The sequence below is a fragment of the Ixodes scapularis genome, unplaced genomic scaffold (assembly GCF_016920785.2).
Source record: "Ixodes scapularis isolate PalLabHiFi unplaced genomic scaffold, ASM1692078v2 PGA_scaffold4__175_contigs__length_147842914, whole genome shotgun sequence".
NCBI lineage: Eukaryota > Metazoa > Arthropoda > Arachnida > Ixodida > Ixodidae > Ixodes > Ixodes scapularis.
In genome coordinates, this window is record NW_024609879.1 from 129,219,068 (window position 1) to 129,325,310 (window position 106,243).

The window sequence follows — 106,243 nt, forward strand, 5'->3', positions numbered from 1 at the left end:
ATCCCCAAGCAATCACCTATCCCCCCCCCCCCCCCCCCTGCGCTTCCAATTAAGAGAAAGTGCTCGCGTATTTGTATTGCTGAGAGTTTACGAGGACATCGTGCCATCTAGAGCGGGTAATTTTCATTCACTAAAGTTCAAGAAACAATTTGCTATGAAGGACAATTAACTTAAGCATCTACAAAAAGCACTTCGATGCCTCATTAAGTTGCCAGTGGCTGGATGGCAGTTAATCTGTTTACCCTACCCGTAGCAGTGCCCAGCAGGCAGATGGCAAATTTCCAAGCAAGCATGCCGGCGTTCCTGCCCCAGTCTCGTTGAGGCGTTGCAACAATCGGTAAGCATCCAGGTTGTACAAGAGGTCTTTATTCCAATAGCCAAGCCTGACGCCTTAAGGTCTGAATCTTGGATTTAGGGCTTTCTACCCTTTCAAAGTTAACCAACAAACGCATTAAACAACAACAAAAAATCGTTCACATTGTGGGGAATGACGTGAAAATGTCGACACAACCTTTGTCACGGGAACAAGGTCTATGTTTTGCCAATTGACATGTGTACAATTCTTCTATATGTTTGCGCGTAGGATTCACAAATTGAATGGCCTACAAAGCACTATGTAGTGATTTTTATATTAAGAAACGCAGCGTGTTTTTTATGTCAAAGATTCTTGATACGGGATTCGGTCCCAGGCGAACTTATCTTCTAGTACCACAATCTTATGGCTTGCGGAGTTAGAAAAGGTGATTATAATTCACCACGTACGCCCAGGGGTTATTACGTTTTTGGTGGCTATACTGTCGTCATTTAAAGTTAGAGAAACATTCATATATTCTCTCTGCTCTCTGTTCTATAGTTATATTATTGTTCTAACCGCTTAAGGGGGATTGACCCGCTATTTATTTGTAGCATTTTCCTCATAGATGGCGCAGAATTGTCCCGGAAGAAACGTATTATGGTGGACACCCTATTTGCTGATGCTCTATTCCGTTGGTAGTGCACTCGGGTTTTCAGCGTTTACAAGTGCGTCATTTTTGTGCAGATGTAGTCGCTCACGTAACTGATGCCTTGACATAATGTATTGGCTCTGCCGGCGCTCATCGATTGGAATTTGGTTTCCGATGACTACGCAGCGACGAGTTGTAATTGATTTTTGCAGCGAAAATTTTGCTCTTAATCCTTGCTTCACTTATTTCAGCCTTTAGATAGAAGCTTCTAGTTAGTAGTGCCAGGTTATGCAGGAGTCACGATTGTAGGTGGAAAAGAGCTCCTGACCGTGGTGCCGTTTTCAGTGTTTGTACGCTTTCGGAATAGACGAACACGTGCGTGCTGAGTCGTGGAGATTGCCTGCTGAGGAGTGCAATCTTCACAACCCAGCATTTCGTAAACAAAGAGCTTCTGGCCGGTGCGATCCTCCGCGCTCGTGCGTATGGCGGGTGCTTTGCTCGCTTTCCGAAACGACAAAAAATCATAGCAGTCTGGGTTGTGATTTTGTATATTTAAAAACGGTGTATAAAAATCTTCCGGCATCTGCTCACCAGATCACCAGAGCTTTAAAGAAAAACATTGCACCACATTTACCGCTTAATCAAAACACTTAGAATGGTTTCCTTTCGGCTTTTTTCTAACTTTTATTTCACAATTATTGTTTACGTGCAACGTGAGCGAGCGTGCTCAAGCGCGGGGCATTAATGAAGAAGTGAAGAGCACGCGTGTACAGCTTTGAGTGGCGCTCAAAGCTATATACGCAACTGGACGGGCGCTTGTAGCGTTGGTGCCATAGCCCGGGAAAGTTGCGCTACATTTGTGCAAGGCAAATGTAGCGCAACTACTAGACGCGCCGTAGCTCGACACCGGGCGCGGGCGAGGTCGGTTTTACCAGTAAACTGCAATATTTTCTTGCCCTCTTGAGAATGGGTTTGAATAAACCCTCCTAAAATAATCAAAGCCTGTGCATAAGAATTTTGATGTCGTCTCAATAAGATCGAGCGCAGACACAAATAATTGGACACGCGCGCTGCATCAACGTTCGGCTTGAAGTCGTGTCTAGCCAACGCGTCGAGAGACGCTCAGCGTCGGGCTCGGGCCGACCTATTGACTTGGCGCCATTACAGTGTGATGCCGTACCGTTAGAGAAGACGAAGGTGTTCGCAGGCTCATCTTCTGAGACGATGGAACGATGTATGCATGACGTAGTGATGACGTGCTTGACAACGCGCAATGCCACGACAACGCGCGCTTCCCCTTCACTTTCAACCCCGATGCAGCGGGCAACGGCAGCGAGCTATCCGAGCAGAGTTACGCAGGGCTCTAAGAGACCAATCGTACCAAGCGTTCAGCGCATGCGTGACGCCGCCATAACTTTAGTTTGCAGGAGGCAGACAGTCGTGCATGCGAGGGTTCGTGCCTTCTCGTGCTCCACACGCGCAGAGCTCCAGCGAGCTCTGCGCGTGTGGAGCATGTTGTCGCACGTGCAGAAAGACTAAAGTTCCCTCGATGCATTGCGGCAGCGGTGACGTAGTCAAACTGCCTGGTGATTCACTGGTGGCCATATCTGTGTGCGTGGTTGCTGAGCGCGTGCTAACGGCGAGCTTCCAGAGCTCTTCTGTAACGTGCATTCCACACCATGAAGATTGCCGGTCTTAGCAGGCTATTAATGTAAGCTCATTCTGAGCATGCGCCCTAAACATCGCCCTCAAATATGGCGTCCGGTGAATGCCCCCTATTGACGCTTTGCAGCAGCTGTGCATGGGCGCCCCGCCATATAACCGACCTTCAATTTTTCTTTCCTCTTACGTTTACCTCACTTCATTATGACCACAGCAGGGTAGGTTATTGCAATTTTAGACGATACTGTCTCCTTCTCCCTAACATTCAACTTTATGGAAGCAGGGCCGTGGTGGAATCTTATCAACGCCCACTTCGCTGGCTTCGCACCTGGTATAAGGCAAGAGGAGGTCAGCAATGGCTGCTGTAATTTGGCGCCTGTGTAAAACGTCGATACAGCTTGCTTGCCTGCTTCACGGGAAAGTGGAGAGTGCACGTGTACAGATTAAAGCCGTGCTGAAGCTGAGTGCAGGGACACCAAAAGCTTTGGCCATAGCCTCTATTATATGGGACTATGCATTGGCTTCGTAGCCACAGAAAGTGGTGTCTAGCCAACGACATGCAGCACGTACAGTTTGCTTGACATCGGATTTGGCCGAGATCGGCTTTACCCAACGGCTTTGCCGGAGAACTGCGAGATTTTATTGGCGTCTAGAGAATGGCTTTGAGACGATGCATGTAGGACGTTGTGATGCCATGACAACGTACGCGCCCTGTCAGCGCTGCCCTGTGCCTTCCTTTCACTTTCGGGAGCATATAACCGCGGCCGAGGCCACGAGCCATTCCAGAGTGACTATCACAGCCGATTCAGCACCACGTGACCTAGAGCTCCAGGAATCGCATGGCGAACCTGGACAGTCACATCCCCTCAGTGCTGGAATGATTATGATGGCTTATAGTGCCCGCGTGATACATTTTGTATGTTGGCAAAATTACACGGACTTTTGCATATCTCAGCACCTGTGCATTGCCGCCGCCATAACATATACCTTCCGTTTTTGTCTCTTCTTGTCCCTATTAGTCGACTTCATCATTACCATAGCAACTCAGGTTATTGCCATATTTTTTATTGTGCTGTGTCATTTTCAGCACTGGCTCTTGTGAAGGCTCATCATCGTCCGTTTTTGTGGCTCGGGATCTCGGGAAGACACAGAGAATAAGTCAGCAATGGCTTCTGTAATCTGGCGCGTGTCTGAAGCGTCTATATACTCAACGTTCTATTTCCCCGGAAGTGCAAGCGAAGCCGAAGGCACGAGCGCAGTGGTTCTATGGCCTTCACTGATGTCACACCAGCTGCCATTGGAGGCCTTGCTGCTGAGCTTGTATCTAGTATAAACTGTGTAATGTCTGTTTTTTTTTTGTGGAAATAGTTTAATAGACATTGGCATGGTGGAAGGACGTTATGTGCAAGCCATGTATAGCGCTAACTGGGCCGAACTTAAGTCTTCTTGCCTTTTGAACTACCCGACGCCGTAGACTCGAAGAGATGAGTTGTATGACCACAACCACGGTTGTCACCGGATCATAATCATCAACGCCTGCCCTGGTTCACGCTAGAGCCACTCGATATGGCAGCGTAGCTGCTGCCATAGAGTGGCTCTAGTTTACGCACGTACCGAATGTGAAAAACATGACATTTCTACACAGATCGATAATTAAATGTAATATGGCCTGAGCTCTGACGTTAAAATATGCCACAGCGATTTTTTTTTCACAAACATTGGATGGGCCAGAAAATAACCCAGTTGTGATACGGCCGATAGAAGCCAGGGAAGCCAAACCGGCGCTCTGAGAAAAAGTCCCTGGATAAAATTTACGCTTGGCGCGTCTCACAAGTACCGACAACCGTGAACTGTTGGCGAACGCGAAAGAGACGTACTATGAGACCATTAGCGAGAGCTGCACCGCAGTTTCCTTCAGGCACCGCTCCATAGCTGCTCATCATTTTAGGGCTGCGCCGCTGTATTCTTCCAAATGTCGCACGAGGCACAGGCTCGTGTACATTCGCATATTTAATGATTCGATGCCGTTTACAAGACAAATAAACAGATCTAGGGGCTTTAGTGAGGGCGTGTGACCCTTTGGTGTGATCTATAGGAAATCGCGGAGCGCGAGGCTACGAGTCATGTCCTTGCCACTATACAGACGTCGTCGCTCTATAAATGAAAAGTGAAAGCTCGTCGCATGGCGGCGATACCCTGCGCGTTACCATGGCATCACTATATCATACAGGGTGTCACAAAAGAAAATTTACACGGTGTTTTTTACCGCAAAAATAAACTAGGCATCGCCGAACACTCATTCTCCGCCCAAAGGTAAAGCTAGAGGTCACAACCAGATGCCAAAGTTTCAGCCCGATCCGATAACTTAATCAAAAGTTATAAGTGATTTTCTGAAAATTTCAATGGAAAAATGGCGGCCGACGGAGTTTTCAAACACATGGGGCTCTATGGCACCAGAAACCGGAAACGGGCAAAAATGGGCCCAGTTTTCCCATTGAAATTTTCAGAAAATCACTTATAACTTTTGATTAAGTTATCGGATCAGGCTGAAACTTTGGCATCTGGTTGTGACCTCTAGCTCTACCTCTGGGCAGAGAATGAGCGTTCGGCGATGCCTAGTTTATTTTTTGCGGTAAAAAAGACAGTGTAAATTTTCTTTTGTGACACCCTGTATACATGCGCCGCCTCTCGTGGGTGGTATTTTTGTGGGGTGCCGCCGACAGAAATATCGCACAGTCCATGCTCTGACAAAATGACAAAACTGATCTCGGTGGTGTCAAGTAAAGTATTCGTGTCGCGAGTCGCCGACCGTGCTGGCACGTGAAAACGGCAGCGAAAAAATGCTCTGGCTTGGGGCATTTTGTGCTGGTGTCGCCGTCTCGCTAAACCCGCTGAAAAAAAAAAAAAAAAAAAAAAAGAATCTAGCAAAATCGGCCCTGTCAAATTTGTTTGCACAAACAGGAAAATACTAAGGCATTTAGGCTTCCGGTCAGGGTCTTAAAATTAAGCCAGCAGATACCTCCAGTACGTAATATCATTCGTTTTGACACTTTTATAATTTTTAGATTATAAAATTATACTTAGAAGTAATTTTATAATCAATATTTTCTCAAAATACGTTGAAAAGAGTCAAAATTGTCATATTTCTGGATTTTATTAAAAATCTCAAGCGCTCCAAGAGAAAAATTTAAGGCTTGTACGACCTTTATTACATCTTCATAATGATCCACAAAACGATTCAATACTCTGGTGCATTCTTGAAACTCAGATTTGCGTAGCGAAATTTGCTAATTGAGTGACGAGTGGGTGAATTCCTCCTAACCCGCGATGCATTGTCCCTTGATGCATCTCTGAAAGAGAGGAAAGTATGCAGTTAGCAAAGATGGTAGTTATGAAGGCACAACTCAGCTGCAAAAAAGACACAGAAAGAGAGAATAAATTAAGAAACAGAAAAAAAAATGAAGATGAGAAAAAAGGAATGAATGATAACACCAAATATCGACAGAAAAATGTTGAAAAAGTGAATAAAAAATGGTTACCATAATTTACCTTTAAAGTTCTCTAATGCGTGAAATGCAGCCTTTAGGAGTGCGTGGCATGAGTATATTTTCTCGCTAAATTCAACGAAAAAACTGAGTTTCTGTGCCACATGACCAAGGGAATAGGAGGAGAAATAAGAAGAGGGAGGAGAGGGAGGGAGAGGTAAAAAAATGGAGGGAGGTGAGCAAAGAGGGTCCTAGGAGCAAAATCACCAAGGTTATCTAGGAGGTGTTGCTAGGAGGGGGAGGGGGATGGGGAGAGAAAGAGAGGCGGGAGGTTGGATAGGATGGGTTGTGGAAGTTGGTGTGTCATGTGACATCACCTGACATGACGTAGAATACCGCGCTAAATTGATCGGGGAAACTGGATTGATGTTTAGGTCACAAGACGTGAAAGTTCTCGCTAAACTTAGCACGGAAAATGAATTTGCATATAGGTCAGGTACCCTCCATTTTCCCAGGTATATAGCACAACGTAACGTCCCGTCACATCACTTTCCCAGCTAAATTTAGCGGGAATTGGACGGATGGACGAACGAACGGACAACAATTTTGGGGTTGGGTTTTCCGTTCAAAAACATTTCGTGCTTTATAAAACGGTTGACATTTAGGACACTGATTATGGCCTGAAAGGGCTGGTGGTGTACCTGCTGCAGGTTTTCGGGAGCGGAATCATTCTGCCGCTTGTGTCATCCTGCACAGTGTGTCTCAGGGCTTATCCCGGTTAACGCGACATATTCTGTATTTAAGGTGTCGAAAATATCTCAATACTTTCTGCCACCGCGGCTACGCGACCACTCGAAAGTGACGTCGTGTGCTTTCTCCACTCGTGCATCTGATTAAATAAAATGTCTATGAGCAGTTTATAACCGGTATTCTTTGAGCATCGATTGTAAAGTAAGATCATCTCAGAAAGCACTCCTTGTCCTCGCAAACATCCGATTTCTTTATTTGTCAAGTTTTTTTGGTCTCGTTTTAGTTAACAAGAGCCGTTTCCGATCAGTTTGTAACGTAATTCAGCGTATAGCGCTGAGTTCAACTGGTATCTCACTTCCAAAAAACTGGCTAATAATACTTCCGCAGCAGATGGCACAACTAGAACCAATCAGCTACACTCTTTTTGAGCCATATTACTTTCCAAAGTTTATTCGACTCCTTTTTCTTTCGCCCTCTCTCCCTCGAATACACACACAAGCACCCTATCACTTTAAAGCGCAAGAAGGTGGTTCGAGGGAAAAGAAGGTTGGGGAACAAGAACCAGACGGAACGCTAGAGAGGAAAGGGGGAAACCTCCTCTTCTCTCTAGTGTTCCGTCTGCTTTGCCTCCTCCCCGGCCTTCCTTTCTCTCGCCCGATCTTCTCTAAGTGCAACGTACATATAGTTATCGCGAGCATAACTGGTACCCCCCTCTCCCCCCTCCCCCCGACAGCTCGTGCATTACTGCTGTGTACATGCAGGAGGGAGGGTGTCTGGGTACCAGTCAAGCTCCCCGGGCAGCTTTTCTCCTCAGCTTCCCACCATGCTTGTAGATGGTGAATGAATATATTATTATTATGAAAGGTCGCTCCGCTTTTGTTTTAATTTTGCGCATTTTCCTTACCATTCCTTTGTCACAGATCATGCCGTCTTGAGCCTGGATAACGAAGGATCTCTCTGACCCATCAGTAGTGTTACCTGAACAAATCACCAGGCAATTCACCTCGTTCCGCAGGTCCTGCGTCCGAAGTTGTAAGATGCACAATTTAGGTTTCCATGACTAGTAGCGTACTTTTCATGCGATACACGGGTATTCTGCTGAGATGACGGAAAGAAGCGGAAAATTGGCGGCATACAAGGAATATACTTAGTGGGATCTGTCTGCTTTTGGGGAGCCGTTCAACAATATTGGGTTGGAATACTTCTTGCCTAAAACAAGCATGTCACTGTAGGGAAGTTTCACGTGACACACTTGTTAAGAATTGTCTTCTTTTGGGGAGCCGTTCAACAGTATTGGGTTAGAATACTTTTTGCCTAAAACAAGCATACGTTCACTGCAGGGAAGTTTCACGTGACACACTTCTGGCTCGAAATCTCGTCAGACGCCATCTTGGTGAACTTTCGCCATGTCTTTCTATGAGCCGGTTCGGTATCTGAAAGTTAGGTGGAACTTTTTTGTTTTTGCCTCGTGATCAACTGCGTTTGCCGGAGTAGTGGGCGACACAACGTAGCAATATCTGGTGCTAGAAATTTAAGCATACCGGTCTTTAATTGGACTTAAAACGAGCCGGCGATCGAGAAGTCGACCAGTCGGTGGCCGTAAAGGCCCCGGTAGATGCCGCTCGGGCGACACCAAAGAGAAAGGAAAACTCGCATATATGCGTCGCAGATGCGTCCCGGATCGTATAATTAAAGGGGGGGGGGGGGGGTGCAAAGATTTTATGATTAAAAGAATTAGCATCTCGTCATTTTTACGTTGTTTATCGTGTCATGGAGGACAGAGAAAACATCTCCTTCATTAAAAAATACCGCGATTCCGCTGCATAATCGCAAAGCAAAAGTCGAGCTTTTTCCTCCACCTGCAGCCGCATGTGGCAGCCGAAGGAACTACGGCGATAAGATTACGTGATCTCGCTCGACTCTAAAGGCCCGTTCACACTCTTGCGACCGAGTACGACTTAGAGAGACGAGATCTCTTACAACTTCTTAAATGTTTCTAGAATGAGGGAACACACTGACATTGTGGCGCCATCTATGCGGTGACCCTAGAACTGCATTTCACAAAAGCGAAGGTTTTGCGGGATTTCCGAGGTCAAATGTGCGTAATACCTATAGAAAAGCTCGTTTATAACATTGACAAAAGTTTTTCGAGCCAAAAAAGAAAGGATATTGCGCGAGAAATAAAAAAAATATGCCGGACCGCCGAGTTTACACTGCTTCCCAATAGATGGCGCCAGTGTGTTCTCTGGTTTAAGAAGTTTTAAGGAACCCAGGTTTAAGAGGTCGCAAGCAGTCGCAAGAGTGTGAACGGGCCTTAAGGTGCAGCATAACGCCCGCTAATGTCAGCAGAAAGAGGGAGAGGAAGCGTCCTCCGAGAGAGCACACGGGAAGCTACACGGCACTCTGAATGGCGTCACTAGTAGGAGTGCGACCAGGTGTGACCCTGAAGACTAGGAATGAGTTCTGGGGTGCCCGAAATGACAATATTTATCTTTTTTCATGCGTGATAACTAGGACGCGCAGGCGGAAATGGGTTTCTGTTCTTTACTTCAGAAGTGTCGCAGGGCAACTTCCACAAAGCTTTTACCGAAGTCCGGAAACCGCGGCACTCCCCCCCCCCCCCCCCCCCCCCCCCCCCCCCCCCCCCCGCGCCCTTTTTAATGAGTCCTGTCGTCGACGGAACCACCGCGCCATGCTTCAGAGTTTCGCAAACACCAAAAACGACGCCAATGACAAAATGTTAGCTTGTAAAGAAACGGTGAAAGTGGCGGACGCATAGTTTATCGACACAGTGAGACGCGGCGTAGTGGATGAAAAAACAAACAAAAGAGGTGCATCGGGGAATCGCGCTATGCACAAGGCATGTTCGTCTGCTTCTTTTCCAGGGGTTCTGTTGTCGTCAGAAAGTTGAGCTCTAATTGGATCCGATTTAAGGACAGTTGCTAGACCTCAAGGCAGCTTGCTCCGAGGTCTACCCACTATCCTTCAATCAGAGCCAATCAGAGCTTGACGTTCTGACGTCAGCAAAACCCCTGCAAAAGAGTCAGACGAATTTGCGCTCCGAATCGTCACCGCAAGCTTGATCAAGGCAGAGTGTGGCATCTTATGTTCAGGCTTCTTGCTTCCTGATTGGTCCTTCGACGTTGTTATTGGCTGATGCTTTAATCTCATTGGCTGTGCATCGATAATAAGACTCGCGGAACTCGACTCGCCCTGCTTTGCTGAAGCTCTTTGTGACTTTAGTGTAACGTAACGTACCAATCGACTTACAAACTTTTTTTTCGCGATGTTGCGCGGCTACGTCATCACATTGCGTGATGACGTAGCCGCGCGGATCGCAATGTTGACGTCGACTCAAGGATGACTGCCTTGTGACGATAATCTCACGCGGCTCAGTCTCTAAAAAAAGAAAAAAAAAAGAAAGAGTTTTTGAAAGGCTTTTTTGACACCCCAAGAACTCGTTCAGCTTGTGAAAATGGTTTTCCCTAGAGCACTATATCGTCCCCTGGAGCACTAGAAAGGCAACTGAGCAATAGAAAATTCTTACGCATCAAAAAGGGAGCCTAGAAGTACGCCGTATAATATGTCTTCTTTATGACGAAAAAGATTTTTTTGGGGTGCTCAAAGTGACCCTATGGACAAGCTCAAGAACTCCAACGAGGTCTTTTACGACCAGATTTTTTTTACAGTGTAGTTATGATGAACACCATAAACAAATATCAGCGCGAAATACAAAGGACACGGGAAGACAGGACAGGAGAAGCGCTACTTTAAACTGATGTTTTAATGAAAAAATAAAGAAAGGACGGAGGTGAATTTATATAAAAAAGCTAAAATCAAATAAAAAAAAGGAAGGGATGTAGAAGGACTGATACAATAAAAAGTTACTTATAATTAAACATTGAGAGATAAAAATAATAAAGAAAATTATTTCAAAAATTGAAAACAAAAGGTCAGGAAGAAAAAATATTTCTTTATTATATCGTTATAAAATTTATGTTTGGGTGATTTCAGATAAGATCATACAGGGGGTGGCTGGTCGACCTTTTTAATTTGCTTCATAATTTTACATGTTATTTCCCGATGTCCAAAATAAACAAAATCAGAATTATTTTCACTAAGAAAAAAAATTTTCGGACGCAAAAAGTCGTACATCACGTAGAGGTGGAAAGTCGCATTTGCTTGCATAGCCGGAGGGGGCAACTTTGGTGAATAATAACTAAAGTTATACTTCCTAGGTGAGTATAATAATGTTTTAGTACAATCTATATGTACTTAGCAATACGAAAAAAAAAATATTGTTATTCTTTAGTATGTTTTAAGAAATGAATAAAAAATATCAATTTTGGCTCTTTGGCCGTTTTTCCCCCAGCTTCGCAGGCCTGTATCTTAGGAAATAATTTAGCCAGAAACGTGATATTTTAAGTAAATATACTACTTATAAATTTAAGTACATTCACTAAAATTCAAATTTATTTAAGTGCGGGTTGGGGAGATTTTGGCAAGCAAACACGAGACAAGCACCAAAATAAAAATATTTTAAGGGCGATTTAAAAAAAAAAAAGCCCGTTCTCGATTTTTTTCAAACTCTGACCAGTCATTCTCCTTTATTTGGGGGTTACTATAGATTAAAAGCATGTTGCATTATATTGATGGTGTAATAGATACAGCACCTCTACCGACCCCCTTCTGCGAAGCTCTGCACGGTGTGCGCCTCTGTGGTGCGATGCAGTTATTGCGACTTCTTACTTTGAGAGAAAACTTTTTTTTTTTGTTATTCGAGTATAGCAAGTAATAGTTCTTCTACATCTTTTGCACGTTATAAAAAATTGCGCATTATATAGAATAAATTACACAACAGATACAGGGTGATTTCAGATACGATCGAAAAGGGGGTGGCTGGTCGACCTTTTTAATTTGCTTCTTAATTGTATATGTTATTTAACGATGTCCGAAAAAAAAATCAAGAATATTTTCACCCAGAAAAAAAAATCGTCGGACGCAAAATGTCGTACATTACGTAGAAGAGGAAAGGCGCATTTACTTGCGTAGCCGGAGGGGTAAACTTTGGTGATTAATAACGGAAATTATACTTCTTAGCTGAGTTTCACAATTTTTAGGCACAATCTATGTGTACTTAGCAGTACGAAAGAAACAGTTATTGTTTATTATGTTTAAAAAAAATTATAAAAAACATCAATTTCGGCTGTTTGACCGTTTTCCCCCAACTTTACCGGCCTGTATCTTAGAAAGTACTGTAGTCAGAAGAGTCATATTTTAATTCCATACGTTACGTATAAATGGAAGTAGATTAACTGAAATTCAAATCTGTATATGCGTGGGTTGGGGAGATTTCGGCAAGCAAACACGAGACAAGCACCAAAATAAAAATATTTTAAGTGCGACTTAAAAAAAACAAAAAACAAAAAAACGTTCTTTATTTTTTTTAAACTCTACCCAGTCATTCAACTCTATCTAGCGGTTAATATGCATTAAAAACATGTTGCATTATACTGATGGTGCAATGGATACCCCCTTATCGGATATATATATACATATATATATATATATATGAAAGCGTGGCATCGGGGTCGTCGGAGCAAAAGTGCTCCACATGCACCGAGTGGGCGGCCAACATTCGCCGCGCCTTTGCGACCACAGCCTCTCCCCGGGAACACTGTCAATTGCTGACCATCCTGCCATCAACCTTGACAAGAAATGAAGTCCAGAAAATCATCCCAGAGGCACCGCTATACATCCTTAATAGGTCCCGGAAGCTGAGGGAGGACCACGGCGTGTGGTATGTGCCCGATCCCTATACAAGGTGCAAGGTAGCCCTGAAAACATATCTGCAGCGGTTGAGTACTACATGAAAGACGAGTCTGAGTGTTCTAGGCAGAGTCCCAATCAGAAGGACGTCATTTCCGTTGTGCTCGATGGCCAGAAAACGCTCAAGCCGAAACGTTTTATGACACGGTCAATCAGAGAAGCGTTTCGTGTATATAGAAGTGACCATCCCGACTCCGGCATCGGATTGACGAAGTTTTACTCTCTGCGACCCCGATCGGTTAAATGCAATCCCCAGCAAGAAGCGTGCGTTTGTGTGTACTGCGCAAACTATAACCTCTGTGTCGCCTCTCTACAAAACGCTGCTGGCTCACAACTTGATGCAGCGGAATTGAACTCGGCATTCATTTGCAACCCGCCATCGCGCCAGTGCCTTCTAGGCGAATGTGACCATTGTCCCAACGGCCAGTCTCTTACACTCGAAAAACTCAACATTTCCGAGGATGAAGAGATAGTTTCGGCAGCACTGGAGTCAGGCGAGCTCGTGAAAAAGACTTTAGATCCGGTCACTTTTCTGGAAGAGCTTCGTGTGTCGGTCTCAAGGTGGATCATTCACAACCATATCAGACAGACGCAAATCAAAGCCATCTATGAAGAAAAGCAGTGCGCGCAGCGTGGTAGCATTGTCTTCCACTTCAGCTTTGCTGAAAACTGAACTGTTATCCTTCTTGACAAGATTCAAGCGTACCACTGAAAAAAAAAAAACAGGTCTCAATATTTACGTGTCTGGTGACGACTAGAAAGTCGACATATACTTTTGTCGTCATCAGTGACGACTTGCATCATGACTCCGCTCATGCCTGTCTGGCTGTACAAAAAGTGAGAGAGTGGCTCGATGACAACCTTGCTGTGTACTCTCATTTGACTTATGTAAGTCGCGGTGTCGCCAGTCACTTCAAGAATCGCTTCCAACTTCATGAATTCCAAAAAAAAAAAAATTGTTTCCCAAGGTTCAATGGCCACTGGGCACGGAAAAAACGCGTGTTACGGAGTTGGAGGACTCGTCCAACACCAAGCAACGCTTCACAACGTGAGACAGCTCCCAGGAAAGGCCATACAGTCTGCAAAATGCATGGTGAACAGCCTTTCCCAAAAACTAAAAGGAGTGAGTGAATTTCACAATTCTTGACAAAGACGAGGTTGTTGAATCCCGTGAACGCAAAAATGAAGGGTGGGTGGGAGTGCGCGCCTTTCCTGGTATTTAGTCGTGGCATGTGTGGCTATGAAAAACATCAGAAGCTTCGACCTGTGACTTGGACGTGGCACGGACTGTCCGGTCCCCTTGGAAGTAAGTGCACACCGTCAGAAAATGTTTGTGTCAAAATCTGTCAATCTTGAAACCTATGAAGGCGGAACTGTGTTGTATATAATGTGTAATTTATTATATTTAATGCTCAATTTATTATAACGTGCCAAAGATGTGACAAAATATTACTTGCTATACTCGAATGAATAAAAAAATACTTTTCACTCAAAGTAAGAGGTCGCAAAAACTGCGTCGCACCACAGGGGTACACCGTGCCGAGCTTCGTGGAAGGGGCTCGGTAGAGGTGCTGTATCGATTACACCATCAATATAATGCAACATGTTTTTAATTGACATTAATCCCGAAATAGAGTAGAAGGACTGGTTAGAGTTTAAAAAAAGTCGAGAACGGGATTTTTTTTTAATCGCCCTTAAACTATTTTTATTTTGGCGCTTGTCTTGTGTTTGCTTGCCAAAATCTCCTCAACCCGCGCTTAAATAAATTTGAATTTTAGTGAATGTACTTAAATTTATAAGTAGTGTATTTACTTAAAATATCACGTTTCTGACTAAATTATTTCCTAAGATACAGACCTGCAAAGTTGGGGGAAAAACGGTCAAGGAGCCGAAATTGATGTTTTTTATTTATTTGTTAAAACATACTAAACAATAAAAAAAATTTTTTCGCATTGCTAAGTACATATAGATTGTGCTAAAATATTATGAAACTTACCTAAGAAGTATAACTTTAGTTATTAATCACCAAAGTCGCCCCCTCCGGCTATGCAAGCAAATGCGACATTCCACCTCTACGTGATGTACGATTTTTTGCGTCCGACAATTTTTTTTCTTGGTGAAAATAATTCTGATTTTGTTTATTTTGGACATCGGGAAATAACATGTAAAATTATGAAGCAAATTAAAAAGGTCGACCAGCCACCCCCTGTTCGATCTTATCTGAAATCACCCCTTTGTCCTTTCCTTCCTTTATTTTTTTTTATTAAAACGTCAGTTGAAAGCTGGGAGCACGTGGAGCGAAAGCTCGCGCTGCAAGACCCATGGGGATCCTGGGTTCAATCCCCACCCCTGCCCGTTTCTATCTGGATGAGCATCGTACCGGCGTGCGGTCGTGTATCACTACTGCGTGATGCACGTGAAATACCCCAGGCTAGCGGCTGTACCGCATTGGCTAAATTTCTCATCTACAGCGAGTGACTCGTCCCAACCTTGAAATGACTGACCAACTACACGCTGTATAAATAACCACACAACCAGAATTATCATTACCGACGAATATTTCTTTTTCTGTCCTCCCTTGTTTTTTGTGCTAATCTTTTTTATGACGTTGAACAAACTGGGACCCCAACTTATTTTGTAGTTAGGATCAACCTTAATTACCGGCTCATGATGGACACCAATCATATCTGGGAACATTGCCTTGCAGTATCTGGAGACGGATGTGACGCTGGCTGGGAGTAAATTCGGGAACATCTTCATTATGTCATATTGAAATGTATTATTGAAGCAGCTTTTTGGTTGGTTGCTGAAATATAAGAAGACAGAGGGTGAAGATACGTGAAGCCTACCCGGGGGATCTTTTTACGTGCTAAGAAATCCGGTGAGTCTCCTTCTCCACGAACCACCTGAAGGAGGCCGTCGCCGTTATCTACAAAGGGTGAATGGCGGGACTAAAATGACATTTACCCCCCCCCCCCCCCCCCCCCACCCTTTTCCTCCAAAATTTTTTTTGACAGTATAAGCGGCCATTATTAGCGTGATAGCGACGACCGCTAACGTTTTTAAGTTTAAACGTGTTTTCAGCCTCATCATTTGCCAAGCTCCTTCCTTTGCGATGCCCCAAGTGCTTTCTGGGAGCAAGAATATTGCAGTGGGTTCTTTGAGTGTAGAATTTATTTATTTATTAACATTTTCTTTCTTGCATCGATCTGATATCAATAGCTTGAACAAAAAAGTTGATGTCAGCATTTCTTTTTGTGGTAGTTTCGTTAACTAGTGCACGCGGGTATTTTTTTTTTTTTTTGTTACTTTTTAAGCTATTATTCCGCTAGATAGCCTCCTTCATCAGGCTTTACGTTATGAGCTCAGAGGGCTATCCTTGTGCTTTATAATTTTAATGTTTTTTTAGGCGTTTTTTTTTTTGCAAAAGGAGGTACGCGATGTAAAACAGTATTTTGGCTTAAAAAATGTTAAAAAAATATTTACGGATCTGTTTTTCAGTCGAAATTACGGTCAATGCTTTTGGAATATTGAAACTAAGTAACCTGCTAGTAATAAACCAGTAAATGAGATAAGAAAACATAATAAATGCGAACGCTTCTCGTGGATTCCCATTTGTCGCTTCATCACAACCCGTAAACATATGTCTTATTCTTTTGAACTTATTGTATTAAAATTGATGGACTAAAAACAACCCGATATTTCTGCCCTCTTATTAGTAAAATTCTCACGTTAAGAGAGTCGGACTCCTGTCTCATTATCTTAGACGGCAGTGAGACATTAGAACTGCTGTCCTATTCTCAGTAAGGCCTTTGTCGTTATATAGGAATATTGTCTCAATAAGACCCACTATTGTCTTCAATACGCAAAAACGAAAGACTGATTGAAAAAAAAGAAGGTAAGAACGTGCATTTCCCGATTCCTTCTGGTTTGGACGTATTATCGGCTACTGACACCTTAGGTTAACACAGAGCGTGTCGAGCTCCGAGAATCTCATTATAGTTACGCAGCCAATCAGATCGCGGCCTCAGCCCAGAAGAACACCCGTGAACGATTCACGCCTAAGCAGGAATCGTGAACACAGCAAACCATGCCCCGTGTTTCTTAAGCTGTAAGTTACCCTAGCGCGGATATTTCTTAAATATAATTATTCGCCTCCGCTCCGTAACAGAGAGTCTTTGCTGTATAGGGAGTATTCACTGGCGGCCATAGCGGTGAGCGCGAATGCTGAGCGCTTGCTGATGGCGAGCTTCCACAGTCCTTTTGCAACGTGCATTCCGCACCATCAAGAATGCCGGTCTTTGCAGCCTATTGATGTGGGCTCGTTCTGAGCATGCGCTATGAACAGTACCCACAAATATGGCGTCCAGTGAATACTCCCTATATATGGGCTTGCCCGAAGCAAGCATCGATTTCACACCGCAACATGGCCATCAAAAGTGAAGAAATACCTCAAGTAATTCCGCATGTCTTGCATACAGCACCTAGAAAAATAAAATTTTCTGACTCCGCCTTCAAGATAACTCATGATGAAGCCCCTACTCGGGTCGCAGTCCGGATCCCGGGATCCCCTGTGACCAGGAATGAACTTGACCGGTCCATCGCCATCGTGAACACAACCGTACCTGAAGAACAAAACAGGACGTAAGACTAAAGAAGAGCGACCGTAAATTGTGTTGTGGTTATCGTTAGGCAGCGGAAGGTTGGTCAGCTGCGATAGGCGTGTAGCCATTGGCCGTCTTGGGTATTAATGCGTATACGTTACCAGTAGTTCGTTACCGTGCCTTCGCTACTGTTTCGGCAACTTTTAACTGTAATGTGCCATCTTTTCGAGATGTAGCGTGTTACTGCAGGTTCTATTACACTTCATGAAGTAACGACGAGAGTAAAGACGTTATTTTTCTCGATACTTTCTACAGCTTGTTCACTGTTCAGACATTGAACGAGCATTCACTAGCCGTTTTTCGCACTTTTCAAATGACGTGTTCCGCCATTTTGAGTGTCATGTCCGTATTGCGCGAACTTGCGCCAACTTTGCTTGCACTTTCTCTATTAAAAAGGGGTGGAGGGGGGCAATTTACTCTATCGTGCTTTCCTTGTAGTAACTGCGTTACTTAAAAGTAATGCCTTTACTTTTTAAAACTGAACGTAACTGTAACGAATTACGTTTCGTTGCAGTAACCGGAACAGCAACTTTTATACTTTTATATAATAATAACCGTAACTGCAACGATTTATTTTTATAAGTAACTTATTCGAGACTGTAGCAAGGGGGTCAGTTAAGCGAGTTGGTACTGGATAAACCCTAGTTAAAGTTGCACAAAAAAATACAGGGCAGAGGAGAGAAATACGCAGGTGGCAGACAAGGAAACAAAACCAACTCGCATGTATTGGAAGGAAGAAGGAATTTGCGTGCCTCCCTCAAGCTCGTGTGCCCTTATGCCTGAGCGGCCATCACTCTAGCTGATTTTGCCGTTACTACCTGTGCCCTTTCTTTTACAGCGAAGCTGTTTATGGCTAGAGTTGTGTGGATTTTTTCGGTTGCTTAACCAAAAACTCTACAATCGCACCGCCACACGCACCGCACGCGCATTCCTTTCCCGTATAAAAGATTCAAAGTAAATAACCAGAATAAAGCGATGACGAACGCGTGTGCAAGATGCCCTTTGTTTTAAGCCTGGTTCAGACAGCTGCGTTTGAGTGCGTTTGATTACGTTGCGGCTGCGAGAAACCAGCACATCCCTGCTGCTTATATCGCGTGCCAAGGTGATTTCTTGAATTGAATTCCACGCTTCATACGAAGCACAGATTGAGTCACCGGCACGCGCCGCACGTGCCGGTGACTCGCTTTCGGTTGTCGACGCAACGCAGTCAAACACACTCAAACGTAAGTGTCTGAATCGGCTTTTAGGCTTTTGCTTTAGGACGGTTACTGCTGCAGACGCTTGCACGTGCGGCGCTTGGAACACCATTCCCTGCTTTCTCCTTGACGCTTGGGTATTTTAACAATAGGTATACTCATAGCCTTCCATATACTGACAAAGACGGCAGATCGTCACGAGAAGCGGCCGTCGAAATGGAAAAGGTGGAGCGGCAGACGACGGATGAGAGGAGAGCCACATAACTGGCGCCCTGCTGCGGCGAGACGCCGAAACACCCTTCCCTCGAGCGACCAGGTGTGTTTCGGGTCCTCGCCGCTGCAAAAGTTGTGCGCTGACGTCCAGGTTTCCCGAGAAGTGACTCTTTTATGCGCTGTGCTACCAGAACCTCAAGCTTCAAATTTGCGACGGGCACTCTGTGGCTCCGTCGTCGAACTGCCAGGCTTTGTGAGTATAGAGGAAGCTGCGGTCTATTTTACTTCTCTTTCTTAGTCGTAATGGGGAGACTGCGTATAATCCGGACTCCCGAACAGCAACGCGCTACGAAGAGCAACGGCGGGAACGGCACCGAAAATTTCAGCGGCGGCGTCGGGTGGCAAACACCCCCGCTGAAGATCGTGAACAAAACGCCAAGGGCACGCGGCAAAACAGACAGGACGACAAACGTCGCGAGGTGGAGAACGCATGATAAAGACGCCGGTACCATGCTGCTAAATTGGACAACTTTGATAGAGCATATACTAAACTCTGTCGCGTCTGTCTCGTGTGCTAAACAGCTTCGCTGGTGATCCACTTTCACAGAGTAGAATGGCTCATGACTTTTTGCCTTCCAATACACGTGAATTATGAGAGTGCGCTTGTCTGTCGTGTACGCGTTTCTGTCATCTATTCCTGTGTTTTGCGCACATCTTTAATCACGCTTACCCAATATTGTTAATTAGAACCAAGTCAAGCGAGCAAGAGAAGAAAATACTTACGAATGGCCAAACTCGTGAGTGACATAGTGAACACCAAGGTACGCCTGCCCTCGGTCTTCGGCAATTGCATAGTTTGCATACGTCGTGCAGGCTCCACCTAATAGTGCCATACCTGAAAATATACGTTAAAGAGTACCAAAAAAAAGCTGCTACACAACCTAGGTTCGGAAGGTCTTGCCAAGTTGTTGGTCACGGGCTCTAGTACAGAGCGCGTAAAATAATTTCCTTATAAAATAAAGGAGTAGCCGATGAACTGTCCAAATTATATAAAATATCTTCACCATGTTGACAGACCCGGAGAGCATGCTCGAAATGTGTTGAGTGCGGAATACCACATTGCAGAAATTGACATTACGTAACATGATGTAACAAGACGGGGTCACGTCACACCGAATTGCCCTCTAAATGTAGCTGGCAAATTGACCTGATCGTTCTTTGTGACGGGCTTATCATAAAACACGGCTGGTAAGACACATTCTTTAATGTAATCACTGAAACGAAAGGTCCCGCGAGCAGCTGCCTTGATAAAAGCGCGCTGCGGTAGGTGTGTATGCATTCATCCAACCATTCAGCCAACCGCCCAGGGACACACAGTGCCCATATGTTTTTTTGTTTAAAAAAGCTCGTTTCTTTTTTTACGGTATTTACCACAAAGCGCGAACCATTTTTCGCGAAATGTATTTTTTTTTTATATTTAAATTTCAATAAACGACTCCAACGAAACCCTAAAAGACTCCTAATGAATTCGTGTGTATTTATGCCACGTGGTGACGTTTCCAAATTAAACAACGGAAAACTTTCCACAAAGCAGAAAATGAATAATTTAGAAGCTATTCTTGCCGAATGATATTTCCATAAGATCTAAGTCATCGGATAGATGAGCAAGTATTATTTTCTTTCTAAGAGCCGTTACTCTTTTATGTTGCAAGGTTTACTTGCCCTTACAAGTCCAAGAGAACGCTTGCATCTCATATGCCATTATCGCGATTCGTCTTTGGGAGTTGTTTCCAAAGAAACCAATGTCGAATTGCATGATCATTACGTAGAGGCGAGTGCCAAGCTTAATTGAACAAATAAATTTTAAAATGATTTACTATAGTCTGGCTCGTCTACAAACAAAAGTTGGTTAGCAAATGGCCGTCCGGTCTAGAAGCTACTTCAACCAAATACTTCACTAGGAAACACATCTTAAACCGCGAAAATTCGATGGCCTTGGCGCGGACAGCTTTTGCGTAGTAGGAACGGATAAGCGGCACAGCAACGGGGTCTTTCCTTTTGAGTTGAGAGGGGCGGCTCTCTTCATCTTGCGTCGTGGACACTTTAACAGGGGAGACAGCCGTCTGTGCTGTCTTGGCGAATCTGGTATCTCGGTGCGTCGGTATTTCGGTGCAGCGCGAAAGTGCGACAGGGTGGACAGCGCGATGCGCGTCGTTCTCTCGGAAGCGAACTGTCCCCACCGGTAGGGGGACATTTGATGCTGTAGTCGTGCTGTGTATTGAAAACGAGCGGAGTGGAACGTATTCTACTAGTACAGTATTTGCTTCAGCTGGGATTTCAGTTTTTCCTGGAACCCGACTTGCCAATATAGCTTTCACAGAATTTCAATTCGTACAAACTTGTCTTCTGTTTTTTTTTTTTTGTATTTTCTTTACTGGAGGATGGTGCTTTTTATACCTGGAAGACTGAGCTTGCTGAGTACACGTGGTATTGCCGCGTACATACCCGAGTTGGCAAGGCGCACAGATCTCACGCCGAATATCTAAGTTCGAATCCCTCTTCTTCTTCTTCTTGTTGTGAGGTCCAGAGAAGAAAAGGAAAAGCGAATCCCTCAGTTTATTTTAGTTTTACTTTCCATTCCTTCTTTGTGAGGTTCCAGATCATTCCTGTTATTCGTTGCGGGTTCTAGATTAGAGCATACTGGAATCCGAGGCGATTATAAAAGGAGCTGTAGCGCGCCCCTTCCAGCTAGTCTTTCGCCAGCGCTCAATCCTGCCACGACGCCATCGACGCCCGCGACGCCCATTTATCGTACCTTTTATTTTGGCACAAGTTCGCCCCCATTGAAACTTTAGCCAATTCAGTATTTTCCTGCTTCATTGTGTGTTATTTGTGACATTCTTGTGCAGGTGCGCGGTAGCTCCCTATGCCCAAGTTTACTCATTCGCCCCCGCGGACCCCTTAACCAAGTCCGATTCTAAGCCGGACGGGAAGACCGCTTTTCGAGGAACCTGAAACTCGGCCAGTCGCCGTACCCAGGGACAGGCTTCTGAATTTTGGTCTGCTGCTGGACAAGCCCCAGCTGAAGAAGACGACGATGGCCAACCAGTCGCAAACCTCGGTCACTTCTGCCGTCGTTTACCTGCCCGTCGCACTGCGGATGGCTGATCCGTTCCACAGTAAACTGTACGAAGACGTCGAAGATTAAACCGACCAATACGAACAAGTCGCACGCCATATCGCTCGACCGACGAGCAGCGTCTGCAAAAGGTGTATTTCTTTTCTCGCTGGAGGGACTACCAGGCACTGGCACGAAAATCACGGGTCTTCTTTTAGATCGTGGGACGTTTTGGAGAGCTGAAGGGGATGGTTGTCAACCAACACGAACCCAGGGCCCTGACAAAAGCGTCACCGGCTTCGTGGAGGATGTTCTGTGCCAGAGCACCCGCGCCGAGCCTCAAGCTAAAGAAGAGGAGCTGTGAATCTTCATGCGGAGCGTGAGGGACAACATCTTCGGCGGTTTTGTCCGCAGCCCTCCCACAACATTCGATGGTTTCGTCACCGAAGCAACGAACATCGAACTTGCCCTACCAGCGACTACCCGGCGTCGCTGCCCTCGGACCGTCTAGCTGATATCTTGGCTCCAGCATCCCAGGCCTCCGCGAGATCTTTCGCGACGTCGTCCGGGAAGAGCTCAGAAGCTCCTGCCTGCTGCCAAGCAGCCGGTTTCGCTGCCGATAGCCAAAGTTGTTCGAAAGGAAGTTCAGTGGGCATTCCAACTGGAGGCTGCTGCCAGCGTAGCAGCACCCGAGGAGCCCGCCCTGACTTACACCGCAGGAGCCCTGAGGCCGGCGCCAGCTGCCGGGCAGTGTTCGACGCCGCCTCAACGTAACCTACCAGTGCCGCAGACTTTCCGTCGTCGGGAAGGGCAATCCCAGCTCGTCCGCACCGAGCAACAGGCGCCTAAAAGACGAATGTGCGGCGCACGGCCAATCGACGACTGCTTTGTTATCACTGCGGCGAGGCCGACCGCGTCTACCGGAGGTGCCAATACTGACAAATGGGCCTGCGAGGTTTTGCACAGAGCGACCCGCGTCCCCGCATTGGGGAGCGACCAAGGGACATCGCGAAGTACCTCCGACGACCTCTGTCCTTGGTGCCGACTCTACCACGAGGTTCCCGTTTGCCTTCGCTTCGACGTGCGCTTTCGCCCTTCCGCCGCTCTCGCCGTGACAGCCTGTCGGCCATGTCTCGTCGGAAGAACTAAGTGCGGCAACGCCTGGAGGTAGCGTTTCCAAAGACAGGCGAGTGAAGGGCATCCAAGAGCGCTGGAGAGCTCCCATTCTAACGACGGCGCATCTGCAGAGGTGTCTAACAACCTCAACGTTGTCATCGACAGCTACGACGCTACAACGCGAATCGATACCGGCGCAGACTATTCCGTTTTGAGTGGGAAAGGGAAGCTCTCTCTCTGGCCCTTGGGAAGTGATGACGTGGTGGGAAGACCCGGTCCCTCAAATAAGAAACGCTGGGAGTCAGCCTATAACGCCGACCGGGAGGTGCGCCGTACACGTCGAGATACACGGCGAAACCTGCCCAGTGATATTCATCGTGCTGCCGGACTGCTCGAGAAACATTACCCTTGTAATGGACTCAGCGCGGTCGTCGACCCCGGTAAGAACAAGATGACGGTCGGAAAGCTCGGCCCGTCACGAGACGTACAAAAATCAATGCCAGCCGCAGTTCGTGCGCTTGCTGACCATGCGACCCTGCTGCATCGGTCAAGTGTTTGACTCGCCGGGACCAACGAGGTCACTTGCGGAGAAGGGCTAATAAAAGCCACAATCCCTCTGCTCCTAGCAAAAAGAATTGTCGTTGCTAAGAGCGGTACGAAGGTCCCAAACGGCCGTACCGTGGCTCTCCTTGCGAACTTCCGGAACGAGCCACAGCATTTGACCAAGAATATGGCCGTAGCCTACGCTGAAGACTTCAGCGAGCCAACCGAGGCAGTTTTACTGGCAGAAGCGTTTTGTATACCTGGACCAGAAAAGACTGCACCAGCGGAGCTTGACGTCGGTCCAAACTTGTCATCACGGCGAGGACAGGAACTCCTACAGCTACTGGATTATACTCCATCTCACACAACGATGGACTAGGGCTCGAAGGCTTTTTGGCGGAGCACTACGTCAGAAAAACGTGCATCCGCATTGCAAAGAAGTGCGCGAGAGAAATTGTGATACACAGAGCACGAAGAGCACCAATCTTACACATATGGTTCTCTGTTGTAATATCACGCTATTTTATATTGGTGAAGTAAAGGTACATGGTATTTAGTTTCCTAAATATTAATGCCATATTTCGTAAACATGTCAACTGTTTGAAGAAGTAGGAGGGCGTGCAGGCAACTTTGACATAAAGTCGTTTCTTCATAGCCATAACAAGCCAATCAAATCTATTCGTTCTGTGCGTACTCGGACCTGTATCTTTCTTCCGCACGTGGTTCGTCGTACATAGGCTTCCGAGTCGAGCACTCAATCCGACTCGGCTTCATTCCTGAATGGCCACTGGATTAGCTCCGGGTTCACTTCCCTACATCACTTCCGGGGGTATTTAAACCCTCCAGTAGTCTTCAGTAGAAGAAAGCAGACAGAGCCACCGCGAAGGCTCGATAAGCAGCCGAAAAACTCGTCTCCACATGACGCGTCATGGCGCATTGATACGTACGACAGGGCAAGTATTCCGCATGGTTTCTAACAGGCTCGTGATTGAACCCGGCGGCCTGTAGCATTGGGCTTTAGTCCATCATAAGACAAAACAGAGTATAGTTTTACGACTGCTTCGCCATACCATCCGTAGTTCGCACAACGTCAATCGCCAAACACCGGTTTATCACCGACGATGACGCGCACCCAGTTCGCCAACGACCGTACTGGGGTTTTAGCTCGCGGATTCCACGCCGAATACCCGGGTTCAAATCTCGAAGATTATTTTAGTTTTCCTTTCTGTTCCTGCTCTGATTCGCAACCTGGAGTTTATTTAGGTCTTCCTTTGCCTTCCTGTTTTGGAACCTTCCAGAGCAGCTGAACGGAAAGGAAAACTAACATAAACTGCTGGATTCGAACCGGGGTACCTGGCGTGGGGGCCGCGTGCTCTGCCCATTCGGCTATGCAGGTGGCAGTATATTCTAGAACTGGGGTCACAAAAGTCCGGCCTGCGGGTCAGATTCGCCTACCGGAGGCTTTGCCACCCGTCTGTGGCCCGTACCCAGCAGGTCCGCCCCTACTGGTGCAAAAATAAGCCCGTATTAAGGTGGCGTCACGGCGCTCACCGAAGACTTCGTATCCGTGCTGATTCTTTTCTTATTAGAGGTTGGGCTAGTTGGACGGTATGTGTCACCGACACTTCTATTGTGCTTCATGGTAATGAATTTCAGTTTTTGAATGATCGCTCCTCTAAATTGATCAACTTTTATGTGGTGCTGCGTTGCCTGTCGTGTGTATATATGCTTGCCTTTTTGAGTAAAACTAGTTGAAAGTTAGCGCTTGTCCTTGTCTTTTGTTTTGCGCTATTGTATATGCTTAGCTGCGATTCTTTTCTCGCTGGTTGTTGTGTGTCATACTTATTGCACATTGTCACCACCGGCATCTTCATTCTTAATGCCCTGTTTTTTGTCTGCGTAACTGCGGTCAATATATTCTGCGTTCTCGCGCATATTGTGCTTAGTGCCCTGTGTCATACGCATCGCGTATTGCCCTTCCCCAGTTCTACCACTCTTATTAGACTTCTGCCTTGTGCGAATATTTTAAGGTTCATATTCGCTTTGATTTATGCCTAGTAAATTTTTCCGAGCTACAATTATTGTATGATGCCATATTTAAGTAAATATTGAAATATACTTTATATATACAGGATATTCATCTGAATTACTCGCAAGTCTTGTCGTTTTTCATGTAGGGTTTCTATAAATACACGTTAGATTTTGTTTTGAATTTTACTCCACTTTGGATTTATGAATTTAAATGGTTACATTGGTATATTTATTTAGATATCTTTTTACTAATTTATATTTATTTGTTTATTTTCTGGCCTTCGAGGCCGCGACAGACACCTAATACGATCCCTTAGTCATAATGTTTGGAGTCGGAGACCCCTGTTCTAGAAGAAGCAGCCGATGGAATCGTTTTCGAAGTGCTGCTTGTCCGAATGCAGTGTTTGTTTGGTGTTGGCATTGAACACCGTGGCTTTTTCGGTCTATGGCCTGAGTGTCGAGAGCCCGTTTTCACAGCTTTACACAAAAGACAAAAAGGAGCGCAACAAGTTGATTGACGAAAATTCGATAACCTACTCCTAATGGACCGACCTCACTAAGCGTTCGGCGCATGCGTGACGCCGTCATAGCTTCAGTTCGCAGGAGTCAGACGTCCGTACATACGAGGGCTCGTGCCGCCTCGTGCTTCACAAGCGCAGAATTCAAGCAAGGTTCCCACGATGCATTGCGGCAGCGGTGGCGTAGTCAAACTGGCTGGTGAGATCGATCGACTGTATATATTTTATAACACGTTGGACTGAAAGAATTGATTGTTATATGTCTTTTCTAAATGACTTGAACGTGAGTGATAGTAAATAAAAAGTACGTCTTAACTGCACTGACAGAAGGCATTATATATATATATATATATATATATATATATATATATATATATATATATATATATATATATATATATATATATATAATTTTTAAGATCAACCGCTCACTTTCAATATAGATGCCAGAAAAAACTCTTATGTTTCTTTACCAGAATATGCGCTCTTAAAGTAGACCCGCATATTGTGGCAATTGCATGCCGAAAACCACCCTTGGATTCGGCAAATATAAAGACAGAAACCGTAGAACCCTGTTTTTGAAACGCGAGTCGGTGCCCGGGTGGCAATGCTGCGTTCATCGCGAATTGCCAAAAAAAATAAATAATAAAAAACAAAAAAACATAGAATTACGCAAAGTAAGAATGACTGAAGCTTACCTGCATTAGCCTGAGACACATATCCGTTTTCCAGTGTTGCTAAATCTCTCCTGTAGGAAAGAGTAAAGATCAAATCTGTCGAATGAAGACTATAAAACGGCACTGCGCCTTTTTAGTTTAGGACTGGAGGTTGAAGTTCCCAAATAAAGACTTTTGGGTATTAAGATGCGTTTCTAATTTAAGAAAAGGTTACTTTTATCAGTGTTGTACAGGTTCCCCCAAAACAGTAACGCGTTCTCGTTACTTTTCTAACATTTGAAATTGTCGTTACTTTAACGTTACGTTGTCATATTTTAAAATGACGTTCTAATGAATAGTCCGTGTATAAAATAAAGCAAGCAAGTGAAAACATTAACATCGAACAATGCGTCGTATCGCCACGATCACATTTGTATTAGTTTTTGTTTTCGACCATCTCTCGGACACTTCATGTCCGAGAGATGGCCGTGTCCCACTAGAGCGACAGACGGAAACAAACGACAGCGACAAGCCTCAAAGGAGAGTTTTTCGCGATTTGACAGGCTTTGTATAATAAAGGAGGCTATGCTCAAACACGAGCATCATGCACGCGAGGGTAGCTTTGGCAGGCTCGCAATCGCTCATGCTTATTTCACGAGCACCGAACGACTAAACGCCTGCAAAAGGTGCCATCGCGAGCATGCTGCATGGGTTTGAGGCTTGTCGCTGCCTTTTGTTTCTGTTTGTCGCTCTAGTGGGACACGGGCATAAAAGATACTGCAAGAGAGAAAAAAAAAATTCTTTTTTTTTTGAACAGCCCAATTGGGGCAAGCATGTCACAAAACAAGCCTTCAGCGAAATTTTTTTATTATGCAATATTTACGCTTAGGACGTAATTTAGTCGGAGTCACATCCTTTCCACATTTGAAACTCCCATTCTTTCTACTCGCGCGGATGAGAAGTACGCCCCGACCAACGAGATAGAGGGGCTTAGAGTGATAAACCAGAAGTTCGCAAGTGACACCCCCCCCCCCTTCCCCCCCCCCCCCCCCCCCCCGTTGCCGCCATGTTGTACGCAAGTGACCACTTGTCACGTGACCTCACAAAAGCCGTGACGTTACAGGTAAAATGGCAGCGCCCAAAGATGGCGGATGCGAGTTAGTTCGGTGCGCGGTAGCGGTGATGTGCAACTGCTTTCCGACGACTTCAGGATTTTTCATGCTCGCTGACGCAGGTATAATGTGAAAATATGAAGGAATGAGACTTTGTACCGTTTATGCGCAAGATCGCTCTGGATTATCTGGATATTAACACCTGTGAGACAGCATCAGCCGTATCGCCGTACCGGTGCTCGGATCTATTCGAGGATCGATAGAACTTTGAGTGCTTTTAGCATAAACTTTTCGCATTCTCATAGCTTTGTTTGAACGTTGGAATGTCTGAGAATTGAAGCGAAAGGTATTCGCGACTCCAGCAAAACGGACGCCGCCAAGCGGGAAAACCGGGAACCAGCCGGTCCAGGTCGCTCGGCGCCCCTCCGCGTGTCTGGTGGCTTTCGCGGAGACGTGTTGTCGGCGCGGTGGCGAACAATGTAATTTGACGAAGGTCCGAATATTTCTTAAGTTTGCCTGAGTGATCATTAGTGTGGTGAAGCCTCAGTAAATTGTTTTCTTCTATTACGTGTTTGAAAGCCCGTTTACTCCACAGCACACGGTCGCGTGCTTTCGATTTCTTGGATGGGGAGGAATCACGCAAAAACTTTTTTGATTTCTTGTCTGTCTCGAATCACATTCAAAGTGACGACTGCTTGGCAACTGATACTGGAGGGAACATCAATGTTGCAGTCAAGTGAATGGGAAGGTTCGATAGCTGCTTTTCTTTTGAGTTTGGTTGTGTTCGGTTAGCTTCAAGTTTGAGCCACCCACGCCGGTCGGTGCGTTGGCGATTCATCTTGGCTGCTTTTCGCCGAAAAAGCCTCTGGACCACACTGAAGGAGTTGGGCTGATTTCGCAATTACTTGATTCAGGAAAACTTGCTCGCTGCAAATGATGAATGAGGGAAATTATCTGTTTTCAAAAGGTGGGAGACAAGTCTCGCAACGTTAGATGCTGCCACGGCATTTTGACCTATCGTGCTTCCAATATTTATGTTACCAGGACGTCGAAGCCAGCAGTAATATACGTCTACATTGATCAGGTTGACCGGCCACAAAAAAAATACTAATTTTCTTCGTTCAGGATTCGGAGCAAAGTTCAATGCAGAGAGGTTCTGCGTGGATCTTCAATGAAGACTCTCTTCAGTTTGTCTCCGTGCTGCCGGCTATAGAACCATTTGGCGAAATTTAAGTAGTATGTCTTCGTCTGTCAAATATACTTTTATTCAGCAGCTCACCTCATAGCTAGTCAACTAAGCTCATATTTCAACCCGAAGGATATACTAATATCGCTGTAGTGGGACCATAGTACGTAATATAATACATAACCCGCTCGTCAAAATGACTTCTCGGTTGCTACTAAAACCTTAATTGAAATACGAGTATCAGCTGCTTAGTGGGGCGCCGGCGGGTTAACACGGTCCTTGACTCAAAAAGCGGTTGCTTAATTTTCGTAATTTTCCTGCAGCCTGTGTTGATGGCCGAGCAGACGACTGGAGCTGTTTCGTAAACGCGGATACGCACAAAAGCTCGATTTCGCGGACAGATAAGTCGCATGGTCGAGGCATGCGAGTTAGCTGAAAAGTTACTATCTGTGGAACAATTCTATAGTCATCGCCGCTTTCCTTAGATGATCAAAATTGATTAGTATATTACCGTCTCTCCGGAGCCCATAGTTTCGGTTTTGAACGAAATCTCCGAAACGAAAGTTTGACACGAAAAGAACAAAAAAAAACACCGGGAAAACAAAACTATGCTTTGCAAGTTTATCTGCACCGGATACACTTCACCGTCTCAGTTCAAATACCTATAAAATTGGGCATTAAACAAAAGAAAATCTGTTAAATTGAACGCGCCACCCATTCAGGCGGCCTGGCCGAACCGCCGCGACCTGGACTCATCCGCCATGTTTGTTTGGTGGTGGCGCCCCCTATAGGTCGCTGGAGTCGCGAATACGTCGCGTTAGGACCTAGGGGAAGTTGTTTCAGCCATGCGTCACCAAATAACATAGCAACTTTTAGCGAGAAGGCTCCTGCGATCTTTAACCTTTTGTGCTAATCGATGATTCTACATTCGATCGTAATACTTTTTTGAAGTAAAAAGCTTTCGTTTGCTTAATTGACGTGCACGCGAACTCTTACGAAACATTTGAACCACGCATTCGGAAAAGAGTTGATTACTTGTGTTCATAAAACAGTTTATTTGTCCGCTTGAATCTCAGAACACAGCAAGTCTTCATAGTTTTGATCGATTGGTGAACAAAATATTGCGTCCGATGTCCCTTTAAAATTAGTAATAGCAGGCACTTTACCTGGCCGATCGGTATCAATATTCCACAGTAACCTTCATGCGTATGATCATACTCCCAATAGATGGTTGTCTAATCCATCATTATAAAAGCTAGAATCTTTGAAAAAATAGGGCACCACTTTTTAGAGGTCTAGAGATAGAACCACATATATCAGGAATTCGTTAAATGTGATGTAACTCGGAAATGGAAGATTAACTGCACATTTTTTACTATCCTAGGATTTATTGCAGCAATACTCTTTTTCATTAAGAGTGCATTGTATTATTTGGTCAATTATCTACTTGTTTTAATTACCTGGACAACATGATTCATATTTGTGTTCATTTCTTGCCCGAACGGCAGTATTGTTGAAAAATGCTGACAACCTTTCCTTTCAGTCTTTTCAATAGACTTTTTTCAAAAGGGCATGGGCTGCCTCTACTTCGTTTCACCGTAACTTGGAAAAGGGCAACCGCCACAGCCCCCTGAGCCAATCAGAGGGACGGAGTGAAGGTGAGTAACAAATCTGTGCAGACGAGCACCCTGATGATACGTTGTCATGTGCCTCTCTCCAACGTGCATACTGACTAACCGAGACTAGCCTTCGCCGTTTGCCAAATTGCGGTGAAACGAATTACAGTAGCTACTACTCTAATTACGCAAGGCATTCGTACTTTGGGCATTTGTTCGACAAGACTGTTATGTTAGCCATCACTGTGAACTCGGCTCAGCGCCTATTGGACTCAAATGCTGCATTAGCGTTCGACGTGAACTTGGGCCCATTCGTGTGCTTTACGCCGAAAAACAATGGCGACAGTTGTGTTGCTTGATGGGGTTTTGCAAAGGGTCTATTGCGTCATCCGTATAGGAAATGTCCTTCTATATAACAATGCATCAACACATACTATTAAACTCGATGCTCAGAGGTGTGTTTGTTTTTGCAATTAACAAGTTACAGCAATAATTATTTCGTACGAATAATTATTTCTTTTTTGCTTTCGGTAGCTGGGTCCGTTTTGTGTTCATTAATGTCAGTGTGCTTTGATGTTATTATCATGTGTGTAGTTTTAAGTATCCTTTGTGCAATGCCTACAAAGGCTCCTGGAGAGAATAAATTCATAAATAACATTTTCACATCACTGTAGTTGGTTTTCAGATGCACCACATGTTCAGGAGAGGTGGAAGAAGTGCAACTTCATGCAACAAGTCTGCCGGTCTGGTATGTCTCATTATTTAATATTGAAAGGTCAGAGATGCGAGTGTCCTCAAAGGTCCAGCGCATGCAGTGAACATAATTCTTGGTGTATAGACCCTGAAGGCGTAAAGGCAAGCGGAAATATGTTTATTTTGTTAGTGTATTAAATATGTTTATTTCCACTCGATTACATAATTATTGATCCTTAGCAAATTGTTCCATAACGAGTTTTTTCTGCGACAGTCTCGTGTCAGGCGTTCAGTCGTAATACCTGTGCTTCTTGTTGTCGGATGACGCTCCTGGCACGTCGGTGTTCAGTTTGGTCGAGTGGCACTTTTGACTGACTGATGCCGTCTTGTAATCATACGTCATGTGCGGCACTGACATCTAATGCAGTGAAGCTGCAGGGTTCTGCTTCTAATCCGCTTATTTTCCTGGTATATGTTTCTGCGTAAATGCAGCAAGCTGGGACATCTATTGCTTACGTGGCTGTGTCTCTTGCTGTACCGTTGACTTGATGGCTGGCAACAGTGTTTGTTTGCTATCCAAGCAATTTCACTTGCATTTCGTAATGCCTATTTCTTCTGCATCCCGCGACCACTGCAACTTGTGTAAGCCTCGTGCGGCAAAGTGAAGTCGGGTGATGCTTGGTGTCCAACAAAGTGTCGTGTTGTGCTAGTTGGTTTGAGGTGAACGTCTTAGGAATAAACAGCGGCAACGAAACTTGGACAAGAGTAAAGGAACAAACACGACAGGACGGCGCTGAACTAAAATAAACAACAGGTGTCAGTTCAGCGCCGTCCTGTCGTGTTTGTTCCTTTACTCTTGTCCAAATTTCTTTGCCGCTGTCTATTCCCTTGCTGTCCACTTTTGAGAACAGCCAACCATTCTATTTTTTCAAGTCGCTCAGCGGCATTGTCCCTCAAAGTTAGAAATTGTGGGCTTTGTGGAGTGGACACAGATAATTGGTGTCAGCAAATTATTACGTATTGTCCTTGGACGAGAACCGACACCAAATAAACTGCCATTGCATTGCCGATCACCTGCTTTGTCCTGCTTACCTCCTGTCGAGGTGATGGGGATCAGGAGCTTCTGGTTCATGTCGGCATCAGGGACAAAGGCCGGCGAAGATAATCCTCAATGTCCCGCGGTCGCTCCCTGAGACGTGGTCGAGGGTCGTTCGGCACAAACCCTCACAGGCCAATTCATTGGAACGGGCAGCTCCGGCAGACATGGTTGGCCTTATGCAGTGGGTAACAGATTGGATTTCGGTCGACCATTCGCAATACCTTCGTTTTTATCGGTGTACTTTTTTCAGCGCAGACCTACACCCGATGTCGGGAATGCTTCGGCGTTGGGGTGTCTTATTGAATTGTCATTGAATAGTAAGGAGAAGCCGGTGGCGATCGTCGTGTCATTGTGGCGTAAGTCGCCCTCGGTTCGTCAGATGGCGCTTCGCTCGCAGAACTCTCCGGTTGAAATGCCTGTCGAACTTGTTCCGAAACAATCTTAGCAATCAAAATAAAAGTCGGGCAACTGATGGCAGGATGTAGCTTCCTAATCTCCTCCCAGACAACGTCGTGGATGATGTCGTGGATGCCTGGGAGGCTGGCGTCGAAGCTGCAGCTGGACGACTCGAGTGTGGAGACGCCGGGAACTTGTTGATTGTGACACGCTCGGTTATGCAGTGCACGTTTAATGTTCGAAGCCTTGGTGATATCAATCTTTCGACTATTGTCGGGTGGTTGCGGACAAGACTGCCGAAGGTGTTGTCCCTCACATGATGGACATGGGATTCTTAGCTTATTTTCTTCTGTAGCATCAGGGTCGGCGTGGGCGCTCGATCAGGCGCAAAAGATCCTCCAAGAATGCGGTGACACTCTCGTTGGGGCCGTGTCCTGGACAGAATCAGGAATGCGGCTCTCTCTCTCTCTCTCGTCGATGTTGACTGAAGAACGTGCGCTTCAGCTCGATCTTGCAAACTTCCGACGACGTTAAGGAGGACTCATGGTTCTCAGACCAGTGCCTGGCAGTTTCTTTTACGCAAAGTATAGATTCTGCAAGCCTTTGTAAGGTATTTCCTGTAATCTGGGTGTCTGTCCACCCATTGTGGCGGGCTAGACTTTCTGATCATACCGCGCATATGTATATAATATTTATCTGTTTTAGTTTGTCTAAGCTAAAAAACTGTATATTTGGCAGTATTAAGATTTGGCTAATGAACTTGTATGAATTTAATGTATATGTATTTAATATGTATGATGTATTATGTGTATATGATGTATTGTATATGTATGTTGATGCTCGCTGCATACCAAGAGGGGGTTAAGGCCTCGTCAGGCACTCGTGCCTTTAGCCTTAGACCCCCTCTGCGGAACATGTATCCGCAGACACAAATAAAGAAAAAAAAAAAAGCCACAGAAGGTGGATGATATCCGTGGATCGAAAAGAAGGGTTGCCTCGCGCGAACGATCGTTTGTGCGGCAAGCACTTTCTGGAAGGCAAGTGCGACTTCCATTTTAATCTCCGTCCCGAGGCTTGCTTATACACGTTTGCAAGTCCGGTCTCAGGGCGCCGCCATCTTCCTCAGTGGGGTGCGCTCTCGGGAGCGGCCATAATCGGATTACGACGCCTTAGCAAGGCTAGCAAGGCTTCGTAATCGGATTATGACTGGTCCAAGCGCACCCCAGACAGGCAAGATGGCAGCGCCCTGAAGCCGGACTTGCAAACGTGTATATGCAGGCCTCGGTAAGGAAACCATCGTCTTATGGAGACCACCTGGATTTTGTTCCCGCGGTGTTCGCGCACAAAGCACCGGCGAAACGCTCGTCGGAGGCTCGCTACGTCTGTGCTACCAAGCAGAAGGAGATCGGCGACAGAACGGCGTAGGCGTTACCGAAAAAAAGTGATGAAATACGCTAATTGCTCGTTACTTGTAAATAAAAGGTGCGCGTTACCGAGCTACGTCACCTAAAAATAAAAGGAACGCGTTACCGCTATCGATAAAAAGTAACGCACGTTACTTCTGCGTATATTTTTTCAATTATATTTAACACGCTTTATACTGTTTTGACGATACAGGATACAGCATAATCTCGTATTTCAAGAAATATTATGTTGATGCAGAAAATGAGCATAATTACTTTATCTCTTTTTACGGCTTCACCCAGATACTCACGAGAAAAAACGCAAAGAAAAACGCAGAAAACTTAGAAATTCCCATGGCTTGACGCCTAAAAACACGGAAAAAATTGAAGTGTAGTTTTTTCAAGACTTGGGAAGTAGTAACGAGTAACATAACGACGTTACTTGAAATAATAACGTAAGTACGTTATCCACTACTGTGTCGAAAAAGTAACGGCTAGGACACTACGTTACTGAAAAAGTAACGCGTTCCTGGTAACGCCGTTATACTTCCAACGTGTTATCGCCAAGACTGCAGAACGGACAAAGCGTTACTGCTTGTCAGGCCTTGTGGTAGAAAAAAATATCATACCTTGACTTGAAGACGCTGTGCGTATTTAATCTGTTAATAAATACACTTCCGTAGACCCACAGTCTGCTGATCCCGCCGGCAGTGCGGACGCCGACTCGAAGTAATTGTAGACCTCGAGAGACTTGAACGCCTGCACCGTGTCGGCCGTGAACTGGCTTGGCGAAAAAACTAAATAAACGACGACGTGAGCCGTCGGCGTCGGTGGCAGCAACTTCACGTCGGAAGCTCAGCAGGCCTTGTTTAGGCGTACGGATCGTCTAAGGCAACGCCATCCACGCACAGTTTGTTTCGATACAGCTGCCCTTCAGGCTCGGGTAGCGAGCTCAAATAGTCGAGCATAACATACGACATACGCTGTCAGGAAATACGACGCACAAATAAAGCAAGAAGCGTCCCTACAACGTCAACAACAAGCGCACGCCACACTTCGCAATGGCGAAAACACGGAGAGCCTGGCCGCTTTTGCCCACATAGCTTCCGCGCATGCGCGGCCTTCCGGCCGTGTTGGTAAACAGAGCCGCTCCGCGTGTCGGTCTGGCTTTAAGTCGAACGTTTTACTTACCCGGTCAGCACCACAAACAGGTCGGGATAGGCATCTTCGTATTGTCTCGTGAAATTATACATTTTCTTTAACGTAACTTCTGGTTCTATGTATCCATTGTGCTTGTGAAGGAACGATTCCTCTTCCTATAGCAGGAAACAGAATATGCGTATGCAAAAGAAGTCTATAAACATACTTTGATTGCTTTGTGATACATTTCGCAGTAACCTATTTGCTTCTTAACAATACAAAACGTACGTTCCTTAACAGGCCCAAATCTGTTTTCAAGCTTTTTTTAGATTGAAAACCACGTGAGACGTGAGGTAAATGATCTTGCGAAACCCGCATACTTAAAGAGGCCCTGCAAGGACCTTTTTACTGGTTTTTAATTTGCACCGAACGTGAGCGCACTGAGCGTAGTAACTTAGTGAAACTTTTCTTTTCTCGAAATTCCCTTTATTTTAAAAGTTATAGGCAAATTAAAATTACAAAAACAAGCAAACAATAAACCCCCTCTTGACAGCCTTGGTTGTTTAAGAGTGGCCGTGAACTAGAGGAGGGGTAGTGAGCTCAGCGAGAGCTCACGGCTGCCGCACTCCGTGTCGACGGCGCGATGGGGCGCCACTAAAGCATGTTCTGGATAGGCTGTATGGAGCGGGCAGCCAGAGCGGCTCTCATTGCATTTGCTGCGCGATTAAATACTAATTCGGCATGACACTTCATTGACCACAAACGACAGCAAACACGGGGTAAAGAACAGTTCAGAATAAGAGCTAATTTGCGCTGCCGTACCTCGAAACGGCCAAACCGCAAGACAAAGCTTCTCGCCGAAGGCCTTCGGAACGCTCGGATCCGGTTGGATCCTCCTGTCCATACGACCGCAGCGCCGCCGCGTATATCCGGGACCTTTCCGTGTCGGCGCCTGATCCCACTACTCCTTTCTAGTATCCGCCGCGGGTATGTCGACGGGTCATTTCTTGTTTCCGTACTTTACGAACTGCATTCGTTTTTTTTTCTGATCTAAAATATTGAACAAAAACTACTTTTATATATAACTGAAACGGTTCGGGCGCCACTTATATTTTGTATTTCGACTAAAAAGAAGCTTTTAGCGGCTCTGACCAGTAGTAAGCCCAGGACCAAAGACGTCACATTTTGCGCGCTTTCGGTACCGCGGGTCGCCCTCGTCGGTGGAGGAGGTTTCCGCGTCGCTCGATTAAAATATGACGCACCGATATTTAGTTACTCTCTCCGTGCCCGCTGGCTTGATCGAACCCCAAGAGACGTCGGAACCGTAAAAAAGGTAGACGCTTGAATATGATTGCAGAACCCCTTTAACGCGGACTGGGGATCGACGATTTTTGTGTTTGTTTTAGAAATAAAATTTTTGTTAATGTTAGGAGTGTAAAACGTTGTGCCAAACCGAGTCGTAAATGTTGTTGCTGTGACACTAAAGTGTATGATTCAAGATCACTGAAGCTGCGACATTGTGTTCGAGCTAACTGTGCCGCCCTGCGTACACCGAGAGACAATATTCTCTTTTTGAAAAAGGGCGCGCCCCCTAGTCGCTGCTGCGCCAAGTAACCGAGTCTGCCATTGTCGGGCCACGCACTCTGAGCATCTGTTGGACACGAATGTGACGTCAGCGCTCGGCGATGACTCGGATCCAATCACACGCTTCGTGCCCAGGAAATGGCAACCGTCAATGCTGCTCGACGGGGTTTCAAAAAGGGTCTATTAAGGCGTGAACACAAGGTCCGCATTTTTTTTTTGCTTTTGGTTTTTAACTTTGTAATAAGGCTCTCCCCTTCTCCCCCCAAAACGTAATCACATTTTTTTTTTGTATAGGGGAGCTTTTAAGGGCTAGTTTTCCCAGTATCGTGTGCGACAGCAAACAGATGATGACACGAAACTCTGGACAGCTACTGCCATCTACGAGCGACGGCGACAACCAGACAACCATGGTTGCCGCCGTCGCTCATAGGTGGCGGTAGCTTCCAACCTTTCCACTCTGGCTTGCCGACTTGCGGCCGGCCACTGCTTCACTCCCGCCATAGTACAGCTTTGCTGGTCTTCTTTCTTCACCAAAATAGAAAGGCTGTATTTTTTTTTTTTTTCGTTACCGCAAAAATAAATTACGCATTTCCGAACTCTCATTTTTCGCCTAAATGCAGCCCTAGCGGTCCGACCGAGACGCTAAAATTCCACAAGCGGCCGCTTTCTTCCTCAAAACTTAGCGATTTTCTGGTATTATCAAAAGGAAGATGGCCCAAGAATTGGCCAAGAAATGGCTATGAAGCTGAAAGGTGCCGGTTACCGAGGGGGGGGGGGGGGGGGGGGGGGGCAAAAATGGGCGAAAACCTACCCCGTGTTCCATTGAGATTTTCAGAAAATCACATATAATTTTTGAATTAGATAACGGTTAGATCTGAAGCTCCTTCATATGCTTCTGACGTCGCTAGCTCTACATTTGGGCGGAGAATAAGCGGTCGTCAGTTTTTAGTTTATTTTTGCAGTGAAAATAAAAATAACCCTGGGAATTTTTCGGTGGGTGCCCTGCACATTCTAGCGCCAAACACTATATTTTACTGACAAAGTGGGTAAGTTTTTCCACATGAAAATTGCACCACACTACACTCTAAAAACGGACTGCCAGTTCACTTTTCTGCAGAACACGATGCGACCAATTACGGCCAACGATAGAAGGATACCAGCAAATTACAATGCTCAGAATACGATTACTAGAGTTGAAAAATATGATGTACGCAGGAAGAATATGAGCATGACGTTTCACGTTTTCATTGTCCCTAGACAGACGAAATGTTTGAAATCTATAGTGATATTCTAAACTTAATTCCTGAGAATCTTCTATCGTTCGCCATATTTGACAGTCTTCGCGTTCTGCAAGGAAGTAAACTTGCTGACTTAGAGGGACACTGACACCCTCCAATATGTTTTTTTTTTGTGCTTTGCCAGGCGATTTAATAACATGTCAGCAGGGTTTCTAATCAATATTTTGCTGCAGAGTTACGTACAGTTTTAAAGGGATCATGAAACGATATCGGGTTGCAATTTTCATGACTTTGCGGAAGCGTATTGGTTCTAGCCTGGCCAGTATAGACTCGCACGGACCGCCACTGATTCATACGCTTCCTTGTCGCGGTGAAATTGCGAGGATAAAAGGGTTCTATTTCTTTCAGCCTTGCCTTCGCAAAGTTCGATGGCGTAATTGTGGGATGGAAACCACACGCCTGACGACAGTCGAGCGTGGCTCATGGGATGGACACGAGAACTGCCTGAGCACTCGACTTCGGCTCGTAACAATCGATGTCTCGGCGGACACTCGGGTAGTGGCTCGTGTCCAACCACTGCGGTGATGACAATGGCCGAACTCTAGCAATGCCTAGAGCTCAGTACGTGTTTTTTTTTTTAATTTTCCAATTCCAGCGCTTGTGTATGAATAACGTTGACGGCTGTTGCGAAAGGCCCCACGAGACGACCTTCCCTAACTAATCCGACTGGCGCCGGTGGACGCCTTGAGTACCGTCGCCACGTGGCTCCGGTCAGCTGTGCCCGGAAACGAAACGACAGGCCGACATGGAATCGCTAACGCCCTTGATGAAAGGGAAACATCGAGTTGATCGGCGCGTCCCTACTTCCGGCCCCTCCCCTTGCTGCTTCTGTCTCGCCTCGATGCACGGCGCCATCGACAGTCTTGGGACGCCCTGGACAAAGGATCTCCTTAGCGCGTGAGAACTAAGATTCTGCACCTGGGGGTAATTATATCTTTGCCCCATCCGGACTTCGACGGCGCCGGTGACCTACAAAGGACGTCTAACCCACGGAGTGCGTGACGCGCGTGGCAGTGTGTGAGGGAAAGGGAATTGGCGTGCCTGAACGTAACGAACACTGACCACGACGTTTCGGTCAAGGCAGGAACGATAGGGATTCCCTACTAGGGACGTGGGGAAAAGTGACGTTATAAAAGCAGCAGCAGGCGGTTGCTACTTTGTGTTCTCGACAGTGTTCTCTAGTGTTCTCGAATGTGTTCTTGAGTTGATGTAACCTCTCCATATGCATATAGAAAGAGTTACCTATACGAAACACCCCACCTGCTCCCTGGTCCTTCACGATTGCGGCTTCCTCGTGAGTTCCGGCCCTGGGTCGGTTCCCTGCCGCGCACCAAGTGCCCGGACAACCGCTCGGTCCTAACACGGCATAGGCACCAGGCCACTTGGCCGCTTGCTCTGGTTCCGAGTTAAAAGAATAAAGGATTCTAATGTTTCTCAAATTTATTGGGCGAGTGCCATTGCCTCGAAATAAAAAAGAAATAACTAAGGCAAGTTTATTTAAATTTTAACGCTAGGGAGTGATTCTAAATAGTATTTAGCGAAAGCAGAAAAATTGTTTCAGGACATATTTAGTAACACCAGAAGCTCAACTGCCCGAAACCGAAACCAAAACACGAGCACCGAAGCTCATGGCCGGAAGTCACGTGACTACACCCGACATCTTGTAAACCCTGAGATGGGGAACGATAAAAAGAAAACGGACGAACACAACAAAACCTTGAGATTTTGTTGTGTTCGTCCGTTTTTTATCGTTCCCCATCTCAGGGTTTACAAGGTGTCGATTAATTACCAGCTCGCCTGCACTTTATCACTGCTTACAATTACACCCGACCGCGTTTTTTTTTTCTTCGCTTTTCCGGTGTTTGAAGCAGACGACGACGGCGACGACCACGAACTTCCATGCACACTGCACCGTTTGTTGGGCAATTTTTTCGCATTTAAATCCATGCTGCTCGATGTTCTACGATTGAAGATCGATTGGCCGGTACCACGAACGACAGTTCCGAAGTAGCGGCCCCACGTCCGTCGCAACGCTGGTCGGTCGTGCGCCGCCATCTCGTTGTCCAGCCAGTGGTACACCGCCATATTGAGAATGACGTGTACATGTACTTCCTCTGATCTGTGTAACATCTTTTTTCTCGATCAACGCATTTGCAGTTTCTTTAATGCGAAAAAAAATTAACAACCGGGGATTATATATATATATATTTTTTTAATTTTTAATATTGGATGTGTCCCTTAGAGAACATACGATTTTGAATACATTTAATACAGATATTTCGAGCGGCACGTGACCATAAAAAATGAGAGTGAGCGCGACTAAGTCTAGCGAATTCTCGACCGGCTGTTTTCTGGCGGAAAAAATCTAATTTCGAGCCGCAAATTATGTTCTGAGTAGTTGCGCTCTTATAGGTCATGTTCATATATAAACCTTGGAAATCATAAATACCCTGTCAGTGTCCATTTAAAGCCCCGTTCACACACCTGCTATTTGATAAGAGCCAATAGTTCTGGTTCAATCCCAACCCCTGCCCGTTTCGATCTGGATGAGCATCGTACCAGCGTGCGGTCATGTGTCACTACTGCGTGATGCACGTTAAAGACCCCAGGCTGGCGATTGTACTGCAGTGGCTACAATTTCTCATCTACAGCTGGGAGACTCATCGCCCGTTGAGGCAGACCAAGTTCTAGGCTGTATAAACGTACGCAAAATCCCCAATAGCTCTTGTGATTTCTTACAACGAGAAGACACACTGGCACGCTGGCTCCATCTATCAGGTGACCGCGTGGAACTGCGTTTCACTAGAGCGAAGGTTTCTGCGGTATCTGCGATGTCAAATGTACGTACTATCTATAGGAAATTGTCGTTTATAACGTTGTCAAAAGTGTTTTCAAGGAAAGAAAAAAAAAAACAGAAGGATGTGCGAAAAAGAGTTACATATACGCACTCTCAGAAAAAAAGGGTGTATGTGGGTGTATCGCGCACCCTTACACCCCCCTATGACTGGAGACACCCGGCGAGCGTAATCGCACTTCCATCACCCGAATCCTCCTCTCCCAAAGGAATCGGCGGGCGAGGCGAGGGTGTTGCCAGGTGCACCATTACACCCCCCCCCCCTTTCCTTTTTCAAAAAGGGGAGAGGGAGTGCTATCGGGAGAGCGCAAGAAAACAAACAAAATGCGCGCGGTCCTGATTAGCAGTCACTGGTTACACGTCATCCGACTGACAACCTATCGCGATAGCGATCGCGTTTCGCGCGTTATCTGGCCTTCGTGTTGCTAGGAGACTTGACCTCCTCACCTCCTGCATTCCATACCGGCGTGCTTCGGCGGCCATACTTTTGCTTCGGCTGGCGGTGACATCGCCTTTGTTCATTCGCGCTATTTTGAATTGCGTGTTTTTTTAGAAGGTGGTTGGACAAAGCGGATCGTGTTTATGAAGCGATGCTTGGCACGTAGCTGCAGTCACAAACCAAGATGTGCCCGCCCGATAAAGGTAAGTCTGCCGTTTACATGCACTCGTTGGATGCTGCGTTTTGCGAGGCATGGGGCCTGCTAGCTGGGGACGTGCTTTCCTTTTTCTCCTGTTTATGTCAGAGTTTCTTCGCCTTTGTATTTGTGGCATGTGTGCGCGGTGGCGGTGCCCGGTTCTCTGAGTGTACAAACGAGCACGACATCGCAGCTTCGAGACATTATTCTTGCGTGTAGAGCTGGCGTCATTCAGAGCAACGGGTCTCTATCGTTTCGCCAAAAAACACTTTTTGTGGACAGATGTTTCATGAACTCTCGTTCGTCGACACTACCGTTCCATCGACAGTCGTTACGCGGATTTAGCGTTGTAGGGACATTTCGTCGCGGGTGTATCCTACACGTACTATCCGCTCCGTGGCAACAGTGTGAGGCAGCTCCTTACAGAAAAAAGGTAGTTTGTGCTGTCGATGAAGCATTCTGGCGATGAATAATCGCGTATCTATAAAACGATCTGTCGGTGAAACGTAGTTCGATTGCAGAGCAACATGCTCGCGCTTGTTACCGGCTTCGCTCGCACGTACGGTTATGCAATGCGATTTTCAGTGGGGAGGATGGAACTAAGGTGGCGCTTCAAGACAAGGCAGTTAGAGTTCTTTTATAGGTTCCCTACGGGAGTCAGAGTTGCGCGTTCATCTTCTTAGCGCCGTCTTTCCTGCTCGGCATGTTGATCCAGCTCCTCACGCGACTTTTGGACCTCTTGGCGAATATATGCTGCCACCTCGACACGAGGCTAAGTGTCGAGAAAACAACGCGCGCGCAAGGCCTCTCCCACCCGTTCCACGCCCAAAACGTCAGCTACATCCTGTTCAACCATTGAGGCGCTGTGACCTAGATACTACTCCCCCAAACTCGCCTTTGTCCCCATCGTGCGTAATCTTCCGCCCCCGAGGTCGACACAACGAAACCATATTCCCTCCCTGCTCGGCCACTACGAAGAGGGAGAGGGTACTGGAACCATTGACTCTCGAACCGACGAGGCGCGCTCAAAAGCAGGGGTGCGTACGGCGGGGCGCGTGCAACGTTACTTTCTTGCACGGTACGTGGTTGGATCTCGGCAAATAGCGGCGCGGCGGCACGTAGAAAATAGAGGCGCAACTCTGGCTCCCGTAGGGAGCCTATACAGGAACTGGTACTCTAGTGCAGCATTGACATTATAGGCTCCAGCCAGAGTTGCGCGTCTGGTTTCCACGTGCCGCCGCGCCGCTATTTGCCGATATCCGATCACGTGAGGAGCAGACTCCAAATGCCGTGCAAGAAAGCCACCGGTACGGCGGCTTCGCCGACGGTGCAAGCGCCTCGGTGTGCATAACCCCGCTTTTGCCTCCTCCTGTCCTGCTTTCCAGGAAATGAGGAGGTAGAGCGCGGCGGCCGCTATTCCCCGAATTCAGTCATGTGAGGAGCAAACTTGCAGGAAAGCCGGAGCTACTGGGATGAACGCGCAACTCCTGACTCCCGTAGGCTGCCTCTGCAGGAACTGTAGGGCAGCATGGAGTTCCTTCGTAGGCCCCATACGGTAGCCAGAGCAGGGTTGCCAGGTATTTGCAGATTAACCCGTCAAAATTTCCTGATATTGTGCCCAAGAATAGCCAAATGTCGGGCTATGAAAATAGCCCAACACATAAAATTTCAAACAAGGTATTTACATCTCTTTGGAACACGGGTAACATGATACATGACATAAGACAATTATTTACAGAAGAAAGCAATAAGAGGATAAAGCGTCCCCATGTATATTTTAGTGCAGCGAAAGAAGGGGGTTCTCAAACATCTGTTAAGCTGCCCCCACTCCTCTTCCTCCCTCCTTCTGGAAACACGTGCCTCCACCCCTGCCTGCGGCATTAAATCGTGCCAAAAAACTTCAGAAAAACGATATTGCACCTCCGCAACCAACACCAATGAGGGTCCACATATTGTATTTTCACGCTTGTGATTTGGATATTTTCCTTTCCTAACCTCTTGAGTTGATTGTTTTTCTCTACCCGGCGCAGAAATGGCATAGATACCATTCACATGGGCGTACCAACCGGGGGGGGGGGGGGGTCAAGGGGGGCGCAAGGCATGTGTTGTCCCCCCTCCTGCCACCCCCCCTAAAACAGCCGCCACAGGGCAGGTTAAAGACTGGCCGGCGGCGCCCAAGGAATACCAAGAGCACCCCCCCCCCCCCCCCCCCCCCCTCCTGACTCGAAAACAAGTTGGAACGCCACTGACCGTACATATTCCCCACGAACTACACCCTCTACAATACAGATAGAACCACACATTGTATCTGTATTCCTGAATACTTTTTCACCAGTTTCGCAGAAGTGTCTCGGGGATATAGCATTGCATAAAAGACAATGTATCTCAGTATCTGTATTTTTGGCCTTAAAGCAGATGTATCTCAGTATTCCCGAATGCTTTTTGGAGTGTATCTGCCCAGCCCTGGTTTATGGCACATTAATTTATTCTATCATTCTTATTATTTTCCAGGTACTTCGGGCAAATCAACCCATCTGAAGTGCGATACAAAAGTGCAACCAGTGGCATTGCACCGAAGTTGCGAACTCTTCAAGTGCTTTGACATCTGTAAGTGTACCGTTCTTCAATTATACTCCGTGTCACTAGTTGTGTGTAGTGCAGGTTAATGCAACGCCATGCGAAGAGAGAAAAGGCGAGCACTAGGAAGGCATATGGGAGAGGAGGGCTGGGGAAGAGGGGGAAAGCACTACGAATGTTAGATAGGAGAGGAGGTTACTCTCCTCACCCGCCTTTCTAGCGCTTGCCCTTTCCCCTCTTCGGGCATTGCCTTAGCCTGTGCTGCGCGCAAGTAGTGACTCGGAATATATTCACCATTGTACAGGTTATGATGCACTGGCAGGTAATATATAACTGGGTAAAATTAATCTGCTCAGTGCTTGGAGACGCAGCTCGCTATTTGCTTGAACACGACCCACAGGAAACCAGCTGCAAGCTCCCGTTCTCATAACGAGCATTAGAAATGGCATGCATTATAATATGTCGCTAATAGACCGATCTCATCAGCTTGTTTGAGTACGCCACCACTGCCAGTATGCATCGTGGGAGCTGTAGTCTTTCTACACGCGCGACAACCATGCCGGAGGTTTGCGCGAGAAGACCACGAGGCAGCATGAGCTGTCGCGTGAACTGGAGTCTGCCTCCTACGAACTACAGTTATGGCGGCGTCACGCATGCGTGGAACGCTTGGTGGGATCGGTCTATTCATTTACGCTGGAAACGTAGCTATGCTCTTATAACATATGTAATTTATTTTTTATTTTTCAGGTGTTTAGTCTCTATTTTTCCTTCCCGTCTTTTTTTTAGTATTTAGCACCTGCACGACAATTCCGCTGGTAGACTGCAACCACGAGCTCTTTGCTCAAGGATGCACCTCAACTGCATGAACTCTCGCTTGTCAGAAGCAACCACCAAAGATAAATTCATGGGCTCTGGATTCTCGCCCTCAGAAAATATCACCATTAAAATACAAGTATTCGCTCAGACTGGTGCTATCAGAAGTTCTCAGAAAAGCAAAAAGCATTCTTTCGAGACATGTTGAGCTTGAATTTATCCTGAGTGAAATAAGCAACGGCAACAACAGGGTACTTGTTCTCTTGTCCTCTTACAAAATGCCAGTGTGTTGGCGGCAGTACCAATTTAATTATTGTGATTGCATCAGGAAAGGGATAAGGGGAGCACTACAAATGAATCACGGCTAAAAATGTCACTGTCAAGATTGCAAGTTACAAAATGTGGAAAGCGCGAGGTCCCTTTAACAAATTTCTTGAACCCCATGCCTTACAGAAGCCCTCGATCTTTTGGGGGTGGGCTATCTGGCCTCTACACTCAAATGTGTTTGAGAGCACTGTTTTAGATGGTCCAAAATTTTGTTAAAGGAAGCTTGCATTAGGACATCTCTGATATTGGCATTCGTTTATCTGGTTAGGCGCCACTGAGTACAAGGTTGCTTATGGCACTTTTCAGGCTAATTGTGCATTTTATTAGTAAAAAATAAACACAGTTGCAATAAGAAAGAGGCTGGCATTGTTGAAAACCGCCAAAATCAGTTGTTTAAATATATTGAAAACACATGCTTTTTATCTGTGTTTTCGGTTTTGCAGCCTTGCACCTGTATCTAAAGTGGTAAACTTTCCACCCCACTATTCTTCAAAGGTGTGCAAAATAGTTATGAAGTTAGCTGAGTTCCTGGTTTTTGGTAATGCTCATTAAGAAAGGTGTGAGGCCTTGACAGTGTCCTATATGTATCTAATCATGGTATACAACTGGGTTTGGCTTTTCAGGAATGCTCCATGGCTCTTTTTGGTGGTCAACACCCAAGGCACAAGACTAAAAGATAAGACATGCAAAAAGATGAAGAAAAGAAACAAGCGACGTTTCTGGTGCATGCATTAAATGTGTATTTTTGAAGTATATGTTTCACCCAGTGTTTATGAGCAATAAATATGTAGGAACAGATACCAATTTTCGTAGCTTATTTTATAAAATATTGCATGATCCTGACAATGTTATATTCGCAGGAGTGACACAAAAGCTCTCAATTGTATTTCAGGTTGACAGTTAGGACGTCCAAATGATGCCAGGCCATATAATGAAATGACGATAGAATGTGGGATTGGCAGCTTAATTGTTTTCGGGTTGACAAATGGGACATGAAAATGACACAAAACACCGTCGTTTGACAGTTAAAAGCTTGGAAAAGAACTGCAAAGACATTTCCTGTCAATTTGATGGAAAATGTTCTAGTGTTAGTTTTGTTGACTTCGCACGTGTACACCTAAGAGTGGGGTTTATCGGTTCCCAGTAAGTGAGAAGGGTGTGGAAAACGGTATATAAGTACACCTAAAAATGGGGTGTAACTGCATTCCCAGTAAGTGAGAAACGGAATATCAGTGCACCTAAGAATGGGGTGTATCAGTATTCCCAGTAAGTGATAAACGGAATATATGTGCACCTAAAAGAGGGGTGTATCAGTATTCCCAGTAAGTGAGAAACGGAATATACGTACACCTAAGAATGGGGTGTATCGGTATTCCCAGTAAGTGAGAAACGGAATATATCTACACCTAAAAGGGGGGTGTATCAGTATTCCCAGTAAGTGAGAAACGGAATTTATGTACACCCCGAGGTGGGGTGTGTCTTATGCACCCGCTGAGGTGCACATGTGCACCTCAAAATGGGGTGCATGTATGCACCCCTTTTTGGGGTGTCGCATATATACCCATGGGGGTGTCGTATATGGGACAAGTCACATACACCCCACTGGGTGTAAGTACTACACCCCCTTTTTTTTAGAGTGCGGAAACTGCGAGTGTTCCATGGCTACACGCTAGATGGCGCAAGTGAGTTCTCTCGTCGCGAGAGATTTTAACAGGTCTTAAAGCACACGGTCGTAAGTAGTCGCCAGTGTGTGAAATAGCCTTTAGCGTACAAAGGTAAGATCCCCTAGTCGCCAAAAACTTAGGAAACGCAGGGCGTATCTCCTTATGTTGATGATTCTTGCGTCTTGATAAATTCTTCAACCTTCCTGACGGCTGTTGCCCCAGTCTCATTAAAGGCTCATCAAATCTCATTAAAACGATAAGAAGATACCCAGGGCTCGACTCGCCTCGCGTTTCTTAAAACAAACTAGAAATGTCAAAACATGATGCATTATCAAGAAAGCAAGAGCAACAACTTTACCTTCTCCGTTGTCGTCACTAACTGAACCACCCGAAACTGGAGCTTTGGATACGACGTCTGATCGAATCGCATGTTTACCTGACAAGAAAAAAGTCGATATGTGAGTCGTGGCGACGCACCATGATTAAATGGTTAGCGCAAATTATGTCTGATACTCACAGCAGTCATTAAAACGACTACGTAGGAACATATCTCTGTTCTAGTCATTCCCTTGTGGTGTTCCGAATCCGAGATGATGGATACCTCTTGTTTGGCTTCGCGCCAATGCGGATCAAACCACATCCAGCTTGGAGCTAGAAAACGACGTCATTGCGGTCAGAGGTGTGCGGCCGGGGTGCAATCGGTGCGGGCGACCCTCGGGTGTTTGGATGACACCGGATGTTCGGATGAAAAGTTAATAGACTTTTTCTCCGTCCAAATGCATTGCTAGAGGTCGGGACCAGGATGCCAAACTTTCACAACCTACTGATTCAAAAGTTATAAAAGACATTTGGACATGCTTTTGGGAGAAATTTGCGACCAACGAACGCGCCTGTATTTCTCGTTGAATTTTTTTTTTTATAAATTTTAATAGGATATGAGTGTACGCTCTGGAATATTGGCATCTGGTTTGAACTGTTAACGCTACGTATGTGGCCGAAGACGGAGCGGTCTGCGATGCATTGTTTAGGTTGGCAGTACGAAAACAATCTTATATTTTCTCCCAAGCACTCGGTATTTCTATGTGTCCCCACTAAAGTAAATATAGGCGTAAACAGCAATACTATTTTTGTGGAAAAAAAAGCTGAAATGGTGAAAGAGAAGATTACCCATAAATTTGTTAAATAACAAACGAAGAAGTAATTTAGTTTTCTACTCAACATGATTCCACATGGGTTTGAAACAGAGCGAGTAAAATTACTTTTGCTTTATGCTTGCAACGTGGTTTCTTACGCCATGATCAGCTAGTAAAACATAAAGTTGTGTTGATAACTCTTTGTTGTATTGGAGCGAGCAGGTTAAAAAGTGGGCGAAAAATGGGTATTCCTCTCTCTTGTAACATATTTTTGTCTGTCATGCCAAATCTTGCGATTGTTTCTGAATCCGCATTGCACGACTAAATTAAAATTGAAAATTAAAATACTCCAATCAACTTACCCAAGGGCGATGCCATTGGAGATTTTATTGGAGTAGCTGAAAAGAATGAACGCTCCATTTTATTGGGTACATGACTTTGAAATCGAAGTTTAGAACCTTATCCTTCATTTTTACTACAGGCTATTTTAATCTATTTTCGTCTTTTTATACTCCAACGCGCTTTTTTTTTACAAACAATATCAAGCGTTCCCTCATACCAGGCATGGGAACTGCGCATGCGCAAAAAACAACAAATTTGCGTCAAGTGAAGCGTCCGCACATGCGTCATGCCGTCAGCGGCACCACACCAGTGGCGTGGGGTGTCGCTATCTTGAAATATCGTCGCTTCCAGTATGGGCAAAAGCATTGTTTTGCCGTCGCCTCACCAATCGAATACATCAAGGATATAAGCGCAACCGTCCCCCATTCTCGTTTTATCACCCCTTTATTTTTTTACTATTTGTAGGTTGAAATTTTTTAATATTTTTTTGTCGCCCCTACAGGATATGCCAACCAGGTGACTAAGGTCGAGAGTAAGCGAAAAATGTCTATAGATCACCCAGCAAAACACCTATATACACCTGTGCCGGGTTTTAAAATGTGTAGGCCGGAATTTGTGATATATTTGGGTATACACTCGTCAACTGGTTGCACATATAGAACCTCCTTCTATAGTCCGTTGCAATTCAAGAAGGTAGAGCAAGGCAAAGGAAAGGGGGGGGGGGGGGGGGAGGAGGGAGCAGACGCAACGATGTAGAGAGGAGGAGGTTTCCCCCTCTGCTCCCCAGCGTTCCGTCTGGTTCCTCCTCCCCGGCCTTCTTTTCCCTCGCCTACCTTCTTTAGCCGTAATTTAGTATAGTGCAGGTCAGGGACAGATCATCTTTACAGCGAACTGTATGAGCCCGCTTTTAAAGGGAAGCTGAAGCGGTTTTAAATATGAGAAAAAACACCTGAGCCTAGTTAATGAGATCTCAGCCATCACGAATATCGCATTCGTTTGGTCATTTTCTGCGCGGATTAACCGGAAAAGCGCCTTCAAAGTGGCGTCGAAGCCACACCTCTCCGAAGCAGAGGGAAAGGGGAGAGAGGAGGAAGCCCGTCAGCCGGCGTCACAAAAGGACCCGCTGGGGGACCCCGCCGCGGCTGGCCGCGCTTTCCTGGTGGGCTGCTCTAGTGTCTTTTCGAGCCGTCGTCGTTCTGCCGCTGCATAGCGCTTGCTTTTATCCCTTGAGTGGTCATGCTATTGACTCAATCGCCTGACGTGTTGATTGTTCTCTTGTTTGTTCACGGGTTTGCGGAATTCTCGTGGCACCGAACCAAGCGACTCGTGCTGTGTTGCACGATGCCGTACTCCTGTGTAGCGCCAACTTTCACGAACAGCGCTCGTCGCAGTTGTTCTTCCCGCTTACTGTCATTTCCACTTCGTCACCGGGATTTTAAAGGGGTTGCGGGTTTGAGCACATACATCATTTTTTGTTCGAAACGTGCCTCGGACGGCGCATATGAAAACTATGTACGTATGGGTTTGGGTCTGAAGAAGGCTTGCCTGAATCCTGCGCTCTGCCGACCATCTTTGAAAGTACGAAGGCAATTCAGCGCATTAAAAGTCACAAGCCAAGAGGAAACGTAACTGGCTAGGAATTGTGTGTCGACTGTTCTAGAAAAAAAACCATTACGTTATTAGAATTGTGCAGTGTGCTAGAAAAGCCGCGATCATTTAGCCGAATAGCAGGTTTCTACTCGCTCTCTTATGTTAACCACCTTATATTAGTGTTTTAGTGTTGGGTTTATATATTTGAAGTGACCATATTTTCCAGACCGACTCCGGTCCGGGAAATCTGGGAAACAAACGACTCGGCTACCCAGTCACTTGGGAGAGGAGGGCTTGCTCTAATAAGTAGTCATGCAATTCATAATGCGACTTTCACGGTGCAACTTGTTTTAGCATAATTTTTTTTTTCTTACAGTTCCTGACATTATTTGAGGTCACATTATTTTTAAACTGAAACCTAAGTTGTGTTAAATTTTCCTCCCAAAGGTTCATATTCTCTTCAGGGGAGCCTTGTGGAAATACAAAGCATGTGACCTTCTGTTCTGAATTGATTTTTTTTTTTACAAGTTACGCAGTGTTTTCCGTATAAAGTTTGTGTAATGCAACGATTCTTTGTGCATTAGAAATGCGATCGGACGATGATAATGCCTGGTGGCGGTGTAATGCAGTCAACAAATCTTGGTAAAAGTATGCGAATGTAGAGGCCCAGGAAGCTTTAACGAATTCGACATAAAATTAAGGGGTGCGGGCACACATCTCCGCTTTTTCTAAAGCTATAATGGCGTAATATTTTGCGGCAAACAAACTGAACGCAACAGAGGGTACTGCAATGACAAGGATGGACCTTTTGCGCAGTTATTCGCATAGTGCCCAAAGACATGGCGTTGGCAGAACGGCGACCCAATTTTATCACCCGTCTCATCTCAGGGGAGGCTCTCCCGTTACCCGAAGCCGATTATACTATCCCTTCAAACCACTTCAGCCTTGATGAACAATGCAGTCTGCACGCTCACGCGTCCAGCAGCTGGTAAGCACGAAGGCCGATGTGTGCAGAATTCCTGTCCTCTGACGACCGTTTTGGGAAGGGTCACGCTAATCCGGCTTGAGGCGTCCCGTCAATAGCACTCCGTTTATTGTCAACGTTTTAGGTTACAATAAGTAGCGGTCAGTACGTTCCTGAAGGTACAAAGCCGGCCATGTCGCTCGCGTCCGCGCAAGCGGTTCCTCGCCTCTGTGTTTATTACTGCAGGGGGTCATTTTCCTACTTTGCAAATGCCTGGAACGCGTACTTTTTCACGTTGAGGGTCGTCTGGACATATTCCTCTTTCGGATCCACCGAAAGATTTTGAAAAATCAGAAGCCGAACCCGATTTACAAGAGCAGAAGACCCGGCGCCCGGCTACTTCCGCAAGCGACGGAGCAAACGAGAATCGAGATGGACCTTTTATGACGTAGTGGCGCGTCACGCGGGGCTAGCCAATGGCGTGCCGCTGCGGCGATCGCTTCTGATTTCTTCGCTTTTTTTCGCGTTTAGGGATTATTTTGGGTCAAATGGTTGTGATATTTGGACTCAGCAGGCACAAACGCGTCAGAATCAACCATTAACTCATTTTCTTCGAAAAGCTCTTCAGCTTCCCTTTAAGGTACTCGCGCTGGACAGTCAACAAGAGAGTGATGAAGAAATCATAGAGTGTTAGTACTGAGTAATGAGGCAAACGAAATCACTGTGCTTTTACGTATGCTCGCTATGGATATCTGCGTAGGTACGCAGCGGCCCTCTACATGCCCTTCTCGTTGCTCTCGCAGCGCGCGGAACACCGCGAAGAGAGCAGTTTGCACGGGCATATCTAGATGGCGCTGCAATTTCTTACGTTTGCTGTTAAACTGCTAAAAGGATTAACCGTATTGTTTTTTTTATTCACTTATTTATATTTTTTAAATCACAGATTGGTTAAATGTTCAACTAAAAATGTTGTTTAGGTGGCGCAAGCCGCCTCCCAATTAAGATGGTTCAGCCACAGCCATTCATCCATCTGTGCCTTTGTGTTCCGCGCTGTGTGCTGCTTTGACGCCCTCCTCAGAAGTCCGTGGAGAGATTACGTGCGTCGGAGGCAGGGCTAACGCATTAGTCTTTATTCATGTTCTGAAACTGACTAATAGAAGTAAACGGTGGGCCCAAAAGGATCGCCACCAAGCACGCGCTAATGTGGTGGGCGGATGTTCGGGGTTTCGGTGCGCGTACATGTTGCAAGGCTAACAAAAAACCAGGGACTCGAACAGGGTATTATTCCGGTTCGGTTCGGGTTCGGATTCAGTAGCTGTACATTTTGTTCCGGTCCGGTTCTGGTTTAGTGGTGAATTCCAAATAACGGTTTGGTTAACGGTTCCACGAAGCGCGAACCGGTTCAAACCGGTTGTTAAAAAGGAAAGTCCACAGCTTCAAGTCGTTAAGGAGTAGTAGTGCGTTGAACACGCGTCATTTGAATTTAAAAGAAAAAGTAACCAGAAGCAGTGCTGCCGGAACGAGGAAAGCAAAAAGAAACATATGCATGCTTAATTTCGTTTTGTGATCTCGACTTTTCATTCCATACACCGTTCTCCGGAAATGGAGTGGTCATACAAGAGTTCAGAAACAGTACCAAAGTACAGTAACCACATACATGTCACTCAGCCAGCACGCATGCGACAACGTCACAGTATAGTACACACCGTACTCGCAAGTATCCACCCTGCACACCCGCACGCCTGTCTCTAATGCTGAACTCACGAAAGAGACAGTGAAGCGCGTTCTACAAATGATTAAAACAAAAATGAAAGACGTTTACAGTTCCCTGTAATGCCAAATTAGAGCGCAGCTCTTGAGGAGGAGGGGGAGGGTACAAAGAGGAGGGTGTGCCCCTCGTCCTTCTCTGTACCGTCTCCTCCTCTTCCCCCTCTTTCTTCGTCTCCTCCTGCTCCCCCCTCCTCAACTTCTCCTCCTCCACCACCCCCTCCTCCTTCTCCCTCCTCCTCCTCTTCCTCCCTTCCTCCTCTTCCCCTTCTCCTCCTTTCCCTCTCTCCCCCCATAACTCCCTTTCTTGTGACGTCATTCGTGAGCCTCTCGACGTCAATCGTGACCCTCGTGACGTCACTCGCGGTTCTCGTGAAGGTCACTCGTAAAGACCTTGTGAAGGTCACCGTGAAGGTCGCGACCTTCGTCGTGACCTTAACGAGTGACCTTCGTGACGTCGCTCGTGACCTTCGAGACGTCACTTGGGACCCCTCGTGACGTTACTCGTGAAGGTCACTGTGAGGGTCGTGACCTTAACGAGTGACCTTCGTGACGTCACCTGTGACGTCATTGCGTCATTATGGGAAATGTCGCATAATGCAACGCGCGGTTACTCCGACGGCGACGGCGCTCAACCCGGAAACGGGCGTCCAAGAGCTACGTTCTAACACAGAGGTAAAAGGAAACGGGCGACCCCCCCCCCCCCATGTTGCTCTTAAAAAAAGGAAATTTTTTTAAGCAGTTTATAGGGATTTGGGCTGCTCTGGACGATTGCCATCCAGGTGACCGGCGCCAGAGTGTCGGTCACTCTCGTTGCGGTTTCGCCTCTTGGCGCCTCCAGATTTTGCCAACGAAGAACAAACAGCCGACCACCGTCGACTTCTTGTTTTTCATTTTTATGTTTATGTTTGCTTTCTGTTTGCATGAGGAATATTACTTTGCAGCAAACGAAGAAAAAAACGCACACAAACATGACACACAAACAGAAACACACAAAAAATAGCTCTTTAGCTTCTTGGCCTAGTCAAACGACAATGATAAGAGGCATAGTCGTTTGAAAACGTATAGCCTTTTGCAAGAAGAAAAAGTTAATCTATTGTGATATCAAATGCAGTGAAGAGATCTTTGCGAGGAAACATTTCACCAAATATAGGATGTTCCACGACAGACCTCACGAGCCACCAGCTCCAATCAGGAGCTCGAAGCCTGTCACGTTACTTCACGCGAGGAAGCATTTAACCAAATATAGGATGTTCCACGACGGACCTCACGAGCTACCCGCTCCAATCAGGAGCTTGAAGCTTGTCACGTGACTTCACGCTCCCCCCGTCGTACCGCCCAACTATGGTGGGCTAGAAGGGGAGGTGTGACAATCGCTCGCTTCGTCCAGCGGGAGAGAATGGCAAGGCTGTTCAGCACGCAGCATTAGCATCGATATGCTTGCAACAGCGTCTCAACGGCACTCCGACGCACTGTAAACACTAAAAAATAAGAAACTTTCTTCGCTGTTGGTCCATAATCGTGAAGTGCCGCATACTGAATCTTTCCTCGAAATGCAGCTCGCTTACTGCTGACCTTGTTTCTAAGCATTTGTCGGCGCCAAGTATAGCCTACTCCCATGTTCGGAATCCTTTGAGTTCTTTTGCGACACCAAACAACGTCGCCTTACTTCTTGAAGACTTCAAGCATACATACTCATGTCTTGCAGCCTGGGACGTAACAGTGTTTGTTTCGCAGCTCGTTAGCTATAAGACATTGGGAAGGGCACATTGAGCTCTACGCTACAGTATAGCTATGGTGGGCTTGTCGAGCCCGTCAATGTCCCACTTCTTTCACCTTCCATTCCCTGTAATACAGGGTGGCGCTTTTGTTCGCTTATCGATGGCTCTCCGCCCCACTAAAACCCACCACAGCTCCACATGCTAAATAACTGAGTCACTTTCGCAAGCGCGATCGTCACATTTCCGTCTTTTAGCGCACCATAGCCCAAACAGTAGACACGTGAAACCCTCCGAGCTATGAACTGACTCGGGAGGTTCGTGACGTACGTTGTCGGTCCATGGTAAGTTGAAACAGAATATGGAAGTGTACGCCACCGTGTTGCATAAAGACGAAAATATTTTCGTTTATTTCATTATTCGTGAGTTGTCTCCACGTCGCCGCCGTTTGCTTAGTCAAAGCTTCCCCGCTGGCGCCACCGTCGCGAATATGTTATTGACTTCGTGCCGCCTCTAGCAAGAACGCGTGGCTCACATTTTAATATCACCGAACCGCTTTTCATTGAACCGGTAACCGCTACATGAGATTACTGATCAGTTCCTGTTCGTGTGCAATATTACCTGCTTGATTTCGGTTACATTTCGTTCCGGTTCGATCAAAAATAACGGTTTTGATCCAGTTTTCGGCTTGGTTAGGGTGAATTTCAAAACAATGCAAAAAAGAAATAAAAAGAAAAATAAAGACGAACACGAAGAAAACGTAATCTTTTCGCAAAATTAGAAAAAACATGTTGTTCCGTCGACCACATGGAAGGGTTAAGTCAGTCGTCAGCCAACCTTTCCATTACGACTGCGGGCAAACATGAAACGTAGAAATGTCATACTGCACAATAATGTGTTTTGTTTGATATTGGTTTAGTTCCGTGATAAACTATTCATCCTAAATGTTAACTTTTCCACAGAGCATGTAGTTGACCAATTCCAAGAAACGGAGTGCGTCGAACCAATTGAATTATTTATTTGATTTAAAATCAGCCGGCTGACATTTGAGGGGAGAGACTTTGCGGAACTAAACTAGCCAACAGAAACACACACACAGAATAACCCAAACAAAATACGAACAAAAGTATAGCCTTTTGCAAGGAAGAAAAGTTCATTCATTGTGATAGTAGCGAAAAGAGCAATGCCCGTTTCTTTGTGAAGAAACCTTTTGCGTTCGTGTTACGATGGAGGCGAACAAGAATATTTGCAAAAACGCCTTTTCTGCAGCCAACCTACGAAGAAAGCTGCAACAATATTAAAAAAAAAAAAGCTAGCTGGTGGTGATTCAAGGAAATAAAAACCGAGACTCAGGAACACAGAAGGGGACGTTGTGTTGCGTTCGTCCGCTTCTGTATTCTCGAGTCTCGGGTTTTATTACTATGCTTCGATGAAAAATAATTTTTTCCTAAATTGTGAAAACACAAAGGAGCGTGCTGTAAGTACAGTTACATGCGCTGCACTCGCTGACGTCTGCCGCAGTGACTGTTGTAAGCCAAAAAATGTAAAAAAAAATGTCGCTTTACAGTTGCGTTCAACAACAGCCTATTTTGGTTATATATGCTTAAATTGTTTATACGTAGAAAACGAGCGCGTGCAGCGCGTACACGTACCTTCTCAGCATTCTCCTTGGTGTTTTAGTAATTTGATAAAATCTCTATTGTTCGTGATTTTTTATGTTAATAGACCTTTTGCAATGTTTAGTTCAGTTAATCGCCGCAATATATACGAATTTTCATACGTAATAGGCTATGCAAAACTATCAATCGACAATAGGTCTAAGCGGCTTGCTGCTATATCTTGCAGTTTCTTCTTTGGCGTATAAGTAACAAAAAAAAAACCTTTTATTTAAGTGGACTACAAATATATTCTTGTGCTGAAAACATAGTTAAAGTAATTAATCATGCAACTACCCAAAAATACATGAAAAGGCCCACAGGTCATGATTTCACATGACAAGTATCCTAGCGTGGAAAGGCAGCAAGAACACACGAATATCAGCACAGATTTTTTCAACGAATGCAATATTCTATGTTACCTCTAAAGGCCCGTTCACACACGTGCAACCGAGTACGACCGAGATAGACGAGACCTGTTGAAACCTCTTAAAATTTCTTCGGACGAGAGAACACACTGGCACGCTGGCGCCATATATGCGGTGACCCTGGGACTGCATTTCACAAGAGCGAAAGTTTTACGGCATTTCCGAGGTCAAATGTGCGTAATACCTATGAGAAAGGCTTGTTTATAACGCTAACAAAAGTTTTCCGAGCCCCCCCCCCCCCCCCCCCCCCCCCAAAAAAAAAAAAAAAAAAGGATAATGCGCCAGAGAAATAGAAAATATGCCAGACCGCCAAGTTTACACTGCTACCCAAAAGATGGCGCCAGTGTGTCCTCTAGTTGTGATAGGTTTTAAGAGGTTTAAAGGCTCTCGGTCTCAAGAAGTCGCAAGCGTGAACTGGCCTTAAGGCGTATAAAAGACCATGCCTTCAAAGGGACACACTCTCCGAATTATTTGGAAGTGCCTGGATCGCACACGTATGTCACATAATAATGTTGCCACGAACAACTCCTTTAGCTCAATAATCACGGCGTGAGACACATCTTAAGTTATGAAAAAGAATCCGAAATGATCGCCAATACCGAAAAATTAAATCCAAAATAGAGGTTAGTTTCGGTTTCCTTCCAAAATTACTACGTGCCACCTGGCGCAGATGTTGCGCTGAACACCGTTTTTGTTATGTTATGAGCGCGTGGTGACATGCGCTCATAGCATGATAACTCCCTTGTATAAGCGGTACTAATTTGTGTCGCTTAGAGAAGCCAGCACACTAGTAAGGCTCAGCAACTGGTACACCGGCACGCATCTCCGACCCTTACTATAACCGCCATTTTGGAAAACTTGCAAATAGGGGGCTCGATGGCGCGTTGAGCCGATACCACTTAGGAGGCAAGACCTGCGCATGACGTCATCATCAGTGGAATCCGCCTGACCTGCCCCCAAGCGGCAAACAGGCCGAAGGTTGACGAAAGTCGCCGCCAGGCGGCAGACGCGTCCGTCGTGGCGTCGCCGCGTGTTAATAGCGTCTCTCCCGAGCGCGACGCCAGCAGGCGGCGACACAACGACGGTTGTACATGGTGTCTCAAGAAGCGGTGAGGCTCTTTAAATCGACCGGAAAATTCGGTTTCCTAATTTATCGCGCTACAATTTTGTGCAGTGTTGCCCACAGGTGGTGCATTTTTTCTATAAAATTTGCAAAGGGCGAAGTTACCTGAGAAAAAAAAGAAAAAAAAAGGAAAAAGGCTCAATTCCTATGGAAACGCAGCAAATTTGCCACCGGTCTTCAAACAATAGGGCGCCCTATTGATTGAAAACCGGTGGCTTCGCTGGGTTTCCATAGGAGTTAAAGGGACAATAAAGGCAATTTTGGCGATTGAACTGGGTTCCAGGCACGTCTCAGGCCACGTTGCCCAAATTTCAGCCGAAACCGGCGCTTGTGTGCCGCGCAAATCAATTAAATAGTCGCGGTAATCATCGTACCGGGATCGACTGGAGCGACGCCCCAAGAGTTGCGGGAGAAGCCAGGAGAAGCGGAGCTCACGTGACCGATGTGGGGCCAAGGAGTGGACGTCACAAGAGACGCGTCAGCGATTGGTCGAAACGAGAAACGTGCCCTCAGTCACGTTTTGGTTCGCGATTTTTAGAAATATTGTTCTAATTTCCGCTTGAATAACTATGAAAAGTATAAATCGGACCGAAAATGATTACTAAACCGTAAATGAAGCAGCATCATTGTTTTTTCTTTGCTACGCTGGACGCGAAACCGGCAACTAGCAACTATGGGCCAACAATATAAAATGAAAAAAGAACACGGTAATCGAAGGATTTTGCAAAATGGTAGCTCTAGATGGCTGTTCTAACGGTCGACTGAAGACCAGTATTCGTTCGGGCGACGCTAGTTTTCACGTGTGGGTCGCTGTTCGTGTTCTTTGACGATGAAAAGAGTAAGTCCGCGGAGGAACCGGATCCCGGAACGGCGGGATCGCTGCCGCTTTCCCTTCGGCATCTCCCCCGCGTCCGTCCTTCGACATGCGGGCCGCTCGTTGCCGGCTGGGCGGTCTCCGTCGGGTGATGGCAGGGGCCGCTACACACGTACTCCCGTTCCGTTGGTGTTCGGTCACTGAACGGAAGCTCGAACTCGCTCGCGAGAGCGGCATTCGTCCATGTTGACAGAGTCGGCGCAACGACCGCGCCACCGCGCTGCTATAACCCACCGCGGTAACCAGAGTCTCGATCTCCTAAATACTACCGATACCGACTATTCACACTTGACGTCACTCCTTACGTCACCTCCGTTTTCGGAGGCCCAGAAACGAGACTGGAGATGGTTCAGTTTCGGTTTCTTTACTTCTTTCGTAGGCACATAAATACGCGTCATAAATGTCTACAAAAAATTGGGCGGCATGCTATGTCCCCAAGAAGCATTAAAACACCATTTAAAAAAATTAAATAAAATCGTCTTCATTGTCCCTTTAAGCCTTTTCCTTTCTTTACTTTTTCCTCACGGAAGTTTGCTCTGCGAATTTCATAGAAAAAAATGCACCACCCGTGGGCAACACTGCACAAAATCGTAGCGCGTGTGGGAACCATGGGGTTCCCTCTATCCCTATCCAGGCCTAGCTTCGAGCAGGCCGTGGGAGTCGTCGTCAGCAACGGCGTCGGCCTCCCGGATACAAGGAACCACGAGGCCGAATTCCCCGAAGGGGCCGGCTCTCCCTTGTCCGTTTGGGAGAACGCGCCTTCGGCACACCCTTGAGAGCTATCATGGACGCGACTGCTAGTAGCCTCCCCGGGCGCGTCCATTCTCCGAGGCTACATAAGCTGGCCCCGAAGGAGTGCCAGGGGCTCTCGTCGGCGGAGGCCCTGGCTCTACGGAGCTCGGTTTTTCTTTGAGGGCCTCCGACTTCCCGTGAATCTGTCTAATGCGGCAGCGCGGGAAACCGACCGGGTGATACTGGCAATTGAGCCAGCGCCCAGAGTTTTCATTGTCTAAGAGCGAAGCGTGCTGGCATTTCAGTCAATAAACACGTCTTTATCCGGACCCGAGGAACCTTTTGTGTTTCTAAGTGGGACCCCGCCACAAAGGGGAATCCCACACGCGATAGGTCAGGAAGCCGAATTTTGCGGCCGATTTAAAGAACCTCACCGCTCTTTGAGACACCCGATATAGAAGTAAGCGAACTCGTCCCGGAAGCGAGTTTTCGACAGGTCTCGTGAACGCTGATATTCAAGACCTTGACTAATTCTCTTTTTTTTTTTTTTTTCATTTTAAATTTAGGACAACCGCCAGTTGCGCACTAAATATGAGCGGAACAAAGAAATCTTCGATACAACTGTTTTTCCCGTAGTATATCGAGGATTCAGTTGATTATACTTCTACACCCACGCTTAAAGGGGTACTCCCGCATTTTCTTTACAGTCCTCAATTCGCTTGAAAAGTTTCTAAACACACCAACAGATACGGCTGAAATAGTAACCATAAAATAGGTAAAAAAAGAAATTCTTTCCCGAGGTTGTTGTATTAAAAATTTTGGTTTTTACCGCGTTTTTTTTAAAGTGAAAATTTCTACTGGCTGCAATGAAAAGGTGACGTCAGGGGAAGGCAAGGATCCACTCTTTGGACTGTAGACTTTGTTACCAACTGATTGCAAGCAGTTTTATAATGTCAAAGGAATGCTTTGGAAGCTCGCTCCAGTACTCGCGCACCAGCACGAAACAACTATTCGGCATAGTCCATTTTTAGACCGCCCTCTCGACCTGCAAGCCTGCCTTCTCCTGACGTCACGGCACCGAGAAGCGCAGGTATTTTTGAATGTTGGTTTTGGCGGCTTTTTCGCTTGCAAATTCCACAAAAAAAAAAAAAAAAAAAAAACTATTGTGAATTTTTCGACACTAAATAACATACCGGAAAGGGTAAAGGCCGGTGGTTCCAAAAATAGAGCTAGTGAGAGAAACAAAAAGAAAAAAAAGAAAGAAGAAACGGTTAGAGTATCTCTTTATGTGCTTCGCTTTCGTGATATCTAATCCTAAAGGCATTAGAGAACTTTTTAACGCCGTATTTGAAGCAGGTGAGTCTCATTTTTTTTTTTTTAATTGTGACGACTGCTAATGGCGATCGCTCTGTATTAAGCATAGTAGCGGCTCCCACAAGAGAATCTGGGATTGAGGAGCCGATACTCTGAGCTTCTTTCGGCTTTTATGGCTTAAGCAATATATCCTTTCCGAAATTGTGAAATAATGCATATATTATGCGCGGCCGCCATTAATTAGTCTCATCACTTCCGGCGTGAAGCCCGTGATTGGTTCCGAGTTCGCGCCGAGCCATGACGCAGCACTTGAATGGAATGCGTTTGGGTCCGAGAACAGTCCGAATGCTGATGAAGCACTCGTGTCCAATGAGGGCTCACAGTGCATGGCTGACTAATGGAGATCGCACAGAACCTATGCATCATTCTGAAATTTCGAAAAGTGTCTATTACATGCTTTCGAGTAGTAGATACGGTGCTGGCAGCACGAATCAAAATATCCCTTTGCTCTGTGTTGAACCGTTTCAGCGAGCACATCAACAAAAAACATTTTGGAGCGCAGATATTAGGAGCCCGTTTCCGGGTTGAGCGGCGTCGGCGTCGGCGTCGGCGTAAACGCGCGCGTTGCATTATGGGACGTCACAGTATCCCCGCTAAATTTAGCGGGGAAACTGAATTGGGTGTTGAGGTCACGCGGCGTCAATTTCCCTGCTAAATTTAAAGGGGGAAACTTAATCCGTTAATTTTAGTGGGGAAACATTCACTACATTTCCCACTAAATGGGAGGGGAGGAGGAGAGGAAGAGGGGAGGGTGCGGAGGGGGAGGAGAGGTATACCCTCCCCTCCGTATACTCTCCCGTCCTCCTCCTCAAGAACTGCGCTCTTATTCCACATTCCAGAGAATTGTAAACGTCTTTCATTTTTCACTCAAATATGACAGTGCGGAATTATTTTACTCAAGTATGACACTGTACTATTTTTCACTCAAATATGACATTGCGCTATCTTTCACTCAAATAATGGATTGCGCTATTTTTCACTCAAGTATGAGATTGCGCGAATTTTCACTGAAATACGAGATTGGGCTATATTTTTTTACATCTTCCATCACGCACGTCGGGAAAAGCTAGTGACGACTGGCAACATTGATTCTTCGTACTCAGCAGTATTATGGTGCCTGGAGCGGGTCTTCGACTGGTGTGTTTAGCGTCCTATCCCGCCCATACATCAAAAGTGGTCCCCAGGTGGCAACAAATGACGCCACACAAGCCGGAGTGTCATGCTGTTGCCTGTCGCGATCCTGGCGGTTGGCCGTAGAAATGCTGGTGAAAAGCACGAGCGAACACGAGTGTTGCTGTCATCACGGCGTCCCAGGCGTCCCAACTTCTGGCTGCTTTAACTTCCGTGGACTGTTACAGTGCAAAGCGACCTGCAGCAGCACAGGCGTCTGCCAAAAACACCACAACTGTTGAGACGCCGCCAGGATCACGATCGGCGACAGCATGACACTTGTATGACGTCATCAGGCGGAAATCGAGGGACCACTTTTTTGAGGCGGTAAACACACCCGTCGGAGACGCGTTCCAGGCACCATAGCAGTATGGACGAAGTGTAATAATAAATGCCTGTTAACACGTAGAGCGCAGTGCTAACTCAGCGCTATTCGCCTTTTTTTGTCTGGCAACAAAATCAGTGGCGCACTTCCGGCACACTTCCGGTTCAAATATATTTCCTCATTTTTTTACTCATCATTATTTTATGATGACAGTGAATTAAGTATGACAGTTCTATAAGTGGCAATTTACGGAAAATAGCGTGCATATTTGGTTTCGCAAATACTGCGGAAACCGCCTTCTATGCAACGTGTCACTAGTTGCGTGCAGTACAGGCGAAGGCAAGGCCAGGTGAGGGGAGAAAGGGAAAGCATTAGGAGGGCCGGGGAGGAAGAGAGAAACCTCCTTTCCACTTTAACGTTCCCAGTGCTCTCCATTTCTCCCCTCGCCCTCCATTGCCCTCCTCTCCCGTCCCGCTTTCCTAGTGCGATCGTCCTTTCTCTCTTCGCCTGCACTGCACATAAGTAGTGACACGGAACACAGTTCATAACCGGAAGTGGTTTGGGGCTATTTGCACACTGTCACCACCACGTTTCAACTCACGCGAGAAAGACGGAATATCAACTGTGCATCGACGTTTCGGTGCATAGAAGATTCCCTTTTTGCAGCGAAGCTGTATACCTCCCAAGGAAATGTTCGTGTCGTTGGCGTTGTAAGTACAAACCTCCCGGCGAACAATCGAAGGCAAACCAGCATATCTTTCTTGCAATCAGGCGTAGAGCATACAGCTCAGTACCCGTTTCAATAAAGAACACCACAAAATAAGAATCAACAAAACAAGCATCGAAACCACATGATGGACTTAAAGGCGCGTGTAAACAAAAGGAACACCCTCCCCCGCGTTCCGGTAAAGATTAGGTTTGCAGCTGCTTCGAAAGGCCTTGACGTCATTAGCCGCCGCGGCGACGGCAGCATGGACGTGGGGAGTGACGTCACTAGCCTTTCATGTATAAAAGAACCCGACTATACCCCATTTCACCTTACGTCCGGACGCAGCGGACGCTACGAGCTTTCTTAGCCAATCCCGTTCTGTGGACGTGGCCAGGGATACGCTTTCCGCGCGCCGCTGCGCCCCCTCTGTAGGGTCACGTGACACTCACTCGGCCTCCGATTGGCTCCGACGGCTCGTAACATCCACTGCGCTTAAACCTAAGATGAAACGGAGTATAGCAACTGCTTCCATTGTTGCTGGAGCACCGCGATGAATAGGCCACGCATAGTTGGGACTCCCGAGGAGCAGCGTGAATACTAGGAGCGGCAAAAAGGAAAAGAAACGGCAATACGACCAGCGGCGGCATTTCGTGTAGTGCAGTAGGCAATCGTTGCAGGTGACACCACAGCTTCGCTGACCAACCACCTTCAGGGCGTGGATCTTGCAGCCCCAACTTTTTTTCTGGCTTACACACCATACTGAGCAGCTCTAACTCAGCGCTGACTCAGCACTGACAGCAGCACTGATGCATTACTGGCGTCACGTTATCTCAGCGCTGAGTAGCAATGTGTAGACCGGCCGTAAAGCCTGACTTAGTTGGGGTTCTAAACTCACCGATCTTCTTGAGGCGTTCCAATTCTTCCTCTGGCATGGTGTGCAACCTGTGGGGCAAGGATCCGTCCAACGATCGCGGTGCTGTCAGCACAGGCTCGATGCGAGTGACAGCGTCCACCATTCCTGTCTGGCGAACATTATATCCGACGGAGCAGAAAGAAATACAACAGATTTGTTAGTTCGTGGGACAGTTAACGCGAAAACAGCAACAGACCTTTTCCGTTTGTTGCATTTCCCTCAATGAAAGCAATGGTTAACATGTTTTACACCTTAAGTTCGTGACACAAACTTACACATTCTATCAAATACTACTAATTTTAATGACTAGCATTTGATGTCTCATACAAGTTAACATAAATTAAGAACCCCCGCTTGTCATGTAATAACTGTATCACCCTGGTAACTTCCCTAAAGAACATTCTACGGAGCAGACCAAAATACAAAAATACTGTGAAGTTCTATGCGCAGAACAGTTAGAAGGAACACAAGACGATTTATGTTCAGCCTTTTTCTGAGAGGATCATTAAGAAACAAAAAAAGTTTTACGGCATAAGTTTGCGACCAAAACGCGCACATTCCGCAGTACAGCTAATTTCAATGAATGAGTGTATCTATTAATTTTTGAAAGTGGATAACAATAAACACCGGCGACTACTTGTTTTGTGGCAAATGTAGCGTCATGTGATACTCATTAGATTCTACTTTTCCAGTCGGTTTAGAGATGCACAGTATTGTTTTCTAAAGAATCATTCTCTTCGATGTTTTTCAAGCTAGAAGGTAAAGCAATCCCCACTGCTATACGTCTTGTTGAGTGGTATAAAGTAAAGTGCTTTTCCTTTCAGCTTTTCAAGTCGAACAGGATTTGAATAGATCGAATGATAATTTAAAATGTAATTCTCATTGAACACCCAAGAAAGAAAACAAAAAACTTGATATTGTTTCGAAATATCTTGTTAAGAACTCTTCAATATATTTAGAGCTATGATGATTCTTTCCGATAAACATCCACTATAAGCCCTGTTTGTACGTCTGCTGTTTCACTGGCTGGTGAAGTCATCTGTAAACACCCTACACATACACCGGCCGCTACCATTGCAAAGCTCAGAAAATACTAATAACTGATTATGAGTGCAATGTTGTACACTGCTGGTTTCTTTAGATCTGTTATGAAATTGATCTTTAGATATGTTAAGTTATATAAATGAAATGTTATGGACCGTTATTACATACTGAAAACCTTAAGCACTTTCCACGACTCCTGAAGACAATATAATAATCACAACTACAGCGAACAGTTTGTTTATTGTATTTTTTACATTTTCCCTTAAATATCATTTCCGCGGAACCTTTTAGAGGGTATGGTTGACCTTGCGCAGGGGCGAAATGCCTCAAAGACGTCATGAGGCAGCTGCGTTAACCACTCGATAACAACCAGGCTTCTAAGGTCTTCATTACGTCAACTAGTTCGCGATGAAGCCTAAAAGTCACTCATTGGTCTCGCTTTATTTAATAAAATCGATAAAAATAATAAACAGTATCTTACATCAATGATCTCTTATTTCTGCTGAAACCGAGTTGTTATTGGTTATCGATGCCGATTAACCTTTTTCGTTGGCTCATCTCATTAAAGAAAGACACGTAAGTGGTGTTCTCACTGCATGACATATCAGTCTACGTAATAAAAAAAAAATAAAAAAACTTTCGGTAATTACGGGTTTGAAGAAAGCAAAAACACGAAAATTTAATCGCTGGGGGCTTACGAAACGCAAGGATTCAAGCTGTTCTTATCGGATAATTTCGCAGTATTATTGACCCCGAGACAGTCATAATAGTGCACCCGATACAGACCGCACCCTGTATTTCTGAAGTTGTCCATGAAGATGATAGTGACGATGATAGTGACAATCAAAGACGCCGTTCGCACTTCTATTTTCTATAGTATTTGAAGCTCAATGATCAAATAAGTATGTTAATTATGGCGCTAAACGCAGTATGAATATTACCATTTCGAGGCCATCTGCTGTGTCGTGCACCATTAAAGAGGCGTATCGGTCGCGGTCACGGTAGTGGTGCTTCTCAATTTCTTCGGCTTGAATCTAAAATGACGAAAATAAAGGCGCATATGTATTTAATGAATTCGCGTAAATTATCACCAACCACCCTGTGAACGTCTCTTAGAGCGACTTTTGAACTAGATTTTATTTCAACCTTACGGGATAAATTAATTGGACACGTCAGAAAGAGGAACACCAGAAATAGTTGGTTTAGTTTTGATATTGTCTGAAGGTGATCATGACGTCATCCGGTTTGAAAAATCGCGTATCGGACATGGCGTGTACTCACTGGCGTGTGCGTCATTTGCCCGTTTTCGTCGTATGATGTCACAAGTAGGGTCTCGGCTAGGACGGACGCCTTCTCAAGCCTCAGGGTCGTCTTCCCGTCGACGGACACCACCTTGAGGCCATCGGAAGATCTCGCCTCCAGTATACGCGGGTACACGTAGGCCTCTTCAATCCTGGCTCCTGGAAAAAAATTGTTTGCTGAGCTTGGTAAAGACTGGAAAGCACAGTGTGCGTGTTGCAGATGAGCTGGACCACGCTATGTGTATGTGTGTGGGGGACGTCAAGTGACGTGATGATGTCACACAACTGTTGCGTCACATGCCGCCAGGGTGGCACGCGAGTGTACGACGTCACATGGTTTTATGACATTACTTGTGTTCACAAAGTCCCGTGACCTCAGGACGTCACGTGACGTCATGATATTACTTAATGCCACACTTCTTTGTGAAGGTTCTTGGTGACTGGTCTTTGTGACGAATTCTTCATGACGGCTTTTTATGACGGTCTTTTCTACGTTAAAAATAAATAGACTTCACAAGGAAATAAATCCTGAGAATGAGATCAATACGCACACAGGACAACATTCACACACAATAGCCTGAAGCACTTCATACTGCACCATTTTCGCTCGTTAGTTTCAACAAGGTTTGAAGGTTATTCTACTATATGCAAATCCGTAGGCGTAACTCTAACGCTTAGGCTAGAGTCTGTTCAAGGACGCTTTTTAAGAATTGTTTGCGATCGCACAAAGGCCTAGCGTTTTTGCTGATTGTGTGCATTACTTAGAAACTCTTGGTCTTGATCCTTTCGTTCGGATAGGAGGCTAGTCGTTGACAGGTTAAGAGTTCAGGCCGAGGGAAAAGAAGGCTGAGGAGGAGGAAGCAGGCGGAACAACGGAGCAAGAAGGATGTTTCCTCCTCTCTTCTCCAGCAATCCATCTGCTTCCTACTCCCCAGCCTTCATTTCCCTCGCCCTGAACTCTTAAGCTGTCACTGATTATAGTTCGTGATACGGTCCTCCTGTGATGAGGTGCTGATCGCTGTTGGTGATTCTCCGCTGCGAATGATCAATACGTTTTGCCTCCTAGGCTGTAACGTTTTGATTCGGTGGCGGAATTAAAAGATAATACATTCGAATAAAAGTTTGGCGCACCGCATCGTTAACCCCGTCGTAGAACGCAAACCGCGTTCTCTTCAGGTGTTTATTTACCTTGGAAAACAGCCAAACGTTATGTTGCGCAATGTCAAGGCTGCAATGTGAATGAGGCAAAACATATTGAAACTGCATCTTCTCCATTGCGGCGTTAGTCTAACAGACGACCTCAATCATCTACGACGGTATGCGGAGAATAGTGCACCGGTAGCGAAAATGCATCATCGCCATGGGGACTATATTGAAAAGTTATCTGCTCCTGGGAAAATGGAGATTCCACACTTTCATTCGAATGTAACATCTTTCAATTCCATCGCCCAATAAAAAAGTTACAGCCTCGGAGGCAAAACGTGTTGACCACCCATTCTATAATCTAATTTAACTATCCCCGACGACAAAATAGGTCTACGACTTTACTATACACCCTAAGAAATGCCTGTGCGTATACTTACCCGCAAAACACTCAAAGAGCCAATCTCTGCGATCTACGAAATCAGCTCAGCAAATGATGAGGCGCAACATTCATTTAGACCTAAAAATGAAGTTTGCGCTCTGGCATTACGCAATGCAAAGCGTCATCCTAGCATTTCGTAATGTTACAGCGCAGAACTAATTTTGAGGTCTAAACAGATGCTCCACCTCATCATTCGCTGAGCTGATTTCGTAGATTGCGGAGACGGGCTCTTCGAGTGTTTTGGGGGCAAGTAGACGCGCAGGCATTTGTTAGAGTGTACGCTTAGTTGCAGACTTGGACGTAGTTCAACTACTCTACTCAAACTACTGTAGTTTAACTACTTTTTCGAGTAACTTGGTAACTTTCAATTACAACTTGATTTGGGTAATTAGTAGTTTAATTTAACTACTTTTTCAGGTAACTTCTACTCAAATTACTAACTACTTTCGAAATTTAATAGTGCTAATTTTGCCGATCACGAAAGTTTGAGCGCAGAAATGAATAAGACGCCGGCAGATAAAGTGGCATTCCCTAACAAGAGGCCCCCTGTTCGGGAAGGCGTCCTTGGGTCAAGGTGGCGACGAGCAGCCAAAACATAACACCGGCACGCACGAACGCAGGAAGAGATGCTTAACAAGCCTTGGTCGGGTATTGACCTAATCCGGTAATGCACGCAGGCGCCGCGTTTCCAGCTGCAACCGTGAAAGACGGGGACACTCCGAGAGTTTTTGTCTCTCTTTAGTGAGTTCTGACTCAAGCGGTAGGTTCCACGGGAGGCGCCACTGGAATGACCTCGCAGCTGGGGGCCTGTTCCCATGGTCGCCTTGTCGTCAGCGCATACGCCTTTGCAAAGCCGGACTCCCCCGCGCACAAACCCTGGCACGGATAATCCGTTCATGGGAGCACGTTCCCGCTTCCAGCTGCAACTGTATATGAGCGACGATGCTTGTTCACGTAATTCTTCGCGTCCTTCCGACCATCCATGCCTGGGAGACCTCCTCTTTGTTGAAAACGATTTACTTGTCAGGCGTGTCAGGCGCGTCAGAATATTGTAGTCGCCGGCGAGGATTGCGAGTTACCCTTGGGAGATCCTTTTGTTGGACCCGGCGTCAGCGGCGAAGTATACTTTGGTTCATCTTCTGTTAAACCAAAACATTTTTTTTCCAGTAGCGTACCACTAGCACTACAACGGAACGCGCAGTCGTCCGGATGATCTCATCGTCGTATCGCGAGACTTGAACCCTTGAAGGTCTGGTGCACTCTATCAGCGTACTCTCAGAAGGACGTCGGAATAAAGAGGGGCCAGTCATAAGAATCTCAACTTGGCGAAGAAAAAAGAAAAAAGGAGGAAAGTTTGTTATAAAAGATCCTCTACCCGAGGCAAGCCTCACATGTTCCGCCATGGACACCTAAGATGCCGACACTCGCTTACCCGACCCTGCACAGCCTGTTTCTCAAATTCAACGCTGCCGTTCCATTCAGTGCAACGGTGGAACGTCTATTTAGCTTGGCTGGGGACGTCTTTAGAAGAAAAAGGGGAAAATTCTCCTATCAAGAACTTTGAAAGTCAATTGTTTCTGCGAGCGAATAAACTATTTCGGCGAAAACGCAAGCTATAAATAGACTGCATTTATTTTAGACTCGCAGGGTTTTTCATTGATCAAAACTGCTGTTCATTTTGCTTCCACAAAAATATAAAAAAAGTAACTTCGAAAGTAACTTCAAAGTAACTCGCTACTTTTTAGAGTAGTTAGTAGTTTACTCAATTTCTATTACATATGCGTAATTTCTACTCTACTCCAATTACTTTTGGCGTCGATACTCAGTAACTTAACTTAACTACCTTATTTGAGTAATTTGTACATGTCTGCGTTAGTTGTGACTCGATTCCCGAGGAAAATATAGGTCTACGACTTTTCTTTACGTATAATTGTGACTCAATATTGGGTCACGCATTGTTCAAAATGGAGAGTTCAATAACTATGAAGGTGACTTCATTACTACTTTATTGCAAAGCATTCGGAGGGCCAATCACTGGGCGCTATGCACTGGACTCCCGCCGAGCGACTCGATGAACATGTCGGTTGACTCGGATATACAAGCTGCGAAGCTGCTACGATTCGTGGCGTTATGACTTAAGGTAGCACCTGCGCAAATGGCGTCCACTATGGTTTCTGACAACTTAAGAAACATAATTTGTGGTGAGTCACGAGCATCTTATGATATCTCCGCAGCCAATCAGAATCCGGCATTAGCCGATAAGGTTGCCGAAGGACCAACCGCGAAGCAAGGATCGTGAACATAGTAAACCACCCCCTGCTTTCTAATGGGGCACTTGAGCACATTCTGAGATTGTCTATACACAGTGGTGATTGAATCTACGGGCTCTAAGCATCCTAAAGAGAAAACAACAGAAATTGCACTTTTGAGCGGACGATTTACTTATTGAAAATCTAATCAAAGCTTGTGACATAGCCCTTTTGCTGCATCTTAATTGGAGCAGACACCAGGAGGCGCCGTCCGACGGCGTGTTTAAACAATAATTACTGTATTACGTATCTTAAACCCAAAGATTTTACTTTTTTTTTGTTTCAAAATAGAACGCACAACCCGTTTCAAAAGAGCAATGTTAATATAGTTAAGAATCCTCACGGAGTTAACTATTTTCATTAATGAAATTTTAGGTAGGTGGTAGGGACCCAAAAAGCCCCTTTAAACTGCCATCTACGACTGGTAATTTTTATTGGTTGAAGTCCGACAAGCAATATGCAATTAAAAATAAGCTTTTGCAAAAAGCACTTCAATGCCCCTTTAAGCTTCCAGATATAGGAGTTGAAATTTTTACCCTACCTGTAGCAGTGCCCAACAGGCAGATGGCAACTTTCCAGACAAGCATCCCGGTGTTTCTGCCTCGGTCTCGTTGACTGATTCGTGACAATGGGAAAGCCTCCAGGTTGTGCGGCAGCTCAGCTCTTTGCTTTTAAACTTCCAGTCTCTGACGTCTAAGGTCTGATTCCTGAATTTAGGACTTTCTACCCTTTCAAAGATAGTAAAGAGCGCCTTTAAAAAATAAAAAAAAACTTATTTTTTGGTAAAGGATGAGGAGAAAATACCGACACAACCTTTGTCACAGGAACAAAGGCTTTTCATTTATATATTTATTTTCAATATCCTGACTCGCTCATTTCTGGGCTTTACATGAAAGGGGAGAGGGGGAGGGGAAATTACAAAGAAAAAAATTAAAGACGTTAACAACTCCCTCTAACGCCGAATCAGAGCGAAGCTCTTAAGGAGGATGATGGGAGAGTTCGGAGGGGAGAGAATGCCCCTCTCCTCTTCCTCTCCTGCTCCCCTCCCATTTAGCGGGAGATTTTGACCACATTTCCCGCTAAATCTTGTGGAAATAATTCTCCGCTAAATATAGCGAAAAAATGTTTTCTTTAAATTTAGCGGGGAATTTTTTCCCGCTAAATATAGGGGAAAAAAATTCCCACCTCCTCCTCCTCATCCCTTGTGACTCTCGTGACTTCACACGTGACGTCACATGTGATGTCATTAGGGGAAGCGACCCATAATGCAACGCGCGGTTACGCCGGCAGATACGGCGACTGCGACGGCGACGGCGCCCAAGCCGGAAACGGGCGGCTAAGAGCTACGCTCTAAAAACAGTTCTACAAAGCAGGTCACATCACGCACTGAGCATTCAGGTAGGTCGTGCGCAGACGTGTACCGTACGCATTACAAGCAATCAAATTACTTGTAATCGATACGTTTTGGAGTAATTTTGCAATCAGTTGATTACTTTTATTAGGCAGTGATCACAAGAGTAGTCTGATTACTTTTTGAAGTAATAAAATTACTTGTAACCGTTACAATTTGTCCACGGGAACCCCCCCCCCCCCCCCCCTGGCACACGCCTTTTTTTTAATGAAATAACAAAAATAAAATTTGCTTTTTTTTTTCGAACGGAAAAGAGGAAGATTTTTGCGGGGCTGTAGGAAACGAGGTCAATCACTTTCTATGTACAGTTTCTGTGGAATGGCCTTTTTTTTTTTTTTCGCGCTGGGACTGGGTGTGGGAAGCTCCAGGGAAGCCACAGTGCGTGACAAAGGCCATTCGGGGAGAAGTCTGAGGAAGCAGAATGTAGCTTTGTGAGTCCTCCGTTCAAACTAGCCCCCTCACGCACACACACACAGAAATAAAAAAATAAAATAAATCCTGCTTAGGGTACCTACTCGCAGCCCGTAGGAGAACCAGAACCGAAGAATGCCTAAAGCGGGTGCAAAATAGAACAAAGGCAGTTGAAATATTTCCCCATTTCCCCTACGTGGTCTTTGTGACAAGCAATGTTTCGACTTGAGAAGTGGTCGGGGCGATCTCTTCCGCTAATGGATACTACACATGATCCGTTTCGAATCCTGGAGCTGCTGCTCTTTTCTATAACATGCAAGCTCATCCACATGTGAATAATAAAATGAGCGACGCAAACTTTGAGCGACAAACCGTGCTCAAGCTTAACAAGATCTAGAACCCCCTCCGTTCTCCCGCCACCCCCTCCCCCCCCCCCCCCCCCCCCCCCCCACACACACACACTGGCGAACGCCCAAATCATTAAACGTCTTCAAACGAATTCTATGCTTGTGTCCGCATTGTGAAGGTGCAGCGACCACGAAGAGGGGGCCAGTTTTTCTTCTTCAATACTTGTGCAAATGTGAAATATAGGTTGGAAGTAGTTCATTGTTATGAGCGCTAAAGATGTGTCTTCACACGATGAAGTAATCGGAAAAGTAACGATTACTTCTTTAAGTAATGTCGCATTACTTTTGCCGCCGAGTAATCAAGTAATCTAATCGAATACTTTTTAGCCAAGAGTAATAGTAATTGTAATCGATTACTTTTTTTTAGTAACGTGTACAAGACTGGTCGTGCGTCCTCAACCCCTCTCTGAAATTATCAGTGTTAGATTTTGTAACGATGGCGTCAGGCAGCTTGTTTTATAGTACAATAGACAGTTGTAATGGTAAGTGCACTGTAAACTTTTTAGAGCGCAGCTCTTAGGCACCCGTTTCTGGCTTGAGCGGCGTCTGCGTCTGCGTCGCCATGTGCGTCGCCGTGTGCGTCGCCGTGAGCGTCGCCGTCTGCGTTGCCGTCTGCGTTGCCGTCTGCGTTGCCGTCTGCGTCGCCGTCTGCGTAGCCTTCGCCGTCTGCTTGGCCTTCGCCGTCTGCGTCGTCGTCGCCGTAACCGCGCGTTGCATTATGCGATGTTTCCATAATAACGTCAGACGTGACGTTACGTGTGAAGTCACGAGGGTCACGAGTGACGTCATGTGAAACGTCATGAGAGTGACGTCCCAAAACACCTAAATTTAGCGGAAATATTTTCCCGCTAAGTTTGGCGGGAAAATTTTTCCGCTAAATGTAGCGGAAAATTTGCCCCGCTAAATTTAGCGGAGATCGTGGTGAAAAATTCCCCGCTAAAGTAATCAGAAAAGTTTCCCGCTAAATCTAGCGGAAAAAAATTCCCAGCCAAATTTTGCGGAACATTTTGCCCGCCCAATTTAGCGGACAAATTTCTCCGCTAACTTTACCGGAAAAGCTTCCCTGCTAAATATAGCGGAAAAATTTCCCCGCTAAACTTAGCGGAAAAATTTTCTTGCTATATTTCGCGGAAAATTTTCCCCGCTTAATTTGGCGAAATTATTTTCCCGTTAAATTTAGCAGAAACAATTTTGCGCTAAGTTTAGCAAAAACGTTTTCCTGCAAAATTTAGTGAAAGTTTTTCCCGCTATATTTAGCGGAAAAATTAATCTTCGCTAAATATAGCAGAAAAAATCTCCTCGAAATTTAGCGAGAAACTTTCCCCACTAAATTTAGCGGAAACATTTTGCCGCTAAATTTAGCGGGGGAGTTTTTCCGCTCAATTTGACGAGGCAAATCTTGTCTGACAGTTGGATGGCGAACTATATACGTCGTGATTATGCGCCAGTCTCGTTTTTTTCTCAAGATTTAGCATGTTACAACTAACAAAGAAATAGAACAAGCACCTGGTCCTTGCTTTGGCTACTATGATTTATACGAAGATATAAAGTATTAATTGGAACATCTTGGCCAGTTTAGAGCATTAGCTCGGGTAAATAATGCATTTCTTACCAACACCTAATAGTAAGCATTGTTCAAACTGTTTTGCATTGAATATAACTGTTCAAGCCTTTGTTTGTTTTCGCTATGGACTTAGTCTCTCTGCTGTAAATGTTGCGGATAGAATTGTTTCAGCCATCATAAGATATGTCGTTTCAATCTCATAAGTTACAGTGCTTCTGTGGTGTTAAAGTTCCATGTTGGCTTTCAGGGCGTAGAAATTAGGGTCAGAACCCAAGATTGTCCCTTTTGTGGAGCCTTTGGGGCCGTTGCTTGAATTAAGTTTTTGCGTAGACCCTTGATATTTCGATTTTATATCGCATGCATTCCCGGCCGAGCAGAAACTGCCATTGGTTATACAGATTCTCATTTGAGTTCGCTCAAGCCACATAGTCTCTATTGTCCATGGTTCCGAGGTTCACCTTTTATAACAACCATAGAGCGGCAGTTATTGTAGGAAACCTACCTTGGGGGGGGGGGGGGGGGACTTTAAGGGTGTTGATGGGAGGTTACGTTTATATTTTAGCAGTACATTAAAACAAGTTATTCATGTTGCTGTCAGTGGCATTTTAATGTTGCATGAATAACAGGCGTGTCGCAAGGTTATCCATTAATGTCATGTTTCTCTGGGTTAATTTTTTTACAACCTGGTCAATCAAATTAACGGTTGGACAAGAACATTACTGCAGTTCCAAAACATATGTAGGCAAACAGCTACAGACAGACTGTTACGGTGTAGGGCTCTGGCTAACTAACATGTTTGTGGTCTTGCTACTATTTGGGTGCATGACGTAAGGTGGGGTGATGAAACCTGCAGAATATTTAATTGCCACACTTTACGTACACGCCTGGCACTTAATATTGATTCTTTTATGACGCTACCTGAAATATACACATGAAAGTGGTTGTCCTAAAATTAAGCTGCAGTGCTGCCTGTCACTTGTATGTATCGGATCACAACAATGAATTCCCCTATACAGAAGGGCGAAACATTGGTTTGATTTCTGTTTTAGTTTGTTTCAGATCCACCTAAAGCATGGCGTAATGTCTTTAGCAGTTGAACGGACATTCAACGAGAGGCAGCAAGTTGGGTTGAAAGCTGGTTGATCTCGCACCCCGCAGCTTTTGCGAATTAAAAGAGCTGTACATCAGAGCCTGGCATAGACGACTTGTCAGCTTTTTCTTCAGGATGGGGATAAAGGCAACCCTGATTTGACGTCCTGTAGAGCAGAGGCATGGCAGGTTGGTTTACATACAATTGATCCCACTCCAGATAGGTAAACATAGCTACCATAAGGATGGTTTGTATATATTTATGGCAACAGATTACCTTGATGTTGCAGTAGAATTTCAAACCTACCTCATACTTGTATATTAAAGCAGGTTAAAAATTCTAGAATTTTTTAATTAATGAAAGTCACAGAAGTGACTTATGCGTGTATGATGTGATCGGAATGACTAGCTTAATTCAGCCGAACAACACCTGAAGTTCTTTTTTTGTATATGGGAGAAAACGAATATTCGTCTCTTTGTTTTCTCGGATGGAAGAATGACATTAGATTTATGAATGCACCGTTAACGGCTGGCACACTACCACAACCTGGGACCAATCAGAAAGCCGTATTATACCAAAAATATGGTTCTAGCGTATCAGCATAACTCGCTGAAATTGACAGTACAAAGTAACAACTCTGTTTGTTCACTTTTTTTCATCTTAACTGCGAGCGTGACGGGGGTAGAGCTTGCTTATCTGATGCCTTCTAAATTGTTTGTAGGATAATATAGATAAATGCAAACTAAAATCTTGTACACTGTAAACGACTTAATTTTCACAAATCACCTACAATTTTAAACAATAGGTCCTTCGAACATTTGGATGCTTTGAATATTTACACATTCATAGTATTTGCAGCCAAGAATAAAATTATTTATGCTTAGAGCCGTCATAGACGAAAGAGGCTTTTGTGATCTAAATGTTCTTCTGTCCCACAGTCGCGAGACAAACATCTGCGAAGGATCAATTGGTGCATAATATCACAAAAATGACAATGAATTTAGTAAATGAGATGTCAAAAACAATTGGTGGCTGAGGGAGCAATTTAGTTTAGAGAGCCGACTTGGTTACATAAACAAATGTTGGATCGACTAAACAGCATCTTTCTTCTGATACATAGTCTTTAAAACCGTACGCGAACCCATTTTGCATGTTACCTTAATAGTTTGCATTTAAGAAAGTTCTACTTGACATAACTTGTGGTGTTCATTAATCCTGAAGCTTAAAAAAAAACAAAAAAAACACAGTGGGGCGTATTTCGATTGCATATTAGTTTACCGCGTCGCGTTTTTGCCTCCTTAGTCGTCGCGACGGATGACTAGCAAAAGCTCAATTGCTCAGCATTGGCTCCTCTTATCAAGGAGTACATGGCTTACGTTGACGTCTGACGTCACGTCGGCCGCATTTGCTCTGCGCCATGCTCTGCTCCTGTGCCCGCACCTTCTGCAGCATACATTTTGGCATCGCCGAATCTGTTATTTTCGGCAAGGCTTGCCAAGACCTAATTCGATGGTGCCAAATGTATGCTGCAGAAGGTACGGGCGCAGGAGAATGGTACGGTGCCATAGGGCGTCGCATGCAAGGCACGTATACCAGCCGATATTTAAAATGTTAATACTATCCGTAGCTTTTTAATGTTGCCGACTTGACGTTCGTTGCAAGTGAAGGCACGGCGCGTGCTCAGTGTATTCAACGTTTACTCAACGGCCGCTGAACTCATTCGGACATGTAGAAAGAGAAAAGAAAATGCGTCAGCGTGTTCAGAAAGTTGTAATTGCAGAAATTGGTTTTGATGATTAATACAATTAATTAAACAGGCTTCTGTATACTTGAAGCGTAGGCAAGCGAGGAAACGAAACTGATCAAAACGTGACGTGTAGCGTATATTAAAATTTATTTATAACCTGCAGTTCACTTTTGCATTGAACTGCAGGTTATAACATTAGAGATACGAGCGCTTTCATAAGGGCGGTAGAGAAAAATAATATATACTGGCAAATCTTGCACAGTCTTTTCGTATTTATGCAAAATACGACAGTGGTCACCATCCTAATCGGTCCCAGAAAATACAGCAGTATAAAAGCTGGTGGTGTCGACTATTCGTGTGTATAGGAATGCAGAGTGTCAGTATCTCATGTGCTGTTTGTAAACGCGTTGGTGTCTGTATGTCGCGTACGTGTGAAGTGTGGTGTGGAATATGTACGTTCGTACGTGCGTGTCTGGCCAGGCGCTCAGAACAGACTGTTGGATTCTGGAGGGGATAGCGATATCTAACGGCTTCTGACTACCTTTTTGTTGAGAGTGCATAAGATAAGCCTTTTGTTTGAGCACTCCCGTTTTGGCCTTTCCTTCTCTCCTTTTCTCTCCCTCCCTAAGCTCAAAGCGTGGTAGAAGGTGAGTAGTCACGTGGTTTGACGGATAACGCATTAGCCGTTGGCAATCTCGGAATCCGTTCTGCCTGATCTAGTTTGGCGCGAGTTGCGCCCTGCGGATTTCTACTTCTGCAAGCAATTTCTTCAAAGAAGCCCAAGAATTTTTTGTGATGCGTTTAGTGTTCCGTTCTACAAATGTCAGCTTGTGCTACATCGTGTTGAATCTTCACGGACACCTTCCTTTTCATTTTCGTGTTTGAGTGGTGGTTCTGCCGTGGCCGTGTCGACATATACCTCGGATTTTGAAAGGTCCCGTCTCGCACGAGACGGGGCCTTTTAACTCCCGTCTCGTCAACGTAAGTGCTCTGCAACCTACTTCGCGACAATTGGTCGTTTTCCTAAAGGTACTGTTCCAGATTACCTCTAGAATCAGGCCGTGTCTATATCCTGGCAGCCGGGAAAATAATTTCTCCGAAATTCTAAGGTCGTGTCACAACAGCAGGTAGAATACCAATTTTTTTTTTTTATTCTCCCTGCGTTTCGTGATAACATGTTCCACGGCCACCTTTTCGTGGATTCACGTTTGATGGACACAGGTTTCGTCGACATTAACGTTTCATCGACATTCGTTAAGCGAATACCGATAATTCTGCTTTCCCTGGGAGTTAAGTTGCGCGAAATCAGGAGTGGCGTAAAACGCAGCTCATGTAAAAATTAATAAAAGTTGGTACATGCTCAATATCCAATTCGTATTTTTCTTATACAGATGGGAAGTCACTTTTCGTAGTTATTTGTAGAAGACAACAATATACCAGGTGTTTTGTTTTTTTATTCTTGGAGATTTGTTTTTAAAGAAGCCGTGAAAGCTGCACTTATGCGGTTTGTGCGAGTGAGTAATACGCCCAGGGGGACATTATGTGGTTTGCTAATCTTTGCGATAAGTAGGCTAATTATATAAATTCACTAATTAACTTTTAATTAGTGAAAATAGACATATGGTTTCAATTAGAAACTTGCTGAGCGTCGTCCAAAACCCCTAAATCAGTAATTTAGGGGTTTTGGACGAAAGAGCACGCGTGAAGCACAGTAGTGCGCTGAGGTTACCACTCGTGGAGCAGGTACAAGACTGGGGCTAGATAAGAGACAGAAAAATTGCGCGGGCGCCTTACCAAAACCGCTAGCCTTGTACCTGTTCTACGAGTGGTAATTTTAGTACACTACTACGCTTCTCACGCGCTGAAAGTCTTTCTGAGAATGACTGATTTAGGGGTTTTGCACGACGCTCAGCAAGTTTCTAATTGGAACTATATGTCTATTTTAACTACTTCAAAAGTTAAGCAGTAAGTTTCAAATAACTAGCCGACTTATCGCAAAGATTAGCCACCTTCATAATGTCACCCTGGGCGTATAACTCACTCGCACAAACTGCACAAGTGTAGCTTTCATGGCTTTTCTTTTAAAACAAATATGCAAGAATAAAAAGCACCCTGTATATAAAGGTTCCCTTATTTGATTGGGACATATGTGGCCTAATATGGGAGGCAAACCCAGATATGGATATATAAACATTTGGGCAGATCTGGCTAGATAAGCCTTCTATAAACTGATCTGCTTGATATGGCCAGATATGCCCAATTTTTTATATAACCATATATTTTTTTTATGAAAGTCCGGATATGCCATTTTTGTAAGGGTCCCCCCACACACACAAACAAAGTCGTGATATTTAAGAGAAAGATCATTAGGGATCTTTTGAAGACACGCGCAGTGTCCGGTCATTCTGCAGACCGTGCGGTGCACACCACAAGGGACCGGCTGTGTCTGGTATGCAAAGAAATTTGGAGCCAAGCAGCGCCGTGTTCAGTATGGATCGAGGGCATGGAATGCAAGGAGTGGGCTTGTGAAGAGTGCGTTGAAACTCACACAGTGCCTTTCAAGTGTATTATTTTACAAAAACAGAACGCAGATTTGGTGTTTTAAGCGTGCTTCATTGTACCCCACTACGTCGTCTCATTTTGCCCCACAGGTTAAAGGGAAAATGAGACATTGTGTAACTCTCAGATATTGTAGTTTTGTTTCATGTTTCGCTTGTTCCAGTTAAGTAATATTTTCTGAGCATGGAGTCAAGACATCTAAGGGTACACTCACGGTGTGTTTTCTGAAATATTGGAGCCAACATAAAGATTACTATTGAAATAAATTTTTTTTTCCTCTTTTTGTCCCACCTTACCCTACTCAGTTTTGCTTCGTCTGACAGCAGCCGACAATATACGATCTGACAGACCGAATTAAGCAGCGCTAAAATTTATCGCCATCTTTGTGGGTCTGCTAATACCATCAATAACCAATCACGCACAAAAAAAAGAAAGCGCAGGCTCATGGGGTATTTACTGTGTATGATTAGCTTAGCCGCTCATAGCAGAGTCACCAAAACAACGACCGCGGTGACGGTGCACTTTTGAAGCTGTTTGATTCGCTACATCGGTCGGCCTTGCAGTGACGTCGGATATGAAATTAAGAGTATAGTTCTTAACGGCAATGTTTCAAAATTTACTCGATCGTGCTCCAGGGTAAACGTTTTGTACCTTGGCGGTCTAAAACCTACCCGCGTCCAGCGTTTTTCAGTTTTTGTTGTCACGTGACACGACCCGTCGGAATAACTTGGATCCATTTCGGTAAAATTTGGAACACAGCTAACAACGCTGAACACGCGTAGCTGAAAAAAAAGGGTCTCCAGTTTCGAAGGCATACAATAAGAGACCGCACATTTATTGTGTACATTTTTATTGTTCTCACTTAAAGTAAAATTCTTGCTCTGACTGGTTGCAATATTTGCAGGAAAATGAGTACACAGCTGCGCTGATACAAAATTAGAAAACAAAATAAAAGATAAAACTGGCATGTCACGCGAAACCGGGACTCGATTTCAGTGATTCATCCCGTATTCTGCTTTCATCTGTTATCCAACCTTCGCAGTTCACCTTCGCGGAACGGAGGTCCTTCCATCATCGTACCTGTGCCGCAACAGGCCTGTCGTGACGAGCTAGCCCAACAAACCTCCGGCGTAGAACGACAATTAAGCTTGGTATTCTCACAAGCGCAGGTGGTTCCAAATAAAGACCACTGGATCCTGAAAAGCTAGTGCCATATTGCCTTGCTTGCCTGCTAGCCAGACACAAACATATACAAACATACAGACTACCAAACCCCTCAAGGTGATTGTCAGATCGGTCTCAGTTGCCATGGCAATCGACATTTCCGTCAATTCAAGTCTTCAAAGCTTTGAAAGAGTCGTTCTAAAAAGTCGCGCCAAGATTCATAATGAGCATCATTGAAAGTGTTCCTCCCCAATACAAGTCTCTCTGACACTCTGCATTCATTCAACTTATTAATCATGCTTATCTACACAGATATTTTAGAACGATATGATTGTTTTCCGTGCTTCAAACAGAAAAAAAAAATTATTCCTGAATGCCGCCACGCAGCGTCGCCGCATGTGTTGGCGGTGCGGTGTGTGGATAACAAAATCGGGTTTCAAGAAATGCTTTTCTACACCAATTTGTCATCGGGAATTCAGACTGACTCAAAAGAATGAAGAGGTCGTGAAGGAACTGCTCATTCCACGAACCAAAATGACGACCATACGTGGAGGTTGACCCTACTTTGCCAGAATTAGCCGACTTTTGTTCCAAAGAAGTAAAATCGAGGATACTGTAAACCCCTAATGTTCGCGAGCCCTTAATTTACACGAATTGAACAATTCGCGAAATTTAAGGACACGCGAATTTTTGGTCCTTAAGAGTTTCAATGCAGGCATCTGGAATTCGTGAAATTTAATTAAAAAAAAATTAAATTTAGAATTCGCGAAAAATATTGTCGCAGAAATGAAGGGTTTTAAAGTTGTATATAAATTTTAGCTAGAAGCAAAGGTTAAAAGGTCCAGATGAAAAATGTACTCATTTATAGCTCTAAAAAGGATAGTCACCTATCACACGTTTGGAGTGTTTGGAATGCATAACACACTGTTTATGAAACGCCCACGAAATAACAACAAAAACTGCACAAGTAGTTCTCTATGAAAGTAAAAAAAAAAAAAAATGGGTTGTGGGGATATTTATACAGCGTGTAGTTGGTCAGCCATTAAAGTTGCGACAAGTCACACGCTGTAGATGAGCAATTTAGCCAGTGCAGTAAAACCACTAGCCTGGGGTCTTTAACGTGCACCACGCAGTAGTGATACACGACCGCACGCCGGTACGATGCTCATCCAGATCGAAACGGGCAGGGGTGGGGATTGAACCCAGGATCCCTGGGTCCTGCAGCGCGAGCTTTCGCTCCACGCGCGTCGAGCTGGGTGTGCGCTTTAGCCCACCTTTTGCGTGTTTATACATTCGTGCGAAGACGATCCACCAAGAAAAGACACTAGCTGCTTTTCATGATTGAAAATAATTTATTTGTTTCTAAAAAACATAAGATATTTAGCGGATAAATGGTTTAAGCGTAAAAAGAACCTTATTTCTTAGCCTAAAAAAAGGCTATTGCACCAAACCTGAATTTTGCCGTCTATTTCAAGAAACAGTTTTCAAAAGATATTTCATACGTCTCTATATCGAATAAATGGGGTTAGTCTTCGCAACATCGAATTCGTCCACCTTTCGTGAAACACCCTGTATATATTAAGGCGGGCTCTCACCCCCCCCCCCCCCCTCCCCCGTCGGGAAATTGAGAACTTTCCGCCTAGGGCGAGCACAATAATATTTTCTATATCCTTTTAATTTGTTCAGTCGAAACGGCGTGAAAGGTTCCTCGTTACCTAGTGCTTTGCAATGTAAACCAACTCCCAATTTGTTTTATTCTTTGGTATCCCTCCATATCGGATGCTGAATTCATCCTTCAGAAGTCAGTCTCCACACTGCAGCCTCTAAGTTTCAGCCTTCACCCACCATATTCTAATTAGCAGACTTCAACCTTCAAAGCTTCAAACTTCAGCCAGTCGTCTATTATACGTCAGTGGGACAGAGCGCCAAACTCGGGAATGAATATAGTAAGGAAGCGCTTTCTAAACAGCTGATGTCACTGTTTCCCGTAGTGACACGTGTAGGGTATATCGCAGGGCTACGTGCGTAAACCTGTTAGCGAAATGGCCGTGCCTCGTGGATTGAGTCTTTTCTGATTTACGCTGACAATGTCCTTTTTTTTTTGTCTCTCTTCATTCCACTTTTTCGAGCGGAATAAGCGTTTACCAGGAAAACAGTTTTATGACTGCTTACTGATACGAGCAGCGACGTGAATGACGGGGGCCGGATATTGTAGTTGATTCTATTACTAAACAAGGATATACACTTTTTGTTTCCTCCACATCAGCACGTGGAGCAGAAATTTCATAATAGGTAAACTATAAAAAAGGCGAAGCACACCATGGTAAAGTCATCATCTGTCCTCTTCCCCAACAGTTGTACCAGAAGCTGAAATAATGGCCGCTAACTTTGTGAGCGCTTCCAAGGCGATTGTCCTGCTGGCGCTTTGCTTCGTCGTGATGTGCAGTGAGTGTTTTCGCCCCGTATTCTGCTCGCTCTTCCTAAGATATTGGTCTGCAGGTTCACTGCAGTGTTGAGTTTTCAAAGTCTACATTTGCGATGCGGATTACCTGATACCTAACTGTATTTTGCTTTTTTTGTGAATTCAGAAAACTCTGACTTTGTTCTGTGGAGTATAGCTATTAACATTTGAGCCGAGTACTATACCGAATAATGTAATGCTGCAAGAGTATAGGGATATAATGGCGACATATGGCCTAGAATCAACTGCAAGCTGCTAAATTCAATGTTTCACGTGCGTTCCTTCTTTTCTTATTATGCTGCACATGTAGTAACGTTCTATGACAATTTATTACATCAAAACTGACATAGTAAAGAAATAGAGGTGCCTTATAATAACTCAGAGGAAGGCCGTTTTTAGGCCTCTTTCTCAAAGAGGAGTTTGATTATTTTTAACTGCGTTGCCTTTGCTTGATCGTCGAGATACGGCTTGGAGTTGCCACGCTAACCAAGCTCGCGTTCCTTGGTTCTAACCTTACCTCCCAGTCGTATTTCGACTTAATTGTATGAGGTATTCAAGCGGAGTCGAACGCCACTGCGCGAAGAGACATACCGTTAAGAGCCTCCAATAAAACGAGAAAACTCTCAAGCTTCTGATATCCGACACCCGGACATGAATTTTGAGTTGTGAAAATCATGGTAACACGTTTCATCAATGGTGTTTGTCCCTTCTTTGAAGACTCCATCGTAGGTTTCAGAAATGTTTAATATTAATATTTGATATACTTGATTTCAGAAACTGTGGCTGCCGGGCCTCAGCATACCTGCGCATACCCTCAAGGTAGGTATAAGGCCTTCGTCTGTTTAGTTAAGCCTTTCATGTTTCATCGGCCTTTACCCGAATGGCTTGTTTGGCGAGTGATGAAGGTATTGTCCAACATTGGCCTTATCAGACTACGCTGTGGCAAAGCGCTGTGCTCTTATGCAAGCCCTCCATCACTGGTACCTGCGAACTAGGGAAAGTAAAGTATTCTACAAGGTTCGGTAAATTAGCGTTGACATTGTCGATTTCGTATGTTGGGTTCAAGCTTCAAACTCTACTCTGCCTGACTATGTTTTAAGTGTAAGGCATGTTTTTAATAACAGAAAATGGAAAAACAAAACAGCTGTTATAGTCCTCCTGGAGAGCCCCGTGCTGTTGAGTTTGTGTTTGCATGATATCTAGCAGCGGTGGAAAGTGTCTCCGCGGTCTTTTTGTACGTAAACCATCCGCACCAAGCGCCTCCAAGGGTCTCGAAGTTGTAGTAATTAACACTCGTCAAGTTAAAACTCATCGTCTTTTTGTGGACCCGACATCAGTGATGCCGTTGTGGGCTTATCTAGATTCAACGTCGCTTAGTACTCTATACTCTGTTCCATACTTAGTGTGCAACTCTGTCAAAGCTACTGGCGCGAGCGCGTGGCTTTGTCTATAGTTTCGTTCGCTCGAGCACGCGTGCAAATAATCAACGAGATCAAGCTCCATGCTCGCGCCAGTAGCTTTGACAGCGTTGTACGCTAAGTTTGAAACAGAGTATAGCAACAGATTAAAAGTCATGAGACAAATAGGGACAGAAAGAAAAGGGTCGTGCACTGTTGCATCTTCTGGTTCCTTCCCTGCCTATTCTTGTTTTGTATGTTTTTTATCCAGTGTGATTTGTATCATTCCTTTATTTCTTCTTTATATTCTGGTTAAAATAATCTTCACTCAATAACTCCTCAAATTTATTAAGTAATATGCACTGAGTAATGTTACTTGCAAAGTGGTGATCGATATTAAATGGTTCAGAAAACTATCGTTCAATAATCTGAGACGAGACAATCAATTTCGTGACAACAATTGTACTCTAAAACGAAATGTTCGCAAAAGAGCTCTTAGGGGTCTTTCAGTTTGTCAAAATTTTGCACCTTAACACGTCATTTTAAGCACACCCTGAAAGGGTTCTTCATGAAAAATCTATAAAGCGTTCTTTTAAGTACTTTTTTATGCGAAAGCGTGCTTCATGACCTAGTTGAATTTCTAGTACGCCAAGGGCGATAGTGCTTGAGGCATAACAGCTTTTCACGAGCTGAAAGTGTTCTTGAAGCGTCTAAAAACCTTTCAAGAACTGACTTTTTTTTAGAGTGCGGTGATAGATTTACTTACGGTGGATGAGCCGCGTGGCGCTTATGAAATATTACTTTACAAATGCTGAGGCTGGCTACTTCGTACAGCATAAGTTCGTTTCAATCCCCTCTCCGTTAACCTCCAGGCTAAGAGGAACACTACACTGACCAAATTGCCCATTCACATACGGAAATCACTTCGGCGTTGGAGAGAACATAAAATATAAATGGATATCTAATGCCAAAATTGGCTGTAATTTTGTTCCATCGATCCGGCAAACGAATATTCGGCGTACGATTAGTACCACCTTTTTTTTTGGCAAATAAAGAAAAAAAAAAGAAGAAAAGAACAACAAAAAACATTGATGTTTATTTTCTTTTTCTTGCCCGCAGCTTGCACCGATCCGGGTCATAGTGACTCCGGCCACCAAGTGACTTCAACCGCCCAATACAACCCGACCACTGGGCAGTGCGAGACCATCCCGTCGGAGACCGGAGCTCACAACTGCCAGAAGTTCGCGACCCTCGAAGACTGCGAGCAGAACTGCGGGAATGCCGGACAGTAAACCGAGGCATGATCCAACAACCCCGAGAACACGCATGGTCGACGACGACCACCCGTTCTGTGATAGTGAAAATAAATCATTTCTGAGAAATTACCGCCTCTTTATATCAAGAGAAGAACCATCTTCAACAGTAAATAAGAGACCATGCATATGGAACAAAAGGCCCAGCATTGGCATAACGGGCATGTCCACTGCTTTTTGGCGGCACATTATTCGGACGCAACCAACCGTGGCCATGCATTCAGAGCAGTAAACCCCTTTTATAACTCCATGAAAGAACATTGGGGGTAAACATATCTTGGGCAAGAGGGGCAGGACTATACTTCGTTTCAGCTTCGGTACGAGCGCGGCCGATGTTATGAGCCGAAGGGCCAATCAAACAGCGAAAGATGCACAACGTCATGGCGTGCTCTCGGCAGTTGATAGGACTAGCCGGTATTCGCCGTCTTTCTGTGCGTGCTCCTCCGCCGGCTAGTCTTATCAAGCGCCGCGAGCACGCCATGACGCTGCACTTTTTGCGGTGTTTGATTCACCCTTCTGCTCATAACATCGGCCGCGCTCGGACCAAAGCTGAAACGAAGTATAGATTAGTGTCCTGTCCTCGCTCCCGTAGATGTTAAAGAGACTATTAGGCGATTTTATGTTTGCTATGTTTAATTTGTGACAGCGTAAAATCGGCAGGAGAGGCCTCGGCCACATCGAGCAAAGCTCAGTTTATACAAAAAAGGGCTGCTGTGACTATTGTTGTCAATTTAACTATTTTCTAGCTGAATTTAGCGGTTTTCTCAGTAGTCTAGCGGGAGAAATGGCGATTCGTCGGGCGGTGGCATTTTTAGTGTTTTTCTAGGTATGTTAGCGTTTTTCCTGGCAGTCTACAATATTCTCGAGTTTGCATTTATCAATCATGAATAGCGTAATTATTGTGGTAAGTTAGGGTCGTCAGGGTCGTCATTTTTTCAAAATTAACTGTTGGGCTAGTTGGCTACACATTGTATAAAAATTCGAAAGCGCAAACACCAAGGAAAAGAAGAGGGGACAGGACAGAACGCTTACACAATCTGCAGAAAGGACACACGGAAAAGGGCCCAGTGTAGAAAAGAAAGATCTTTCTTCTACACTGGGCCCTTTTCCGTGTGTCCTTTCTGCAGATTGTGTAAGCGCTCTGGCCTGTCCCCTCTTCTTTTCCTTGGTATTTGAGCTTTTGAATTTTTATACAGTGTGTCGTCATTTTTGTTTATAGTCAGCAACATTGTCATCAGTGAGAGTAAAAGCTTGCGACGCCATTAAGGTATTACAGTGACAAACCTTGAAACATGCTTTCGACTAATTTGTGCGGGATTTTGAATGTACAAATTCGCTTTCCAGGTCTTCCAGGTAAAACGGGCCAAGTGAACATATATACACGCGAATTGAGAAAACATGGGTGTCCTATAGGACTCTAAACTTTGAAACTGGTTGCTGAATGTTCCAAGCGGCGTTAGCCATGTCAAATACCTCTGCTGGAAAATATTTTTTTTTTCAAAGCATGTAAATTTGGTCACTGAAGCTTTGAACTGCAACCATATATTGCACTAAAAGTCGTAAGGAACCTGCTATCAGTTTGAACCGGCAGGTTTTGTGTGGAAACAAACCTGCTAATAGTTTGAACGAGTATATGATCATTCAGTGGACATTGTTCTGCGCATATGTAAGCGATCTGAGTCAAACAACATATCTCCCTTCTAAGGGTTCTGTACTATACTGGTTTTAAAAAAACTACGGCAGTAAATAGTGTAATAAATTAATTCCTGTCCTCCCCTTGAAAGTTAGGGATTCCCAACGGTCTCCGGAAATTCTTATTGCGGGTGTTTTTTTTTTTTATTTATGAGTTGACGACACTGGTTGTGCCAGTGGCCATCTTGTGGTAAATTATAGTGCTCACAGGTTGGTGCTACATGCCTCCGTTTCACGCTAAGTCAACAGAGCCAAAAATGCATCGTCATGGAGCCCGTCGTCTTCTATCACCGGTTCAACCAATCACGCAAAAGATAAAAGAGCGCCGAGTCACGAGGCCCATCGCTTTTCGTGATTGGCTTAGTGTGGGGACGGCGAACACCCAAACACGATGAGAGCAGTGACAATGAAATATTTGGCACCGTGTGATTGGCCCCGATTACAGTGTTCGAAAAAAAAAAAGCAAAACGCCAATGATCCGACAATTCTTAGATTGAGTAATCTTCGTTATCAATCAAATGTTTGCGTCATACATCCGTTACGCGGTGTCTATTTCTGCGGCGCCACTCAAATTGATGTAGACTTATTTACTAGTTAATGGTTGACAAATATTCTTAGGGAATTCGGTGACCAATAAGGAAAACACTTCGCAACCTTCCAGAAAAAATGAACAACGTTTTTGTGGCCTGCATATTTTTAGTTGCCTCCTCAGTTCCTAATTTAATTAGCTTTTTTGCGAACAGATAGCCCCTTTTCTTTCCCTTTTTTTATAAAAACAAACAAACAACCAGAAGTATAACTGTTTGGCAGCGAATAACTCGGGCATCAGGCCTACCAGAGTTTAGACAGAGGGCTTTTGAAAAATCAGAAACAGCGAAACAGGACGAAAGAAACCAAGCTGTAAGCATCGCGCGCTTCGGTAAAGGACGTGTCGCACGTGAGACTTTCAGACCAAAATCAGCCTCTCCAAAAGCTTATGTATCGTTGTAACACACCAAGGGCCCTACAACGACATCCCTAAAGTGTAACTGCAGAGAAAAAAAAAAACATTTTTTTTTTAAACAGCCTATTTTAGACAAACATGTAAAAAAAAACATTTTTTTTTTATCAGAAAAAAGTTTTTTACAGATAGGCGTGAGACTGATTTTAGGTTGCGGCTATTCTGCCCATTTTTAAGTCGCGCGCCACGAAGTTCGGGTTCCGTGAAGTTTAGCACCGATTGGCTGCTATACTTCTCATTGGCTAAGATATTAATTGACAGCTTAGATCTTGGTTCTTTAAACCCTTGTCATATGTAACCTAGAGCATAGCTCATATTCAATTTCGAAAAAATAAAAATGACAGCATCTCCACGTGGTGAGTGATGTTGATTGGGGCGAAGCTCTGGTGGTGCTGATGATACTGATTTTGTTCATAGGTAGAGCTGATGGTGCTTATTTTTTTTATTGCTCATAGGTAGTGTTGAGTTCCGGGTAACGTTTCGACTTCATTATTACTGCTTTATGAACTCCACCGCTTAACCGCCGAATTCAGAAGCCTCACTCAAACTACACTCAAACTGAAGGGCCCCTCCACTTCCTCGAGAAAGGCGCGAGGATCGGCGCTGGCCAATCGCGACGGCGGATCCGTCCTCGCGATTGGCCAGCGCCGGCCCTCGCGCCTTCCTCGAGGAAGTGGAGGGGCCCTTCAGTTTGAGTGTAGTTTGAGTGAGGTTTCTGAATTCGGCGGTAAGTCAATGATCCATGTCAGAAAGAGAATGTGTGGTATGGAACGTGGTTATATACGCATTTGAGCATTTGACCGCAGCGCCCTCTGGTCTATAAACGTTGAGCCAATGCATGCGAAGTTTAACACGATTATATACGCATTTTACCGCAGCGCCCTCTCCTTTATAGACGCTGAGCGGTTACATGCAACGTTTCATCCATGACAGAAACTCCAGCTCTTGAGTTACTACCAGATCTCAGAGCCACATCTCGTCCCGCAGTCGTGGCCGAGTGGTTAAGGCGATGAACTAGAAATCCATTGGGGTCCCCCTGTACGGGTTCGAATCCTGTCGACTGCGCATCATTTTTTTTTAATTTTTTGCCCTACAGGAGCACATGAGCACGTGAGCTCACGAGCACGAGCACGAGCAGCGGAAAGATCGATGTAAGCACGGGCGCCGGACAAGGCTAGACCCCTAAGGAGCTTTATCCCTAATAATATATATATATACACACATATACACATATACACATTTACACATATACGCATATACGCATATGCACATTTTTGTTAAGAATTGCGCCACACTTGCGCCGAGACAAGCTTTAGAGCATATATTCATACATGCATGCATACATACATACATACATACATACATATATATATATATATATATATATATATATATATATATATATATATATATATATATATATATATATATATATATATTTATATATATATATATATATATATATATATATATATATATATATATATATATATATATACAATTTGTGCGCTTCTTTGGCATAACTGAGATAATCTTTCCTTCTACGCGCAGTGTCTCGGGAAGGCTGATCGCTTTTAATATGAATACAATGAAACTGATGATGATCAAATGGCATCCCCTTCGAATGGGGAACCGAAGATCTTTTTGTACAAAGATAAACAAACAACATAAAAAATGCTATTTGTATTTTTTTCAATAACGCTCGATGTCGTGATGTACAATGAATGCTTGGATTGCGAGTCGGATTTGGTTCCACATTTTGCGGATGCGGTTCGGATACGGATACAAAATATGCGGCTGCCAAATCGGGTACAATAACGTAAGAAGTTCGCGGATGCGGTTGGGGTGCGGGTACAAAAACTGTGGATGCAGGTCGGACGCGGATAATCAAACTGTTATCCGCGCAGGACTCTAGTTATAAGTGGATTGCAGTGCAGATGGCGTCAGTGTGTCCTCCCGTCGTAAGAGATTTTAAGAGGTTCCAACGCACTCGGTCTTAAAAAGTTGCAAGCGTGTGAATGAGCTTTTATGCGCCATACTCAAACAAGAATGGCCAAAAAACATGAAATACGTGCTAAGATAAACGCTGATTATGTTAGTCGACTGAAACTTTCCCCTGCCAAAATGGTGACAGCGGGAAACAAGACTAGGGAAGAGGGCGTATGCATGAGCAGAAGCTTACCTGAAAAAGGTCCATTGCAGAGGGAGCTGCTGGGGTCTCTGAAGAGAGAACCCAACAGGAAGCCAGGGTCCGTTTGCTTGAAGCTAATTAACTTTAACCGTGGTAAAAAGTTTCCACACTAGGTATTTACAAGTACCTAGTCAAGTTTGACCAGGGAAGAATGAGCGATCTCCCTATTTTATTGTGGGTGGTAGCTGGTGCCACCTACTGGTTGTAGCGAATGTAAGTGGCTTTCAAGGGAAGGTACCCGAAAAGGAGGGACCCAAGAATGCGCGCTACCGGATTTTCGCGACGCATTGCGGCAAACAGCTTAAGAAACATTCTTTCTTGCGCGTAGTACAGATAATGGGCAAGGTAAAACTAAATTAACCGTTGTTTGGAAAATAGTTCTAAGTGTTTCGCAGTCTAGAGTGAAAACAAGCTTCGTTGAAATTTGGTTCTAAGTTCGAAAAAGGGCGATGAAGTTCAGTCCTAGAAATAATGAGCAAGAAGTGAACACTGAAAGGCGGGTGGTACACCGGCAGCATGGTTGGTCAGTATGTAAGAAATGTATACAACACCATCATAAATTGAAAACCCTGTAATTCGGCCTTAGTGAATATAGACCTATTACTAAATTGCACAAGTATTGAGAGAATGCTGAAAGTGTAAATCTACGCTGCGCACGCGCTGGCCTTTCCCATATAAAATATTCTAAGTAAATTATCATAATCAGACTTTGACGAACGCGTATGCAAGGCAAAATTTGCTTTAGGCGTTTGCTTTAGAACGGTTACTACTGCAGACGAAAGCACGTGTAACTACACTCGTAGCATGCACCTTGGCGCGTGGGAAATTTAGCAAAAGGTCTATTGGGACGCTGTCTGCTTTTCTATGCTATCAATACTCAGCCGATTGAGTCAAGGCAATTTACTATAGTATTCCAAAGACGTTGCCATGCCGACAATTACTGCATTCATTTAAGCTTAGAAATGTCGAAAGCGAAAGTGATAGCCTCCTGCACCATTCACTGCCGACTAACGCACCGGAGATTGCAGCTACTATCACATATTAGTTCCACGCCAAGCGACGCTCCCTCGCAGGGCCACCGCCATTTGTCCCCGCGGTGCAGTCACTTGAACTAAAATTGCTCCTCGTAGGGAAATGCGTTTAACTTTTTACTGGGAACAAAGTTAAAGGGCCGCTGCAACAATTTGTTTTTTTACTTTGCGTGAATACCGCTTAAAATGAATCCCTGACGTTTATGACCAATAAAACACACGATCGTATTTCTCCCCATGTAATAAACACCACAAAAAAAAAATTATAGAAAAACGAGTAGCGTCGACTCCCTGTACTCGCAGCCAGAACAAACGGCCCACGTGATTTGGAGCCGATTACATGCCACCTGTGTTGATCATAGCCACGCGCTGAGGTTGGCAAGGCACGTACCGAGTTACAGATACCGTCAGGCTTCGGCTATTGTCGTCATTGTCGTGATTAGAGACGGGCCACTACCCGTCAACACGGAGGTTCAGGCGAGTTGATTGCTCATTATGTACGGGGGAAACAGCGCACACGCAAAACAGTCACTCAAGTTCACACACAAAAGAAAGAGACAATTACGCAGTGCTGACTTTTTAAAAACTCCCTGATAAATTTACACTTTTTTCTTCATCTTCTTTTTGTATTATGAACTAGGGCAATGGAAAGTAATTGGTCTTCTTTCCTTCAATGGGAAGCTAAAGCGTAAACTAACTCAAATTGAAATTAATATAAGGCTAGGTAGTCTAATTTTTTGTGAGAAGGCTAAAGACGAAGTACTAACAGATCTCTCATTATGTTTTGCGGTATTCTCTGCCTCAATGATCTCTCCGCTAAAATTAAAATTATATGTAAGGCCAGGTAGTCTAATTCTTTTTGTGATAAGGTTAAAGTCTGAGTACTAACAGCTCTATCGTCATGTTTCGCGATATTCTCTGTCTCAATTTCTCAATGAGAGAAACCATTGAGGCAGAGAATATCGCAAAACATAAGGATAGATGTGTTAGTACACCGTCCTTAACCTTATCACAAAAAGAATTCCCTGTCTGCACTAACCGTGTACAACAGCAAAAGTGGCAGAACATACATTTTAGCCAAGAGTATGGGATGTCGAACGGCTATGCAGGCTAGTGCTAAAATGAGAAATTGTTTGTGTTATTTGAAATGTAAAGAAATGTTTGATATTTATTATGTAAATGAGCTTGCAGTCAGTCAGTTTAGTAAGACAAGCTAAAAGAGGGAGATTGGTGGCCGAGTGGGCTAGCGCACACCAGCTCGAAGCACGTGGAGCAAAAGCTCGCACTGCAGAACCCAGGGATCCTGGGCTCAATCTCCACCCCTGCCCGTTTCGTTCAGGATGAGCATCGTACCGGCGTGCGGTCGTATATCACTACTGTATGGTGCACGTTAAAGACCCCAGGCTAGCGGTTTTACTGCACTGGCTGAATTGCTCATCTACAGCGAGTGACTCGTCGCAACTTTGAAATGGCTGACCAACTACACACTGTATAAATATCCACACAACCCCGATTATCATTAAGACAAGCTAAAACTGCTGTGTGGCACAAGCTATTGCTGTATGTGCCCCGAGCTGCAATAAGGTAAGTGGAAACCCTTGGTAGGTAGGAAAGATTGTATGTTTTATCTTTACTAAAAATATACTCGTTGAAGTTTCCAGTTAATTAATGACATAGCTAAAATGGGGAGTTCGCGGGCTGTACTATATAGTTGTGCAGGAAAATAATTGTGTTTGTTGGGATGTTAATGGACGTTAAAGACTCTAGGCTAGCAGGGGTACTACACTGGCTACATTTCTCACCTACAGCTGAGACACCTGATGCCCACTGAGGCTGACTAACTTCTGGCTGCCTAAACACACACACACAACACAATTATTTTAGGGCTACAGAGTGATGTGACTGGGAAACTGTGTACAGATTGCATAACATGCCACATCAGAAATGTTGTGCAACTATATTCTGGTGAAGGGGATCCAGTCACGAAGAGGAGGGGCGAACCAACCGGGAGCGAGCAGCTAGTGGTAAGGGTTGAACAACGGAGTCTGGCGTGTCCTGTGCAAGTCGACCCCGACAATCATCCAGATGAGTGTTTCAGCGACAACCGGACAAACCCTGTAATGACCCGAGGCCGTTGCGGGAATTCTCGACGGCGACCCAGGGCACCCGAAGACGAGAAGCTGGAATGATACTTCACTGGCAGGAGCAACTCTTGGCAGTGACATGAAGGGACCACCCAACTATCTTCACTTCTGGTAGGTGCCCGAGGCATGGCCATTATCAGATTGGTCGTGCCCGCAAGATGTTGAATCCAGGTTCCACTGTAAGAGGACCTGGATTTGACGACTAAGCAGGTGAACAGCTGGTTCGCCGGAGCTTCGGGACGGTGACAAGACCGGTAACGAGAACCAGAAAATCAAGTCCACACAAAAATAGTAGGATTCAAGTTCATTTGCAGATTTGTATATATATTACCGTTTTCTAAATATACTTTTTTTAATCGTACAACGGTCCAGCCAACTCCTTTTTCATTTGATATGGTGACAAGAGGGTCATTGTTCGCGTTGAGAGACATCTTCTTGCCTCTGAAGGCCTAGGTAGGTTGAAATATTGAAACGAGGTTGGGCACTGTTTTAAGAGGTATACAGTCAACCCGCATTGTTTTAGAAACAAATTTTGAAGTTAAAGATTGTCTGCAGAAGTTGCAGACAAGATCATGCCAAAGCTTTAAAAAGTGTCTGTAAAGTGTGACTATCTTATATTTCGCATATAACCGTGTTAACTTCCTTCGCAAGCAAACCTGTGCGACTTTGAGGTACTCCTTCCAGAAAAAATGCGGCGTTGCAGTCTCCCGCGGTGCTGAACCCTTCCGACATATCTCGGTGTTGAGCGAAGTTGGCTGCTATCGTAGGCAGTTTCTTGGATGTGCGCTACTCGCGGCCGAGCACCAGTCTAAACGACTGTTTGTGAGGGGCTGGTTCAGGTGGTCTGGCATTGTACGTTTCGAACACGACATTTTACGTTATAAATGCAAACGAGTCTATCGTCTTTTCTGCAGCTAGGCTTAAAGGCTTGACTAACTTGGCGGACAATACAAACAGTATCGCCTTCATCAAATTGACACTGGCATTCTTGAGTACGGCGTGTTTTATTGCGCCGAAGATGCTCGAGACTATAAAAAACACAATGACATGAAGAAACCACAAACCTGTGGAAGCGTGCGAGATAAAAACCCGCGCGCACATCAGCGTAAACACGTCCGTCCGTGTAATCTCGGCCGTGCAATCGCATCTTTGGACGTTATTTAAGGCTAGCGCAACGACTTTTGTTCGTAATTATAAGCATCGCGAACTACTTTAACCCTTATTGCACCCCGCGCAAGTGCCTATTACAGTAAATTTGTAATTAAAACAAAACAAAAATAATAAAGAGGCTGTTGCCGCTAAAGGGAACAGCCAATGACGTCATAGTCACGTGAACCAATAGGTGTCAACATAGTTTCTTTCTTTTTGTTTTTGTTTTTTCCTTCGCTCCGCCCCCCCCCCCCCCCCCCTCCCCTAGCTGTAATGGGTAGGATTTCAAAATACGTGGCCGGGCGTGCTGTACGTGCCTTACAAGCTGTGTATAGCACAAACATCTATATGGCCCCAGTCTGGCTACATGAAGAGCTCGTTCAGTTTTCTCCTCCCTTTGTGCCCTAGCTTTAGACATCGGATAGTGGAACATCCGTTGCACCGCTAACGATCGGACTAAGGAATGTCAGTTGCCATCATTAGAAAATTAAGAAAATACAATATGTAGTCAAGCACGAGTGTTCTCAATCGAAATGAATTTACCCGCTACATTTGAACGTACAAATAAACAGTATATTCTTTGCAGCGAAGCCGACCTGCGGTAACTGCGTTTGGTCGTTCTGAGGACGTGGGAGCGATTTCGATCACTTTTAGAAAAGATACAGCAAAAAAATAAAGGGGGAAATCGCATCAAGCCAATTGAAAGTACATACGATCGGCAGCAATAATAATTAAAAAAAAACATAGAACGAGATAAAAAATGGCATTTTCGATAAAGTGGGTTCAAAATATCAGTTAATTTCATTTTTGACGATATTTCAAATTTTATATAAAAAAATCCGTAAAAATAAAATAAAATAAACTTTTGCCCATCGATAGCCCATGTATAGGGCTACACCCGCATAGTATTTGGTAACCGACAAATGTAATAACTTATGAGTTAGAAGGCTCTGAATGTTTCGCCGCTTGTCACGTGGGAGCGATTTCGATCACTTCTAGAGAAGATACCACAAAAAAGGGGGAAATCGCATCAAGCCAATAGAAAGTTCATATAATCGGCAGCAATAATAAAAAAATTGAACGAAATAAAAAATGGCCTTTTTCAATGAAGTGGGTTCGAAACATCGGTTAATTTCATTTTCGACGGTATTTCAAATTTTATAAAAAAAAAATCAGCGGAAATGAAATAAACTAATCTTATGCCCGTCGATAACCCACCTAGTATTTGGAAAGCAAAAAATATAATAACTCATGAGTTAGAAGGCTCTGAAGATGTCGCCGGATTGTCAAAGAGACATGTTTGTCATTTTTTGCCTCAATAAACAAAAATAGAAAAGCATTTTCTTTTGAACTAAAAAATAGTCAAAATAATATACAAGATCACAAAAAAATTACTGTGAGTTTTGTACGATTACCGTGTTCATACCAGCGTACAGAACTTGGTAGAAAAATCAGAGTAAAAAACTGATTTTCACCCTGCTCAATTCAAAATTTTTTCGTGAAGCGAAATAATTTTTTTTTTTTAATTTTGAAAAGCGGTTTTGTTTTTTCCAGGAATGGGGCAACTACATATATTAAAAAAATCGAAAAACCCACCCCGACAAGCGTGTTCGATTTCAAATGAAACCACCCGGTAATGTATTTAGTGAAAGAAAGCTTACCTTCTGCATATCTGCATAGCCCTCAGTTTTCACCTGGTTTCACACTTGTTTATCATTATTGTTTTCGTTTCCGACTGCGATTCAGCTTGTGCTTTTTTGTGTGCTACACGCATTAGAGACCAAGGTAACCCGGAACACTCTATTTCGCAAATTGCAAAGAAAAAAAAAAACTTATGATACTTGTCACGTGTGCCACAATCAATACAAAATATTATAAACTTCACATGCGGCCACTTGCGTGCAGAAACAATGTTGTTAGTCAAGAACAATTGGGATTGTATGAATTCACGCAGGAAAAACTCGTTCTAAGCACGCAACCATTGGCATGCAATGAGTACTCATAATCGGCGCCGAGATGTTTGGTAGCTGTCAGCAGGTGGAGATTTTCTATCAACCCAGAGTTGGAATGTTTCCTTCTTTCTGTCGTAAGCAATCAGAAGACAACTTGCAACACATCCGAGTGTAATAAAGTATTATAAGCATTCAAACATTAATCTGCCTGAGCAGTATGTGTACAAGCTTTAGCTTGCGATGCACCCTTCTCTTTCGATACACTCAATGCTAGTGTAAAACGTAGCGCTAGTTAAGCCTTAATCAGCGTCAAACTCTACTCTTTTGCATCTCTTTAATTTTTGCACACCACTACTTGCGCGCATACATCACCAAATTAAGACTGATACCTTGCTTAAACTCTGTGCAACAGCTATTCAAAGACCCAGAATCTTTGCCTGGCCAGTCAATGAATTTATCACTGGACTCGTATTAAAATTAATTACCACTTATTGCTGCAAGGTTATTTTTAACCTTGGAATTTGTTCATTATGACTCCCGCACCACTCCTACTTTGGGTTTGCCAAACTCAATGTACAATTAACGAGAAAAGAGTCAAAGTACAGGCTAGCTGGTGGAAGTCAACCATTTCGTCGTTTACCCTGAGACTGGGTTTTTTTTTTGAAGAGCAGAAGTAACAGAAAAAACAGACAGGTCTCAAACTCAGCTACACGTTTATTCCAACAACTTCCTCTTATATAGTTCGTTTTCGTCGTCACCAACCAATCACATACGACTTGTCCTTTGCACCGTGACTTTACAGGTCCCACTCTATCACAAATGAAGCGGACACTCCCAACGTTTCCAAGTGAAAAGGTTCTAGCAGAAGATATGCCTCACAAAGCTTCAAGCTACTCTTTTGTGTCCTCATAATAAAGAGGACAACTGCCCACAACAACATCCCACTCAAAACTGGTCACCTCTAAAATTGTAGAAAACAGACAATACACTTCTGCTCTTCAAAAAAAAAAAACAACCAGTCTCAGGGTAAACGACGAAATGGTTCAATGTACAAACCTGAGTGCCATGTTTTGTGATTTCCAGTGTTGTGGTTTTGGTCAAAATAAACACCCAGCTACATAAATGAGACACCTGACAGCCCAAAAGATAGTTAGATTGTTTTGATTTTTTAGGTATTTATTTGTCAAGCTAGAATTTCGGAAACCAAAGTCTATCACGACATCACGTTTTCCTGAGATCCACAAAGAACCAGACACATGCACGACAAAGGGGCCGGCCCGTAATATAAATCTGACCACTTTGAGAAACCTTCGCGGGGTGCTAAAATCGCACAGGATATTTTATATTTTTCAACATGTCGGTTGTTTGTTATTCATGTACTCCCCGTTTGGCTCAGGACAATTTTCGCGTTTTGTTCTGCCCACATTTGCTGGAGACGTGAGCCCGGAGCTCAGGCAACTGGCCCCCTTGCACGAGAACTGGCGGAACCGTGCGCGTTCCAAAGAAAGCTCGTGTAGAAAAAAACGAGCGAAGGATCAGGGATGTCAAATTCAAGGTATAGAAAAATACCCCCCTGTATCGAAGCGCCACCACACACCATTTCTCGCATTGATGTACAGGCCTGGATGGATGGATGGATAGATGAATACGGCTGAGCCCTTTGGATCGGGCGGTAGCTTACGCCACCTAGCCATTTTGTTTTACCATTTAAGCTTAGAATATTTAAATGTGAAATCTATATTCACTCCGCAGTGCAAAGAAAGTGAGGCTATGAAACCCCCTTGCCATCAGTGGATAAGAAAATACCTAGTTTTCTCTCGATTTCTGCCACCATTCACTTAATCTTTGCTTGGTAATCTCTACAGTCTTGAAATCCACTCTCCCTTCGCTGTCTCTAAAACCCAATGACTTTATTAAGTCTATGTTGTCTTCGGTAGGCATAGGGTGAAGCCCTTTACAGTAGAGTATCAAGTGCTCAGCCGTCTCGTCCTCCTCTCCACAAGCAGTGCACACTGTATCAATTTCCTGGTACTTCACTCTGTATGTTCTGGTTCGCAGAACACCCGTTCTTGCCTCAAACAGCAATGAGCTTCCCCTAGAATTGTCACAAATGCTTTCTTTGGCAATACCTCTTTTGTTTAATCTAAAGCTTTCCAGAGCCGTCTTTGTCTGCATTCCCTCTAGCCACCAATCTCTTTCTGTGGCCTTAACTTTCTTCTTAACTGAGACTTGCTCTTCCGTATCTTCGCTGTAGCCCAAAAACTTTCCTCTTAATTTCCTAGCGCGCTGTCTCCACTTTGTGTCTACACTCCTCATGTATAAATAGCTGAAAACCTTTCGTGCCCATTGCTCCCCGTCCATTTGCCTCAACCTATCCTCAAATTCTACCTTGCTCACCGCTTCCCTGCTCTCAAATGATGCCCATCCCATGTCTCCTTGTACTCCCTGGTTTGGCGTTTTGCAATGTGCCCCCAAAGCCAGTCTACCTACTCCGCGCTGTTTTATTTCTAGTCTCGCATGCACTTCGGATTTCATGCATAGCACTGCGTTTCCAAAAGTCAAGCCAGGCACCATGACCCCTTTCCAAATCTTTCTCACCACCTCATACCTGTTGTAATTCCAAAGTGCTCTATTTTTCATTACAGCTGCATTTCTGTTGCCCTTACCTATTATATACTTTTCATGGTCTCTGAGATATTCTGCACCATCACATATCCATACTCCTAGATACTTGTATTTACTAGCTCTCTCAACTGTAATATTCTGTATCTTCAGCCTCTCAACTTCATCCTCGTTAAAAATCATGACTGCCGATTTTTCGCTACTGAATTCTAAACCTAATTCCTCTCCTTCCCTACCACAGATGCTCATTAATTCCTGCAACTCTGTCCTGTTGTTAGCCATTAGTACAATATCATCTGCATACATCAATCCCGGTAAGGATTGCTGAATTTTTTGGCCTAGCTTACTGTAAGAAAGGTTGAACCCAAGCCCACTCTTCTCTAGTCTATCCTCCAATCCTCTCAGATACAACATAAACAGCAAAGGCGATAACGGGCACCCCTGCCTAAGGCCTCGTCTTATCTCTATTTTCCCTGTCGCCTTTCCTTCCCATGTTATAATCACCTTGTTATCTTTGTAAATGTTCCTTAATAGTGCTGTTAGTCCTTCATCTAGGTTTAAGTTCTCCATTATGTCCCACAGGTTTCTTTGGTTCACATTGTCATAGGCACCCTTGATATCCAGAAATGCCAGCCAGAGCTGTCTGTTTTCTTTTTGCGCTATTTCTATACACTGTGTTAGAGAAAATAAATTGTCCTCCAACCTTCTTTGTTTTCGAAACCCGTTCTGTAATTCGCCCAGTATGCCCTCGCAATCTACCCATTCCTCCAGTCTGTTCTTTATAATCTGCATTACCAACCTGTAAATAACCGGTGTCACGGTTATAGGACGATAATTCCTAATATCAGACTTATCTCCCTTTCCCTTATATATCATACTCATCCTACTAAGCCTCCATTCATCTGGAATATTTCCTTTTGTTATCATGGTACTCACTACCTCCCTTAGTTTTGCCTTAGATTTAGGACCCAAATTCTTCACCAGCTTGATAGGGATACCATCTGTGCCTGTCGACGTGCCACTAGGGACTCTTCGTTCCGCCTTTTCCCATTCTCTTTGTCCAAAATCCGCGATGTCACAAACTGGACTGCTACTTCCTTCGGTTCTCCTATCTTCCACATGTAACCGTTCCCGAAATTTCTCCTCCATCACTGCTCCTATATATTGTATCGCATCATCTCCCTCTAATTGATCTCCCTGATGCGAGAGTATGAACCTCTGTCTAGCTTGCGTTGTTTCACCGAGTGAGTTCAAGTGCTCCCAAAACTTCTTGGCAGCGCTTCTATCTTTCTTACTTACACTACTCATCCATTCCTCACCCTTTCTCTGAATTTTCGCATTGATCAAACTGGATGCCTCTCGGCGACATGTTATAAAATTGTCCCATTTTCTTTTTACTTCCGTTTCGGACTCCCCACTACGCTTGGAATACCTGTGTTCTCTAGAGGCTTCCTGACGTTTTTGTATCGCTTGCTTCACTTCTTTGTCCCACCAGCTTTTTGGTCTATGTCCTTGCTTCCCCTTTCGTTTACTCTTAACTTTGTCTAGTTCTAGAGCAAAAAGCCTAGTTAGGCTCTCATAAGTCCAATCTGTATGCCGTTGCCCTGAAACTGCTGCCTCTATTCTTTCAACAACTATTTCCAACTCTTTGTCGCTGCAGAAAGTTTGCTTTGAATTATGTTGTCTAGTTTCAGCATTTACTTCTCTGGCAAAATTCAGCTTAATACGTTTGTGATCACTACCAAGACTTTTGGAACCTTCTTCATCTATTTTCATTACTTGTAACTTACCATATATTTTGTGTGACATGAGTACGTAATCTATAGTTGAATGCAGATTGCCAGTTTCCCAAGTTATGTGCCCGTCACACTTCTGACTGGTATTACATAAAACTAAGTCATGTTTTTCCACCAGTTCTAGTAATATGCTTCCAGTTGAGTCCGTATACCCATCCAGACCCTCAATATGGGCATTCATGTCTCCCATAATAATTATTTCGGAGCCTTCCCCTAGTTCACTAATGTCTCTTGATATGCAATCAATCATTTTTCTGTTTTCCTCTTTAGCACCTGTCCCTGTCCATAAGTAAACCACTCCAAGGACTGTTGATTCCCCAGCGACTTTTCCTTTCAGCCACAAATGTTCGGCGCACTCCTTTCTGATCCTTTGAAAGTTCATATTCTTCTTAATAAATGCTCCAATTCCACCTCCCTTCCTCGTTCCCTCCATTCTGTTGCATTCTTCCCACACATAGTCAGGGTTGCAAGGTGGCTGCTCCATGTCTCTGAAATGTGTTTCCACAAACCCATACACCATTAAATCCTCCTTTCTTAGTTGCTCCTCTACCTCTTCCCATTTTAACCTATTTCTACCACCCTGCATGTTAATATATCCAATGTCTGATTGTGCTGTTTTTTTATACCTGTTCTTACGTTTTCTCCTCTTTTTAACCCTGGGTGCCTCTCCTGACTTCGTTGGGTTTTCAATTACTTCAGTGCCCCCAGGGCCCTCGGTCCCCCCAAAAAAGCAGTCACCGTGCGGCCCATCCTATCCCCCACCCTGTAACCCGTGGCCTCACTGTAGTGAATGCCATCTGCAAAAGGGCGGGAGCCAGCCTCGTACACCTCTCTGTCTACTTCCATTACGTCGTACCGAAGCTGTCGACTCATACCCTTAATTACTCCGTTGGCTTCGACAACCCTCCTCTCCGTTAACCCGGACTGCCCCCGAACTTCTGGAATGGTGCACACAACCACATGCACATTCTCAGACACGTCCCTCAGCTTACGTATTCCCACGTTTAGCTGCTTTCCGAGGTTCTGGCTCCTACCCTTCAGCACATCATTAAGCCCCGCATGAACTATTACTAGGTTCCTTCCCTCCCGGTTATCCCACACCCCCTCACGTGCTGCGGTCATAGCATCCACCATACACTTCCCTGGCTGGACCTCTACGGTTACCCTCTGGTCTCCCTTCACCCTGTTATGTACACCCCTCCTAACCCGTGCTACGTTAGAGCTCCCCACTACCAGTACCCTAGATCCCCCTTGGTGCCTGCGCGCCTTTGTCCTGCGACTTATCTCCTGTCACCTGACTGCCCGACGCCTGCTGCTCGAAGGCGCCATTGAGCTGAGGTTCAATCAGCTCTCCAGCGTCGTCGAGCCCGCCTGCCAACAGGCCGGACTCCCGACCACCAGGGACCCCAGCCTGCAGACTGGTGGTTCGTCCCGCTAGAACTGACACTTCCTCCTTTCTTCCCTCGCTACTCTCACTCGCTCGAATTACCCCTTCCAGGCGCTCTACCCTACTGTCACACTCCCTCTTACGCTCCTCTAAACCCGCCTTCCATACTTCCCCCAGCTCTTCCGCCTGCTTCTCGAGGCCGACCCGCTGCTCCATCTCATGATTAAGCTGCCTAGTCAGCTCCTCTACCTGGGCCTCGAGACCCACCCGCTTCTCTCCTTCTGCCTTAAGCTGGGCCTCAATCTCCCGAACTCTACCCTCCCATTCCCCAGTTACCTGCTGAAGCTTCACACAAAGCCGACACTCGAAACTCACCTCCGCCGCCACCTCCAGGCTCCCGAAACCCGTCTCCTCCAGGTAACACCACCTCCCACACCCCTCGCACTGCACCAACTCGTCCCCACCCTTGTCATGCCGACCCAAATCTAGACCCATGTCTAGACCGGGAACAAACCGTCCCTTCCCGCCAAAAATTCAAACACAGCCTACTTTGCGAAACTAACGTTAACTGCTGCTGTTCAAACCTAATACTGCTACCGCATAGTCACTTCCAATCAACTCTCAAAAAAAGAGAGAGAAAAGAAGAAAAACTGGCACTTAGCTTCGGATACTCGAGGAGAACCAGGAAACACGTCCGCTCCTGGAAGGCGATCCCACCGCCATCTGTTGGTTCAAAATCACACTAGCGAAGGGTGGGGTTGCACCTTAAAAGAGCTGTACAACAATTTCAGTGCTTTGCTTAAATATCTTGGGAGTTGGTGTCTCGACCTCTCTGAAGTTAAGAACAAAAAACGGCTTTTGCCTGCCTGCCCTAGTTTTTATTTTAAAAATGAACACGATTGAGGTTTCTGGCACCTCTCAACTCCTTCACCATCTTCCAAGTCCCGTGCGCTGTGACATCAAGGGGGGTCGCGCGGGGTTCCAAAGGGCAGGAGGGGGAGGGGCGGCTCTGCCCCCCCCCCCCCCTTTTTCGGCTTTTGGCGGCTGTTCGCGGTAGCAGAAAGAGCTGACGGTTTTATGGACCTCGGATAGATGGCGCCACTGAACTCCGTATACCGTAATAAAAGTTATTCGATAATACCAGGTTTTTGGGGCATTTATATTTATGCTGGAACGACAAGATTTATAGAAAAATTACCTTTTATCAAGCAGGCGTTCGCACAACTTGCTATCGTTCTACAAGACCCCCATTGGGCGCGTTAAGTTCCGTGCTCCGGAGCGCGAGAGTTTGGCGCGATAGTTTAGCGCTCCTTTCACTAAACGGACAAAAGTGCCACCCGGGACTGGCACTCGAGCGCGCTCTTCATGCGCCGAGAATTTCTCGGAGATCCAGAGCCGTTTATACTGAGAGAGTTTGGCCTTCTTAAGGAGATTTTGACAGTCTGACAACCAAAGCAGCGTAGTCTGACAACCGGGGGATGACTACTTCCGTCCGCCATATTGTGGCTCTGACTCATAGGAACTCTACGCGATTTCTCAGGAATGAACAAGACAAAGAAGTGACGCCATATTGTGTTATCGCGAAATCCGCTTGTTCTAGCGGCCAACAAGCTCCGCCCATCGGCCAAACTCTCTCAGTATAAACGGCTCTGCGGAGATCGAGTGACTTCTTCGCGCTCCGTGACGTCACGTAAACAAACAAGATGGCTGCGCTGCTGTTGAGACTGACGAGTGTGGTAGAGACAAAAGGCGTAGCCGGACCATTGCCCCTTTTCAGTTGATTAGTGCTTAATCCAGCAGGTAAAAACGATTTGATTTGAAAGCCAAGACAGCAATTAGCGTTCCGAAAAAGGTTTGTTCGTGCATCTCGCCTGAAAAAGAAATTCATCTGTCAAACGGTAGCGTGCCGATAGCACAGCGAAAGAAAAGTTGTCGAGATGAGGAGACATTCGGACCGCTCTGTCCCTTTTATAATGCTTAGCCCAGCGAATAAAGATACTTCGATTTGAAAGTAGAAACATCATTGGGCGTTGAGGGAGAGGTTTGTTCGTGCGTCTTGCCTGAAAATGAGTTGATCTATCGAACGAGGTGCCGATAGCCCGGTGACAGAAAAGTTGCGATGAAAAGACAGTCAGACCGCTGCCCTGCTTAGAATGCTTAGCCCAGCCGCAGCGAATAAAGATACTCAGATTGGAAAGCCGAAACACCAGTTAGCGTTGTGTTCATGCATACCGCCTAAAAACGAATTGCCGTGCTATCGAACGACGGTGTGCCGGTATCGGCGTGGCTTCCGTCTCGCTGCGAGACGGAACCGACGGAACCAGGGAAATTTTCCGAGATATTTTCGGTGCACGAAGAGCGCGCTCGAGTGTCAGTCTCCGGTGGCACTCCTGTCCGTTTAGTGAAAGCAGCGGCAAACTCTCGCGCTCCGGAGCACGGACTTAACGGCCCATTGACATCATGCCGCGTGGTTCTCATGGCCACCGCTCGCGGCTGCAGGTCGGGGGATATTCTAAAGCGGGATTCACAAGCAAGGATTCCGTGGCCGAAATCGTTGGCACTAGCGGCGCAGCGGCACGGTTCGCGAGGTTTCATTTCACACGAGCGTTTTCTGCCGTTGCGATGGCCAATGTTGCTTGCAGCAAGCAGATGCGCACAGTCGGTTACAGCGGCTTCTAGCAACAATTTTAATGCCTTAGTTTTCAGTTTCCACTTTAATTCCAGCATAATAATAATAATAAAAAACATTTAAATTACTTCATAAATTTTGGTCTTATTTGTTTATGCATTTCTTTTTCTTCCAAACTTCGTTGTCGCAAAAGATGAAACCTCGGATCATCCTTGACAGCGTCGCAGGCAGCGCCTTCCTCGGATGTAAAGACTCCAACTATAATATGGTCGACCCGAACCCCCTGGACGGGTAAAAGCGTTAAAACCCTAAGTAATGCAGTGGTTTCATACCGGTCTTGTCGATCACTTTCACGGCCTCAGTCACTTCTTCCCAGAGCTTCTCCTTGGTCCCATTGTTCTTAAATTTTTTGAGCTGCGCGTCTCAAAAAAGCCGACGCGTCGACATTTCATTGATAAGCAGCTCATTGAACTGGGTGCGATACATTTCGTTCTGTTTGGTGTGACGATCTGTGTTGGAAAAGGCACGTCAATGTCGCTCAACTCTTATTTTCCTTTTGTTTTCTCACTAGCGCTCGCACAAGCCGCTTCCGCGTGATTAGCGTCTCTTGCGCTCGCTACAATTGGTACTCAGGCGAGGAAAGTAAAAAAGAGCCGCGTAAATCATTAAGAAAACAAATCCCGAGGAAGGGGACAGCAATCCCCCTCCTCCATAATCTCCTGAACAGTTCCGACTCGACTGCTGAATCAAAGAAGCTCGACCCGCCAAAAAAAAACAACAACAACAAGAAACCGCAATCTAGTCACCTTGCGTACTTTCTCTGCTTGTCGTCTGCTTCAAGAACGTGAAAACGCCGTCGTCCTAGGCGCCAGACTTCCCGAAATGTTTCTCCTCCTGTCACGTGATTTCCTGCCGTGCTGTGATGGGCCAGCGCGAAAGCTGCCGCTC

General features: G+C 45.1%; 2 protein-coding genes across 2 annotated transcripts; one reads left to right on the plus strand and one right to left on the minus strand.

The window, feature by feature from the left end:
- Positions 1-5,923: 5,923 nt before the first annotated feature.
- On the minus strand, positions 5,924-70,789 carry LOC115316192 (A disintegrin and metalloproteinase with thrombospondin motifs 7-like). Its single transcript, XM_040207921.2, has 14 exons — positions 70,720-70,789; positions 66,265-66,443; positions 65,925-66,017; positions 63,922-64,048; positions 48,618-48,653; positions 47,640-47,773; positions 47,481-47,558; positions 35,422-35,546; positions 26,768-26,817; positions 19,527-19,638; positions 17,122-17,295; positions 15,332-15,476; positions 7,746-7,859; positions 5,924-5,956 (listed from the first exon to the last, which is right to left on the minus strand). The coding sequence occupies exons 1-14, from the start codon at positions 70,763-70,765 to the stop codon at positions 5,924-5,926; spliced, it is 1,446 nt and encodes a 481-aa protein (XP_040063855.2). The 5' UTR covers positions 70,766-70,789.
- Positions 70,790-82,888: 12,099 nt separating this feature from the next.
- LOC115316203 lies at positions 82,889-85,774 on the plus strand. The gene is made up of 3 exons (XM_029975547.4): positions 82,889-82,976; positions 83,767-83,811; positions 85,509-85,774. The coding sequence occupies exons 1-3, from the start codon at positions 82,907-82,909 to the stop codon at positions 85,679-85,681; spliced, it is 288 nt and encodes a 95-aa protein (XP_029831407.2). The 5' UTR covers positions 82,889-82,906; the 3' UTR covers positions 85,682-85,774.
- Positions 85,775-106,243: the final 20,469 nt, after the last annotated feature.

Coding starts and splice junctions, on each gene's coding strand:
- LOC115316192 (XM_040207921.2), bottom strand. CDS start 70,765: ATGCTTGTCTGGAAAGTTGCCATCTGCCTGTTGGGCACTGCTACAG. Junction 19,639..26,767: donor TGTGTCTCAGGCTAATGCAG/GTAAGCTTCAGT, acceptor GTATATTTTCAG/GTATGGCACTATTAGGTGGA. Junction 7,860..15,331: donor TTGGTGTCCATCATGAGCCG/GTAATTAAGGTT, acceptor CTTCGGACGCAG/GACCTGCGGAACGAGGTGAA.
- LOC115316203 (XM_029975547.4), top strand. CDS start 82,907: ATGGCCGCTAACTTTGTGAGCGCTTCCAAGGCGATTGTCCTGCTGGCG. Junction 82,977..83,766: donor TTGCTTCGTCGTGATGTGCA/GTGAGTGTTTTC, acceptor ACTTGATTTCAG/AAACTGTGGCTGCCGGGCCT. Junction 83,812..85,508: donor TACCTGCGCATACCCTCAAG/GTAGGTATAAGG, acceptor TCTTGCCCGCAG/CTTGCACCGATCCGGGTCAT.